The 144,179-nt window shown below is 40.9% G+C and overlaps 2 protein-coding genes across 5 annotated transcripts in view; one reads left to right on the forward strand and one right to left on the reverse strand.

Moving 5' to 3' along the window:
• Window positions 1-3,673: 3,673 nt before the first annotated feature.
• Window positions 3,674-121,110, reverse strand: slc22a16 (solute carrier family 22 member 16). 3 transcript variants are annotated; one of them, XM_073055909.1, is made up of 11 exons: window positions 75,675-77,667; window positions 75,245-75,345; window positions 71,577-71,641; window positions 71,034-71,113; window positions 70,197-70,670; window positions 53,681-53,798; window positions 50,372-50,924; window positions 28,340-28,467; window positions 21,709-21,818; window positions 17,639-17,738; window positions 3,674-12,459 (listed from the first exon to the last, which is right to left on the reverse strand). In XM_073055909.1, exons 3-11 carry the CDS (start codon window positions 71,589-71,591, stop codon window positions 12,205-12,207), a joined length of 1,833 nt encoding a protein of 610 aa, XP_072912010.1. In that variant the 5' UTR covers window positions 71,592-71,641; window positions 75,245-75,345; window positions 75,675-77,667; the 3' UTR covers window positions 3,674-12,204. The 3 variants fall into 3 exon arrangements, with proteins under 3 accessions (XP_072912010.1, XP_072912007.1, XP_072912008.1); XM_073055906.1 differs by lacking the exons at window positions 71,577-71,641; window positions 75,245-75,345; window positions 75,675-77,667 and adding an exon at window positions 120,993-121,110; XM_073055907.1 differs by lacking the exons at window positions 75,245-75,345; window positions 75,675-77,667 and having other exon boundaries at window positions 71,577-73,127.
• Window positions 121,111-126,811: 5,701 nt separating this feature from the next.
• Window positions 126,812-144,179, forward strand: part of LOC140733086 (uncharacterized) — a 139,094-nt gene continuing 121,726 nt past the window's right edge. For both annotated transcript variants that reach the window (XM_073055920.1, XM_073055919.1), the window contains exons 1-3: window positions 126,812-127,330; window positions 133,372-133,442; window positions 136,972-137,091. In XM_073055920.1, coding sequence (XP_072912021.1) covers window positions 127,273-127,330; window positions 133,372-133,442; window positions 136,972-137,091 — 249 coding nt within the window. In that variant the 5' untranslated portion in view covers window positions 126,812-127,272. The remainder of the gene's footprint in view (window positions 127,331-133,371; window positions 133,443-136,971; window positions 137,092-144,179) is intronic.

Raw genomic sequence — 144,179 nt, forward strand, 5'->3', positions numbered from 1 at the left:
TTCATCATCTAAATCATTTATATACAGCATAAAAAGAAGTGGTCCCAACACCGACCCCTGCAGAACACCACTATACACTGGCAGCCAACCAGAAAAGAATCCTTTTATTCCCATCCACTGCCTCCTATCAATCAGCCAATGCTCTAACCATGTTAGTAACTTTCCTGTAATACCAAGGGCTCTTAACTTGTTAAGCAGCTTCATGTGTGGCACCTTGTTGAAGGCCTTCTGAAAGTCCATATATACAACATCCACTGCATCCCCTTTATTTATCCTACTTGTAATCTGTCAAAGAATTCCAACAGGTTCGTCTGGCAGGATTTTCCCTGAAGGAAACCATGCAGACTTAGTACTATCTTGTCCTGTGTCACCAAATACTCCATCACCTCATCCTTAACAATTGACTCTAACATCTTCCCAACCACTGAGGTCTGGCTAACTGGTCTATAATTTCCTTTCTGCTGCCTTCCCCCTTTCTTAAAGAGTGGAGCGACATTTGCAATTTTTCAGTCCTCTGGCACCATGCCAGAGTCCAATGATTTTTGAAAGATCATTTCTAGTGCCAGCACAATCTCTAACATCACCTTTCAGAACCCTAGGGCACAGTTCATCTGGTTCAGATGACTTACGTGCCTTTTTTTTTTTAGCACCTTCTCTCTTGTAATAGTAACTGCAGCCAGTTATCACACACCACAACATCAGGCATACCGCTAGTGTCTTCCATAGTGAAGAGTGCTGCAAAATACTCATTTAGTTCATCAGCCATCTCCTTGTCCCCATTTTTATTTCTCCTTCCTCATTTTCTAGCAGTCCTATGTCCACTCTCATTTCACTTTTATTTTTAACATACTTGAACTTTTACTATCCACTTTGATATTATTTGCTAGCTTGCTTTCATATTTCATCGTTTCCCTTCTAATGCTTTTTTAGTTGCTCTCTGTAGGTTTTTAAAAACTTCCCAATCCTCTATCTTCCCACTAATTTTTGCTTAGTTGTATGTCCTTTCTTTTGCTTTTACAATAGCTTTGACTTCCCTTGTCAGCCATGGTTGTACTCTTTTAGCCATTTAAGTATTTCTTCATTTTTGGTATTCATATGTCCTGCACCGTCTCTTTTCCTGGCAATGCATGCCATTGCTGCTCTGCTGACATCCCCGCCAGCAGCTCCTTCCAGTTTTACTTTGGCTAACCTCTCTCATACCACTGTAATTTCCTTTACTCCACTGAAATACTGCTATATTAGACTTTCTCCCAATCAAATTTCAAGTTGAACTCAATCATATTGTGAATCACTAGTTCCTAAGGGTTCTTTTACCTTCAGCCCCCTAATTGCCTCTGGTTCATTATACAACACCCAATCCAGTATAGCTGATTTCCTAGTAGGCTCAATGACAAACTGCTCTAAAAAGCCATCTCTTTGGCATTCAACAGACTCAACTCTCTTGAGATCCATTACCAACCTCATTTTTCCAATTGACCTGCGTGTTAAAATCTCCCATGACTATCATAACATTGCCCTTTTGACATGCCTTTTCTATTTCCTGTTGTAATCTGTGGTCCACCTCCCAGCCACTGTTGGGAGGCCTGTATAACTGCCATCAACGTCCTTTTACCCTTGCAGTTTCTTAACTCAACCCACAAGGATTCAACATCTTCTGATCCTATGTCACATCCTTCTACTGATTTGATGCCACTCTTTACCAGTAGAGCCGCACCACCCCCTCTGCCTACCTTCCTACCCCTCTGAAATAACGTGTAACCTTGGATGTTCAGCTCCCAACTACAACCATCCTTCAGTCACAATTCAGTGATGGCCACAACGTCATACCTGGCAATCTGTAATACTGCAGACTAATCTCAGGCTGCTCTGAGCCTAAATCATTTCTGTAGTTTCACTGTCAATATGGCCAGTTGGCTGGGTGAAAAGGCAACAGCTGCAGTGCCTGCAGTTGTAGAGAGGGAAGATCAAATGTCCTGTCCCTGACAGAGGTCCATGGATCCAAGGCAGAAATGTGTTGAACAGATTGTTTTGGATAGCTATACCCCCTGGCCTTTTGAACACTGCAGTCCATAACCACTGTAGTAAAAGGGAGTGTGTGTACGTGTACACGTACGTACGTACGTACATAGGTGCAACAGCAACACAGTCTGTAATTTTGAAAATTGTCCTGCTCATCATTTCTCTGTGAGAAAGGATGGACTCCCGGTTCTGCAACAAGCCCAGTACAAGTTAGAGCTGGACTTGTCTACACTCCTTTGCAGTGAATTGCAGGAAAAAGCAGAGTTTTCTCACTTTAAGAAGTTTATAGTTATGATTGAAGGACTAGGGGCTCTGCGGCATTTCACAGCAAACAGCCGATTAAAAGGTTCACAGGCCCTGATAATGTTTCTCCCATTTGATTGAATACAATCAACTTTGCACAAAACAGTACAGCAGAAATAGTCCCTATGACTCATGAATTTATGTTGAACTAATTAAACTAAAAATTAAATTCCTAACTAAATTAATCCCGTCAGCCTACACATCCGTCCTTCCTTTCTCTGCATATTCACATGCCTATCTGAGAGCCTCTTAAAGCCTCTAACTCATTTCCCTCCGCTACTACCCCCAACTCAGGCAGTGCTTTCCAGGCATTCACAATTCTGCTTATTTTTTTTAAAAAAAATTAAGACTCCTCGCATTCTGAATGCATGCTCTCCGATATTGGACATTATAACCCTGCCTATATGCCTCACGTGATCTTTAAATTCAAAACCACCATCAGGTCTCCCCTCACCCTCTGCAACTTCAAAGAAAGCAATGTAAGTTCATCTAACATCTCTTCATAGCACATTCTGGCAAAGCTCTTCTGTATCCTCTCCAAAGCCTCCACACCTTTACTATAATGGTGCAATCAGAATTTAATATAATACTCCAGATGTCGTCCAACAAGTTTTATAAAGCTGCAACGTAACTTCTTGACTCTTGAACTCAGTCCCTCAACTAATGAAAGCATGCATGCCTTATGCCATCTTTACTGTCCTATTGACTTGTGCAGCCTCTGTCCAGGAGCTATGGACTTTGGATAATATTGTTAAGGGTTTTGCCATAAAGCTGTGTACTATTCTTTTATATTTGATCTCCTTTGGCTGAATAGAACTCTATCTGCCATTTCTCTGCCCATATCTTCAGATTTATATCCCACTGTATCCCTTGGTAATCTCTGGCCTCCACAATGCCACTAATTGTCTGAGAATTTACTAACCCAGCCATCCACACTTTCATCTGCATCATATAGTGTATAGGAGTCATGTTCCTGGGTAATGATAGTGGCTGTTCAAGCCTAGTAACCAAGAAGCTTGGTTTTGGTTGGCATTTTCCATTCTATAGGAATCATCTTTCTATTGCCAATTTCTGAAAAATGTGACCCAAAATAATTTTGTATAAAATGTGTCCTAGCTGAGATAAGAGATTAATAGTGAGGTGAGCTTTCATCCCTGATGTGAAATACCAGACTGGTAAACCATAACATTGACAATTATCATTTTACTTTGAACTTTTAAAAAATGTTGCAAGGTGATTTACAACATGTAATCCTCGAGTCAAATTCCTGTTTATATATTATCTACTATTTTGAGCAGTTTGTTTTATGAATACAAGGGAATATAAAGCCATAATATTCAACCATCAAAAATTAGATTCAATAAGATTTATTGAGGAAATTCATATAGTTTATATTGGAAAAGCAAATAAAATTTAACGGAATCCACAATGACCATCCTCGTCCACAAAAACTATTCCCAAAATACCTGTAATTAGGAGTTTATTAACTTTTTATGGTTGATTATGAACTTGGAATAAGAACTTGAGTGAATAGACTTTCAAACTGAAAAATTAGTATCATTTTTATTCTTAAAGAGAACTCTACCTTGCTTTTAAAAAAGGGTATAGTTAGACGCATGATATGATGATACACCAGCATAACATGCAAATTGGTCTCATTGTATAAGGGAAGAATTGCAAATAGTCCCAGCATGTTGTATCTGTCAGCGACAATAGAAGTGAAGGAATTGCCTGCCTGCTGGACCAAGTAGCAAGGAATGATATGAAACTTGTATTAAAAAATTATAATAAACGGAGGAGATGGAAAAATGTGATAGGAAACCATATGACTTGTAGATCAAATCAGCATTATTACTTCTATGTCGGAGCAAGATCCTCCCTATGACAAGCATCAGGTTATCTGCTCCCAGAGAATTCCATGTTAACCATTTTTTAAAACTGGATAGAGTTCTCTTTTAGCTTGAAGCAGCAGAGCTTACTCACAGCAGTCAGGAAATTATTTTACTAACATTTCTAAAATACTACAGCAATTGTTCAGTTTTATTTTTTTTTTCTTAAGATTGCTTGGATGGACAAATAGCAGCAAACTACAGGACACCATTGAGAACTATGGGCCGATTTTCACATCAATGAAATTATACGACTCTAATACAAAACATGTACAGTTTTTTGGCTTAATTAAAGTTTATCCATCAATGTTCAACTGAAATGAAACTACTATGCAACACATAAATCATCAAAATGCAATAGCCTAGAACTAGTGAACTTAGTACTGTATATACATAAGAAACTTGGGTTACATTCGTAGTTAGATTTTGTGGTCCAATACATTTTTTTCAGGTACAGTATAAGCAATACACATTTTTATACAGGGACTTTCATACAGATTTTCTAATCACCAATACAGTTTAATTTCAAACAGTACAAATAACTTGTCTAAACATTTATAGCATAGATCTAATTATAATTTGACCTGCCAAAGTTTTTAGTTGGGTTCATATTATGAACACATCTAATATAATTTTAGTTTATAGATGTAATGAGGCGCAATTTGAAACTCCCCTGATGCTACTCAGGGGTCTACAGAATTATGGCCAGTGCCACTTAACTGAAAAAGTTTGAACATTTTTAGGTTTGAATGCTCCAAGTTTACACTGCCCACTGTATATTTTCTTCTGATTTAAGTTTTGGCTGTGCTGGGGACAAGGTACAATTGCTGATTAATTACATCAAATTTCACAAGATGATCAGCATGACATCAGGCAAAAATGTGAATTTTAAACTTGCAGTTCATTAGAGAATCCTTTAAAAGTTGTATTTCACTTGGATAATTTGTTATTGTATCTGAGAAATTAACAGAAAACAAATTTTCTTTTGTGCACTAAGCTAGAAACAGGGCTTCAATCATGGAGGAAAAGCTATAACTTGGGGAAACTCTTATATTTCACTTGGGTATCATCCAGGTCTGATCCTATGCCTTATGGTCTTATAATACTTATGGCATAGATATCTGAGCTTAGCACAGAAATAGTGAGCTGGGAAATGTTACGTAACTTTTCCAGGACTAGTTCTTAAAGCGGCAATTCTAAAGGAAAACAATCCTCAAAGTACCAATTTGCAAATGCCTTCTGACATTAAAACCCTGACCAAGTAAACACCTTGCACTTATTAAGTATATATTTGGTATAAAAATGACTCAATTTGTTCTTGTACCTTTTTTTAAAAAAAGGTTGTAAATTTTCAGCTGCTTTGAACCAGACATATTACAACTATACTTACTGGTTTTCAATAATTGAATCTCAAATAGGTTTTCCTTGCCCCTCATCCAACCATAAAATGTTTGTTAAATAGGTAAATTGTACCAGTAATGTCCAGGCTTAGTTTTCAAGCACAATTAAATTTCTAACAAGCCGCTATCTATAAATCTGGCACTGGCCAAGATCCTCATGTCCTCTCAAACTATGCACCTGAATCTGAATGTGCTAAATGCATGAGAAACTTTGGCAAAAGTAACACACTTCTGAAGGATTTTTGCAGTAGACCAGATGGTCCAAGAAACACTGTGCTTCACTTTATTGCTATAATCCTTAAAATAAAAACACAATCTGTATCTGTAAGGGTCAGTAACAGTGGGGTGGATTCTAATCTTTAATGGAATGGCAGAGTTTGACGTGTTAAACCAGCAAAGAGTGTCAGGTGCCATTCTGAATCCCAGTTCTCTTTCTTTCCTTGCCAAACATTGGAGCTTTTTACAACTTGATTCAAGATCTTGGAGGGAGGGCTGTGCTTAATGTAATTTTTAGATGTATATGAGGTATCAGTACACAAGGTTATTTGATCGCATATGCATTGTGTGGAGTTGAAGAAAGACTTGGAATTAAACAGACACATCACTTGGAGCTCTCCATGCTTCCCACACATTGCACATTTACTTTAGGAACCTACAGCAGCATACCCATGTATTTATGCTCCTCCTGTGTCAGTAAGTACCTGTATCTGAACTATTGATAGGAATGGAAAGAAACTAAAATACAGTTAGCATAAATAAGTGTTTGATCTATGCACACTCAGTGGACCAAAGGGGCTTTTTCTGTAGTGTACATACTGTATATTAGACTGTCAGCAAAGGTAGATTGGGGAAAAAAAAATAGAAGTCGCCTGAAAATTTTAATTAGATTTGTATTATGAACACATCAAGCTAATACCTTTCAATCAGGTAGTGCGAGCTGTTGCTGACCTCACTGACACTATTCGGTGGTCTACAAAGTTAAGGCCAGAAAACTTCTATGCTATTACTTTTATCTTTGAATACTGTAAGCTTCCGAAGCCCAGCCGAGCTTTTCATCAGATTTAAGTTGGTGATGTGGCAATAGGATTTGTTGAATAACAATGTCAAAATTCTTTGGACCAACCATATATTCTCAATCATAATCATAATTTCAATGTACAGGCTTGTACTGAAACAACTTGAGCACAGAGTGAATGAAGAGTATTTCCTTCTGATCAGTCAACGAGCAAGTCCTTATGGATTTTGTATTTGACAAGACGATCAGGAAAGGGGTGTAGCAACCTTTGTTCTGCAAAGGAACTGATCTACAGGGATTCATATTGAGACAAACTTTGATCACTGCTGGTGACCTCGGTATATGATGCACATTTTGATCTCCCAAAAAATTTGTTGGTCTTCCAGTGAAAGGAAATGACCACAGTTGCATGCTACCAAATGACAACTCCCAAGGAGTACATAAGAAGTGATATACTAAAGCTTGGCAAAATGACTGCAAAGGCTCTTTTGGGAAACAGAATGGGGTTTAGTTATGACTGGACAACACTGGGCTGGGGGCGGGGGGGGGGGGTGCTGGGCCATGTGCAACAACCTCCCAATTACTTCACTGATTCATTTTTTGCAAATGAATTATTAATAAAACTGACATGCAGTAAATTGAATGATTGGCTCAATGAATAAAGACAATACCTGCCTGGTGTATAGACGCGCACGCACGCACACACACACACACACACACACACACCTTCTCCACTCCCACTTTATCTTGACCTTTCAATATTTGATAGGTTCCAATGAAATCTTCTTCCTCCCCCCCCCCCCCCCCCCAATTCTTCTAAACTCCATTGAGTACAGGCCCTGTGGTCCTCATACATTAACCCTTTCATTTCTGGTTCATTCTTGTGAACCTCCTCTGAACGCTCTCCAATGCCAGTACATCCTTTCTTAGATAAGGAGCCAAAAACTGCTCACAATGCTCCAAGTGCAGTCTAACCAATGCCTTATAAAAACCCAGCATTACATCCTTGCTTTTATATTCTAAACAAGCGTTATTAGGAAAGGAAAACAAGTCATGTAAGTGGAATAATAAGTCATATGAATGAAACTGAAATTTAAAATACAACTGGTAGGAAGATTTGCTACTGATATAAATGGCAATCATCCATCATGTGCACTAATTAGAAGTCACTGAAGTGCTTAACTATAAAGATACGATAAAGACCATATATTCCCAATGTAAGGAATATATGCACCTAAAGTGCAAGCCAATTTTTATCAGCCTGTTAGTTTCACATTGTAGGAGCAATATTTTTAAATAAAAGCCACAGAGAAGCTTCCACAATCCTGAAGCTGATGAGCAGGATGAAGAATAGGAAATTCACTGGAACTTCTGTGACAGCATATGGTGCTGATATCAATCATGAAAATGCACCAATTATAAAACTGAGTAAAAGGTACATTGCAGAATGATCAACTTATGGGTAGAGATATATTCAAGAAGTTAAGAACAAGCAAACATAAACACAACATTCTGACAAAATAATGAAAATCCTAGATAGTTTATCTCAGATCATAAAATAAAATAACCAATCTTAGCAAGTAAGTACATTAACAGAACAATTCTGTTAGGAAAAAATTGGCTCAAAGAACTGAGTGGATTTGAAAAATGTACAGTATTTGCTGTGAGCAATTTTTAACCATTTCCAGTTGATCTTCCCGAACACTATATTCAAAGGTGCACGCACCGGCGTTAAGAAGCACAAAAGCCACTTATGAGGTAAAGTTTTAACATTTTACCTAAATCAAGACTTGTATCATTCACAACAAAGATTCAAGTGGCAAGTAATTAAACAAACTCCGACAAGGTGTGTTGGTTGGCACTGTACAGACTGGGTGGTGCCCATGCATCACAAACATCAGAGGAAGAAAATCTCAGAATACGAAGAGGTATTCAGGAGGTTTAATGAGCACAAGTAGGGAAAACCTGAGAATGTCACTGATCTCTCTGAGGTCCAATGTTATCCCTCTTTCTACTGGACCTTGCAATGGATACCGACACTGCTGCTTTAAGTGCTGAAGAACGAACCATGAAAAGGGCACACAGAAGGCTTGCACTCTCTGTAAGAAAAGATTCAGTTGGAGTCCCTAGTGGGTCACTGGCTGATATTTACAGCAACCTGTTGTTGGGCAGTTAAAGTGCCAACTTATTTAAAACAATGGACCCTTTCTGATACCCAAGTCAGCACCCTTCAGTGAATTTAAGAATACTATTGCCATTTTTGGAACCTTTGAGCTTTCTCTGATCTGTTCCACAGGCAGTAAAAGAAAAGCATCTCTCAAAAATAAAAACTGTTATTCTTATCTAGGCTCCACAAAAATAACCTGGGCCACTATTTCACTGGACCCACCAACTGCTGTGATTGTAATTTATATGGTGCCATGGAGCCTTAAGAATAAGGGTGCAGCAGCTAAAAATTTTGGCCTCAGTCCTTGCAAAAACAGTATGAGTTAAGTACTAATCAAGTCATTTAAAAAAAAAAAAAGAAAATGAATAGCCTTCTGGCTTCAAGATGAACTGAGTGTTTCCACTCACTTTATAATCCATTGTTAAAAATCAAGTTATCACTTAACAACCACTTCAACTTCCCTGTCCCATGTCATATCTCAAAGCAGTACAATACTGAGCAACACATATGAAAATACGGGAGGAACTCAACAGATCAGGCAGTATACATGGAAAGAAATGAACAGCTGACTTTCAAGCTGAGAACCTTCAGGACCCGGGATAAAGAATTAGCTCAGTTTGTAAGTATTTTAGTTCTTTGGCTCCCAATTATTATTTGTTGCATAGGGACAAAATTGGAAAACATAATCCAAATCTTTCTTGGTCTGATAGTCTTCCATAGAGCTGTACTGTGACAAAACCTATAGATGTAGTAGTAGCAACACACAAAATGCTGGAGGAACTCAGTGGGCCAGGCAGCATCTACGGAAAGGAGTACAGTCAACATTTTGGGCTGAGACCCTTACAACAGGATAGAATATTAGTATTCCATTTTTAGTATTAGTTTATTCTATTGTCTACTTTTTTTTAAAAAATGCAATCAACCTAATGAATGCATATTTCATTTCAAGGGTTTTACACCACTAAGACTAAGAAATATAAATTCAGCATGTAGATGAAGGCTGGCATTTTTTGCCTTTTTACTAAGTTCCAGATTTTTCACAGCCGATAATGTTGAATCATAGTAACCAATTTACACACAAGCTCATGCCAATAACAAAGTAAGTGTAGGGATGATCAAATAATATTTAGGTTAAGAGATAATATGGTTAGGAACACCTCCCTGCACTGCTTCCAAGATGCACCACGGTACATATCCAGACAGGATTTCAGTTGAAGTTCTAGGTGGGAAGACAGCATCTTCCTTTGTATTGTACTAAACCATCATACTCTAGATTTTTGTGCTCACATTACTGAACTTTTGGGTGGTGGGGTAGAGATACATCTCTGCCAAAGGAGGTGTAAGACACTCCTTCCTTCCGCTAGCCTGCAGGTCATCTTTGGGGAAGGTGTGGAACCTGCTTAGCCCCCGATCAGTATTATGTGAAGTTATGGTAGCAGCTGGTGCGTATCACAAGTTCTGATTATGTGACCACTGACACCAGGCAGGAAATCTCAGAATATTGATAATGGCTGGGGTCACCCGTCTTGTAGACACTGCCCAGAAGGCGGCAATGGCAAACCATATCAGTAGACAAATTTGCCAAGAACAATCATGTTCATGGAAAGACCATGATTGCCCAAGTCATACAACATGGCACATAATGAATTACTGTACTTGAACTTCCAAACCTTTTGGTCAGTGGAATGGTATTTTGTCAGAGCTGCTATCTTCTGGATGAGGTTATAAACTGCATGCTACCACAACTGCGTATTAAAGATCTCATTGACAATTTTATAGAAAAGTGGTGAAATCCAGGGAAATATTGATGCCTGCAATATTTCCTTAAGAGTCAGATCATTTGGTCATTATTATATTATTTTGTGAAATCTTTTAGTCCTACTAGACCTACATTCTTCAAAGGTACTGTCTTCACTGTCTGTAAAGCACTTTGGGATGCACTTAAAACAGCATGCAAGATACCAATTAAAGACAACTTGTCCCTTCTCTATTGTTATGGAAATCACAAATCAAAATGCAAGTGTTTTGTTCTTCCCAAATTTCTCAGCCAGCACACTATTTAACAAGAGAAGGTTAAATATTTTATGTGCTACTAAATTATAATTTATCTTTGTAGATCTTCTAACAGTGGCATTGTGGTACCATTGACACATCTATAATCAGTACTCTCCTGCTTGCCTGACTGCAGAAGACAATGTGAATGCAGGAGAAAGGACACTGTTAACCTTGGGCACTTAAGTTTACAAAAATGTATTACCAAAACATTTTTAAATAGCGTATTTCATTGGCGGATAATGTGCTATTATCCTAGTTTATAAATAATCATTTTATATGTTTTTTCCATTATTGCTACAAGTTTGGTTAGTGATGGAAAATGCTTTATATGTTCTTAAAGAGTAAAGGAGCTTCCTTCATTTAGTTCTCGATCTCAACAGCTTTGTAGGTAGATACTGAGTGGAAACAAGGCACGATCTCACAGGAAAGGAAGGGAAACTTGAAGGCAAATTGCTTAAAGGCTAAAATGCAGATTCATAATGACATTAGCATAGAACTTTTTGCTTGAAACAGGTGTATGATCCAAGGTTAAATCTAGTGGGTAAAGATATCAATGGAAGTTCTGCCCATAAGATATACAATTCAAGTTTTGATGCATATTTGTCAGTCTTGGGGGGAAAATGTTTAGTTTTATTTATTTTTTTAGTATCTAGACATAGCTGCAGAACATGTAATTTGAGTTGGCAACGTTTCATAGATCATGACTATTAGCTGATGAAAGGAGTCTAGATAATAGACGAGGGTCAAACCCAACTATTGACTTCTCTACAGTAGATTGGAATCTAATTGAACTAATTCCAAAACTTTTATTTGGTCAACATAATATCACTTTTCATTATTTGTGCAGCTGATGCAACAAAATTCTTAACTTGCAAATCTGCATTTCCTCCCCCAAAACACATCTCTTAACATGTAGTTCTGAATAATGTTATTGAAGATCATAAATAGATCCACGTCTCTATTTTCTAAGTATTCTATTGAATCAATAACATTGAGAGATTTTTACTAGAAGAGACAGTTGTAGGAATATAAAATGCAGCCTACTGTAGGCTATGAATTGGACTGTTATCAGTCAATATTCATTTTGCAGATAAATTTCAATTCATGTAAATCAACACACACTTTGATTCATATTAAATTATTCTCTTACTTTCTCACAGACTAATTCCAGACCACTATTATCTAAAGAAAGGATAAGCTACAAAAAAGTACCTCAGGGTCTACTTTACATATTATTGTTTGTATAGTTGCTAAACTACTGCTACACCCTAGTTAGTTTACAGATTTAAGATGTTGGTAAAAGATCAGAATTGTAACCTCTGCTTGTTTCAAGGCTTAACGATGACTAGATGTGTTTTACAACCTTGTTAAATGTTCAATTAGATTCTGCTCTTCCTTTGACTTCTCCACACCATCAGTGATATAGTCTTCTTTCTCAATCTTCACCATGCCAGCACCACTACCTCTACGTTTGGAAGCTTCTTTCTTTTGCTTAAGTTTCCTCTGCAGTTCCGCAGCCTCCTCAAAGGTCTGGGTCAGAGGCCTCCCAAGCGTCTCCGGGAGCAACAGGGTCAAGAAACCAGTCAGAAAAGACATAATTCCAACAATCAGCTGCCAAAGAGAGACAAAAGCAGAAATGCATTAAATATTTAAAATTTGATACGAATTCCAGTTTCATCACATTTATTTCAATTGGTCTTGTTTGATTTCCTTTCCTAATGATAAAGATAACAGCAAAATTGTAAAAATGGCCATTATTTTATGATGCAGAATCTACACAAACATAATGCATTTACCAAAGGATTTTTGGAACACTAGATGTTTATTTTCAGTCAATTCTTTCCAATTAACCCAGGCAAATTTGCAGGGTGGAGATAGGTCCCAACCCAAAGGAGGTACAAGGCACTCCTTCCTTCTGATAGCCTGTAGGTCACCCTTGGACAAGGTGTAGCAGCTGCTTAGCACCCACCACTCCCGATCAGGGTCACATGAAGCCATGAGAGCAGCTGGTTCATATCATTAGTTCTGGTTATGCAACCACTAATGCCAGGCAGACAATGTCTGAAGACACCCATCTTGTAAAGACACTGTCCAGAAGAAGCCAATGACAAACCACTTCTATGGAAAATTTTGTCAAGAATGATCCCAGTCATGGAAAGAACATGATCACACACAGCATACGACACAGCTTGGCACATAATGAACAAAAGATTTCCTCTGTCGTTGATACGCTTCTGCTTCATTAATAATCAAAAAAGAGAAATGCTGAATTTTCCTTATTTCTAGAAATGTCCTCATAGGTATTTTGAGACACTCAATTGTATCATTAATGCTGTACAGATACAAGGAAGGAATAAAACCAGATGAACCAGCCTGCAGCAGCCTAGGCATCAAATTCAGAAATGGGAAAGTCAACTCCAATCTAATTGGCCTTTCTCCTCACAAAAAGCTGGAGGCTGATGTCTAAATTAGCAGAAATGTTCAAAGCTCTATCAAGCAATCTTATGCTCGAGAATGACAGACAGTGTGTCTGACTCCTCTAGCTCAATTCCCCAAGTACACCTTGTCCCACTTGCAGACCAGGCACATAAAGGTAGTGGTACTCTGATACATAATAGGGGAGGACTAGGCCTAGGAATACTCTAGTCCTGTGAAGCCTTGTGACATGGGTAAAGAAACCTCCTGATTACACTCATCTTTCAACTACTTAATCAGGATTTCCAGACATCCAACAAGCACAAAAACCAATAAGGCCACAGAGGATAGTCTGGGTGGTTGATGTCAATGTCATTCAGTAGCTTGGTACCATTAGCACTGAATGAGGTGTTTGAGAGTCTTGGAAGACATATCTGCCAAACTGGGCGTGCAGCAGCTAGCAAGTGAACTTTCAGAAGAGATAAACCTGTGTGATCTTGTCCTCACTGTTGGCAATAAACCCCATCCACAGCAGCATTGGTAGAAGTGACCGCCACACAATGCTTGCGGAGAAGGTTCGGCATTCACATGAAGGACACTCCATAATTTATTTATTTATTGAAATGCAGTGTGAAATAAGCCATTCCAGCCCTTTGAGCCACACCACCTAGCAACCCCACAATTTAATCCCAGCCTAATCACGGGACAATTTATAATGACCAATTAATCTACCAATTGGAACAGTGGACTGTGAAATGAAACCAGCACATCTGGATGAAACCTATGCGGTCACAGGCAGAACGCACAAACTCTTTAAAGGCAACTGTAGGAATTGAACCTGAATTGCCTGCACGGTAAAGCATTGTGTTAACCACTGTGCTACCAAACTGCCCGGGTGGGGCATCATAGTTGTGCTAAATGGAATAAATTTTAAACAGAGCTAGCAGCTCTGAACTAGGCATCCATGAAATGATGTGGACTATTTACAACAGCAGAAATATTCACTATTATAATATGTAAACAAATTGACTGGCACATGCCTCATTCCACCATCATCATGGGAGATGCATCATCCTGGCTTAATGAGGGTGCAAGATGGAGACCAGCACTGGGAGATTAGATGACAGCCTGGTGAAGCTGCAGTACAGGACTCAGTGTGCTAAACAACAAAAACACTAAGCAATAAACAGAGACCTTATCATCACTATGTGCTGTGTCATATGACGTGAGCAATCATGGTCTTTGACAATGATTGTATCAATATTCTTCAGAGATCATCTGGCTGGCATCAATGGTTGCATAACCAGGGATTGTGATATGCACCAGCTACTCATACGACCATCCACCTTCTCCCATGGCCTCATGTGACCCTGATCAGGTGGGGGGGGGGGGGGGGGGGGGAGCTACGCAGCTGCTACACCTTGCCCAAAAGTGACTTGCAGTCTAGTGGAGGGAAGGAGCACCTTACACCTCCTTTGGTAGAAATGCATCTCCACCCCACCACCCAAAAGTTCAGTAATGTGAGCACAAAAATCTAGTACTGTATACAATACAAATGGAGATGCTGACTTTCCAACTAGACCTTCAACTGAGACCCTGTTCCATGGCGCATCTTAGAAGCAGTACAGTGAAGTTATCCTAACCATATTATCTCTTAACCGAAATATTATTTGGTCATCCTTACACTTTTTTTTATTGGCATGACCCTTGTGTGTGTGAATTGGCTACTATGATTGTACTTTATTGGCCATGAAGACTCTGGGACATTGTAAACAGAAAGGCACAAAATGCCAGCCTTCATCTACATGCTGAACTTATATGAGCGCCACAACTACATCTAGTCTTAACTGTTAATAGTCAGTAAAACAGCATCCAAGAAATCCCCATTCCTAGTGATGACGGAGTCCAGCATGTAAATGTTAAAGAGAAGGCTGAAGCATTTCTTACTCTGTTAATGCATTGAAAATGTTCATCTTGATTTATGGGGGAAAAGCCCATGTTCATAGAAAATGACCTAGTTATCACCAAATCTGTCTCAAAATGATGCTAGGTGTTATTGACAGTACAGTCAAGAAAGACTCTATCCCAAGCTATTTGTCTAAAATTGCTCAAAACCAGGCAGTCGTCTTCCACAGCTAATAGCCACAGGACTGCTATTTATTTACAAGTTTAGTAAATTGTATAAGCAAATTATAGAAGAATGAGGGACGACTGCACAAGCGTGTGGACGTCAGTGAGTTAGACCAGCGTGAAGAGTCTAAAATGAGACAGCTTTATAGAGTGGGCTACAGAGTAGAGGGAGTCAGAGTAGGAGGTCTTTGGCTCAACGGGGCTTTGGCAATAATGAGTTGAGACAAGGTAGGTTACCTATGAAGACTAGAAATGGAGTATGTCTGTGAGGCTGGTGTTCTGCACTGGGTTGTCTGATGTGGGAAGTCCGAGAGACTCCCAGCCACCTGGGTGGCCACATCTGCACCAGGTGCATCGAACTGCAGCTCTTTACAGACCAGGTTAGGGAACTGGAGCTGCAGCTCCATGACCTTCACTTGGTCAGGGAAAGTGAGGAGATGAGAGAGAGGAGCTATAGGCTCCACTGTCAAGTGTGATGTATGGTGTATGGAACCAGAGGAGACAGCAGAGATACTTAATGAATACTTTGCTTCAGCATTCACTACCGAAAAGGATCTTGGCAATTGTAGGGATGATGTATGGCGGATTGAAAAGCTTGAGTACATAGACATTAAGTAAGAGGATGTGCTAGAGCTTTTGGAAAGCATCAAGTTGGATAAGTCTCCAGGACCAGATGAGATGTACCCCAGGCTACTGTGGGAGGCAAGGGATGAGATTGCTGAGCCTCTGGCAATAATCTTTGCATCATCAATGAGGACAGGAGAAGTTCGGGAGGATTGGAGCATTGCAGATGTTGTTCCCTTATTCAAGAAAGGGAGTAGAGATAGCCCAGGAAATTATAGACCAGTGAGTCTTACTTCAGTGGTTGGTAAGTTGATGGAAAAGAACCTGAGAGGCAGGATTTATGAGCATTTGGAGAGGCATAGTATGATTAGGAATAGTCAGCATGGCTTTGTCAAAGGCAGGTAATGCCTTACGAGCCTGATTGAATTTCTGAGGATGTGACTAAACACATTGATAAAAGTAGAGCAGTAGATGTAGTATGTATGGATTTCAGCAAGGCATATTGAGAAAGTAAGGAGGCATGGGATCCAAGGGGACCTTGCTTTGTGGATCCAGAATTGGTTTGCCCACAGAAGGCAAAGAGAGGTCATATTCTGCATGGAGGTCGGTGACCAGTGGTGTGCCTCAGAGATCTGTTCTGAGATCCCTTCTCTTTGTGATGTCTCTAAATGACCTGGATGAGGAAGTAGAGGGATGGGTTAATAAATATGCTAACGACACAAAGGTTGGGGATGTTGTGGAGGGCTGTCAGAGGTTACAGCCGGATATCGACAGGATTCAAAACTGGGCTGAGAAGTGGCAGATGGAGTTCAACCCAGTTAAGTGTGAGGTGGTTCATTTTGGTAAGTCAAATATGACGACAAAATAGAGTATTAATGGTAAGACTCAGCAGTGTGGAGGATCAGAGGGATCTTGGGTTCCAAGTCCACAGGACACTCAAAGCTGCTGCACAGGTTGACTGTGTGGTTAAGAAAGCATATGGTCCATTGGGTATTGTTACAGCTGTATAGGATCCTGATCAGACCCACCTGGAGTACTGTGCTCAGTTCTGTTCACCTAACTACAGGAAGAATGTGGAAACTATAGAAAGGGTGCAGAGGAGATTTACAAGGATGTTGCCTGGATTGGGGAGCATGCCTTATGACAGTAGGTTGAGTGAACTCAGCCTTTTTTCCTTGGAGCGGCAGAGGATGAGAGATGATCTGATAGTGGTGTATAAGATGATGAGAGGCATTGATCGTGTGGACAGTCAGAGATTTTTTCCCAGGGCTGAAATGGATAACATGAGAGGGCACAGTTTTAAGGTGCTTGGAAGTAGGTACAGAGGAGATGTCAGCGGTAAGTTTTTTACTCAGTGAGTGGTGAGTGCATGGAATGGGCTGCCGAAAAACGGTGATGGAGGCGAATATAATAGGATTTTTTAAGAGACTCCTGGATAGGTACATGGAGCTTAGAAAATTAGAGGGCTATGGGTAACCTTGGCAATTTCTAAAGCAAGTACATGTTTGGCACAGCATTGTGGGCTGAAGGGCCTGTATTGAGCTGTAGGTTTTGTATGTTTCTATCTATATATTGGAATTTGAAATATTTGGGATAAAAATGAGGCCGGAGCTTTTGTGGGCCAAAATGCATACCGTCAATCTATTTCACATGTGCCAATATTTAAGTAAGGATGATTTACCTGTGGTAGGAAGATCCACACTGATGAAAGGAGAACACAAAAAGGGGCTACTGTACTTCCAACTCGGGCCATCATGCTCCCACTGCCAACAGCCAATGATCTAAAAAGAAACACTCTCACCATTACTCAATAGCTCTAATCCAGAATTAGTAAACAGAGCAGCATTTGGAAATTCAAGTGGGAGATTAATATAGACCCTGGAAGAATAAGATGCTAAATGTGCATGTTTGACATGGTTTTCTGGGAATTTGTCAACCGTCCAGCTAAGTTATGGCAAGGTAATTGGGAGAATCCAGCAAAAATTAGAAACCAATGTTCATTGCCATGTAAATTTTATTTCTAAATAATAGTTCAATAGTTCCATTTAATATCAGAAAACGTATACAATATACAACCTGAAATTCTTGCTCTTCACAGACATACACAATAACAGAAAAGTACCCCAAAGGATGAATGTCAGAACCTCAAAGCCCCCTACACACCACTGTTCTTTTACATGAAATAGCCATTGCTTGTAATGTCATCGTATATTTTGCATTTCTAATTGCCCCTGAGAAGATGCTGGTGAGCTCCTTTTGTAAAATGCTACAGATCTTCTGGTGAAGCATCTCCATAATACTGTTGGCTATGAAACACCAATGATACAATTTCAAGCCAACATGACGTTACAATGCTCCTGATTTGATTGCTGAACTGTCAATAAGAAACATGCAATGGCTACGGTACACGTGGACTTCCGAGTGGCATTTGATAAGGTGTCACATACACTCATTGGCCAGTTTTATACAGGTATACCTGTACACATGCTATTACTGCAAATATCTAATCAACCAATTACGTGGCAGCAATTGAATGCATAAAATAATACATGCATGGTTAAGAGGCTTAGTTCAAATATCCGAATGGGGAAGAAATTATCTAAGTGACTTTGACAGTGGTCATGCCAGACTGGGTATCTCAGAAACTGGTGATCTGGAATTTTCACATACAATGGTCTCTAGAGTTGACAGAGAATGGTGCAAGAAGCAAAATAAAATCCAGTGAGCAGCAGCTCTGTGGGCGGAAATGCTTAGTTAATGAGAGAGATCAGAGGAGAATGGCCAGGCTGGTTCAAGGTAACAGGAAGGTGACAGTAACTCAAGTTACCATGTTACAGCAGTGGTGTGCAGAAGAGCATCTGTGAATATACACCAGATTGAACCATGCAGTGGCTGGGCTACAGCAGCAGAACACCACAAACACACACTCAGTGGCCACTTTACTAGACACAGGAGGCATCTAAAAAAGTGGTCACTTAGTGTAATTGGCTTGATATTACGATTGAGGGCCATGGAATAACAGAGCTGTAGGAATCCTGAACAGAAAACTATTTAGATATATAGTGCGAAGTAGGCCTTCCCAGCCCCTCAAACCACACCGCCCCAGTAATCCCCGGCAAACCCAGGCAACTCTAACCTAATCACAGGACAACTTACAATGATCAATTAACCTTCCGATACGTCTTTGGACAGTGGGGGGAAGCTGGATCACCCAGGGAAAACACATGCATTCCACAGGGAGGGTGTATAGACTCCTTACAGAACGGTGACGGAATTGAACTTCAAACTCTGGAATGCCCCGAGCTGTAACAGCGTTGTGCTAACTGCTAGGCTACTATAGTGCCCTAATTCTGGACCTGCATTCTTTGGAGTTTAGGAAAATGATAGGTAGCCTTATTCAAACACTTAATATCTTAAAAGGCCTTGACAGGTTGATGCATGAGGGATAATCTCAAATTAGGGGGCATAGCTATAAGATAAGGGACTGGTCATTTACAACTGATGGATACAAAATGTCTTTTTCAGTGGTGTTGCAACCACAGTTCAAAGATGTATAGGCTTTCTGAATTATCCTAGGATTAGGTTAGAGCTAATCAGGGTTGTGGGGTTGCTGGGGCAGTGTGGCTCGAAGGCCAGAAGGGCCTACACTGCACTGTATCACCAAATAAATAGATTTCCCCCTTGCAGAGAGTGGCGAATCTTTGGTATTCACCACCCAGAATCTGGTGAGATGGATCATTATAATATCAATGTGGAGGTGTATAAATATTTGGAGACACAGAAGATACTGGTGCTGAAAACAGGAGCAAATAAATAAACAGTCATGCAGGAATGGGAGCAACCAACAGGCACATAGCAATGAAATACTATAGGTTTTCATTGATTGTCTTGTATTTCTTGGTTCTACTGTGAATGAGTGAATCTCAGGGTTGTATATGGTGACATATATGTCTTTGAACTTTGAATACTGATCTGTTCGTCCCAAAAGTTTGTTGGTTGAAGTACCAAAGTTGTCCTGTTCTCTTTTGAATAATGACATGGGATCTTTTATATCCAGTTGAAAATGTAGGTGGATCCCCTTTTCTGCATGACAACATTCTGAATAATGCACAATTCCCTGTGTTTTTTTCCCACTGGCATATCAATGTAGATTTTATGTTAATTGTAGAGTGAAACCATCTGATAGAGATGAATGTTGTCCTTCATCTAAAGCTGACATCTAGCTTTATGGATTGACAGCTAACCGTTTAGACTTAGCACAACAATGTCCGAAACTGAGGAACAAAGTATTTATTTATAATATTTTTTAAAAACATAGAAAATATTGCCAACATTTAGGACAAACAGCATCTTTTCTTAGGGGTGGGAGGTCACATTAATTTCTCATAGAATGCTGGTGGCTAATTTATAAACACAAGAGATTTTGCAGATAGAAACATAGAAAACCTACAGCACTTTACAGGCCCTTCGGCCCACAAGGTTGTGCTGAACCTGTCCTTATCCTAGAAATTACTAGACTTACCTATAGCCCTCTATTTTTCTAAGCTCCATGTACCTATCCAGATGTTGGATTCCTTAAGCAACAAACCCAAAATGCTGGAAGAACTCAGTAAGTCAGTGGCTAAGCGAAATGTTCTTGTGTGACTGGACTTATACAAGTAGAGAGAGGTTCTGGGACAATCATTGATCTCTGCTGGAGCAGGGAAATTACCGGTTTTATCCCAATGATTCCGGGAATGAAAGGGTTAATGTATGAGGAACATTTAATGGCTCTGGGCCTGTACTCGCTGGAGTTTAGAAGAATGAGCAGGAATCTCATTGAAACCAATCAAATATTGAGTGGATGTATGGAGAGGATGTTTCCTATAGTGGGTGAATCTAGAACCATAAGTTACAGCCTCAGAATAATAGGACATCCATTTAGAATAGAGAACAGGAGGAATTTCTTTACCAGAGGGTGGTGAATCTGTGGAATTCATTGCCTCACAGAGCTGTGAAGGCCAGGTTATTTGGTATATTGAAAGCAGAAAGTGATAGGTTCTAGGTCAGTAAGGCCATCAAAGGCTTACAAGGAGAAGGCAGGAGAATGGGGTTGAGAGGGATGATAAATCAGCCATGGTAGAATGGCAGAACAGACTTGATGGACCAAATGGCTTAATTCTGCTCCTATGTCTTATGGTCAAAAACATGGACATCAGGGAAAATGGTCTTGGGCTTATCTATCTTCCTTGTGAACAAATATCTTTCCAGTAGTAACTGTGCTTGAGATGATAAACATAGAGTGTAAAACAAAACTGCACCTTTTGACCTACTTTAAAAGCTTTAAGAAGGAGAAATATGAATGTAACATTTGGAATGCATATTTAAAGCGGAGGTTTATAGCTTCTTGGTTAGGCAGGATGTCAAAGATTACAGGAAGAAGGCAGAATAATGGGGTTCCCTGGATGGGTCAAGTGGCCTGATTCTGCTCCCATGCCTTCTGGTCTAATGATCTAATACAGAGTTAACCTTTCTTAGTCTAAGGGCCTTCAGAAATATATGCCTGATTCTGCAGGAATGTCTTAATCTTTACCCAAAACCAAGTTATACAATCCTTATTCCATGAGTGTTTTTTCTCTTTATTGTGGGTTACCAGACTAACAAATCTTCATTTAGTAGATTGTGTAATTTCATTCGAAACTCTTACAGTTTAACAGCTGAAAGCACATTTACCACAGTTACAATTTATCATCACATATTTCTTCCTCTTACCTTATTATAGTAGGGTACAGTTCAGCAGTGTACAGGTAAATCAGTCCAAATGCTACAGCGATTGCAAACTTTCCAATCATGCTGAGAGTGATAGACAGAGCCTCAATGTCCTAGCCAAACAGAAGAAAAAAATATTTATTCAGTGTCACTAATTTCAAAACTTTGGCAGCTTCCTCACTGGGTTTAAAAGATCCAAAACTCTTCAGGTTATTAAATATGACAATAGGAACTGAACAAATTATATATAATCTCACACTTAATCTGCTATTAGGGAATGAGACAGTGCAGCTGAGAAAAGTTTGTTTAGGGGAGCACTCTTCATCTAGAGATCATAATGTTATTAGTTTCAAAGTAAACATGCAAAAAAAAACATACAGTCCACGGGTTGAGATTCTAAATTGGAGTGAGGCCTATTTTGATAGATCAGTAAGGACCTGACAAAGTGTGGATTGGGACAGGCTGTTTCCTGGTAAAGGTGTACTTGGTAAGTGGGAGGGAGGCCTTCAAGAGTGAGATTTTGAGAGTGTAAAGCTTGTATGTGCCGCCAGAATAAGGTGTAGGGAACCTTGGTTTTCAAGAGATATTGAGGCCCTGGTTTTTTTTTTTTTTAAAAAGAGGTGCATAGCAGGTATAGGCAGGTGGGAACAAACAGGGTGCTTATGGAGGATAAGAAATGCAAGAGAACACTTAAGAAAGGAATTAGTGGGACTAAAAGAAGGCATGAGTTTGCCCTAGCTGACAAGGTGAAGGAGAATCCTAAGGGATTCTACAGATATGTTAAAAGCAAGGGACAAAATTGATCCTCTGGAAGATCAGAATGGTAATCCATGTATGAAGGAAATCTTAAATTTTTTTTTGCATCTGTATTTTCTCAGGAGACGGACACAGAGTCTACAGAAGAGAGACAGAACAGCAGCAACTTCATTGACTCTATACAGATTATAGAGGAGGAGGTGTGTGCTGTCCTGAGGCAAATTAGGGTGGATAAATCTCCAGGGCCTTACAGGGTGTTCCCTCAGACCCTGTGGAAAGCAAGTGAAGAAATTGCCAGGGGCCTAGCAGAGCTATTTAAATCATCATTAGCAACAGGTGAGGTACCAGAGGGTTGGAGAATAGCCAATGTTGTTCTGCTGTTTATGAAAGACTCTAAAAGTAAACCAGGAAATTATAAACCGGTGAGCCTGACATCAGTAGTGGGAAGCTACTGGAAGGTATTCTGAGGGACCCCATATATACAGTATGTATTAGGATACACACAGACTGATTAAAAACAGTCAGCATGGCTTCATGCATGATAGGTCATGTCTAACCAATCTTAAAGTTTTTCAAGGAAATTACCAGGAAAGTTGATGACGGCAAGGCAGTGGATGTTGTCTATGTGGTCTTTAGTAAGGCATTTGCCAAGGTCCCACATGGGAGGTTAGTAAGAAGGTTCAGTCACTCAGATTAGACATTGGCTGTGTGGGAGAAGCCAGAGAGTGGTAGTAGAGTGTTGTCTCTCTGACTGGAGGCCTGTGACTAGTGGTGTGCTGCAGAGATCGGTGCTGCGTTTGCTGACGTTTGTCATCTGCATGCTGTTGATGTCCCACTGCAGCCTACAACAACCCTCCACACTGTCCACCACTCTACTAACCTTCATGTCATCTGCAAACTTACTAACCCACTTCCACTTCCTCATACAAGTCATTCATTAAGATCACAAAGAGCAGGTCCTGATGAAATACCACAGGTCACTGATCTCCAGGCAGAATACACTCCATCTACAATCACCCGCTACCTTCTATAGGCAAGCCAATTCTGTATCCACTTAACTGGATCCCATGCCTTCTGACATTCTAAACGAGCCTACCATGGGGAACTTTATCAAACACCAAATCCACTGTTCTTCCTTCCCCAATATTCTTTGCCACATCCTCAAACACTTCAATCAGGTTCTTGAGGTATGACATGCCTCTCACAAAGCCATGCTGACTATCCCAAATCATACTATGCTTCTCCAAATGCTCATAGGTCTTGTCTCTAAGAATCGTCTGTAATAATTTGCCCACCACTGAAGTAAGACTCACTGATCTATAATTATCAGGATTATTCCTACTTCCTTTCTTAAACAAAGGAATAATAATTGCCACCCTCCAATCAGCTGGTACTACTTCTGTGGCCAGTGAGGACACAAAGATCATTGCCAAAGTCACAGTAATCTCTTCACTTGTTTCCCATAGTAACCTGTGATACATCCCGTCTGGCAAATCTGGATTTATCTATCCTAACATTTTTCAAAAGTTCCAGCACATTCTCTTTCTTAACATTGACATGCTCAAGCATATCAGCCTGATTTACATCAAAGTCCCTCTCTAAGAAAAGTAAAGGTGGGAGAGTATGTTTCATGCTGAACAATGCTTGGTGCGATCCAGGTAGCGCACACACCCTCAAATCCTTTTGCTCCCCGGATCTGGAGAACCTTATGCTGTTATGTCGACCTTTCTGGCTGCCTAGAGAATTCACGTCTGTTATTATTACAGCTGTGTACATCCCGCCACAGGCCAATACCAACCTGGCTCTCAATGAACTTTGTGAAACCATTAACATCCATGAAACCACACATCCAGAGGCTTATTCATCATCACTGGAGAACTCTAACCAAGTGTCGCTGACCACAGCTTCCCCAAAGATCTGTCAACACAGCAAGGTGAGCACACGGGGAGGAAGCATACTCGACCACTGCTACTCTCCCTTCCGCAACACCTACGTAGCAATTCTCCACCCTCTGTTTGGAAAGTCTGACTATTCCTCCATCTTGCTCCTACCCATCTACAGGGAGAAACTGAAACAGGAAGTGGCCATAGTGAAAACTATCCACTGCTGGTCTAACCTATCAGACCCACTGTTACGAGACTACTTTGTTCATGCCATCTGGGAAGTATTTCGAGCTAAGAACCTCTCCACATACACAGAGGTGGACACAAGCTTCATTCGGAAGTGCACTGAAGGCATTGCTCCTCAAAAATCAGTCTGGGTCTACCCAAACCAGAAGCCTTGGATACATAGTTCAGTGTGTGTTGCTCTCAGCGTAAGGGATAAAGCCTTCGCCTCCAAAGTCCAACAGGAGCTCAAGAGATGCCACTATGATTTACGTAGAGCCATCAAGCTAGCAAAACGGCAACACAGGGACAAAATCCAGTCACAACTCTGTGACAATGACACACATAGCGTATAGCAAGGACTGCACACTATTGCAGAATTCAAGAGGAAACGCAGCAGTACAGCCAACATTACCACCTCGCTCCCGGATGAGCTGTTTTTTTTTAACGCTCGATTTGAGGTTGATAGGACTGAACCCTGGAGGAGAGCTGCTGACGAGACCTGCTCCTTGGTCATCTCCGAGGCTGAGGTACATAGAACAATCCCATGTGTCAACTGCCACAAGACAGTGGGATCAGATGGCACCCCAGGGTGCATCCTCAAAGTGTGTGCTGAACTGCTGGCTGGTGTGTTTACAGATATTTTTAACTTCTCCCTCTCCCAGCATGTAGTGCCCTCCTGTTTCAAATCGTCCATCATTGTCCCTGTACCTAAGAAAACCAAGGTAGCATGCCTGAACAATTGGCGCCCTGTCGCACTCACCTCCATTATAAGCAAATACTCTGAGATGCTGGTTAAAGACTACATCTGCAGTCTGCTTCCACCCACACTGGACCCCCTCCAATTCACCTACTGATGGAACCTGTCTACCAATGACATCATAGCCACTGCACTACACACTGTCCTCACTACCTGGAGATGAAGGATGCATACGTTAGTATGATGTACCTGGACTACAGTTCAGCATTCAACACCATAACTCCCTCCAGACTTGATGGGAGGCTTAGAGACCTCAGCCTACAGCCCACCTTGTGCAGCCAGATCCTAGACTTCCTATCAGATCGCCAACAAGTGGTAAGGATGGGCTCCCTCACCTCTGCCCCTCAACACAGGTGTCCCCAATGGTTGTGTTCTGAGTCCCCTTCTCTACTTCCTTTACACCCACGACTGTACTGTCACACACAGCTCCAATCTGCTGATCAAATTCACAGATGACACGACTTTGATGGGCCTTATTTCTCGTGGTGATGAGACAGGCTACAGAGGAGAGGCTGACACCCTGACACAGTGGTACCAGGATAACAACCTCTCCCTCAATATCCAAAAAACAACAGAACTGATCATGGATTACAGGAGGAACGGAGACAGGCTTCCACAATCAACCTCAATGGGTCTGCAATTGAAAGGGTGAGTAGTTTCAAGTTCCTTGACTGTAAACACCGGCTTTTTGGCAAAAAAAAACGCAACAGTGTTTCTTTCACCTCAGGCGACTGAAGATGTTTGGCATAGGCCCCCAAACCCTCAAGACCTACAGGGGCACCATTGAGAGCAGCCTGACTGGCTGTATCACCACTTGGTACAGGAACTGCATCAACCTTGATCGCTGGGCACTGCAAAGAGTGGTATGGACAGCCCAGCACATCTGTGGATAAGAACTTCCCTCCACTGAGGACACTTACAGCAGCAGGTGCAGACAGAAGGCCTGGAAGATCATTGGGGCACCAGTCACCCCAACCTTAAATTGTTTCAGCTGCTACCGCAGCATTAAAGCCAGGGCCAACAGGCTACGGGACAGCTTCTTTCCACAAGCCATCAGATGTATAAATTCACATGTCTGTACATTGCAGCGGAGTCATAACACAAAGATTTTTACTCCCTCACGTTGTGGGATGGATGTAAGATTTAAATAAATTCTAAATCCTCTTACTGGTGAATATTGAAGTAAAGTATTTATTGAGAACCTTCCTCATCTTCTTTGACTCAAGGTGGACGATTCCTATACTATTCCTCATTAGTCCTACCTTCACTCTTGCCATCCTCCTGTTCTTCACTTATGTGTACACTGCCTGGTGGTTTTCCTTAATCCTGCTTGCCAAGGCCTGTTTGTGCCCCCTTCTAGCTTTCCTAAGCCCATTCTTCACCTTGTTCCTGGCTATCTTGTAACTCTCCAGAGCTCTGCCTGATCCTTGCTTCCTAAACCTTAAGTAAGCTTCTTTTTCCCTCTTGACAAGATGTTCTACATCTCTTGTCAACCATGACTTCATCCTACCATTCTTTCCCTGCCTCAATGGGACAAACCTATCCAGAATCACATGCAAGTGCCCCCAAACAACATCCACGGTGCATTTTCCTGAGTATTAGTTCCCAATTTCTGCCCTCAGGTTCCTGCCTAATGGTATTATAATTCCCCCTCCCTTGATTAAATACTTTCCCATTCTTTCTGCTCCTCTATTTGTCCAAAACAGAGTTGGAGTTTCATGCAGGTAGGATGAACGTGGTCTGATGCCCTCCCTGGTTTCATGAATCAGTGAGACCAGAGTTCAAGGCTTAGTGTTCAGGGGTCCCGTCATCAGTGAGTCCAGAGTTTGAGGTTTGTTGTTCGGTAATAGGCAGGTCCTGGGCTCAAGGCCAAGGACCAAGGATTGAATTGGAAATCCAGAAACTGAGGCCCACTGGCCAAAACCTTGGGTCTGCAAGTCCTCCAGGGTAGTCTAAGGCCCAATGTCTGCATTTCCAAGTTCAAATCTGAGTCCACTGGATGCTGGAGGCCGAAGAAGACAATCTGATTGGGATTTAGAGGACTGTGTATGTGCACGGGTGGAGGGAGGAATGAAGCGCCTTTTGTTGTGGTTGTTTTGGTGCTTCATATGTCCTGTTTTGTTGTATTCTGTGTTGTACTGGCCAGCATTCAGGGCATGCTACTTTGGTACTGGAACATGTGGCAATACTTGTGGGCTGCCTCTAGTGGTTATTGGTTGTAAATACAAATGGAACATTTCACTGTGTTTCCATGTACAAGTGATTCACAAACTTGAATCCTGAAATCCTATCTTAACATCCCTTTGCTTAGCATTACAAATGGACTATTTACTGCATATTCTATCTATTTTCCCTATTTAAAAAGCAATAAGATAAAGTACTCTCCAAAGGCCTTAGGTACATTTTTTTAAATTTTTTTTTAAAAATGAGAGTCAGAAGATCTGCTGATCACCGAACAACAAGCCTCAAACTCTGGACTCACTGATGATGGGATACTTTTGCACACTGAAATAATTTAATGTATTGCACTGTACTGCCGCTGAAAGAGAAAACAAATTCTCTGACATTTGTGAGTGATGATAAACTTGATTTGATATGGTTCTCTATTGTGAACTGAGAGTGAGAAGGGGGACGAAGCGGGAAGCAGAAGAGAGACATTCTGTAATGATCAATTGATCAATAAACCAATTGCTTGGAATCAAATGACCATGTCTGGTGTCTCAGGACTAGGTGTGTCTACACTCATGCCACTCCACCTTCACCATTCCAACATCCTTTGCTCCCGCCAGATTTACAAATTCGTTCTCCGCTCCACATTGACAAATATAGTACTGTGCAAAACTCTTAGGCACTCTAGCTATATGAGTGTGTGTAAGACGTATGCACAGTATTGTAGAAAATTTTGTATGTGAAACTTATTCAAAATTGATCTATCATTAATTTTAGGTTAATAAAAAAACAGACACATTTGAAATCCAGAGTAGCTTTCGAGGAAAATAAAATTGAGTGTTACCTGAGGAATGACCATGCTGAGAACACAGGTAATGCCAGTCAGGAAGAGGGATGGTGCCAGTGTATTTCTTCTTCCCAGTCTGTCCATCACAATACAGGCAACAATATAGGAAGGAATTTCCACTGCACCTATTAATGGAACAATGTTTTAAATAGCGCATTAGACACATGAATACAAAGATAGTTAAAAATAGAAATTGCTTAAAATGATGCACTAATTTCATTTCAAAAGACAAATTTGCCTTCTCCCCCACCATCTTGATCTGCCACTTCCACAAGTACATGACACTCTGAGATAGATTGTTCATTGTGGGAAGACTCAGGGCCCTATGGAACACTGAGAGAATCACAGACAAATACCCATGTCAAGTGATTGCTTAGTTTTAAAATATTTAGTTATATTAATTCATCAGCTATGATCAAGTAAATATTTTACTGCTAAAATATATTTGGGTATTAAGGATAAAAAGTAATTTGTTATATGCTGTTACGAACCCCGTAACTGGGTGTCTTACCAGCAAAGATAGGAGTATCCGTTGAAGTCTGATGATACTATTTTTAACAGTATTTATTAGTAAAAATACACAAAAATAATATAATTGCAAATATACAGATAATATACGTCATCAATACTAAACCTAAAAGTGCGGGTATAATAATAATCAATAAAAAATAAGCTCTATCGCTGTCTAGGGGATAATGAATTGTCCAATGGAAATATAAAGTTCCGTTCAGTTCACGCAGGCTGCAGTAGTTGTTGATCATTGTGTTGCAAGTGTGTGTGTGTGTGTGTGTGTGTGTGTGTGTGTGTGTGTGTGTGTGTGTGTGTGTGTGTGTGTGTGTGTGAGAGTGAGTGAGTGAGAGAGAGAGAGAGAGAGAGAGAGAGAGAGAGAGAGAGAGAGAGAGACTTGCTGACTTTCATTTTACGATCTTGATCCATCTCCATCCTTTAGCTAGACCGTTCCGTGGTGGACTCGTCACCCAGGCAAGGGTGGACACACACACAAGCCCCCACCAGTCTCGTAGCGTCTCTCCTGGTGCGTCTGAGGGGTGTTCCCCAGACCCTCACTTTTATCCCCACTCACGGGGTCTCAGGTGTCAATCAGGTTGGGATGATGCAATCCCTCAACCAGACCACTCTGGTTGCCCCCTGAGGGGTTTCAATGAATAGAACAGTACTCAATACACAATTCCTTCTTCAAGAGACAATAGCAGTAATCTCTCTCTTTGTCAATAGGAGACATTCCACCTTTGTGTATCCCTGTGTTGTCTCTCTCTCATTACTGACATGCTGTGTATCTCTCTCATTTCCTGGGTATCAGACCCGAAATAATAGCGATTTTGCGATTCTCAAAAAGGGGGGGGGCGATTTTGCACCCTTCTGCCCATCAGAGTTGCTCCTCATTCGTAACAATGCCAAAAGAAATAATCTTTGTGTATACTTGTGTACTTTTTAAAGTTCTCAAGGTAGCTGTAAAGTTAAAATGCAATTCTGATTAAGGATATACATCAGTTCTGGAACAGTTATTACCTCTCAACCAAAGGGATAACTTCACTCGCCCCATCATTGAAATGTTCCCACAACCAATGGGCTCACTTTCAAGAGGGCTTCATATTATGTAGTTATTGCTTGTTTATTAATCTATTGATTTATTCATTCATTCATTCTTTCTTTTTGTAATTGCACAGTCTGTACCGTTTTGCACACGCTGGGTTGTACATTAGTTGGTGCTGCCTTTCATTATGGTTATTGGATTTATTGAGTATTCCCGCAAGAAAATTAATCTCAGGGCTGTATATGGTGAAATAAATGTACTTTGATAATAAATTTACTTTGACTTTGACCAAGACGTAAGCAACCTTCTTTACACACGTTGTTTCATAAGCTACATATTTCAATTATTTTGTTGAAGGCATCTTGATTGCTTAAGTAAGCAAGGCCATTCCAATCACATCACATTTGCAAGAAAAGCATACAATGAAAGAGAATATTGTTGCGTATGTTCAGAACTAAGTCTGAATTACAAATCTGTACTAACTGTTTTTGCCAAGCTTGTATTGATTCCACAGTTGGAGTTCAGTGCCTTGTTTACTTTGTGCATTCATAAACATTCAAACTACTTCTCTGAAACTAAACTTTCCAGGGACTGTTTCCATCTATAAGAGGGATTTCCACAGGCTGGAAAAGAAAAGAAAGCTTTGTATTGCTCTGAGATCAGGAACCTGACCTCAGAGCGATTTTCAACAAGGGCCTGATTATATTTATTTCTGTTTTGGATTGGAGCTGCCAGAGTTTATTCTTCGCTGGAAAAGGTGGAAAATGGTATGCAGACATTAAAAGGGCACACAGATAACTAGGATGAAGAGGAGAAAGGACATATGCTGAAGAAAGTGTGTACGCATGGCATGTTCAGAAGTACATTCTTATCATCAACAAATCCTGCATTCCCTCCTCCCACAATTGTCAGCTTCCTGTGACATCATGGAGCTGAATCCAAACTGACCAACCACGTAAATACTATCACCAAAAGAGTTACTCAATAGCTAGATACTCTATAGTGGGAGACTCTCCCCCGACCCACAAAGCCGGGTACTAGATCAGTCAGGAGCATTATGAAATACTCTCCTTTTGTTTGGATGAGTGCAACTAGAACTCTCAAAACACTCAACACCATTCAAGACAAAGGAGTTCATTCAACTGATATCACAAACTAAATGTTGGACTCAGCAGGTAAGGCAGCATCTATGGAAAGGAATAAACTGTCAACGTTTTGGGCTGAGTCTCTTCATCACGACTGGAAAGGAAGGGAAAAGAAGCCAGAATGTGGAGGAGGGTGCAGGGGAAGGAGTACAAGTGAAGCCAGTTGAGGGAGAAGGTGAGTGGATAGGTGGGGTATGGGGGATGAAGTGAGAAGCGACCAAGTGAACTTGAGGGCAGGACAGAAGCTGTTGTCAAAGTTGATGAAATTGACAAGCTCCAGTGAAGTCATCAATGTGGCACCAAAAGAATTGGGGACATTACCAATGAAGGATCATTCAGCTGGTACCTCATCCACCATAGTAGACATTCGTACCAGCACACACTGGCTCTGGTGTCTGCCATTTACAAATGCACCCTCACCCAACAAGCCTGCTACCTCTACCATCAAGAACAACAAGGCCAACGTGCATGGGACTTGACTAACTGCTGGCCATCCTCTTCAACTTCACACCATCCTGGAAGAATATTAATGGTCATTCATTGCTGCTGGGTTTAAATCCTGGGACTTCCTACCCAACAACATCTGTGGAAGGACTTCAGTGGGGAAAAGTGGCAAAGGCAATTAGAGTTCGGCAATCGATGCTGGCCTTGCCAGCGAATCCAGGTCATAAAATAGTTAAAAGAAAGTCTTCGGAAGGGCTTGGCAGAAGATGTGTATGAAAGGGGTGCTTTCTCAGAAATATGCAGAGATTATTTTGAGTTAGTTGCTGTTGAGTACATACAATGACAGTTGCTCAAACAACCTGGAATTAATATAAAGAAACCCCTCGCTTCAGCAATCATATCAAAGTAAAGCTACCCAACCCTGCTACATATTGGGATCATTCATTTGTTCGTTATGTGCTGTGTCATATAACGTGGGTGATCATGGTCTTTCCATGACCAAGACTGTTCTTGGCAAATTTTTCTAGAGAAATGATTTGTCATTGCCTTCTTCTGGGCAGTGTCTTTACAAGACGGGTGACCCCAGCCATTATCAATCCTCTTCAGAGATTGTCTGCCTGGCGTCAGTGGTCACATAACCAGAGCTTGTGATATGCACCAGCTGCTCAGACGACCATCCACCACCTGCTCCCATAGCTTCATGTGGCCCTCATTGGGGTAGGGGGGAGGTGGTTAAGCAGGTGCTACACCTTGCCCAAGGGTGATCTGCAAGCTAGCAGAGGGAAGGAATGCCTTACAAGACCTTTGGTAGAGACATATCTCCACCCCGCCACCCCCATCAAGTAGAAAGGGAAAATAATTTTGGCTGTTGAAGCAGGGATGAGCACATGGTTTGCCCAGCTACTGAAGTCAACCAATTTGGCTTAATTTACTGCTTTCTATTTTATTCAGAAATATCTGACTTTTGTCTTCTACCCACATGACTGACCGATATAATTTCTGATGATCTTATGTTTACTAAGTATATCCATTGCTACATCTTCCCTTCTGGAGGCTGGCCAGATCTTGAGTTCAACCTCAATCTTCAGCCAAACTCAGCTCCCTTGCTCATAAATTCCTTTCATCAGTTACTCTTTGACTAAAGGTCACCCTGCAAGCAAGCAGTACAGGTAACCAACACGCCAACATTATTCAACACGATATAGGAATGCCACATCAGACCAGCACCAGCATGGCCTCTGTGTTAGATAGACCCAGTGAAGACACTCTTACCACCATCAGAACGTTACAAATTCAGGCCCACTCTAAGACAAACCAGGTTGACAAACATGAATAGCAGCGAAAGTTGTGAACTATTAAATATGTTATCTTTCAGGTGAGATATTAAACTGATTAAGTATTCGGGTGTTTGCAAACAGTGATTAAAGAAAGTGGCCAGTGGATGCAATATAGGCTGAGGGAGAGGCAGCAGAAGATAGTAATTTCTTTTCCAGATGTTTGTAGTAGAGATTTACCCTTCTGAGCCACCCATCACCAGACCCACCTACCTGGGATACTAATAAGACTTCACACCTTTTCGATATAGGGTATCATTTCAAAGTTTGCATGTGACATAAAGAAATTGAACAGATTTGTCAGTTAGGAGGAAAGTTAGGATCAGCTCATTAGCAAAATAATGGGAGGTGGTGTGACCATTACTGTCGAGCAGCGGTTGTTTGTCTCCAGATGTCACTTAGTTAGGAATACCAAATCCCAGTATTGTGGAGGCACTGATTAGCCTTGGCATAACTTTTGATCAAGTTTAGCACTAGGGAAACCGAGTAAAATTGAAATCAAAGGGAATCTGGGGGAAAACTCTACCAACACAAAGCAAGATGGCCATGAATGTTGAAAGCTGACCACATTAGCCCAAGCATTTTGCTGCAGGAATTGTTTGGGAAAGTCTCTTATCTCTCCTGGGTTGAAAATCCAGATCTTTGCAGAAATAGCTTTTCTATACACAATCTGTACCGGTTCAACAGAGTGGCTCACTCATAGCAATTCTATTACAATTTTAACAGTCAATTAAATGATGGCCTAGCCATTAGTATGGTTTCTGAGGGAAGAATAACATAATGCAAATCAAATACTACATGCTGAAGGCAGTTATAGTTTCATTCAGAATCAGATTTAATGTCACCGGCATATGTCATGAAATTTGTTGTTATGCAGCTGCAGTACATTGTAATGCAGAATAAAAACTGTAAATTACAGTAAATATATATATTTACAAAATTAAGGTAAATAAATAGTGCAAAAAGAAAAGAAAAATAGTGAGGCAGGATTCATGGATTCAATGTCCATTCAGAAATCAGATGGCAGAGGGGAAGAAGCTATTTCTGAATCGAGTGTGTGTCTTCAGGCTCCTGTACCTCCCTCCTGATGGTAGTAATGGGAATAGGATATGCCCTGGAGGATGGGAGTCCTTTATGATAAATGCTGCCTTCTTAAGGCATTGCTCCATGTTTCTGTTGACAGAGTACTGACATTTGTGAGTGTGAGCTCAGATCTATTGATAGGTTCTTTTTTGTACCACGTGTCCCTGTGTGGATTACAGCATAATAAGATTTGTGGAGGAGACCATTTGAGGGAGACACATACTGCTGGGAGTATTTGAAGTGTAACATTGGAAGAGCAGTTACGTATGTTCTGTTCTTAGCTAGATTGGAATACAATATGACCATTCGCAGGCAGATGGTGGGTAATGGACAAATAGCAAGTTGTTGATGCATCAGGACACATGGAGATAAATTATCAAACTGAGTAAGCTTCAAATGTTTAATACTTTATTAGCAACAAGACTGATGCCAGTTTAAGACTCAGGCTGTCAGAGGGATCTTGACAAAATTGAAGCTTTCTTGCTACAATGGCATGGTACTGTAGTGGTTAACACAATGCTTTACAGAACCAGTGGCCTGGGTTCAATTCCCACTGCTGTCTGTAAGGCAAACGTACATTCTCTCCATGACCGTGTGGGTTTTCTCCGGGTGCTCCAGTTTTCTCCCACAGTCCAAAGATGCACCAGTTGGTAGGTTAACTGGTCATTTTAAATTGTCCCATGATTAGGCTCGGGTTAAATTGGGGTTTGCTGGGCTTGAAGGACTAGAAGGGCCTATTCTGCATGTTATCTCAATAAAAAAAACTGCCTTCCATTTCAAAACACATTACCTTTCATAGCTATGCAGTCAAAGAGGGAAGAAGCCCAGCTGAAAAATTATCTATTCAGGCAAAACCTAGAATGAACACTCTTAATTAATAGTGTTATCCATCTTTCTTTATTCATGCTTTAAATTTGGAAACAAACACCTGGCAAATTCTCTAATCCATCCTCAAATGAAATTATTGTTTATACTGAAAGGTAAGGGTGATCAATTAACATTCTGCTTAGATAAATACGAGTTGACAGTTTTTAATTACTGCCAGTTTAGTCACATAATTAAACAAATGGCTTTGCTTTCACAACAGAGACAGAAATTATAGTAGAAGGGTTGTTCAAATTATAAACAGGTTTCTAGTAATGCAAAAATCTTTAAACTGTTAAATAAAATTTAACATCTAGAAAGCTTTTGAGAATGATGCCTAGCAAGTAGAGAACAGTATAATCAAATGGTGGCTAATGACTCAAGACAGTTTCTTGAGGAATGTCTGTGTAACTCAGGTGAAATCCCACACAGTGGTTTTGAATTCTAATACCTTCCTGACTAGATAAAGAGTTGGATAAGTAATGAACTGCTGTAATGAACTAACAGATGGTCCACTTCTTTGTAATGAAGTGAATAATCACAGCAATAAAGCTATGTCATATTAGCCAATTAGAACTTCTTTCAATAAAAACTAGAGAATTGATTAGACATCTTTGTACTATGCCAACGTTCCAGCTCTGCACTAATGCATATTTTTTTTTTAAAATTGATGGAATAACAGTGGAATACATCCACAAAAGGTACTCTCCTAGTTGATGTAGGCAATAAGTACTTCTTTCCCATAACGATTTCAGGAACGTTTAGCCATACAAGTTTACAATTCCTGGTTCTTAAGCGAGTCTTTTGTTTGACAGAGATGCCATGCACAATAAACCAAGGAAATCTGTCAGCATCAACCTCTTTTCCTTAACATTAGACCATGTTTAGAAAGGTCCTTGGACTAAAGGTTTTTTTTTTTAAGATTGGCTTCATATGTACATATAAATATCAAAGTATACAGTGAATGTGTCATTTACGTCAAGTCAAACCAGCGAGGATTGTGCTGAGCAGCCCACAAGTGTCACCACGCTTCTGGTGCCAACATAGCATGCCCACAGCTCACTATCTCTAATTGTACGTCTTGGGACTGTGGGAGGAAACCCACACAGTCACAGGGAGAATGAAGACTTCTAATACGCAGTGGCAGCAACTGAACTCCAATCAGTGATGTAGTGACCTTTACACTACCTAATAAGAAACCCACATCATCTAAAAAATTAAGTAGAATGTGGAAAATTTAGTTGGTCAAGTCATACAGCATGGAAATGGGCCTTTCAGCCCATCTGGACTATGTTAACCAAGATGCCCATATACTCTTGACCCATCTGCCTACATATGGGCCCAATTTCCTCAAAACTTTTCCTAACCATTTACCTGGTAAATGGTTTTAAATGTTGTTATTATACCTACCTCAACTGGTTTCTCTGGCAGCTTATTCCATATACTCACTATCCCCTATGTGACAACATTGCCCCTCAGGTCCCTTTTAGATCTTTCGCCTCTTACTTTAAACTGATCGCCTGTAGGTTTTGGTTCTTATTCCCTGGGGAAAATGTAAAGTGACAGATACATAGTTCCATATTTTTCCTTCCAAGATTATGCTTGCTAAAAATGGCTCAGTTTGCAAAAAGGAATTTAGCTTATCATCAACGGATCGTCTTAGATGCCAAGTGCGACAAATTATCAGTATCAGTGGCACAAAGTGAGATCAGCAGTGTTATTACAGGATATTTTTGTGACAGAGTTTTGAGTAGGGAAAAAAATAAGGAAATATATTCAATGCACTCTATGCATGATGGAACCATTCAGTGAATCTCTTCAGTTATTGAATCTACAAATGTTTACAGGTTTTCCTAACAGTAAGCATAATGAGTCTGAAGAATATCTTTCATTGTATTCTGTATTCTTCATCCAAGACGAATTGTGCTTTTTATTATGATGTTTCCAAATCAGATTTCTCAATCTGGTTAATATGATCTACGGACACCATTAGCTTCTTCACATTTTCTTAAACTATATTCTGGTTATTTCATGAAATTTCTCAGATTCCAATGCATGTAGCTTAATAGCATTTAGCTTTCACAACAGAAGGTCAAGATAAACACTAAAAGCCACTTACCACCTACCATAAATTTCTAGGACATGTACTGTGGAAAGGAGAAGCTCGAACATCTTGCAGTGATTGATGGAAGAAAAATTTGCGGTTGACAGCGCATGACATTCATGAGTTATATCAAGGCAAAAGTTTGGAAGAGCTTATTAGAACTTCTCCAATTAAAGATAGATAGAAGATCATGTTCACGCAAGTGATATGACATGGCACATGGTAATGCTGATAAACAGTATAATCAAAACCATTGACGCAGCTGATTTAGGAACATTCTAAAGAGACTGACATTGGCTTGAACTTTTTCTGTGGGTTTTCTGGCATTAGCTGACTAGCAATCTCCATAGCCTGTTTTGAGAAGTTCTAAAAGATTTATTATCACCTATTGAATATCATATTCAATAGCACACTTCTGTTTTAAGAGTAGCAGGCATTACTGGTTGAATTTCTCGCACTACCAGCTCAAGTTCTCACAGTTCTGATCTTTGGAAATAGCCGTTATATGGCCATGTTATAATACAGGCAGCAAACTGCCTACATGTTTGGGTCCTGTTGATCAGAAATAAACCCGTAAGACCTTAAGATATAGGAGCAGAATTTTTTTTGGTGCATGGTCAGCTCTGTCTTTTCAGCATGGCTGACCAATTTTTCCTCTCACCCCAATCCCCTGCCTCTCCCCATATCCCTTCATGCACAAATTCATCTTAAATGTAACCAATGACTTGGCCTCCACAACCGCCTGTGGCAACGCATTCCACAGATTCATCGCTCTCTGGCTAAGTAATTCCACCTCATCTCCCTTCCAAAAGGACGTCCCTCTATTCTGAGGCTGTGTCCTCTGGTGCTGGACTCTCCAACCATACGAAACATCCCCTCCACATCCACTCTGTCGAGGTCTTTCAACATTCGATAGTTTTCAATAAGGTCACCCCTCATTGAAACATGTACTGCAGTAAGTCAGTGGCAGAATCTTTCTGGGGAAGTAGAGAGCAGCTGAAACTGCATGCAGGACACTTCCTCACATGAAGGTACCAGAATCTACTCCATTCTTCTATTACCCACCAAGTTCGATTTCCATTTTACCCAATGTCAGATCTGTTCTCATCCAATTAACCAATTTTTAGTTTAGAATAATCCATGCCATTTTCCATTGCTGCTTTAGAATTAATGATAATATAATTATTACTACCTTGATGTTTCCTCTCCAATATCTGCACCATTTGAACCGGCACTTTTCCTAAAAACAAACAACAGCAACGCTGCTTTCTCTGTTAAAGGACCAGAAACACGCTGACAAATATCGATTAAAAACTCTACCCCCTCTTTACCAGCTTAAGTCTATATTGAATAGATGGAGGGGCACAGTAGTGTCGTGGTTAGCACAGCGTTTTACAGTAGAGACTACCCGTGTTCAATTCATGTTGCTGCCTGTAAGGAGTTCGTACGTTTTCCCCGTGACCGTGCGGCTTTCCACCAGGTGCTCCAGTTTCCTCCCACAGTCCAAAGATGTACTGGTTGGTAGGTTAATTGGTGATTGTAAATTGTCCCATGGTTGGGGCTAGGATGAAATCAGGGGATTTCTTGGTGTTGCAGCTGGAAAGGCTGGAGCATTTGACAAGGTCTGGCATAATTCAGATTCAGATTCAGTTTATTGTCATTTAGAAACCACAAACACAAAGCAGTTAGAAAATGAGACAATGTTCCTCCAGAATGATATCACAAAAGCATATGACAAAACAGGCTACACCAGAAAATCCACATAACTTTTGGCAATCCCCAGAGAGGCTGCTGCGTATTAATATCACACTACCATCTTAGCGTGTTCCCCTGAAAGGAGCTCCGAATCCACCAGACAAAACAAGACCAAAAACTAAAGCTATAAGACCTACACAAAACCACTTAGTTACAACAGTGCAAACAATAGCATAACTGATAAAAAAACAGACCATGGGCACAATAAAAATAGTCCAAAGATGTTAAAAGACTATAAGTTCAAAGGAAACCACCACACAGTTTCCACAAGTCCTCAGGGTCTCGACTGACTCATCATCCCACGCAGGCGGCAGAAGGGAATACCCCCGCTATGGACTTCCATGGCGCCGCCTGACTCAGCCTCGCAGACGCAGCACACAGTGAAAGCGACCTGACCACAGCGGATTCTGAGTTTATCGAACCTCCAACCATCCCCTCCGACACAGCTTCTCCGAGCACCATCCTCTGCCGAGCTTATTAAGACGCCCCCGCCAACGGCCATCGGCGATGCAACCCTGAGGACTGGGGGCCTGTTCTTCCCAGCAGAGACCCGGACCTCACAGCAGCATCAGCAACAAAGAAGGTCTTCCTGAAGATTTCCAGATGTTCCTCCGTGCTCCCACGTCCATTTTCAACCGATTATGATTGCGCACGGCACCCCGCTTCACAAATAACAGATAATTAGATAATGGTGATGGCTGCTGCAAGCTGCGCCATCTTGGACTCTGTGTTAAGCTGAGATCCAAAGGAATATCTGGAAAGCTGCTTAAATGGCTGCAGAGCCACCTTCATGGACGGACCATCAAAGTTGTTATCACTGGTCAGGCTTCTGATTCTTCAACCATCAATGCATCTGTACCACAGGGTTCAAAACTTGGGCCATTTCTGTTTTCCATCTTTATTGACGACTTGGTTGACGCATGCAGTAACGAGCTATACCTGTACGCTGATGACTCCACACTATTTGCAGCAATTAGAGCAGGAGAGAGTAATACAGTGGCAGCAGGCCTGAATAGGGATCTTGACAGGATGAAAGCCTGGGCAGACGACTGGAATGTCACTTTTGAGCTTACTCAGTGCAAGGCGATGGTGATGTCTAGGAAGAGGAATCCATCTACCCCCGACCTGTATTTTGGGAACTGCAAGCTGGATTTAAAGAAGGAGCTAGTAATCCTTGGTGTTAATATTGGGAGCAAGTTGGTGTGGGATAAACACCTTTCCACTGTTTCAAACAAGGCTGGACAAAGGCTTGGAGCTCTGCAGAAAGTAGCATCCAAACCAGACAAAGAGGGCAGAGCCACGGTTTACAAAGCCCAGGTACGAAGTATCATGGAGTATGCCTGCTTATCATGGACGGATGCCTCACAGAGCGTCCTCAGCCAGCTTGATTCCATTCAACGAAAGGCTCTCAGGATTATAGGTGTAGATGAAGCCACAGCTCTTGAGAAGCTAGCGATCAGTAGCTTACACAACAGACGACAGGTTGCTGCAGCTACTGCGCTATACAAAATGCAGACCAGCCACAGCCCTGCAGACCTTCACGCCATGCTGCCTTCATCTTATGAGAGATGGTGCACCACACAATCAAGCTTATCTATGCCTGCTCATGCTGTTTCTATTCCTGATGCGAGAACCTACACACGGGATAGAAGCTTCCTTCACTGTGCTATCAGAATTTGGAACAGCCTTCCAGATGCTGTGGTTGGAAACATCTGCGACGATGGGATCCAAGCCTTCAAGAGTTGAGTGCACAAACACCTATCATCTCTGGGAGGGAAGTCACATGCTTCTTCATAAGCTATCATGAAGGGGACCAGGACGACAATGCTTGGTTGTTGGCAGGTAGGGTTAATACCTGACTTCCAAGAGCACTTGTGAGTTATGTTCTGGCTCGACTTAGTCCTTAAACTGCTGGAGATCAGTGCGGAAAGATCAGGTGCTGTTTTCTCCCAATAGGGATTAGTTTTTAGTTCCAAGTGCTCCTGTCACGTTTTGTCACCCTGCAACTTTATCCTTCAATCTCTCTGAATTATGGAGGACAGCATGTGTATGAATGCCTCTCTCCAGCGGATTTCATCATGATCATCATGACTCCAGTATTTCTACTATTTTTTAATGTTTCTTAATTGTACATATGATTTGTTTTATGGTCTATCGCCGAGCAGCAGTGATCCACCTAATCGGCCTATCAGAGTTCTCTTTGGGAACTAGTCGACTTGATCAGCATTTCTGATCTGGCTATTTTTCACGATTGCACTTAAAAAAAAGGCCAAAGGGCCTAAATTGCGCTGTATCTCAATACACAAAAATATTAAAATAAAAGTGCCTCTTTATCATTACACTCTTTGTGTCTTATGCATAGAACATTGAACATCACTGCTCCCTGACCTTTAGCATTATCATGGAAAAGGATAGAATCAGAGAGGACAGGAAAATTTTTAATCGGGGAAGGGCAAATTATGAGGCCATAAGGCTAGAACTTGCGGGTGTGAATTGGGATGATGTTTTTGCAGGGAAATGTACTATGGACATGTGGTCGATGTTTAGGGATATCTTGCAGGATGTTAGGGATAAATTTGTCCTGGTGAGGAAGATAAAGAATGGCAAGGTGAAGGATCCATGGGTGACAAGTGAAGTGGAAAATCTAGTCAGGTGGAAGAAGGCAGCGTACATGAGGTTTAGGAAGCAAGGATCAGATGGGTCTATTAAGGAATACAGGGTAGCAAGAAAGGAGCTTAAGAAGGTGCTGAGAAGAGCAAGAAGGGGTCATGAGAAGGCCTTAACGAGTAGGATAAAGGAAAACCCCAAGGCATTCTTCAATTATGTGAAGAACAAAAGGATGACAGGAGTAAAGGTAGGACCGATTAGAGATAAAAGTGGGAAAATGTGCCTGGAGGCTGTGGAAGTGAGCGAGGTCCTCAATGAATACTTCTCTTCGGTATTCACCAATGAGAGGGAACTTGATGACGGTGAGGACAATATGAGTGAGGTTGATGTTCTGGAGTATGTTGATATTAAGGGAGAGGAGGTGTTGGAGTTGTTAAAATACATTTATATGGGGACTTATAAGTCCCCGGGGCCTGACGGAATATTCCCCAGGCTGCTCCACGAGGCGAGGGAAGAGATTGCTGAGCCTCTGGCTAGGATGTTTATGTCCTCATTGTCCACAGGAATGGTACCGGAGGACTGGAGGGAGGTGAATGTTGTCCCCTTGTTCAAAAAAGGTAGTAGGGATAGTCCGGGTAATTATAGACCAGTGAGCCTTACGTCTGTGGTGGGAAAGCTGTTGGAAAAGATTCTTAGAGATAGGATCTATGGGCATTTAGAGAATCATGGTCTGATCAGGGACAGTCAGCATGGCTTTGTGAAGGGCAGATCGTGCCTAACAAGCCTGATAGAGTTCTTTGAGGAGGTGACCAGGCATATAGATGAGGTAGTGCAGTGGATGTAATCTACATGGATTTTAGTAAGGCATTTGACAAGATTCCACACGGTAGGCTTACTCAGAAAGTCAGAAGGCATGGGATCCAGGGAAGTTTGGCCAGATGGATTCAGAATTGGCTTGCCTGCAGAAGGCAGAGGGTTATGGTGGAGGGAGTACATTCAAATTGGAGGGTTGTGACTAGTGGTGTCCCACAAGGATCTGTTCTGGGACCTCTACTTTTCATGATTTTTATTAATGACCTGGATGTGGGGGTAGAAGGGTGGGTTGGCAAGTTTGTAGACAACACAAAGGTTGGTGGTATTGTAGATAGTGCAGAGGATTGTCAAAGATTGCAGAGAGACATTGATAGGATGCCGAAGTGGGCTGAGCAGTGGCAGATGGAGTTCAACCCGGAGAAGTGTGAGGTGGTACACTTTGGAAGGACAAACTCCAAGGTAGAGTACAAAGTAAATGGGAGGATACTTGGTAGTGTGGAGGAGCAGAGGGATCTGGGGTTACATGTCCACAGATCCCTGAAAGTTGCTTCACAGGTAGATAGGGTAGTTAAGAAGGCTTATGGGATGTTAGCTTTCATAAGTCGAGGGATAGAGTTTAAGAGACGCAATGTAATGATGCAGCTCTATAAAACTCTAGTTAGGCCACACTTGGAGTACTGTGTCCAGTTCTGGTCGCCTCACTATAGGAAGGATGTGGAAGCATTGGAAAGGGTACAGAGGAGATTTACCAGGATGCTGCCTGGTTTAGAGAGTATGGATTATGATCAGAGATTAAGGGAGCTAGGGCTTTACTCTTTGGAGAGGAGGAGGATGAGAGGAGACATGATAGAGGTGTACAAGGTATTAAGAGGAATAGACAAGAGTGGACAACCAGCGCCTATTTCCCAGGGCACCGCTGCTCAGTACAAGAGCACATGGCTTTAAGTTAAGGGGAGGGAAGTTCAAGGGGGATATTAGAGGAAGGTTTTTCACTCAGAGAGTGGTTGGTGCGTGGAATGCACTGCCTGAGTCAGTGGTGGAGGCAGATACAGTAGTGAAGTTTAAGAGACTACTAGACAGGTATATGGAGGAATTTAAGGTGGGGGGGGTTATATGTGAGGCAGGGTTTGAGGGTCAGCACAACATTGTGGGCTGAAGGGCCTGTAATGTGCTGTACTAGTCTATGTTCTATGTAATTACAGGCACTTGGGCCCACAATGATATGTCAACATAGCCTAACCCAAAATCAATTATTTCCTTCCCTCCCATGTAGCCCGCCATTTTTCTTTCATCCATGTGTTTATAGTCAATAGAAATTCTTTAGGATGTTCAGTTTGTGAGTCACTTGACACAGGATTGCCAATATATTTGTCTTCACAGTTAAGAGAGTGCAGAGATCTCTTCTACCAATGTAGTCAAAGACAGATGCTCCTGTAACAGATGTGAAGACAAAATCATACAGGTTTTGCTGCTGCACAAAAGGCCAACTACAAACCTAGCCGATAGCTATGCTGTTCAGGATTTAGTAAGCTTGTTTAGTAGTTGGTCTACCAGGACAACTTCTGATGTACACTGAAGTCCACATCCACAATGCAGGTAGTGGTTTCAGTGATTTTTCCAGGTGTTACTCAACATTCTTCAGCTGAACAAGGACAACTGATTTATTTACTTATTTATTGAGATACTTAATGGAATAGGCCCCTCTGACCCTTAGAGCTGTGCCACCCAGCAATAACCCGATTTAATCCTAGCCTAATAACAGGTCAATTTACAATCACCAATAAGCCTATCAACCCGGACATCTTTGGACTGTGGGAGGAGACCAGAGCATACAGCGGAAACCCACGCGGTCACAGGGAGAACTCCTTACAGGGTGCGGTGGGAACTGAACCCAGGTCACTGGTATCATAAACGTGTAATGCTAACTACTACTTGATAGTTAAATAGGAAACAAGATAGATTATTTACATGGTATTTATGATGGTGTGATTTTATTTTCACCCTGGCTTATCATGGGACAATTAACAATGATCGATTAACCTACCAATTTGTACATCTTTGGACTGTGAGAGGAAGCTAATGCAGTCACGGGCAGAACGTACAAACTCCTTACAGGCAGCGGTGGGAATTGAACCCAGGTTACAGACTGAGGTTTTTTGCCATGTTTGAGCTGATGTTATGCAACTTCTTGCATCTATAGTTGATATTAATTCAAGCCATCTGCTAACATAACCACTGCAGCAACAGCATGCTATCTTTAAAGAATAGCAGAGAACCGGGTAGGTATTTACAATAATTGAGCTGTACCATGATCAACATGACCATTTAATGAAGGTTCATTTAATTGAATTTAAATATCCCAGTTGCCCTCATGGGATTGAAAAATGTTTCAGGAACCATAGTCCAAGCTCTTAGATATTAAGTAAATGAAACAAACAGCAATAATTAAGTCAGTATCACCAGCACTTTCTCAAGGCTTACTATGGATGGACAATCAATACAGAATTCACCAATGATGTCCAGATTTAGAGAAAAGAAATAAAAAGCTACTAATTTTTTTCCTCCAAGATGTAAGTGCCAAATACTATAAGGCAGAGTTTTAAGATGAGAGTGGGAAAGTTGAAAGTAGATTTATGAGGCTCCTGGAGTGTCTTTACTCGCCTTGGCAGCTCATGGCCATGGACTCACTTTTGGGTTGGATGTGAAGAATTTCTCACTCAGGGCCAATAAAGTATTTATTATTATTAATGCTCTGTGTGTTAATTTTTGCGTGATTTGTTTTTTTTTCAGATGTCTGATCTTGTGTGGGGCTTTTCTTTAAACAGATTCTATGGTAATCCGGGAAATTATAGGCCGGTAAGCTTGACGTCGGTAGTAGGTAAATTATTGGAAGGAGTACTAAGCGATAGGATCTACAAGTATTTGGAGAGACAGGGACTTATTAGGGAGAGTCAACACAGCTTTGTGCGTGTAGGTCATGTTTAACAAATCTATTAAGAGTTTTTAGAGGAAGTTACCAGGAAAGTGGATGAAGGGAAGGCAGTGGATGTTGTCTACATGGACTTCAGTAAGGCCTTTGACAAGGTCCCACATGGGAGGTTAGTTAGGAAGATTCAGTCGCTAGGTATACATGGTGAGGTAGTAAACTGGATTAGACATTGGCTCAATGGGAGAAGTCAGAGAGTGGTAGTGGAGGATCGCTTCTCTGAATGGAGGACTGTGACTAGTGGTGTGCCATAGGGATCAGTGCTGGGTCCATTGTTATTTGTCATCTATATCAATGATCTGGATGATAATGTGGTAAATTGGATCAGCAAATTTGCTGGTGATACAAAGATTGGAGGTGTAGTGGACAGTGAGGAAGGTTTTCAAATCTTGCAGAGGGATCTGAACCAGCTGGAAAAATGGGCTGAAAAATGGCAGATGGAGTTTAATACAGACAAGTGTGCAGTATTGCATTTTGGAAGGACAAACCAAGGTAGAACATACAAGGTAAATGGTAGGACACTGAGTGCAGTAGAACAGAGGGATCTAGGAATATAGATACAAAATTCCCTAAAAGTGGCGTCACAGGTAGACGGAGTAAAGAGAGCTTTTGGTACATTGGCCTTCATAAATCAAAGTATTGAGTATAAGAGTTGGAATGTTATGGTGGTTGTATAAGGCATTGGTGAGGTCAAATTTGGAGTATTGTGTACAGTTTTGGTCATCGAATTACAGGAAGGATATTAATAAGGTTGAGAGAGTGCAGAGAAGGTTTACAAGGATGTTGCCGGGACTTGAGAAACTAAGTTACAGAGAAAGGTTGAATAGGTTAGAACTTTATTCCCTGGAGCTTAGAAGAATGAGGAGAGACTTGATAGAGGTATATAAAATTATGATGGGTATAGATAGAGTGAATGCAAGCAGGCTTTTTCCACTGAGGCTAGGGGAGGAAAAAATCAGAGGACATGGGTTAAGGGTGAAGGGGGAAAAGTTTAAAGGGAACATTGGGGGGGTGCTTCTTCACACAGAGAGTGGTGGAAGCGTGGAATGAGCTGCCAGATGAAGTGGTAAAAATGCGGGCTCACTTTTAACATTTAAGAAAAACTTGGAGAGGTACATGAATGAGGTGTATGGAGGAATATGGTCCAGGTGCAGGTCAGTGGGACTAGGCAGAAAAATGGCTTGGCACAGCCAAGAAGGGCCAAAAGGCCTGTTTCTGTGCTGTAATGTTCTATGGTTCTATGGTGTCTGTTTTGTGGCTGCCTGCAAGAAGATGAATCTCAAGGTTGCATACTGTATAGATAATTCAATAATAAATGTACTTTTAAGTGTTTTTTTTTTACACAAAGATGGTAGGTGCCTGATATGGACTACCAAGGAAAGTGAGGGAAGCAGACACAACAGAAGTTTTTCAGAGACATTTAAATAGGCCTATGAACAAGAAGGGAATGGAGAGACATTGACTGGGTACAAACAGATGGGATTAGTTTGGATTGGCATTAGACATCAAAAGCCAAAGGGGCTGTTCCTAAACTGGACTATTCTCCATTCTAAAAACATCATTCTTTTAGTAGTTTTGTAGTTCTACAATGAGCACTTGACGAAAAGTGTTGTCCTATGATTTGACAAAAGCTCAGCTTCTAATGAGTTTTCCTGCTCTTCATTCCTAGATATTCTCTAATGCAGGGGTTCCCAACCTGGGGTGCGAGATGGAATTTCAGGGGGGTGCAACAAAGTGTGGCTTGTGTCCTTGAGTGACGAGTCACGAGTCATCACTCAGCCAGCTGCCAGTGTGCCTTGAGAAGTGGTAGTAACGTTTGTCCCAAGCACACTCCAGTCTCTCGCTGCCCGAGTCGAGAGAGACGTAAATTCACTCCAGTCTCCCGCTGCCCGAGTCAGCTTTGAGGATTCTCATCAGTGTTACCTGGGAGTTACACCTCAGAGTTGAGGAGTCTCATCAATGTTAGCTAGAAGGTTACATCTCAGAGTTAAAAACCATCTCATAATGCCAAAATCTTTATACATCCCGAATCAACCATCGAGTAACGACTTCGCGTTAAAACCAAACCTGCAGACAGTAGGTAAATGATTCAATTATAAAATTTTTAAAAGCTGCATTTTGATAAAAAGCAGCGGAAGTCATTCATTTGTATTTGTCTCAATGCATTAAAGAAGTTTTTGAATTTCAAAGGTTTTTTTCTCTTAAAAGGTTTTTTTCTTGAATCGATAATTTTGAATTGTGTTAGTTGAGGTATCACGTTTAGCAACGAGGACTTTGAATCGTGTGATGGGAGTTCATATCTCCGGTAATCATCGGAAATAGGTGTGTAAATTCAGTAAAGAGTAGTCTAATAAGTCGCGTTGTGTCCCTGTAGCATTTCCACATGATGATTTATCTTGGCGTAACCGCAGATAATATCGTAATATATTCGAAAGCGTATTTCTCGCGATACTTTGCTATAGGTGTGTCTGGTTGAGTAAAGTGGTCATCCCTGACTTAGTCAGATAGTTTTTCTCATATTAGCTCATATTTTTCTCTTTACCCTTAACCCTTCATCATGTCAAAAAGAAGGAAATGGAATGATGACTATGTGTGCTTTGGTTTCACTTGCACAACAGGAAGTGATGGCTTGCAAAAACCCCAGTGCATTCTTTGTAGCGTTGTGTTTTCCAACTCAAATCTGAAGCCATCTAAGCTTCAAGACGACTTCAAGAACAAGCATTGTGGAGCTGATATTGAAGGACACGATGTTGGGTCATTGAAAATCAAAAGAGCTTGTTTCGATTCACAAGGAACTCTTCCAAAATTAGGTTTCATTTCTGTTGAAAAACCACTACTTTTTGCTTCATACCAAGTGGCATATAAAGTGGCTAAATCCAAGAAGCCCCATACATCACGTTAGTGAGGTACGTCAATAATGGTGCTGTGAAGGAAGATTTCCTGTTTTGTAAAGCTCTGAAAACAAACACAACTGTAAAGGATATGATGCAGCTGGTGAAAGACTTTTTTGCCAAACATGATTTAAATATCAAAGTCATTGGTTCTGTGTGGACTGACGGGGCACCTGCAATGCTTGGAAATAAATCTGGCTTTTCTGCATTGATGAAAAAGGAGATTCCAGACTTGCAAGTTACCCATTGTTTTCTTCATCGGCATGCTTTGGCATCAAAAACATTGCCTCCAAATTTGAAGAAAGTCCTTGATAATTGTGTGAAGATCATCAACTGGATCGGGGGCGTGCTTTGAACCATCGCATCTTCAAATCATTTTGTGAGGATCTGGGAAGTGAGCATTCAGTTTTGCTTTTCCACACAGAAGTCTGTTGGTTGTCACGAGGACAAGCTTTAACCCGCTTCTTTGAACTGCAGGAAGAAATCAAAGTTTTTCTGGAGGAGCGTGTATGTGATCTGGTTGGGGCAATGGAATCACAAGAATTCGCCCAAATGCTGGCTTACTTAGCTGACGTTTTCACTCATATGAATGACCTAAATTTTTCTTTTCAAGGAAAAGGGATAAACATATTGAAGGCTTGTGAAAAGTTGAATGCCTTCAAAGAAAAGTTATGTCTTTGGTGTTGAAGGAAGGAAAGAGGCAGTCTCTCAAATCTTCCTTCACTAGAAGAGATAGTTGATGATGCTAGATCCATAACTCCTACTGTGTGTGAAGAAATTGTGGCTCATTTGGAAATGCTGTCAGAATCGTTTGATGGATATTTTGCTGCTAGAGACCTAAAGATTTCAGAAAAATGGATCACTGAATCCATATTCCTACAATTTGGAGAAGATATCAGATGAAGAAAAGCTGAAGGAAGATCTTATTGATTTGCGGATAAATCGAGCTCTTGAAATGCAATTTGAAAGCAAGACTTTGGAGGAGTTTTGGTGTGCAGCACTGGATATGTTCCCAAGACTTGGTGGAAAAGCACTCCGTGTCCTCATTCCATTTGCAACAACATACTTGTGTGAATCTGGATTCAGTTCTCTTTTGTCAATCAAGACAAAATCTAGGAATCGCCTGAATCCACAGGCAGGCCTGCGGATCGCAGTCAGCAAGAAAATTCCACGTTTTGACAAAATCATGAATGAGAAGCAGGAGCAAAGAATTCATTGAATTTTATGTTCACAATTGGGATTGATTTTACTGTTTACAATTTTTTCTGAATAAATTAGAATCTAATTGCTCAATTTATATTTGCATTTTATGCACTGAGTTAAAAGCTTATTTTTTTAAGTTCAATTTGTTCACCTGTAGTATTGTAAGTGGTTCAATTTGTGGTTCAAAAATTAGAAATTAGACTTCTTCATCTTCAAATGTGATATTACTTTTGTAGGGGGTGCGAACATATTAATCAAACATTTCCTAGGGGTGTGGGGCATAGAAAAGGTTGGGAACCACTGCTCTAATGTGATGGAGTTCGACATTTGTGAATCAAGCCAAAAACTGGGGAAAAAATCCAATGACTGTTAAGAGCATGACCTATGAGTCAGATTCTCTTCCAGTAAGTCAAATTTGATACCTCTCATTTAAAAAAATCTGCATTAAATTCTCCCATCCCCCATCTAGTCTCCACCAAATAGCATTAAAAATAAATAACTCAAACAAGAACAAAATATTGTATCTCAGTAGAAATCTTAGGTCTGATACAGATAGAGATTTACACAGGAAATTGAATTCCAATCATTCAAATGATTAAAACCCATTTCTGCAGTGCACTGGTCTGGTATAGTTTCTTATTCAGCAGGATGCTATGCAGCACTGCTTAATCAAGTGTATATTTTCGAAGTTTTATGCCTTAGCTCCATAACAGTCATACCTGCATTTACTCCAACTATCACATCCTAAGGAACTTTTTTTTAAAATTAAAATATTGATCTTCAAATGTGTTAGCTAGCATTAACAAATGAAATTAGATCCACTGGATTGTTCGAAGTGCTTTGACCCTTCAGTTTTCATTACCATCTGGGGTACACTTATTATGTTACCAGTATAGTTTTTACCACTATAGAGAGAGCCTTGGTAAAACTAGTACTAATTATCTCCTTTCAGAAGTGTCTAGATAAGCACCTGAATCATTTAGGCATAGGAGGCTAAGTGCCAGAAGAGGGGATTAATATTTGTAGGTCTCCACTGGTTAGCACAGTCAGCTGGGCCAAATGGCCTCTTTCAGTGCTATATGACTCAATGACTAAAATTCAACAAGAGATGCAAAACCATCTAACGTCCTTTGGCAGCTAAACATGTAATTCCTGGATATTAGATGCCAGTAAGATAATAATGGACTGCCTATTTTAGTTATCTTCAGATGCCAGGTAATTTGTGTTTCATTGCAAACATGCTCTTACCTGCTAGAAAGAGGTTCAGATATTCGTTTCCACCCAGATTGACAGAGCCCAAGGAGCTGACATAATAGCCCAGACTGCCTGTGAACCACACCAACCAAATGGTTATGGTCCTCTTAACCAAGTCACAGGTACGGAAAAGATCCAAGATGCTCATTTTCTTTTGTTTGTTCTTGTGTTGATTATTTGCAACTTCCTTGTCAGTCGAATCTTCAGGACTATTCATCTGCATCACAGAGAGGTGGCAGGGGATCTTAACTCTGTTCCATTGAGCAATTCTGTCAACCAGCTTCTGGACATCTTCAATTCGCCCTTTAGCCAAAAGCCACCAAGGTGTCTCAGGTAGCAGCCAGCAGAAAAAAATAAAAGGAACGGTCACAACTGACAGGATAAGTTGGTAGAGCCGCCAGGTCCGCACTAGGAATCCAACCAAGGCAACTACCATAATGCCAACAGCAAAGTATGCATGGACATGCATGGAGGCCCAACTACGAGCTTTCAATCCGGTATATTCTGTCACATAAACAAATACTACCACAAGGTAGCCACTGGCAACCTGTAACAAAAAGAGAAAATAAAGCATGTAATGCTTGCTTCTAATTTCATTAAGTTCTTCACCATTAAAACTTTTAAATGACCAAGGATCCTCATTTAACTATTTCTACATCTTAGTTAATATACCGTTCAGCTGGAATTAGGATTTGTTATGTAGGAAAATGTTATAATGATCTATTTCCTGTATTTTGATTGGATATGAACACACATGCCCACTAATGCCTTACTCCCACACCCTCAGCTAAAGGGAACTGATCCGTAACAGCAGAGTAACGCAGCTCTGAAACAAAGGCAACTGCAAAGATTGTCATTATTTTCCGTCACAGGAATCCACAAGAAATAGCAGTTGATACTTCCGTACTAGGCAATTGAAGCAACAATGCATAAATTGCATCTATAAAAAGTCAACAACTTGCAGTTTTATTTTTTATTAACATACTAAAGGGATTCTCAGCCAAAACTGTTTTTTCACCAGTATTAAAGACCCATCAAATCAAGCAGAGGGGTAAGACTTTAGGATTAAAAGGGTAAATTTAAAGTAAGTACAGCCACAAAACAAATTTGTGCTTCACGCTGACTGATTCAAAGATTCAAAGTACATTTATTATCAAAGTTTGTATGCAGTACTTTAATTTGTTCCTTTCTGCACCTTGTGGCACATCGTGCAGCGACCTTGCTGTTTCTTTAGCATTTTTGTCCTTTTTTTTTTACAAGGCCGAGTTGTTAGCTTCATGCTCAACCCAGCACAGATGAAAAGCGTACAAGATGCCAACTGGATTTGAACCTGGCACCACTCATCGCAAAGTCCAGTGTAGATGCCACTACACCAGCTGCCCACTATGTATCCAGTATATAACCCTGAAATTCAATTTCCCCACAGCAGCGAAACAAACCATGGAACTAAACCATTCAAAGACAATCATCAAACCCCACCTCCCCCATGCACAAAAGGATTGTGCAAACAGCATTAAAAACAATGAGCGATAACAAAAATTATAAAACACAGAATCAAAAGGCATATTTCAGCTCAGTGCTGATTTTCTATAGACTGCCCTGATTCAAAAATCTCCCAAAAGTAACAAAATATTATTCAAGTGAATAGACTATGAAATAATAGAGCAGAATCCAACTTTAAGCTGCCAGTTCCCTAAAAAAAATACTCAAGTAGTTACTTCAAAATTACTCTTCTGAGGAGTTCCTGTATTCAGAGCAGCTTCAAGCAAGTTGTTTCTCTGCTCTCATCTCTGTAACTTTATCTAACATGTTTTCTCTTTCCTAGCTCTGTGAAACAACTTTAGATAAGAACCATTAACTTTGTTTCTCTTTCCATAGAAGCTCCTGGATCCGCTGAATATTTCCAGTACTTTCTGTCTTCGACTCATTTTGTGGCTGCAGTGCCGATTTCGTGAACCAAACCCAAGCTTGTATCAGTAAGCCCCTCCACAGAAATTTTGGTTAGTTATTTGCAACAATAAGAGGAGGTGCATCTGCAGACAATTTTTCTTTTACTAATTATTTAAACATTTTGTACAGTTAATTTTTCTAGAACAAGGTTGATATGGCTGAAAGCACGAGTGATTATCCAAGATGCAAGTTTAAATCATTAATCTACATTGTAAATACTTATTTCACCCATGCCATAATGAGGAGGCACCAAGTGGATACACAGAAATTTGAACAGGACAAGTGAGATGGCTACAGTGGGTATCAAAACTGGTAATTGTTATCCCCAATACTCCCCAATGCCATTAGGCTTTACAATTCTACCGCCAGGACTTAAGAACTTTTTAAAAGCTATTATTAATGCTTTTTGAGATGGTGATTTAGATGCATATCATATTTTTTTACTGAGTTAAGTATTGTATGTAATTAGTTTTGCTACAACAAGTGTATGGGACATTGGAAAAAAAGTTGAATTTCCCCATGGGGATGAATAAAGTATCTATCTATCTATCTATCTTTGCTGTTTTCAGAAGTCAGATCAAACCTATTGTATGCTCTGCGGCTGTGATCTCCTTTCAGTAGCTTACTAAATAGTTGACATTTAAAGTAGCTTGCTCTTCTTATGGCCTACTCCACCCATTATTCATAACTCAGGAAGCCTCTGTATTCAAATCTCAGTCAGAATCATTGCTGTATATTGAAACAAAGCTTTCCCTGCACTAACCACGTCCACCTATTCCAGTCTAAATAACAAACCATCTGTTTTCTTGTTAATTTAGTCCTAAAACCACATGCTCTAGTTTTAGTTGTAAGTCTACCAGCCAAATCCTACTGAAGGCCTTTTGAAAGCCCTAGCATAGTATGTTATAGTAATTTAGTAGATATAGTAATTATTTAGTAAGTTTAGATAGTCATTTTTGGGGTGGCAGGGTGGAGATACGCCTCTACCACAAGGGATGCAAGGCGTTCCTTCTCCCCAATAGCCGCCCCACCAATCAGGGTCACGTGAAGCCACAGGAGCAGGTGGCGGATGGTCGTACGAGCAGCTGGCTCATATCACAAGTCCTGGGTATGCGACCACTGACGCCAGGCAGACAATCTGTGAAGAGTATTGATAATTGCTGGGGTCAGCCATCTTGTAAAGACACTGCCCAGAAGGCGGCAATGGCAAACCACTTCTGTGGAAACACACACAAAATGCTGGGGGGACTCAGCAGGTTAGGCAGCATCTATGAAAATGAATAGGTAGTCAACATTTCAGGTTGGGACCCTTCCTGTTTGCAAGAAATGAATGTGTAGGGCAGTTATACATACCAGAGCCAAGAGGAAGCGGACAATGATGAAGCTGTAGTAATCATTGGTGAATGCAACCGCAACTCCAAACACAAATTGAGCTACACTTGTGAACCACAGTATTGATCGTCGACCAAATCTGGACAGGTTTTAAAAGAAGAGGTTCAGAATGGCAATTTCTAATATATGAGACTTAATGAAATATAGCAGTAAGTATAAGTTTGTGCAGCTTCATAAATACATTCATCTCACAAAATTAATAAGTATCGATTTGTGTAGTTCTAGCACACCATAAACTTCCTGATAAAAACTACCATTGTTTCAGATAAGTGGGTATGTTCTATTGAGTTGATGCCCTCTATGCTGAACAAGTGCTTTCCCATTGACAAAAAAAAATCAGAAGATTTTCACCTGGAAAAAGAATTCGGTGTTAACAACAACCATCTTAGAGGAGCGGTAGAATTTCAGAAAAAGCATTATAGGAAAATAAGACAATGAAGAACAAATCTAGTAATCTGAAGAGAAACAGACAGCACCTTTACATACAGTGCCTATAAAAAGTATTCAAGTATTCAACCCCTTTGAAGTTTCCAAGTTTTATTGTTTTACAGCATTGATTTGGCATTTTTTGACACCGATCAACAGGAAGAAAATTATTTCGTGTCAAAATGATAACAAATCTCTACAAAGTAATCTAAATTAATTACAAATATAAAACAAAATAACTGATTGCACAAGTATTCTCCCCCTTCAAGTCACTATTTAGTAGATGCACCTTTGGCAACAATTACAGCCTTCAGTCTGTGTGGATAGGTCTCTATCAGCTTTGTACATCTGGACACTGCAATTTTTCCCCCATTCTTCTTTACAAAACTACTAAAACTCTGTCAGATTGCAAGGGACTGATAAGTGAGCAGCCCTTTTCAAATCCAGTCACAAATTCTCAATTGGATTGAGGTCTGGACTCTGACTTGGCCACTCCAGGACATCAATTTTGTTGTTTTTAAGCTGTTCCTGTATAGCTTTGGCTTTATGCTTGGGGTTATCATCTTTCTGGGAAACAAATCTCCTAACTCGCAGTTCTCTTGCAGACTACATCAGGTTTGCCTCCAGAATTTCCCTGTATTTTGCTGCATTCATTTTACCCTCTACCTTCACAAGCTTTCTAGGGCCTGTTGCAGTGAAGCATCCCCACAGCTTGATGAAGTCATCGCCATGCATCACAGTAGGAATGGTGTGTTTTTGATGGCATGCGGTGTTTGGCTTACGCAGTCTGATCGCCAAAAAGCTCAATTTTGGTTTCATCAGACCATTAAAACCTTCTTCCACCTAACTTCAGTCTCCCACATGCCTTCTGACAAACTCTAGCTGAGTTTCATGTGATTTTTTTTCCCAACAGTGGCTTTCTCTTTGCCACTCTCCCATAAAGTTGCAACTGTTGAAGCACCCAGGCAACAGTTGTTGTATGCACAGTCTCTCCTATCTCAGACACTGAAGCTTGTGACCTATCCAGAGTTGTCATAGGTCTCTTGGTGGCCTCGCTTACGAGTCCCCTTCTTGAACGGTCACTCAGTTTTTGAAGACGGCCTGCTCTAGGCAGATTTACCGCCGTGCCACATTCTTTCCATTTCTTGACGATTGACTTAACTGTACTCCAAGGGATATTCAGTGACTTGGAAATTTTCTTTTATCCATCTCCTGACTTGTGCTTTTTAATAACCTTTTCACGGAGTTGTTTGGAGTGTCCTTTTGTCTTCATGATACATGGATTTTGCTAGGATACTGACTCACCAGCAGTTGGACCTTCCTGATACAAGTGTAGTTTTACTAGTCAATTGAAACACATTGACTGCACACAGGTCTCCAAAAATAGACCACTTAACTAATTATCTGATTTCTGAAACCAATTGGCTACACCAGTGATGAATTGGTGTGTCATATTAAAGGGGGTGAATACTTAATGCAATCAGTTATTTTATATTTGTATTTGTAATTAATTTAGATCACTTTGTAGAGATCTGTTTTCACTTTGACACAAAAGAGTCTTTTTCTGTTGATCAGTGTCAAAAAAATCCAAATTAAATCCACTGTGATTCAATATTGTAAAACAATAAAACATGAAAACTTTCAAGGGGGGAGGGATGAATACTTTTCATAGTCACTGGATATATAGATGGAATCTGAAATTAATTTGCAAATTCAAATATTAAGTCCCAAAAATACCACCTAATCTGGAAGTAAAACAATGTGCTGGCAGAGAAGCCAGAACCTCAGTGAAATAAAAAATTCAAGATTGGTTAATGTCATTTCCTGTATACAAGTGTAAAGGAAAACAAAATAATTCTTAATCTGGATCCAATGCAGAACAAAAAAAACAGTAAGATGAAAGACACAATAATAAAAAACACAATAAAGATAAATACATAAGATAGCTCGCATACATTGATTGTATGTCCATAAAGCGAATCTAGGCACTATACATAAGTTGGCTGATAGGAAATGATAAAGCAGTGGTGGTAGGGGTTTAGTCATTTGAGGGGTTGATCGACCTTACAACTTGGGGAAAGTAACAGTTTTTGAGTCTGATCTTCTTGGCGTGAATACAACATAGCCTCCTCCCTGATGGAAGTGGGACAAACAGTCCACGAGCAAGGTGGGTGGGATCCTTCATGATGTTACTGGCCCTTTTCGGTCACCTTTCTCAATACACGTCCCTGATGGTGGGTAGACTGGTGCCAGTAATGCATTGGGCGGTTTTGACTACCCATTGTAGAGCTATGAAAATTATAGAGAATTAAGACAAATAATTGACCTCTGATGCTGTGGTCATTTTCATGGTGGTTACTTCATATTTCCTTATGACAAAGAAAGAGGCTATTCAGCCTCGTGAGTCATTGGTGTCTTCCAAGGCAATCTCACTATTCCATCTGTTTTTTTGAATTAATAGTTCAGAGGGTTGGACTATGCATTTTGGCTAATGAGTTTGAATCCTGTCATGACAGTTGGAGAACTTAAATTCAATTAATTAATTATTCCATAATAAAAACTGGCAATAGTGTTGGTAACAATGGAACTACCAAAATCCTATCTCAGTCACAATGCCGTTTGAAGAAGGCATCATGCTATCTTTGTATACTCTTGTGTATACGTGATCCACATACCCAAGGACCTAACAATCCCGTGGGCTGCATCAAAATACTGTAACTCAACAGGTCAACTCCCAAAGCACTGCCACCTTTGTTACATAGGGCTGAAGCACCCTTTTCAAGAACAGGGAATGAGCGACATAAAATACGGAACATTCCCCCACAGTACAGGCCTTTTGGCCACGACGTGCTGACATTTTAACGTCTTCTATTTACCTACATATCTATTCCTCTGTTTCCCGTTGACTGCTGTGAAGTCTGTAATACACCTCAGCAGGACAACAACTTGTTTTCTGTTCCTTAGCTATATCCATGTGACCTCATCAGAGAAGCCATCAAGGGCATCCTCAATCAATACAGAAATAATGCATTGATTTACTAAAGTCGCAATACCACTTCCTCTCATACATCCCCTTCTGCCTCGCCTGAAAATTCTGTATCCCAGGATACAGAGTTGTTAGTCCTGCCTGTTTTTCAACCACTGCCGTCCATTTCATCCCACATCCCAAAGACCCATGAGATGGTAGGTAAAGTGGCTACTGTAAATTGCCCCTACTGTGTGTGTGAGGGGGGAATTGATAAGAAAGCAGGAGAACAGAAGTCATACTCATGCTCTGGGTTCTTATATATTAGGATGGACTCAGTGGGAGAAAGGGCTCGTTTCCAATGTGTGTAACTCTATGATACAATACCCAACATCCCACCTGTCATTTAACAGTAGTTTAAAACCCTATCAGTAAAGGACAATGTACCAGTTCCCTTACTAAACGCCTGCTATACTGCATGTTAAGCTTTCAGTGTCTTGTGTACAATAGTACCAGGTCTATTTGAATTTCAAAACCTCTCAGTTTCCTACCATTTAAAAAATACTCAGTTTTAAGTGGATGACCTCACAAGGTGCCCTATCAGCCATATTCACACAGTGTACGTGTATCTCCCCAAAGCCGCTACACATCCCCATCACCATTCATATTCTCACCGTTTCATATCATCAGCCAACTGGAAACGTTGGTTTGACCTGCTCATTTAAAATGGTGATGTATTATTTGAAACAGCAACAATCCCGATGGTAACATACCAGATACAGCTGCCAAGTTGAGGAGGACCTGCTTATTCCTGTTCTCTGTATTCCATCTATTAAACAATTCTCAATCCACACTACTGTATTAACTTGCATTCCATTCATCTAGTTTTGTTCAGCAGCCTCTTGTGTAGAGCCTATTTGAAACTCTCCTGAAATCCTATATCCGATGATTACCATTGTCTGCCCTGCTGGATGTATCCTCCAAGAACTTCAACAGGTTTGTCAAACACAATTTCTCTTCAATTAATCCACATCGAGACTACTCAATCACATTATCACTTGCTAAGCACATACTTTATTATAGATTTCAGCATTTTCCTGAGCACTCATAGGTCAAGTAATTAGCCATTTTCTCTCTGCTGCTTTTCTAAAGAGTTGATAACATTTCCAAACCTCCAATCTGCACGACCACCTATCAATCTATTGAATTGCAAAAGCTGATAGATACCAAAGCTACCTCTGAGAAAATGAATCTCAGTGTAACACCTGTGTAGTGCTTGTCTTATCTCATGTGACTGGTCACTGCACTCTTTATGAGAAAAATCAAATTACATAGTATTACCCTAGGTGCCTGTAGGCCATCAGAAGCTCTGGATATTGTAAGGAGGCAGTGAATGGAAAACATACACTTCTGGAGGTAAGTTTTGTTTACAAAAAAAATATATACAAAGTATTTCCATGAGTAAGAACAATTCAAATTTCCAACATTCTGTTAGGTTCCGAATCTCAGAAATCAACAAAAACCAAATTCTTGTTTAGTTAGAATCAGTGATATTCAATAGAATAATCTTCGTTGCTCCAATTTCTCTAACTAATTAGATCTAGTGTTATTCCCTATTTTAAAGTTTACAGACTAACCTTTCCTTTTTTTAATCCCTAGTTAGTTAGAAAACTAACTGAATTCCTATTCTTAAATATTATGGTTAACTTCAGTTTCAGTCAGTATGTCTACAAGCTGAAATTCAAATTCAAAAGTTATATATCTATACAGCTTAACTCCTTTCATGGCAATTTTCCAACATCTCAACTTTTAAACAAAGTAATTCTCATTCAGTGCCTTATCAAAATCTTTGCAAAAATAATTGCAGAAAATAAAATTCAGATCCTTCAGATGAAAATCTTACACCCAACCATACTAAATATTCTATGGCATGAAACATATCATTCCTCTGCTGCTTCCTCATCTTGGGTGGCTCGCCATCTTGATACAACACACACAAGATGCTGGTGGAACGCAGCAGGCCAGGCAGCATTTATAAGGAGAAGCGCTGTCGACGTTTCGGGCCGAGACCCTTCGTCAGGACTAACTGAATGGAAAGATACTAAGAGATTTGAAAGTAGGAGGGGGAGGGGGAAATGTAAAATGACAGGAGAAGACCGGAGGGGGTGGGATGAAGCTAAGAGCTGGAAAGGTGATTGGCGAAAGTGATACAGAGCTGGAGAAGGGAAAGGATCATGGGACGGGAGGCCTAGGGAAGAAAGAAAGGGGGAGGGGAGCACCAGAGGGAGATAGAGAACAGGCAGAGTGATCGGTTGAGAGAGAGAAAAAAACAAACAACTAAATATGTCAGGGATGTGGTAAGAAGGGGAAGAGGGGCATTAATGGAAGTTAGAGAAGTCAATGTTCATGCCATCAGGTTGGAGCCAGTATATAAGGTGTTGTTCCTCCAACCTGAGTGTGGCTTCATCTTGACAGTAGAGGAGGCCATGGATAGACATATCAGAATGGGAATGGGACGTGGAATTAAAATGTGTGGCCACTGGGAGATCATGCTTTCTCTGGCGGACAGAGCGTAGGTGTTCAGCGAAACGGTCTCCCAGTCTGCGTCGGGTCTCACCGATATATAAAAGGTCTCACCGATATATAAAAGGCCACACCGGGAGCACCGGACGCAGTATACCACACTAGCCGACTCACAGGTGAAGTGTCGCCTCACCTGGAAGGACTGTCTGGGGCCCTGAATGGTGGTGAGGGAGGAAGTGTAAGGTCTCTCATCCGTGCCGGGTCTTTACCATTCCCTCCGACCTTCAACTCTCTGAGGCAGAGCGCTCTGTCCTCAGTAAAGGCCTCACCTTTGTTCCCCTTCGCCCACACCTCAGCGAGTTCTGCATACGCCATGATGCCAAACTCTTCTTCCGCCGGCTCCGTCTCCAAGCTTACTTATTTGACAAGGACTCTCCTACCCTCACCGATAACCCCTTCTCCTGTCTTCAACCCTCCTCCTCTTCATGGACACCCCGCTCTGGTCTTCTACCTGCTCTGGATCTCTTTATTGCTAATTGCCGACGTGACATCAACTGTCTCGACTTCACCACATCCTGTTCCAATTCCAACCTCACTCCTTCCGAACGCTCTGCTCTCCGCTCCCTCCGCACCAATCCCAACTTCACTATAAAACCCGCTGATATTGGCGGAGCTGTTGTTGTATGGTGCACTGACCTCTACCTGGCCAAGGCACAATGACAACTCTCTGATACCTCCTCTTATTTACCCCTTGATCATGACCCCATTAAGGAGCACCAGGCCACTGTCTCCTACACCATCACCAACCTTATCAACTCTGGGGATCTCCCATCCACTGCCATCAACCTCATAGTTCCCAGCACCCGCACTTCCCGTTTCTACCTCCTACCCAAGATCCACAAACCTGCCTGTCCAGGTAGACCTATTGTCTCAGCTTGCTCCTGCCCCACCAAACTCATTTCTGCACACCTTGACACTGTCTTATCCCCCCTTGTTCAATCTCTTCCCACTTATGTTCGTGACACTTCTCATGCTTTGAATTTTTTCGATGATTTTAAGTTCCCTGGCCCCCATCACCTTATTTTCACCATGGACGTCCAGTCCCTATATACCTCCATCCCCCACCCGGACGGTCTCAAAGCTCTTCGCTTCTTTTTGGATTCCAGACCTAACCAATTCCCCTCTACCACCACTCTCCTCCGTCTAGCGGAATTAGTTCTCACTCTCAATAATTTCTCCTTTGGCTCCTCCCACTTCCTCCAAACCAAAGGTGTAGCCATGGGCACCCATATGGGTCCCAGTTATGCCTGCCTTTTTGTTGGCTTTGTGGAACAGTCTAAGTTCCAAGTCTATACGGGTATCTGTCCCCCTCTTTTCCTTCACTACTTCGACAACTGCATTGGCGCTGCCTCCTGCACGCATGCTGAGCTTGTCAACTTCATTAACTTTGCCTCCAACTTTCACCCTGCCCTCAAATTTACCTGGTCCATTTCCGACACCTCCCTCCCCTTTCTTGATCTTTCTGTCTCCATCTCTGGAGACAGCTTATCTACTGATATCTACTATAAGCCTACAGACTCTCACAGCTACCTGGACTATTCCTCTTCCCACCCTGTCTCTTGCAAAAATGCTATCCCCTTCTCACAATTCCTCCGTCTCCGCCGCATCTGCTCTCAGGATGAGGCTTTTCATTCCAGGACGAAGGGGATGTCTTCCTTTTTTAAACAAAGGGGCTTCCCTTCTTCCACCATCAACTCTGCTCTCAAACGCATCTCTCCCATTTCCCGCACACCTGCCCTCACCCCATCTGCCCTCCACCCCACTCGGGATAGGGTTCCCCTGTCCTCACCTACCACCCCACCAGCCTCCAGGTCCAACGTATAATTCTCCGTAACTTGCGCCACCTCCAACGGGATCCCACTACCAAGCACATCTTTCCCTCCCCCCCCTTCTGATTTCCACAGGGATCGCTCCCTACATGACTCCCTTGTCCACTCGTCACCCCCATCCTTTCCCACTGATCTCCCTCCTGGCACTTATCCTTGTAAACAGAACAAGTGCTACACCTGCCCTTACACTTCCTCCCTCACCACCATTCAGGACCCCAAACAGTCCTTCCAGGTGAGGTGACACTTCACCTGTGAGTCGGCTGGTGTGGTATACTGCATCCAGTGCTCCCGGTGTGGCCTTTTATATATTGGTGAGACCCGACGCAGACTGGGAGACTGTTTCGCTGAACACCTATGCTCTGTCCGCCAGAGAAAGCATGATCTCCCAGTGGCCACACATTTTAATTCCACATCCCATTCCCATTCTGATCTGTCTATCCATGGCCTCCTCCTCTACTGTCAAGATGAAGCCACACTCAGGTTGGAGGAACAACGCCTTGTATACTGGCTGGGTAGCCTCCAACCTGATGGCATGAACATTGACTTCTCTATCTTCCGTTAATGCCCCTCCTCCCCTTCTTACCCCATCCCTGACATATTTAGTTTTGTTTTTTTCTCTCCCTCGGCCCATAACTCTGCCTCGTGCTCCCCTCCCACTTTGTTTCTCCCTAGGCCTCCTGTCCCATGATCCTTTCCCTTCTCCAGCTCTGTATCCCTTTTGCCAATCAACTTTCCAGCTCTTAGCTTCATCCCACCCCCTCCGGTCTTCTATCATTTCACATTTCCTCCTGTTACAAATGATGAACAACTCTGATGGGCAGAAGGGTACAGAATCGCCAATGCCCCCCCCCCTCCTTTTGGAGAATCGCAAATCGCTACTATTCCGATGCTGTTATCAAGGGAGATGAGAGGGACACAGGAAAGCTGCCAAGACAATTGTTATTGATAAACAGCTCATGTCAGTTAATGAGAGAGAGAGACAACTCAGAGATACACAAAGTGGAATGTCTCCTCCTAACAAAAGCGGAATGGAACCACTGATTACTGCTATTGTCTTTTGGAGAAGGATTGTTTACTTGGTACTGTTCTATTCATTGAAACCCTTCAGGGGGCAACCAGAGTGGTCTGGTTGAGGAATTGCATCATCTCAACCTGATTGACACCTGAGACCCCATGAGTGGGGATAAAAGTGAGGTCTGGGGAACACCCCTCAGATGCACCAGGAGAGACGCTACGAGACTGGTGGGGACTTGTGTGTGTGTCCACCCTTGCCTGGGTGACGAGTCCACCACGGAACGGTCTAGCTAAAGGACGGAGGGGTCACACGCGAATGGCCACAACAACAACACATCAACGGATCAAGGAAAGTCGGCAAGTCAATAGCTGTTACTGTTCTTTCTCTCACTCTCTCTCTCTCCCCAACAACTGCAACACAGCGACCAACAACCACCGCAGCCTGCATGAACTGAACTGAACTTTATATTTCCATCGGACAATTCATTATCCCCTAGACAACGATAGAGCTTATTTCTTATTGATTATTATTATACCCGCACTTTTAGGTTTAGTATTGATGACGTATATTATCTGTATATTTGCATTGATATTATTTTTGTGTATTTTTACTAATAAATACTGTTAAAAATAGTATCACCAGACTCCAACGGATACTCCTATCTTTGCTGGTAAGACACCCAGTTACGGGGTTCGCAACACCCCTCCCCCTCCTACTTTCAAATCTCTCAGTATCTTTCCTTTCAGTTAGTCCTGCCGAAGGGTCTTGACCAGCATTTTGAGTGTGTTGTTTGAATTTCCAGCATCTGCATATTTCCTCGTGTTCGCCATCTTGATTCTTGTTTCGTTGGATGAAAATAGTTGATCATCCACAGAAAGTCAATTCACAACACTTACACAAAAAAAACTGACCAAATCCTTTGGTGTGATTTAACAGAACTAATTCCCGGTTGCACAGTAGAGACCTTGGATTCTTGTATCCACCAATAGTGCCTCGTTGTGGCTGCTGCTTGTTATAGCTGTAGGTTCAATAGATCTTTTATCACTAACATCTCTCCTCTACGGGTTTCACCCTGAGGTTTTCAAGTAAGTAGGGTAGAGGTACTCACTACTAATTCCAATTTTAGAATCAGGATCAAGTTTATTATCACCGGCATGTGACGTGAAATTTGTTAACTTAGCAGCAGCAGTTCAATGCAATACATAATCTAGCAGAGAGAAAAAAATAAACAAACAAGTAAATCAATTACGTATATTGAATAGATTTTTAAAATGTGCAAAAACAGAAATACTGTCTATTTTTTTAAAAAGTGAGGTAGTGTACGAAGATTCAATGTCCATTTAGGAATTGACGGCAGAGGGGAAGAAGCTGCTCCTGAATTGCTGAGAGTGTGCCTTCAGGCTTCTGTATCTCCTATCTGATGGTAACAGTGAGAAAAGGGCAGGCCCTGGGTACTGGAGGTCCTTAATATGGACACTGCCTTTCTGAGACACTGCTCCCTAAAGATGTCCTGGGTACTTTGTAAGCTAGTGCCCAAGATGGAGCTGACTAGATTTACAACCTTCTGCAGCTTCTTTCGGTCCTGTGCAGTAGTCCCTCCATAACAGACAGTGATGCAGCCTGTCAGAATGCTCTCCACAGTATAACTACAGAAGTTTTTGAGTGTATTTGTTGACATGCCAAATCTCTTCAAACTCCTAATGAAGAATAGCCACTGTCTTGCCTTCTTTATAACTACATCGATATGTTGGGACCAAGTTAGATTCTGAGAGATCTTGACACCCAGGAACTTGAAGCTGTTCACTCTCTCCACTTCTACGAGGATTGGTATGTGTTCCTTCGTCTTACCCTTCCTGAAGTCCACAATCAGCTCTTTCGTCTTACTGACATTGAGTGCCAGGTTGTTGCTGCAGCACCATTCCACTAGTTGGCATATCTCACTCCTGTACGCCCTCTCGTCACCACCTGAGATTCTACTAACACTTAGGCACTAGTATAATTGTAGCCTTTTCAAAGCAAGTGGGAACTTCGGCCCATAGTAGTGGGAGGTTGAAAATCTCCCTGAGTACTCCCGCTAATTGGTTGGCACAGGTTTTCAGAGCCTTACCAGGTACTCCATCAGGACCTTCTGCCTTGCGAAGGTTCACTCTCATTAAAGATAGTCTAACATCAGCCTCTGAGATGGAGATCACAGTGTCATCAGGTGCAGCAGGGATCATCACAGCTGTAGTTGTGATCTCCCTTTCAAAGCATGCATAGAAGGCATTGAGTTCATCTGGTAGAGAAGCATTGCTGCCATTCATACTATTGGGTTTCGCTTTGTAGGAAGTAATGTCTTGCAGACCCTGCCGGAGTTGCCGTGCATCTGATATCACCTCCAAACTCATTCAAAATTGTTTCTTCACCCTTGAAATAGCTCTCCACAAATTATACCTGGTTTTCTGGTACAGGCCTGGGTCGCTAGGCCTGAATGCCACAGATCTAGCCTTCAGTAGACAACGTACCTCCTGGTTCATCCACGGCTTTTGGTTTGGCAATGTTCTTTGTAGGCACACACTCATCCACACAGGTTTTAATGAAGTCGGTAACAACTGCAGAATACTCATCCAAATTTAAAGATGACTCCTTGAATACGTTCCAGTCCACCAACTCAAAGCAGTCCTGTAGGGACTCCTGTGCTTCCCTTGTCCATACCTTCTTGGTCCTCACTGTTGGTGCTGCAGTCTTCAGTCTCTGCCTATACTCAGGAAGAAGTATAGCCAGGTGATCAGACTTGCCAATGTGAGGGTGTGGAATAGCACCGGAGGCATTCTTGATAGTGGTGTAGCAATGGTCCAGCGTGTTGTTTTTTCTGGTATTGCAAGTGATCTGTTGATGGTAGTTGTTCAGTTATTTTTTCAGACTGGCCTGTTAAAATCTCCCAAAACGATGGTGAAGGTGTTAAGGTGCGCTGTTTCATGCATGTTGATCCCATTACTCAGATCATCTAAAGCCTGCTCGACATTGGCCTGAGGTGGAATGTAAGCTGCTACCAGAATGACCCCAGAGAACTCCTGTGGTAGGTAAATAGGATGGCACTTTATTGCTAGCTATTCCAGCTCTGGTGAGCAGAACTGAGACTGCACTAATATATTTGTGCACCAGGAAGAGTTTTTAACAGTTTTATATCTTTAATTCCTAAGTTTATTGTGTTTCTCTTGCTTTCCCACGCTGCGTCAGCCACACCTTGTTCTTGATAACTTGTTTTATCCAAGTTCTCTTTTTTTTTTAAAAAATTAGGTAAACCTCATTTTCATCCCTCCACAGGTGGAGATTTCTAACATTACATCTTTGGGTATAATTAACCTGGGTTACATCAGGGTTGTATATGGTGACATATATATATACTTTGATAATACACTTACTTTGAAACTTGAAGACTCTGGATGAAATTTTTAATAGTAAATTATTTCCTTTCTAAGATTTTAATCTATCATATTCCCTCAAATTCAGTCATTTTATTACAAACAAGAGAAAGTCTGCAAACGTTGGAAATCCAAAGCAACACACACAAAATACTGGAGGAACTCAGCAGGTCTGGCAGCATCAATGGAAAATAGTAAACAGTTGACGTTTCAGATCGTGACCTATCTCTGTCCTGAAGAAGGGTCTCAGCCTGAAATTCCAACTGTTTACTCCTTTTCATAGATACTGTCTGACCTGTTGAGTTCCTCCAGAACCTTGTGAGTTGCTAAGTCATTTTATTAATCAGTGTGGTATTGAGGAAAGACTTTGAGTTGAGCTTGACTCCTCTCTCAGGCTGCCCTCTGGAACTTTTATCTATATCTCTGGGTAGGCATGTAAATGAGATTAGAATCATAGATACCTGCTTAGGCTAAAATATAGATCAGAATTGTTGAGTATTTGGGCTACACTAATTCTCAAGTCCTCCCCTTAGTAGGCTCCTTCGCTAATGGTCATCCATCAAAATTATACACTGTACATACTAAGCAGCCACTGGTGTCAGCTAATGCCTGGTTGCAGACGACTGTGAAACTTGAACTCCCATGTGCTCTCCTGGCTGAAACTCAAGTTCCACTGGCAACTTAAAATTGGGAGACAGGCAGATCTTGGAGAGAACATTGAGTCAGTATTAGAAGCTAAAGTTTAAGTCTGGGCTTTGAGGTAAAATCCAAACATTACACAGTCGCAGAGGTAAATAAATTGCGGGTGGGGAGATGTCTGCTGATAAGAAACTGTTAAGTTGGCTCTCTTCTCATGAAAGTGTTCTAAGCATCTTGGTGGACATTTTGTAAGACTACTTTATTTGTATTGACTTGTGCTCTAATATACATGATACTTTATCTACCAAAGTGATGAAGTATACCGAGCCTTGTGAAAAAAAACTTTTCTAATATATTCCTATCCCCTTACTTTGCATTACCAGATCCCAAAACTACCATACATTTGAAGGTAGACCACATTTACTCCTCTCAAACTCATTTCCATTGGAGGATAAGCTCATGACATCAGTGTCTCGGTTACATGACCACTGGTGAGTTGAAGATCTCAAGCCTTCTTCAGCTTGACCTCTAAAGGGCAAGCAATATCATTATGATCAATACATGACAAATGGAGAGCAATAATTTAGCTTGGTCTCATACAGACACAGTTACAGTTCCTTTGCCAAAATGGTAAACATCAGTTACAAAGCTAGTTCAGTTCTACCACGTCAGTCACATTTTCTCTTCACACAGGAAATGGATGTTATTTGATCTGTTGCTACAGGGGTTTGAAAGTTGAGCTTTTATTTACAGATGCAAATCAGAATTGCAGGTAATTGACAAGAAAGTCCCGACATTAATCTCTTTGCTATTTTGGGATTTACTATGTGGACAATATTAAACTATGTGATGGTTCATTTCTAAGCAAGGTATTGCATCAGGGACTTACTCAGTATGGACAGGGTGGGCCAAAAGGCCCACTGCTGCACTGTAAAGCTCTAGACCAGGGTTTCCCAGTCTGGGGTCCATAGACCCCCTCGGTTAATAGTAGGGGATCCATGGCATAAATAAGGTTGGGAACCCCAGACCGAGACTTTGGGATATTTGATTCTTTCATAGTATATAGAGAGTAATTTAACTGAAACCTAACTGATGATGACCTGGGTACTTCAAAACAGCCAAAATGCTGGCAAACTGTAATGGTGCAGTGAAATGCTGATTACACCTGTGCTTCCTTCCACAGTGATTTCCCAAACGGAACAGGGCACAGATGGAATATTAACAAACAAAAGGGTAGTTGTTTTAAAGCTGAGAGCAGGGAAAATCAGAGGGACTATTTGCCCTTCTTCAGTTGGTTGACAATGAGAAGAAGCCTGAATGCAAATGTTCCATCTGCCATCTTAGCTGGAGGAACCGTTTGTATACAATGAAACATGTGGCCAAGCTCAAGCACCATGTATACATTTGCCTCTGATACCTGTTATGTTTTGTAACTTCAAAATATAAAAACTGAAAGGAAACATGGAGCTAGGGTAACTTGCGTACAACACACGCAAAATGCTAGAGGAATTCAGCAGGCCAGGTAGCATCTAGGAAAACAGTACAGTTGATGTTTCAGGATAAAACTCTTTGGTAGGACTTCAGAAATATTAAACACAAAACACTCTTCCCTGCTTAGCTATGAACTCCAACCCCATCTACAATGCCGTTCAACTCAAATACTTAACTTTTGCTCTTTAGTCATATATGATCAGAGAGCTGTTCCACAACTGATGGTCACTTTGTGCTATTTTGTATTAACTTCTAGCATTGTCCTCGAAAGGCTCGACATGTTATTTGTATGTGTCCTACTTTGTGGCATTTTCTGCAAGTTTCACATCTAAGCCTGTATTGGTCTGGTGTATTTAACTCCTTACCACAACAATAACACAATTTGTTCAGCCAGGCAGGTTCTGTTTACATGTTGCAATTCTATTCACACTCATACTCATTCCAAAAGCATCATTTCGGATGCTTTCTTGTAAGATTCCACAAACTAAGCAATCTCTCAGTGCAAAATTAAGCCCATAATGGAAATGACAATTCTAAGACAACTTCTTCAATTTACCTACATATGCTGAAACCTAAAGCATTCTGCAATTAACAATAGTTTCAGTTCTAAATGTTCCTGCATCATTTTCACGATATCAGCAAATTTCATTTCAGCTGATTTGATTGAAACACTCAAACTTCTAAGGCAACTGTATGTTCTTCCACCCAATACACTTAGCAAAACTGATATTCAGGCTCACTGGCTATTCCCTCAGTATACTCAAGTTATCTCTTGTACACTTGAAAACATCAATCTTTTCAATGTAGCCAGCCATTTGTTTTTTTTAAATTTATGATTAAAATCACTGTTTGTGAACCCATGAATTTGTCCGTTTTCTGCATTTTTTTAAAAACCGTTTCTCTTAACCCCTTCCAAAGAGACACTTGCTGTGCTTTTTTTTCCCTCAATTGTTTCTTGAAGCACTTTTTAAAAACTTGAACATTTCACTGCACTACGGCAGGTAACCATCTCGGGTTCATTTAAAACTTACTCGCTGCAATTTGTTATGTTTGGTAACTCCAAAACATAAAATATAATTAAAAGAAAACATGGAGCCAGGATAACTCGTGATTGCTAGTTTTGTTTTTACTTTAAGCGAGGTGTGTATGTATAATGTACTGCTATGATGATGTATGCCATTCACATACTTTTGCATATAACCCATTGTTTAAATGAACAAGAATGCTTCATGAAATAATATATATTTATGATATTACTCAAATATTACTGAAATATTAAATATACAACAGCGTTGTTGGCAGAATTTAGAAGACAATCAGGAGGGGTGCAGCAGTGAAAAGGATCAGCTGGTTGAGTGGTGTCACAACAAAATCGCAATATCAGCAAGCCGAAGGAATCGTTTGTGGGCTTGGTAAGAAGGGAGAACACACAACAGCTCTCATTGAGGGGTCAACAGTGGAAATGGGGAGCAGCTTCAAGTTTCATCAATGTCCCAGAGGACCTATCCTGGGCCCAAGATATTGATGCAAGCATGAGAAAGGCACGCCAGCGGCTATACTTCATGAGGAGTTTGAGGAGATTTGGTACATTACCAAACACTCCAGCAATTTTCTACAGATGTACTAAGGAGAGCATCATCGCCTGTTTTGGAGGCTCCAAACTGCAGGATCACAATAGGCTGCAAAGGATTGCAGCTAATCACGGCTGTAATCCTCCCCACCATTTAGGACATGTTTAAGAAGCAGTGCTTCAAGAAGATGGCATCCATCATTAAGGACTCTCACCAACTGTGACATGCCCCCTTCTCATTACTACCATTAGAGAGAAGGGACAGGAGCCTGAAGATGCACACTCAACTTCTTATGAACTGTTTCTACCCTTTCACCATAAGATTTCTGAATGGTCCATGAGCTCTTGAACACTATCTCACTATTTATATATTTTTATTGTTACTTACAGTAATTTTTAAAGTCTTGGCTGTACTGCTGCCACAAAACAACAAATTTCACGATATACGTCAGTGATAATAAACCTGATTCTAATCCCAAGAGAAACACAGAACATAAATTGCGATTGAAACTTTAAAAAAAAATCACAGGAGTTAACCAGAACAGAAAGGCTTACCTGTCTGCAATGTCGCCAAATGCAACAGCACCGAGAAGGACTCCAAGCATGAAGATGGGCTGGCTAAGTTTTGCTAACCATGCTCTGTCACAGACCAGGTTCCAGTCAGTCACAATGCTGTTTTCAATGTGGCTCTGATCATAAATGAAACCATCAGAGCACGAGTATCGTGATTTGTTGCCCTTAAAGTAATTCTCCAGCTCGATGCCCCCATTTATTTTGAAGCGACTGCATTGCTGTGCCTCCCAGATCTCTCCATTTTCCATTTTTGCAATAACACTGTGTGATTCTGGAATCCACAAGTTCCACAGATCTCGTGGATCAGCTGTAGAATTTGAAACGAGGATTGTGGTCATATTTCCAGGAAGCTTGCACAGAAACTGTGGTGTTGCAGCAAGGAACACCGAGGCCAAATAGTGGATCCCACATGCTATAGTTTGGAAATTGACTAGGAAATAGACAGACGCTTGGAATCTGTAAAACACAAAGACATTTGACTTACTATACTTCAGCAGTGCATCAAGGCCTTCTGCATTTTTTAAATTACCAACTGTCCAATGAGATTATAAACTCAAAGAAGTTAAGCCAATTTATTTTAATATGTTTCAAACATATTTTGTTATCTCAACTTTTACAATTCAAATACAATTATCAAAAGATTCCTGATAAAATTGATCTTTTTCTGATATGCAATTAAGATCAGATTGCTTTATTCTTTAAATGCTATAGCACTTGCAACTTTAGTAGTTACCAAACATAGAAACAGTGCAATATTTGGTTTAATAATTTCAATCACATCAAAACTAATAAAACTAAAAAAAACTGTACTACACTTACCTTCCAAAGTGGCCAAGTTTGTCAAAAAGCTTTTCCAGGGTCTGCGGAGCCATGGATATTAATGGTACTTGCTGCCCTGCCTTTCCAGAAAGAGTGAGAATTTAAAAGGACGAAAGGTAATGAGAGACTTGGCATGAGGACAGTGTAAGAAGATAAGTAAGGAATGGAGCAATTTGGACTCCTCCCACAATCCACTGCTGAAAAATACACAACGCTCATACAAGAGCAATAAACCTGAGTTGTTTTCTTCAACATTCACATTTTAAAGCATAAAATTGAAAATATATTAAATGTTACCATCAACATACAGACCATAAAATCTTGTGCTTAAATGTCTATCCATTCACCAGCAACACCCCTCCCTTCCCATCACCCACCACCCCTTCAATACAATCCCATCACCACCCACCCCCGCCAGTAACCTTGCTCATTCTCACCCTGATTCAAAACTGATAGAACACTTAATTCAAAACCTACTGAAGTGCAAAATAATGTCACATCAAACACATCATTTCTTTTGCTTCCCCCATCAGATTTACTTACCCTACATTTTATCATCGGTACTTGAGGGTCCCGTCACATTTGAACTTATCAACCTGATCTGAAAGCTGCATGACACAGTCATTGGAAAAAGTGTTACTTTACTTTTCATTCTTTTAGCACAGTACTGTAGGGGTACGAAAGTTCTCTTCCAACAGCAGCTTCTTGTTACACTTAAAGCTGTTTTTATTCAATTATGTTTGTTATTCTGCAGAGGCTGCTGTATGGTAACTTGTGTCCCCCGACATTAACCAACGATTACATTTTTTAAAGAACATCTTATTCTTTATTTTGAACTCTTAAGTAACTCAGCTTGACGTGCACATGACGCGTCAGTCTCTGTACATATTTGCATTGGCAGTATAAAAGGGCTCCACGTGACCTGTACTTTTTTACCCTAGTGGTAGTGATTTGCTTCATATCAGAGACCACGTATACTTGTGCAATTTTCTATCTTGTGATACGTGATAAAATAAACAAATAATACAACTTCCCTTTTCTGAATTTTTTTAATGGTTGAAACACAAACAGTTTAGAAAATATGCAGTCTGCATGCCTTCCATTATACTATGAATGGATCCCTTATTCATACTTTGCAGTACATTTGTTCCATTGACTTCCCTATCAAATAAAATTTAACCACTGATAATATACTGCAGGTTGCTGGGATTCTCATTTACTACGTCTCCAAAATGCACTCTCATAGGCAAATACATCGCCAAGAGGTTTCCCAAGTCAACACTCTGCCTGGGTATGGATATCACATTCTAGAGTTATTTAAGGAATCAAACATACTACAAATCAACATTTAATCCTCCGCTAAACCACACTCGATCCGCAACAGCTATTCAGTCATGGATCCATTACACAAAGCGATGGAACAGCACTTGCCCAACACTGACACCCAACATGAGTAAGCTGTTAATAAGAATGAAGCTGTATTTTTCTTAGAGGGTAAAATACTACCATATGCAACATAGTTCACTTGGACTTCCTTGCTTCTGTGTGTGTACAGACTGACACTGTACGGTTTCAGCTTATTATTCAGTTAAATGCAACTCATGTAGGATATAAAAGTTATAGCATGGTTATTCTTAGCTGCATCATTTAACCCATTGGATTGCATTTTAACATGGCCCATATAATACGCAAAGTTGCAGAAAGTTCTGATGTATTCTAAACATTACAATGTTTTAAATTCATCACTATTTTCTGGAAAATATAGTGATATAAACTGTTTATACCTATAGCATCATTGATTGAGCTGTGGTTTCTGAATCCTGCCTTCTAAACACTAAAGTTTTATGAAGAACTGTATATCCAGATGTGACAGCAAATATCATTAAGAACTGCAGGCAAGTGTCAAGGTGCAGGATATAAATAAGGTATTAAAAAGAGAAAAATGGGGTAAATTAAGAACTAATAATAGCAGAGAGATATATAATGATGTACTTGATGGGTATATCTTTGGAGATGAGATACACTAAATGCAGCTTCAGTATTCAAAAGTTCACATTTGCTTTGCTCTTCTGCACCAAGCATTCTCTAAATGGTTTCAAAAATCTTCAAGGATGCAAGATAGCAACTGGTGATTGCAAAACTGGGATATAATATTCTCTAAGATAATGTCATGTTGGTAATTTGCTGCTTGTAACAGGTTCAGTCATTTGATTGATACACTGCTTTTCAAGCAAAAGGTCTCATGTTTGAAACAAATAATTTGGTCTCTCGCTGCCCGTCAGATAAAAGTTTTAGTTTTCATGCGCTCACAACTTTTATTCCTTCTTGTATCTGATCTATTTGAAGAATATTGTAAGCACTAACATATTTAATTGTCTGTCACTTCAGGATTTTCCATTGTTTTGATGGTTCTCCTTTTAAATAATCTGACATATTATTTCAGATTTTAAAGTAGTATTTTTTCTGGAACCAAAAAAAATGTTCCCTGTTTTGAGCAACAGTGACAAAAACCTCTGCCATTTTGTACCGCACTGTGTTCTGATGATTGGAGACTTGTGCCTATTTACTGGTACGCATTGTAGTAGATTGGCATCATTCTAACTAGGGTTATTACATATGTGGCTTATTGTATTTTCTGCCAATGTATAATTAAATCATTCACTTAGAAAGATATTGCAATAATTAACTTTAAAGAACAAGAAATGAATTAGATTACCTGTGACTTACAGTCTGCTAATGCCATCATTAGAACACGGCAGAAAACGGTAGAGAAGCAATGGAAAGGCCACATTTCACTGAGGCAGAAGGAGAGATGTCTACAAATGAGGCCATAGCTAGAAAATATCTGTATTTGCCACAACTATGCACTGAAACATGCAGGCAAGCATGGGAAGAAATAGTGAGTGGTTGAATACTATCCCTAGAAATAAACAAAGCACGGTGATGTTCCCAAAATGTCTACAGAAAGGAGAAAACTGCTAGGCTGTATGAACAATTCAGGCAGGTCCCAGCACCTCAAGGGAGCTCAAGAGCAATATGCATCAGAAACGTTCTCCCTGGAATCTTAGGACTTGTACCAACAACTAGCTCATTGGTTTAGATATCATTATGATAAACAGCATCACATTTCAACTCTATGATGAAACAGAATCATAAAAATATAAAGACAAGATGATGAATTGGCAACATGTGAACAAATACAGAAGACTCAGATCACAACTTGCCTGCGTTCAGTTCCACCGCTTTATTCCTAACAGAAACCAATACCACAACTCTTTATCCTTTAGCACCCACCACAGACCTCAGCAGAGGGAGGTTGGAAATCAGGGCAGCAACATTATCAACAGCTACACAACATAAGCACCCACACCTCACTACGGTTAATTAACTGCACCAGGAGGAAAACTATGAAAAGCATTCTACTGGTTCACAATTGACAACATTGAGCTTCCATACGGCAGAAGTCACAGTATAGTCAGGTGTGATCATCTACTTGATAAAACTGCTTGGCAGCTTAAGATGTTAGAGGTAGGCAAAACAGACCTACAAACATGCAGTGGAGCAAACCATGCAGGAACTGCACACTGACATGCATAGTGCACTGGCCTTTTGCTTTACTGGAACGATTCACCATGGAGCTAATATATGTAATCATGTTAACAGTTTGCAATCTAAGCTCACTGAGGGTTTTGACAGCCTTAGTGAGGGATTGCAGACCACACTGATACATGCTTCTATGACATCAGAGCTACAATGCATATTGCTCTAATTGTGGCTGTTGTCGACATCAGGGAACTAATCCAACAAAATTTCTGTACAGAGACAGTAAAATGTATGGGAATGCTTGAAATTTGCTTTCCTGCTGGAGTCCTTCGGAAATTAGATATTATTCACATCCATTGTCAACCATTATCAAGTCAATTAGGTAGAATCCTTCCAAAATCAGCACAGGACCATTTTAGCATCTAAGACAGGGGTTCCCAACCTTTTTTATGAAAGGGGCCCATGGACCCCCAGTTGGGAACCCTTTATCTAAGATGAGGACTCCCTGGTTCCATGCTGCAGGTGCGACTGCATTGAGTGACCTCTGTGTGGTAATTCAAGCAGAAGCCATCAGAAATCCTCGATAAATGGTACAGATACTGAATAAGTAATTGTGTTAGTACTACTCAGCTGCATTCTAGCTTCCATCAATCCTACGAGTATCTTACCAAACTGATCTGGATGGCAGTCCTTCCTCTACAGGCAGTGTCACTAATGGGGATGCAGCAAGATCACAGCCATCAATTCATGTAATTGCTAGGGAGTAGTTCTAAGACATATGAAGTGCCACAATTAGAAACTGCAGACACATTATTTTTAAAAACAATTTTAAATGTTTACTAGTTTATGACTTTTAATTATTCATTCAAAAACTGAATTTTTCCATTAATCTGTTACATCTTAGTTTCTAGAAGGTTGACTTTGGCATCTTTTAAGGCTAATTAGTATGGAAATAAGTTAAATGAAGCAGAACATAGTTTTAACCAAAAATTAGTTTTATTACATCTCGATAATTCATTATCAATATTTTTTGGGTGAGAAAGGGAGCAACATCTTTAAGTGAACAATGAATTATTAAAGTTTGAACTAACATCTCACCATGGTGTTTCCCTGTCTCTGGATGTGCGAAGTCCTCTTCATCCACTGTCAGAACACAGCCGTTCTTCACATATGTCGAGATTAATGCTCTGCTGGATTGCAATGTTAAGCAGAATCCACAAGGCATACTTTTGCGGTGAATAACATACAGCAATTCCAGGATAAAAAACCAAAAAGTATTCCTTTAAAAGCTTACTCTTCAGAAGTGTGCCTAGTTAGTTTTGTTCTCAGACTAGACTTACAGCAATCCTAAGGTGTTATAGGGTAAGTCGTTCCTTTCTAGATGGTAACTTGACACTCCACAAGTCAGGTAGTAGTTTTTCCACTCAAATTAACTATTTGCAATACTTCGTAAAATGAGGTCAATGTTGAAACAGAGCGTGTTCAGTAAAGAAAATATCTGCTATTGACAAATGCCGCTAGATTTGTCTGGCCCAGAACTTGAGCACAACCAAATTCCTGACAGTCCTCTGATAGACCAACAACTGTATTTCAAATGCTTTCTCTGTAGCTAGTTGTTTTTATTGTAGCCTTTTCATTGGCTATATAGAACAGTCCATGTTCCTTTTCATTGGCTACGTAAGACAGTCCACGCTCCAAGCTTTCCTGCGCTACAGTGACAACTGTATTGGTGCTGCTTCAGACACCCATGCAAAGCTTGTCAATTTCATCAATTTTGCCTCCTACTTTCACCCTGCCCTTAAATTCACTTGATTCATTTCTGACACCTCCCTCACCCTTCTTGATCTCTCTGTCTTCATCCCTGGAGACAAAATGTCCACCGAGATCTTTAATAAACCTACCAATTCCCACGGCTATCTTGGCATCCCTCTTCCCATGATGCCTTATGTAAAAATGCTATTTCTTTTTCTCAGTTCCTGCGCATGTATCTCTACCGCATCTATTCTTATGAGGAGGCTTTCCTTTCCAGGACATCTTTCTTCAAGGAATGGGATTTCCCTCCTCCACCACTGATGCTGCCCACACCCGCATCTCTTCCATTTCCCGGATATCCGTACTCACTCCATCTTCCTGCCAGCTTAAAAGGGATAGATTTCCTCTTGTTCTGACCTACTATTCCATGACTCTCTGCATTCAATACGTTATTCTCCACAACTTCAAACATTTTCAATGGGATCCTCCCAAACACATTGTTACCTCCCTCAACTCTCTGCTTTCCGCAGAGATCACTCCCTCCATGATTCCCTTGACCACTTGTCCATTCCCTCCTTGTACAACGACCTGCAAGCAACCAATGTGCTACACCTGCCCAATTACCTCCTTCCTTATCTCCATTCAGGGGCCCAAAACAGTCCGTCAAGGTTAGACAGCACTTCACCGGGGACTATTTTGCCGATCACCTCTGCTCCATCCGCCAAAAATGGAATTTCCCAGTGGCCGTTCCAACATGTTGGTCCAAGGCCTCTTCTTTTGCCACAATGAGGACACCTTATTCCAACAACCTGATGGCACGGACATCAATTTCTCCTATTGGTAATTTTTTTCCCTCCCTCTTCTTCCATTCCCCTCTTGCCTCTTCGCCTCACCTGCCTATCACCTCCCATAGTACCCCTTCTCCTCCCCTTTCTCCCATGGTCCACTCTCCTCTATCAGATTCCTCCTTCTTCAGCCCTTTACCTTTCCCACCCACCTGGCTTCACGTATCACCTTCTAGCTATCCTCCTTCCCCTCCCCCTACTCCTTTTTATTCTGGCATCTTCCCCCTTCCTTTCCAGTCCTGAAGAAGGGTCTCAGTCCAAACTGTCAATGTATTCATTTGCTGCCTGACCTGCTAAGGTCCTCAAGTATTTTGTGTGTGTTGCTCTGGATTTCCAAAATCTGCAGAATCGCTGGTTTTTATAATTGTTTCTATCACAGTTTACTGAATCACATAGGGACATATTGACAGTACAAGGCCACAAAATTTACTCCATCCACCTTTAGGGCAGTTGTCTGTCCTCGCTGATCCATTACCACCTGAGCACTCGTGGTTGACTGAACATACTTAATTGCACCAAGTGGGTGGACAAAGAGCAGTATAATTCCCAGACTGTATATACTGTAGTTACTGTGCACCAGAAGTCAATGATTGGAGCAACTGACTGCAGGAGAAAAATATACATTTAAAATACATTAACTTTCAAGAATTAACTAGGCACCTGGAGCTACTGAATTAAGAATTTGTGTCAACAGTTAGCTGACTTTGTTTGATATTCTGCTTGTCCAATAAGCAAAACATTTAATTTCATATTGTACTCTTGGGCCTGGATGAATTACTTCAGAATTCACCCTCCTCCTTTCCCACCTCATCGTCATCTGTCAAGGTGTTGCATAAGGGTTGAACTAGAGACAAATCTGGACTATGTTTTATTGAAAAAAATATCAAAAATGAAAATGTTATTATTCAGATAACATATCCTTTAGAATTAGTTCAAATTGGGGATTCAATTCAGAAAATAATACCTTTGAAAATTATTCAAAGCTGAAATCAGTTTTTTTCCTATGACAATTCATGCTCAACAACATACTGATTCTCCCTCCTTCCATCCAGTACAGCAAGGGTTCATTTTGTGCTTCTTTGCATATATAGAACCATTTTGCTTTTAAAATTTTCAGTTAAAGTTTGTGGATCATTCTAAAGCATAATGAATGACATGAAGGTACATTACTAATTTCACAACGATTAATATTTGAACGCTTTCTGGAGGATTTGAAAGCATTTTCCTTTGATCCTTCTCAAAGGCTATGGAAGAACTCAAACTTGTTTTTCAATATAAAGAATACCACAAATCAAAGTCAAGCAGCATCAAAATACAAATCCACTCACACCATCTGAGCTCCACCTCTTTATTAAAAATTGTAGTACAAAAGCTAATTTTCCATGTAGCATATTCTATCAAGAGTAAAATGTATTTGAAAATAGAAGCTTCTTAAATCCACCAGGCAGAAGGTCTTGGGACCAGCCAATAGATAATGAAATCCCCTGGTCCTTAGTCCTGAAGAAGGTAAACAAACTTTCCACCTGTAATCAGATGAAAGAGAACCAATTCAAAATTCTTGACAGAAACCATTCACCTATGTCTAACTGAATAAAACCTCTCGAATAAAATGGCCCATATGGCAAAGGTGTAAAGTTGAAATACACCTTTTCTGGTCACCGATGAATTTGGAACATATGAAGAAAGTAAGGGTAGTTTGCTTCTTGAGCCTATCCCTAATCCGGGTAGGTCATGCTGAGACGAATCTTCAATTCCCATATGCTTAATTATTTCATTTAAACTATAGTTAATGTTGAAGTTGTACCCTGGGTCCTACTTACAATACTAGATGGCAAAAATTCATAATTTAATTTCTTCATAAATTATATTGTTTGACTTTCAAAGTCATCCCAGCAAGAGTCCCTCTCAAGCCTAAGCAATTTCAACAGGCTTTACATTTGGTAAAAAAGATGTAATTTTTTTCAAACAAGGTGATATTTTAACACCCCAGTGTTGTTGAGGTAAGGCTACTGTGTAAGCTTCCTCAGTGTCATATTATACATTGTCTTCCATTATGATGAACACGCAATTTAAAAAGTCTATAGTCATAGGCGATCATATGTGCACACAATATGACCTAAAAACGTGAGCACAGTTGTCTGTAAAGAAGCCAGCTTTACCTGCAAATTGCTGCACAGATCAATGATAATAATTTACTGGTCAAACCAGATATTCGATTAGCACTCTCCTGCAGCTGGCACAATTTCCTCAACAGTTGTACAGAGGGAAGTTACCATCCTGGTGTCCCATTCATTGTGGGATTTCTATCCTGAGCTCTCTCATCCCTACCAATTCTAGGCTGATCCTAATCAATTCCAGTCCTGATCCTTTACCCACACTCCCATTCTGGCATCCATGTTCAGTCAGACAATAATTCTAGGCTCAATCTCTTTGCAAGGCCGCATGCATTGACAGCACCAAATACGTTGCTGGCCATCCTGATTGCAGGTTAGTATCCTCAACTCTCTCCTCCTCAAACCTTCAGGCTTGACTTTGGTCCCATCTGATATCTTTCTTTCAACAAGGTGATATTTTAACAGCTCAGTGTTGTAAGGGTAAGGGTACTACGTAAATTTCCACAGGCACTATTAAAATTTGCTAAGGCACAACAAAACTGGAAAATTGATTAATGTGCCACTACTTATCCATCCAAGGCAAAGATTCTACCAATTTACTGCAACAATATTCAATTCCAAACATTCATGCCAAAACTTATTCCTTAGTCAATGTTAAGGAACATGGTGTAGAAATTCATTAACTACTGGTACTAATGTACATTGTAACAGTAAAGCATTCAATTCCATTTCTACAGGCTTGAATGGAACTAAACTGCAAAGGTGCATCACAACATACAACGTATTATTGTACTGCATATTTAGTAAAAGTACCTGAGAACAGATATCTACTCCACAACCAGTGAAATATCCTTTTGTTTTTGTGGAGTTTATCGATCACAACCATCAGTTCATTTCAGTGGGTGCAAAGTATTTTTTGATTAGTTTAAAAGTGCTTCTAAATTTGAATTCATTTAAAAAATCTATTATTGATGAACGTATACAATATAGTGAATGCTATGCACAGAGTAAGTCAAACTGGTGTGAAGATTCTACAATTTGCATTGAGTTTCCCCTCTAAGATTTCACTGAAGCCATCTCTCATGGATAGAATTGCATGATCAAGGACAAATTTCCATGCCACAGTCTTTCAGTTAAGAAGAACAGATGGACATTCAATTCCTTGAATTACTATTGTAGAATTGCACAGAACAAAGGTGGCAGACCTACTGACTACATGTCCAAGATGGCATGCGCTAAAAGTTTGTTGTCACGTAGCATGCAGTGCTGCCATTTGATTCTTTAAACCCCACTCATAATTAAAAAAATACATGATTTCTTTACTGCCAAATGAAACAGTGAATGTTATTTTTACAACCTGAGAGCAGTGAAATGTTCTCACAGGAAGTCTCTCTCACTGCATTAACGCCAGCTCAACAGTTATGAGAACACGTGATATTGAATAATACATTTTGAAATCCTTGCAGATGTACACATCAGTATTTGGATAGTAAACATTTATAATAACAATACTATTTGGAACTGATGTTATTTTTCAATTGTCTTTATAAAAACTTAACAAATAATAATTTTTTAATCATCATCATCATGTGCCATGTTGTATGACTTGGGCAACTGTAGTCTTTGACCACAATTGTTCTTGGTATTTTTTTTATATAGAAGTGGTTTGCCGTTGCCTTCTTCTGGACAGTGTTGTTACAAGGCAGGTGACCCCAGCGATTATCAATACTCTTCAGAGATTGTCTGCTTGCCATCAGTGGTTGCATAATTAGGACTTGTAATATGCACCAGCTGCTATTATGACCATCCACCATCTGATCCCATGGCTTCACGTGATCCTGATCAGGAGGTTATGCAGATGCTACACCTTGCTGTGGTGGGGGGGGGGGGTGCAGAGGGCACCTTACACCTCCTTTGGTAGAGACGTACCTCCATCCCACCATCCCTATTTCATTTTCTAAAATGCTTCATTTATTTCAATTTGTCTGTTATACTTTTATCAATACTGAAATTTGACTATATTAGATTTTTTATTTTTATGAATCATCTATTTTAAGCTAATTTCCCTTTTTTGATATCCACACCGTTTAAAATTTTATTTCATTTCTCTAGTTCTCTAAATTTCCAAAAAAAAAAGCATCATTTCATCTTCACAAACTCAAGAGATTCTGCAGATGCTGGGAATCCAGAGAAACATACACAAAATGCCCAAAGAACTCAGCAGGTCAGTCAGCATCTACAACGAGGAATAAACAGTTGATCTTTCAGGCCAATGGTGTGTATTTAATATTGGAGTAATATTGCAAATATTTGATTAAGAATTCGATGTTCTTTACATAATTCAAACATTTATACCAAAACTTATTCCTTAGTCTATGTTAAGGAACATGGCAACGTTAGGCAAAAGTACATGAATGGCCTATGTCATTATGCCATGTCATATGTGTGCCTCACTAAAAGTAAAAACTAAGTAGACACCATAATTTTCTTAATTTTATGTTTTAGAGTTAAAACAAACCTGAGGCCACTACCTACCCATTGAAGCACAACGAGACATTCAAGTTGAAAAAAACACGGCACGTGGTTTCTTTGGAAAAGGAGAAAACAATTAAGTTTAAAAAAAGGGTGACATTCAGGGGTTCATAAACAGTGTGTACCAGATGATGATAATAATAATAATAAACAATTAAATTAAAGCAAAAATGGCTCACTACATCAGAAAGATAGACATGTACAATTGCACAACACTTAACTGGAAAGTGTATACTGAACAAACCGAGTAGTATTTTAAAGCAAATGGAATAGCCAAAATGAGTGCCAGTTTTTGCTGAGTGCAATTTGTGGAAGGGAATACAGTTTGCTTAGCAGTTTAACTGCTCCACACAAAACAGCTGAAATGAGCTTTGTTGATACTGTGAAAGCAATGCAGGGACATTTAAAACCAAAACCATTGTTGATTGCAGAACGTTTTAGCTTTCATAAGTGTAATCAAAAGGAAGGACAGTCCATTTCAGCATACATGGCTGCATTGAAGAGATTGTCCAAGTATTGCCAGTTCATTTATGGGCTTAATGATACACTGAGAGATTGTTTAGTTTGTGGAATCTTACAAGAAAGCATTCAAAAATGATTCCTAACTGAAGCACAATTCACAATTACAAGAGAAGTTGAAATAGCCATATCAATGGAAACTGCAGCCAGAAATAAAAGTGAGCATGAACAAATTACAACATCTAAACAGAACCTGCCTGGCTAAACAAATTGTGTTACCATTCTGGCAGGGGGTTAAACACACCAGACCAATATAGGTTTACACGTGAAACTTACAGAAAATGCAACTAAGTAGGACACAAGAGCATGTCAGGGAGACAAAAAGAAATGGATTGCACACAAAAGAGAAAAAGATTATGTCAAGTCGTCGTTTCAAAAAGAGCACCAGTCGCAGGTTTTTGATGAAAGATCTGATAATGATGAGAGTGACACAGGACTGATAGCCTTGAGATTTACAATGTGAAAACCAACAAGAGACAAACAATATGGCTTACACCAGAAGTGAACAGCCAATTAATTAAAATGGAATTGGACACTGGCTCAGCTGTTTCAGTCATTCCACTAAATTAATTTTAACATAATTTCAAAGATAGTAAACTGAAGCCTGCAGATATCCAACTGAGAACTTATACTGCAGAAGAGATAACTCCTGTGGGAATGACATTTGTAACAGTGAAATAAATCAACCAACAAGCCACACTGTGCTTGGATGTGATAAAAGCAGGTGGGCCAGCATAATGGGGCCATTATTGGCTGAGACAACTACAACTTAATTGGAGATCCATCGACAATTTGCAAGCCGCACGCCTCCAATGGAGTCAACTGAAGTTTTGTTCAAGGATGGCACTAGAAAACTCAAACATATCAAGGATAAAATAGAGTTAAGTGAAAATGAAGGCTGCAAGAATTCTTTCCAAGGTTGAGTGGAGCCCATGGGCAATGCCAGTGGTCCCAGTAGCAAAAAAGAATGGGTCTGTCAGGATCTGTGATGATTTTAAGATCACCATTGACCCAGTATAGAAAGTAGATCGATACCCTCTGTCCACGATAGAGGATATGTTTGCAGATCTTTCTGGAGGGAAACACTTCAGCAAAGTGGACTTATCTGAGGCCTACTTACAGATGGCAATGGAAGAAGAATCCAATGTGTTTCTCACCATAAACACTCACAAAGGGCTTTTTCAGTATAATAGGCTTATTTTAAGAGTAGCATCTCCACCTGCACTCTGATAGAAAGGTATGGACTAGGTGCTGCAAGGCTGCCCAAGCACTCAGGATCACCAGGCATCATTGTACCTGTGAGGATGACAAGAAACATCTCCAAAACCTCAAGACAATGTTAAGAAGATTAGAAGATTATAGGCTCTGAGCACAATAGAGCAAGTGTGAATTCTTTAAACCAAGCATCACTTACTGTGGTCACACCATTGATACACAAGGGTTACACCAGTATGTTCAGAAACTTCAAGTAGTGGTGGATGCCCCAAGGCCAAAGGTCATGTCACAGTTGTGGTCCTTTTTAGGATTTGTAAATTACTATAACAGGTTCCTGCTGAACCTGGCTACTGTAGTCCACCCCTTGAACTCAATAATACAGTTTGGGAAGAAATGGCAATGGACAAGTGGTGTGAAGTGGCTTTTCAAAGGGTAAAAGAAATGGTGATGTCAGACACTGTACTCACACAATATGATCCATATCGTCCAGTGAAGCTTGCCTGTGATACTTTGCCTAATGGTAAAGGTATCATCATGTCACATGTTTTACGTGATGGAAGTGAACACCCCAAAGCTCTTACAGCTGCAGGGAAAAATTACACATAGATTAACAGAGAGGCCTTGAGTCTGGTTTGGGTTGTAAAATGTTTCAATCAGTATACGTATGGGAGAGAGTTTACCATCGTTACAGATCATCGACCAATGGTATCCATTTTCAATCCACAAAAGGGTGTTGCACTAACAGCAACAGCACAAATGCAGAGATGAACTGTTTCTTGATGAACACAAATTCAAGAGGACACCTAAACAAGGAAATGCTGATTGTCCCGTTTACCCTTGGAAAAGGAAATACCTGAAAAGTTTACAAAAGAAGACACTCATGACATTTTCTCCCTAATGCAAGAGTCAAAATGAAAGTGTTGACTTGGTGGTCTGAGATAGATCAGCAGATCAAGCAGCTTGCCAAGCACTGTACAGAATGCCAACATGTCCAGAAGATGCCAAGAGCAGTGCCTCTCCATTCCTGGGAATGACCTCCATTTCCCCGACAGAGGATTCATCTGGATTTTGTCAGGCTATTCAAGGGCATAAATTTCTTGATGATAGTGGGTATGGCTACAAAGTAGCCAGTAGTGTTCACAATAGCCTCCACTACAGCCTCGCACACTGCTGATGTACTGAGAAGCCTCTCCTCGAGAACTGGTGATCCAGAAGACAATGGATCAGTTTGATATGGCACAGTTTCAGGTATTCCTGAAAATGAATAGAATAAGACATATTACATTTGCACCGTACCACCCAGCTATAAATGGCTTGGTGGAAAGGTTTGTCTAAAGTCTAAAGAACACAATGTAAGAAATGTCAACAGGACACACCACATTGGCAAACTTCTGATTCAGTGTCAATTTTCTCCTTGCATAATGCAGTGCAGCACACTTCACAACCAAGAACTCACCAACTATGCTGTCCCTGGTTTATCCCTGCCACTCACACTGGGATGTCCTCAAACCCACAAATCGAGGGCTCTTCAAACAAAGAAGTTCAATATTTCACTCCTGGACAAGTAATCCTGGTGGGGACTACAGAAACGATCAAAAGTGGGTACTTGGAAATATTAAGGACAGAAACGGACAACTCTTCTGAATAGTGGAGATTGTATGTGATGTTATCTGGAGTTGACATTTTGATCAGTTGAGGAGGGCAGAGTCAACTGTTAAAGATGGAAGTTCTCCAAGGCTGTCAGAACAATTTCCTACAGTCACAGAGTTAACTCATACAACTATGGAGGAGGTCCCAGACCTTAAGGTTGTTTCACAACCTTGATTACACGGTTGTTGCTAACAAAGCCTCATAAACACCCGATTTTAATTTGCTGGGTTTATTCTTGCAATGATTGTAATGCATAACACAATGCAAGGTGTCCACATAATAGCCATGATGGGACTTTGTCACCAGAAGAACCTTGTGTTGATTAATTGTTTCAACATTGTCAGAGATCATGATGGCATGATGCATCCATGATGGGTAGATGGCCACCCTTGTCAGAAAAAACATTATCCCTCTGTAGTAAGATATCTTCCACAGCAATGTAGATCATTAGGCCTGAATGGGACAATTTAAAATGTACAATGCTGTAGCTATCTATGTAATGATTGTATTATATATTGTATAAGCTGACAAGTGAAGGGAAGGTGGGGCAGGAGGGGGGAGGAGGAATAAAGTGAGAAGCTGGGAGGAAAAGGGGCTGAAGAAGGAATTTGAAAGGAGGGGAGAATGGACCATGGGAGAAAGGGAAGGAGGAGGGGCACCAAAGGGAGGTGAGAGGAAGGTAGGGAGAAGTGGTGAGAGAGGAGCCAGGATGGGGAATGAAAATAGGGAGGGGGAAACATTACTGGAAGTTAGAAAAATTGATGTTCATGCAGTCAGGTTGGAGGCTATTCTGACAGAATATGAGGTATTGCTCCTTCAACCCAAAGGTGCCCTCATCTTGGTAGTAGAGTAGGTCATGGACCGACATGGAGGAATGGGAATGGGGAATGAGGAATGGAATTAAAATGGTTGGCCACCGGGAAACCCTGCCTGTTGCAGAAGGAAGGAAGGTGCTCAACAAAGAGGTCCTCCAAACTGTGTCAGGTCTCAGACTGATACTGATGAAGGATCTCAGCCCAAAACGTTGACTGCTTACTTCCCTTCAAAGATGCTGCTTGACCTGCTGAGTTCTTCCAGCATTTTCTGTGTGTTGCTCTAGATTTCCAGCATCTATAGAATACCTTGTGTTCATTATTGAAGAATTACTTTTCTTTCCGATTAATTGAGTTATCAAGTGCATGAAGTAAGCACAGAACTGGCAAACGGAATCCTGTCTAGCAATTTAAGTTTATTGATAGAAGGGCATTGGTGAAAATAATACAGTAATTTCATTCAAAAAGTTGAGTGGCTATCGAAATCATTGTCTCAGTGAGTGACAAAAACAGAAAACATCACATTACATGCAAGTGGTTGAGCACTTGAGCACCCAAAAATTTGGTATTGATTAATTGTTCTCACATGTACCAAATTACAGTGAAAACTTGTCTTGCATATTCATACAGATCAGACCAGTATACATTGCATTGAGGTAGAACAAGGTAAAGCACTAACAATGTAGAATAAAGTATAAAATCTTTAGAGAAAGTGCAGCGCAGTTGAACAATAAAGTACAAGATCATAACGAGGCAGATTGTGAGGTCAAGAGTCCATCATATTGTACAAGAGGTCCATTCAAATATCTAATAGCAGTGGGATAGAAGTTGTCCTTGACCCTGGTGGTACATGCTTTCAGGCTTTTATATCTCCTGCCTGACGGGAGAGGTGACAAGAGCTAACATACTTTGTATATGTAACACTGCTTTTTGAAAAACAAAGAAAACAGATTCCCTAACATTCATTGCAGGAAGTTACTCTAATATACTATTAATGATATTTGATAAATCATCACTCCATTAGGTAGAATCAACACTATTTTATGTAAGGGTAATCATATTTGACAAATTTGAGGATGTAGCTAGCAGGGTGGTTAAGAGGTAAACAAGTAGATTGTGTATCCAGTTTTTTCCAAAGCCATGATGGATTACTTCACTAGATTATGAGAGGCTGGCAGTCAACTTCAGTGTGCAAATTTTTCAGAACTATTGTAGTTTGATCAAGAGCCTGTGATAAGTGAGGGGCACTGCAATGAATTATTGACATTATGGACCATTGTCCAATTATTGATATTGAAAGGTGGTCTGAAGATGCTAAGTGCATGTCATTTATGTGTCAGTAAATATCCTTTCATTGTTATCTCATTCCAGGCTTTCTCCTGAGTTAACAGTGAAGGGCAAGAACTTCCTTCAAAAGGTTGATTATCTGCCAGCAGTTCAGGAGATATGCACTGTGCACAAATCCTGTGGGCAAGTATCAGTGCAGCGACACTGCGATGACATTACAGGAAGTGGCGTAGAGTAATGATGGCGCTAATTGGTGACTCCTTTACTTACATCTTTGGGAACAACTCCATTTCCATCTTTAAAATCTTTATTTTTCCCTTTCAGGGTTCTTTTGAAGGCCGACCTGGAGTTACACGTTGACTTTGGTTCTTTGTGGGAATTGGACCCACTCTTGGGATTTCATAACTGGCCATTGTTCAGCATGCCAAGGGCTCGGCCTAAGAATGCAGCTCGGATTTGGAAGCCTAGGATCTTGGGGCTCTGGAGACAAGCTGATCGAGGGTGGGTGTCATGGCAGGAGACCCATGTGTTGCTGGGGGGAATCGAAATATCCATGGCTGTGTGCCCGGAGACCCAAGATCTTTGAGATCTTCAGGCACAGAGCTCAAGAAAAGCAGCGTAACTGATTTTTAACATCATAAATCAGCGTGTTGTTTGTTATGTCTCCCTGCTCACTGGGAAAACGGAGACACCTCCTTCCCCCATATTAGGGAGAGAGAGAACCTGTGGTATGTCGTATACTGGGTGAAACGCAAAGTCTTTGTGTTAACTGCAAGTCTGTGTCTTTGCTATTGCTTTGCTCACACCTGAGTGCTCGGTGGCGGGTGCCAAGGCTTTTTTTTAAACCGGTGCGGGGAGGGGGGGGATTGCTAATTGGTTCCGCTTATGTGTGGGAGAGAGGTGAGCTGAGTGGTGGGGGTACTTTGGGGTTCTAACATTTAACTATCATTCATTCTTTGGGGCACTTCTCTGTTTTTGTGAATGGTTGTGAAAAAAAAAGCATTTCAGGATACATATTGTACACATTTCTCTGACATTAAATTGGCCCTTTGAATTAAGCACGGAAGTTGTGCGTGGAAGTTCCTGAGCCTATTTCCCAATGATTACCATTTGATCCCAAGTCCAACCAGCAGGGAAGCCAGGGAAAATTTCTTTTCTATGTTATTTGCACATAAACAAAATGAGAATTAATGCATCAAATTTCTAGGTAGTAATAATTTAGATGTACACTAATTTAAACTAAACATAGCACCTCAACACTAAAATAACTACTTGAAAAAATGCAAATGGATAATTACCAAAGATACAATTTGCCAATCCCTTGGGATTTTCCTATCCCAATTAATCTGTAATATTGGGCTTCAGCAAATTCTTAGCTAACATTCATGTAGAATACATCAATCTTATCAACTCTTCCTCCCACCTCCCCCTCCCCCACCCATCCCTACGTAATAGATATTAGTTTAACTGGCTTGCAGTTATTTCACCTATCCATTTTAATATTTTCTAACATCAGCAGTGTCATAGTAGCAGTCTATATGCAGGGGAACTACAGATTTAGCTGATAAAGATCTAAAACTGGGAGATCTTTTACTATTTCCTCCCTTGCATCTTTAATGAACCAGGTAATTACTCCAATTTTGAAGATTATAGACCCTCTAGTCCTTTCCTTCTCATTCTCTGCTTACTATTTTTTATTAATTTCTATTAATACCATAAGACCTTTACAATATAGGAGCAGAATTAAGCCAGTCAGCTTCCCAAGTCTGCTCTGCCAATCAATCATGGCTGATTCTTTTCTCCCATTCTCCTGCCTTCTTCCCTGTAACCTCCTTAAAGGGGTTACAGCCAAGGGTAAAGGGACATCCTTTTATCCTGTGGCAGTGCCCTCAGTTTCTAGATTCTTCTACTATTGGAAACATCCTCTCCACATCAATTCCATCCAAGCTTTTCAGTATAAAGTAGAATTCAATGAGATTCCCCCTGATTCTTCTGAACAAGACATGAGCCTTCAAATCCTCCTCGTACATTAAACCTTTTATTCCCAGGATCATTCTTGTGAGCTTCCCCTGAATTCTCTTCAGGAGTAGCACATCTCTTCAATATGGAGCCCAAAATTGTTCACAATATTTCAAACGGGATCTGACACCACCATTGTCACACCTTTATTCTTCCTATCAAACTGCATAACCCCACACTTCCCTACACTATGTTCCATCTGCCACTTCATTACTCAACCACCTAACCTATCCTAGCTCTCCAACAGTAACTGTCATTCTACTTATCTTAGTACAATTGGCTTACCTGGCCACAATGTCATCAGTCCCTTAATCCAGATCATTAACATATTAAGTTAAAAGTTGTGGTCCCAATACTGATCCCTGCAAAACTCCATTAGGCACTGGCAGCCATCCTGGAAAGGACCCTTAACTCCCCACTCTCTGGTTTCTGCCAGTCAGTCAATCTTTGTCTATTCTATTTTTCTTCCTTAATATCAATGTCTGTATTATTCTCCATTTCATTGAGGAAAGATAAGGAGTTTAATTTAGAACTACCTCCACTCTCAGGTTACAATTCTTGTTTGCAATAAATCCGATTCGCTTCACCAACCTCTTCCCCTCAATATATTTATAAAATTTCTCAGTTTTACCTGTCAATCTTTTATCACTCTTTCTGCCTATACCAACAAGTTATTCACTTGAATACAGCAAAAGAGGTCATCAAGCTGCCTCGGTTTCATTCAGATCACAATTCATTCTCCATACGTTAAGATAATTTGCTTTATCAATTGGGAGAACAATGGGCACAATTCAGGGGGGGGGGGGAGTGTGTGTGAGACCATATTTTACCCTCAGATTCAATTCCTTGCTGGTATTCACAGTAGATTCAAGGAAAAACAATAGAATCAACGAAAAGCTACATACAAAGATAGACAAACTAGTGTGTAAGAGACAAACTGTGCAAATAATAAATAATGCTGAGGACATGTGTTGTAAAGTCCTTGTAGAAATCCGTTCATTGAATGAAGTTATCACCGTTAGTTCAGGAGCCTGATAGTTGAAGGGTAATAACTATTCCTGAACCTGGTGGTGTGGGACCTAAGGCTCCTGTATATCCTTCCCGATAGCAGCAACAAGAAGAGAGCATGGCCTAGATGGTGGGGATTCTTGATGATGGATGCTGTTTTCTTGTGGCAGCACTCCTTGTCACAATGATGAGTAGGATTTTTTTCTGTGATGAAATGGGCTATATCCACTAGTTTTTGTAGGCTTTTCCTTTCTTGGGCATTGACGTTTCCCTACCAGGCCATGATGCAGTCAGGATACTCTTCATTGTATATCTAGAGAAGTTTGTCAAAGATTTAGATAACATGCTGAATCTGCACAAACTTCCAAGAAAGTAGAGGTGTTGTTGTGTCTTCTTTGTAATGGCACTTACATGCTGATCCCAGGACAGATCCTCTGAAATAATAACGCCAAGGAACTGACACCCTCCACCTCCAATCCCCTAATGAGGACTGGCTCATGGACTTCCAAGTTTCCCCTCTTGTAGTCAATAATCATCTCTTTGGTTTAAAGATCCTATATCAGCCATATCATTATTTCTGACCCACACTGATTAAAAAAGGCACCACTATGTCAATATTTAACACGTACAAATTGGTAAAATAATGATGCACATCTAATGGTTAAATATATAGGTATCAGTTGGGCAATAACAAGCAGGCTGTGTTGCCTTTCATTTGAATAACTTAGGAAACTGCTACATAATCAACATGCATTTTGTATCACTTGAAATCTTCCCATTCATCTGAGCCACTGGCACATCACTTTAGTGACAACACCGCATCTCAAAGGACAGTAGTCCAAACTTTTAACCAAATGTTAGTAAAAAAGTCAAGTTTAAAAGATAATTCTTTTGTGTACAATGATGGTTCCAAATTACATAGTTTTAATGTCAATACTTGTTAGTCCAGGGAATTTATCTTGAAACGCTGGTTAATTATTCAACATGAAAAGTATCGGTAAAGTTATGACTGGAGGCTTCAGCAAAATCAGTACCAACAGACCACGTATAAATTCAGCCTTACAGCAAGATAAGAACCATCTTGTTAATTGTAATCAAGTTCAAGGTCATCCTGAACATCTTTGTTAGGAGTTCGCTCACCCATCAAGTTTTCACATATTACTGGTTTTAGAACTCCTCTGCTTTAGGGAGGATACAGAGATGGTTTACTGCAAGAAATGGACATTCATCTCCTTTCTCCTGAAGAGAACAGTCAGTTCATGTAAGGGGCTTGGCCAGAATTACATGCTTCCTTATGGTTCAGGAGCAATAACTGTGTCCACAATGTCTTTGAAAATGCCCCCAAACACTTCAAAGATCATCAACCAGGAACACAACCAATTAAAACACAGCTAGAATGCAGCCACAGCCTGAAAATCTCACGGCTTAATTCAAGGTCTGGAGAGCAGCCATCATAGCTTTATTACTGATCCATAACATTTGATACATCATGCTAGACCAGCAGGTAGTTGCAATCTCCAATGACCTGTCTACTCATCTATGCACCAGAGTTGAGTGATCAAACTACAAACCACACAATAACTCAGAAACTTAATTCATAACACAATATCTGACCAAATACAAAGCTTCTTCAACTTGGACAAATCTCTTGGGGCATCACAGAATAATCCAGAGATTATGGCTATATTTGTAGTGGGTATCTACATTCTGTAACTGGCACAATTCCTGCTTCAAACACAACCAATCCTGGTCACTGGAGGAAGAAGCAGAAGGGGAGGATGAAGGCAGCAGACATAAGGATATACATCAGTTAGAAATTGATATTTTGCCTTTATTCTATTAAAGCTTGACCGCAAAATAAAAACCACTGATTTTCCCATTTTATTCTCCTACTGAAACTCATTTTGAATCCTTTTGTCAAAAATCACAATAAACCTGTTGCATTCTAATTCATTTCTACAGAAGTACAAGTGAGAGTTGATATTGGACCACTGGAAAATGATGCTGGTGAGGTGCTAATGGCAGGCAAAGAAATGGCAGATGAACTTAATGGGTACTTTGCATCAGTCGTCACTGTGGAAGACACTGGTATTGTGCCAGAGGTCCATGAGTGCCAGGGAGCAGGAGGGAGTGCCATTGCTATTACAAAGGCAAAGGTGCTAGGCAAACTCAAAGGCCTTAAGGTTGGTAAGTCACCTGGGCCAGATGGACCACATCCCAGAGTCCTGAGACAGGTTGCGGAAAAGATAACGGTTGAGTAATGGCTGACAGGCAGGAGGCAGCAAGTGGGAATAAAAGGGACCTTTCTGGTTGGCTGCCAGTGACTAGTGGTGTTCCTCAGGGTTCAGTATTGGGACCACTGCTTTTCACATTGTTTGTCAATGATTTAGAAAACGGAATTGATGGCTAAGTTTGCAGATGATATGAAGATAGGTAGAGGGGTAGGTAGTGCTGAGGAAGCAATGTGATAGCAATAGGACTCAGACAAATTGAAAGAATGGGCAAAAAAAGTGGCAGATGGAATACAGTGTTGGTAAATGTGTGATAATGCAGTTTGGTAAAAAGGAACAATAGAACAGTCTATTATCTAAATGGGGAGAAGATTCAAACATCAGAGGTACAGACGGACTTAGGAGTCCTCGTATAAAACTCCCAGGAGCTTAATCTACAGGCTGAATCCATGGTAAAGAGGCAAATGCAATGCCGGCACTTATTTCAAGGGTAATAGAATATAAAAGCAAGGAGAAAATGCTGAGCTTTTATAAGACCAGGCCGCACAAAAGTATTGTCAACTGTTTTGGGCCCCACATCTCAGAAAGGATGTGTTGTCAATAGACAAGAGTCCAGAGGAGGTTCATGAGGATGATTCCAGGATTGAAGAGGTTAACATATGAGGAGCATTTGGCAACTTTGGGCCTGTACTCACTGGAATTTAGAAGAATGCTGAGGGATCTCATTGAAACTGACTGCATGTTGAAAGGACTAGATAGGGTGGATATGAAGAGGATGTTTCCTATGGTGGGGTTATCTAAAACTAGAGGGCACAGCTTCAAAATTGAGGGGTGACCCCTTAGAGGGATTTTTTTTTGCCAGAGTAGTAAATCTGTGGAATGCTCTGCCACAGATTGCGGTGGAGGCTAAGTCCTGATCAGTCAGGGCATCAAAGGATGTGGCGAGAAGACAGGTGTATGGGGTTGAGTGGGATCCTGGATCAGCCATGATGGAATGGCAGAGCAGACTCAATGGGCTGAATGGTCTAACTCTGTTGCTATGTATTATGGTCTCCACTGCATCACTGAGACATAGGGTTGCTTCTGTTTGTACTACAATGGAAATCAAGACCAAAGTTGCACGACGGTTCGTCAACTAATGTGGTATGGAATTATCAATATTTTCCAAAATCAATACAAAGCCAATTGCGAGGTTTAAGATGAACTCATGCTCCTTGATATTCTTTGAAGACTTTTGTACAAGGTTTTCAATCCACCTTGTAGTTCATTGCCCATGCAGAAGATAAGCCTTGCTCTATCAAAGTCCTGATCTAACTCCTTTGCAACCAAAATCATGAGATCTCGCACTTTGTGGAGCTTTCATGTGGACTAACCATTTTCCTATACCAACTCTAGGTCCCTGCTGCCCAATGACTCACCACAGATAGATATCACTCTATGCAAATCTCTATAGTAGTTGTTCTAGTTGCTGAATTACTGGATCAAATAACAACTTCTACTCTGATGTTGTCCAGCATTTGTCCCATGTGTTCTCTACTACCTTAAGAATACAAGGGAATAAAGGAGTTGGCCTGAAACATCAACAATTCCTTTTCCTCCACAGATGCTGCTTGACCCAAAGAGATCCTCCGACAGATTGTTTGCTGTTCCAGATTCCTACATCTGCAGTCTCTTACATTTCCAGAGGAGGAGGAGATATGCTTTCAATATGTGGATCACATATATCAAAAGTTATTTTGCAAGGGGCATGGAACATGAATAGCAGGATAAGTCATTAGCATAGTGCCATCTCCTCTGGTCTCAGTATAACCTACAGCAATAGTTTCTACAACTGATTTGCTATATATAACCACTCTTTTCTCAAGGATAATGAGGAATAGGTATGCATGTACGTTGCCATCTGCTACAATTGCCACATTGTCCTGCAAGAGATGGGGAAATTGTCAGTGATTGTCATGCAATGTCCCAGACCAATGTTCTTGCTAAAAGCTGAAGAAATGGCAATCTGCAAATGTATGTTGGGGGTACAGGCCATTCCTGGGTTACAAACGCCTAACTTATTCACATTCACATGAGCGAGCTCCAATAATATTAAATTCAGAAGTCTGACATACATAAGTTTATTCCTCTGAATGGCTGAAATAGCTTCCACTTTGTTCTTTCTTATCAGTCTTACGTGATTTTGATGCCATTAATTACAATACTGTGGAGGGATGGTTACTATATCAAGTGACTTCTGTGCATTTTTGACTTATATACAAAATCAACTTAATATGTCAGTAAAAATGGAAACCCATTTATTATCTGAGGCAGTCTGCAGAGTTAAAATATTGTCAGTTATATCACTTATTAAACAGGAACCCTAATTGTTGCTTGCTAAACAATGGTATTGTACAGACTAATGTGCAAAGCCTTTGAAGCATTAACCACTTATGTGGAATCATTAAATATCTTCTTGTAACTGAATCCAAGTCCTTGTATGTGGTAGCAACCATTTCCCATTGATTGACTTCCTATGGAGTTTCCTCTGTGCAATCTTTTTCTCCACCTCTTCCAGTCGTACCTTAAGTGCACTATCAGAGGTGGGAAGCATGTCTGCAATGATTAACCTTCATGTAGCACAATACTCTCCAATCTGAGGAAAGATTTTTACCACAAAGAATCCACTGATATCTGAAATAAACTAAAGCTACTGGTTCCCAGTGTAGAAAATACTTACCCCTACCAAAGATGGTATATTATAGCTCTGCCCGGTAACTCCAATCAAGGCAATAAGATTTATAATTTCTCATGTCTCACCACTGACTCAAATGTGAACACATGGACAAGGAGTGCTATGTTCAAAGAAAATTTATTATCAATGTACATACATGTCACCATATAAAACCCTGAGATTAATTTTCTTGTGAGCACACTCAATAAAACTATAGAATAATAACCATAACAGAATCAATGGAGGACCACACCAACTTGAGCATTCAACCAGTGTGCAAAAGCCAATACTAAGTAAATAAAAAAGAAAGAAATTATAATAATAAATAAGCAATAAATATCAAGAACAAGATGAAGAGTCCTTGAAAGGACTTGGTTGTGGGAACATTTCAATGATTGGGCAAGTGAAGCTGAGTGAAGTTACCCCCTTTTGGTTCAAGAGCCTGATGACTGGGGGGTAGTAACTGTTCCTGAACCTGGTGGTATGAGTCCTGAGGCACCTGTACCTCCTTCCTGATGACAGCAGTGAGAAGAGACCATGTGCTGAACAGTGGGGGTACTTGATGATGGATGCTGCTTTCCTGAAACAACGTTTCACGTAGATGTGCTCAACGGTGGGAAGGGCATTACCCATGATGGCTGTATCCACTACTATTTGTAGGATTTTCCATTCAAAGGCATTGATACCAGTCTGCGATAATCAATATACTCTCACTGCATATCTATAGATGTTTGTCCAAGTTTTGGATGTCATGCTGAATCTCTGCAAACTCCTAAGGAAGTCGAGGCGCTGCAGTTACCTGCTGGGCCCAGGGCAGGTCCTCCAAAACATTAAAACCTAGGAACTTAAAGTTACTGACCCTCTCCACCTCTGATCTCCAGTTTGGACTGACTCATGGACCTCTGGTTTCCTTCTCCTGAAGTCAATCAACTCCTTGGTCTTGCAGATATTGAGTAAGAGGTTGTTGTTATAGCACTGCTCAGCCAGAAATCCAGAACATCCCGATGTATGCATCTTCACTGTCCTGAGGTTCCAGGGTTGAGTGAAGAACAATAGAATGGCATCTGCTGTTGACCCATTTTGATGGAAGGCAAATTGGAGTGGATCTAAGTTGCTTCTCAGGCAGGAGTTGACAAATTTCATCACCAACCCCTCAGAACAGTTCATTACTGTGGCTGTAAGTGCTACTGAATGATGGTCATTGCGGCCGGTTACCATGTTCTTCTTGTGCAGTCCTTCAGTGACATCCAATCACTTATATGTAACACAGACTAAGCAAATCAATTCAACAGTGCAAAATTCCTCAAACTAGATAAGTACTTACACTGACAGCCTAGATTTAAAAGAAAATGGTTGGAAACATTAACCCAAAGCAAAGATTAGTAAAACAGAATGACACCTAAATATGAATCATCAGCTCCAATACATGTACTTCTAAACTCCAAGACTAGTAGAGAGTAGTCAATAAGGAATATTCAGTTCTGCAAGAAAACTGTAGGAGTATTTATCATCATCATCTCTGCCTTTACTCAAGCAGAGTTTTTAAATTTTAGATTTAAACTTCATAACAGAGACCGAAAGTTTCTTTGACTGTAACAAATACTCATACCAAATCAAGATCAGCCTAATTCAAACCAACCAGTTTCTGCAAAGTTTATCCCATATGTTGGGTGGCCTAAACGGCAAATCTGGACTATTGACACTGCCCTGGAAGGTTAGAAACCATCGAACTTCATTTATTATTGAAAAATGAAAGCTGTCTTCTTAATACCTTTAGATATTGTATGTCAATCTAAGCTGGGCTCTAGTCTTTAGCTGTTATGTTAGTATGTCAAGGCATCATATGCCCTTAGGTACTGTAAAAGATTCCATTGTCCTACTATAGATCACAGGCATTTTTGGAGGTCGGGACCTGAAACAGAAAAAAGATTGCAGCAGCTCAAACAGCATCTGTGGAGGCAAAAGATCTAAGTCAAGCATTTGGATAGAGACCCTGCATCAAGTCTTTGAGGGAAAAAGAAAGTCTGCCGGTATATATTATTGTTAGGGTGAAGGAGGGGTGGAAGGCATAGTCTGGCAGGTGAAGGTAGAACCAGATGAGGAGGGGATGGTGAGAGATGGATCCAGTGGGCCAGGGCAGGTGGAAAAGGAGAACAAAGAAGAAAACTAAGTGAACAGGTGATTGTGTGTGGGAGAACGCTTGGGGGTACACCTAGTTTTCTTCTCCCTTTATTCATGCTCCCCATCCTCTGCCCATATCCACTCATCATCCATTCCACATCTGGTTCCACCTATTACCTTCCAGCCTCTATCTCCCATTCACCACCACCCACCCCCCACGCTTTGCTCTAAGCTGGCATTCTTTGGTCTTTCCTCTCAGTCCTGATGCAGGATCTCAACCCAATATTTCAACTTACACATCATACCTTTTGCCTCCACAGGTGAAGCTTGATCTGTTGAGTTCTTCCAGTGAATGCATCTTGGCCTTTTCTTTAAAACCAGTTGATATGCTAGATGACTATGCAGTTCAGACACATGCCATCACACAAAAAAAAAATCACTTTCATTAGACATTACTGCATGCCGAGTTCCACTGTTTGGCAATCACCACTTACATTCCATTCAAATAGAAAACAACAGACATTCTGTTCACAAATGGTGATCAGTATTATCTTAACAATTAGACTAACATTCTTACTTTGACAATATTACTTCAAAGCTCTTGGAAATATGCTGAAATAAACTGTTTCATCATAACAGTCATAGTACATAATCACCAGTTTTACTTCAGGGTTTATAGCCAACCTGTGATGTTTCCTCAGCTTAGAAATGACACGAGTTTTCTGATATCCAATAGTTGGGAAAGCCCCTAACATTTCCAGCACATCTTTGCTTAATTTTCTAATCAAATACACAACCTTGGCATAAGGAAAGGGCACTGTGTCAGACTTTTATTCCCATCAAACACAAGGGCTGGTTTATTCATTCACCTAATTCAATTGGTCCACTTTTGACCTAAATGGTTTATTTTTATACTTTTTTTTCTTAATGACATTGTTTTCGGTTCTCAAGGTTCACCTGCAAACCACGCAGGGCTTATATTATGGTATCAGTTTACATTATGAAATTACAGCATATTCAGCACATGAAATCCACACTGGCATCATGTAAAATTAATTCAGCTATACTGAGACACAAAATGGAATTTAATCCCACCGCATAAGCTCAATATGCATAAATGTGTCTACTTTTTATGCCAAAATATTACAAATGATACCTTGTAAACCAATTCCCAAAATTGCTTAAATTCTAATGCAAGAATTTAGCATTGCTCTTTCAACAAAGCTTAATAAATGCAACTGAGCAGGATCCATGACCAATATGGAAGGGAGACTGACACACGTGCCTGAATAGCTACCCTTCATTTCATGCGGTAAATAAAACGAATGGCCAACACCACATGACCTGGTGCTAAATTTATACAACATATCCAATGAAGAGATGCAATATCATCTTCAGACATAATGACTGTTTTATTCTTTCTTGTATTAAGTCCCTGGCCTTATTACAACAACTAGTACAATACCACTATTGCATTATAATGCTGGTTCCAAACACTAACAGTTGCAACCAAGTTGTATTCAAAATTCATGTGGTTAAAAGATAAAAGGTCACAGTATTTTTACACCAAGAACACAGAAATTCTTACCAATATAGTACCTTTGCACATAACCAGGAAAAATAAGAGGAATATCCTCAAAAACCAATATCACATTTCTTAAGGGATGAATTATAAGTTAAAAAGAAAATTATTTCAAACTGGCCAAACTTCTCTGCTTATTACAAGTTGAATAAAGCTTGATGTACATTGTTCATAGATATAATGTAGCAAAAAATAGTCATGGACATCTCTACAAAATCTTTGTATCCTTGCAACAATCTTCAAATTGCATCCAACTTCATAACCTCCACGTAACTGATTTTTTTAAGAACTTTGAAACTCTTCACAATACACAAGGAAATTTTAAAATTTCTTTGGAATTGGAATTGGTTTATTATTATCACATGTACCAAGATAGTGGTGCTAGAAAGTTTGTGAACCCTGTAGAATTTTCTCAATTTCTGGATAAACATGACCCAAAATGTGATCAGATCTACATGCAGGTCCTAAAACTAGATACAGTTAAATAAATAACACACAAAAATTACACTTGTTCATTTATTCATTGGGAAAACCAAATATTTCAGGTAACCGTTGATCATCCTGCACATCGGCTTGTAGTAATTTAAAATCATTCCTCCATACAAAACTGCTTCAGCTGTGGGATGTTGGTAGACTTCCTTGTATGAACAGCTTGCTTCAGGTCCTTTCACAATATTTCTACAGAAATAAGGTCAGGACATTGACTCAGCCATTCCAAAGTACAAATTTTCTTCCTTTTTAAACCATTCTGTTGTTGATTTACTCTTGCTTTTCAGATAATTGTCTTGTTGCATTATCCAACTTCTATTAAGCTTCAGGTGACAGACTACTACCCTGTCATTCTCCTATAAAATGTCTTCAGACAATTTTGAATTCATTGTTCCCTCAATGACTGCAAGCTATCCAGGCCTTGAGGCAGCAAAGCAGCCCCAAACCATGATGCTCATTCCACCATGCTTCAGTTGGGTTCAGGTTTTGGTATTGGTGTGCAGTGCTCTTTTCCCTCCAAACATAGCAATGAGCATTTCTGCCAAAAAGTTCTACTTTTGTCTCATCTGTCCACAGAACAGGAGCTAGGGCTTTACTCTCTGGAGAGGAGAAGGATGAGGGGAGACATGATAGAGGTATACAAGATATTAAGAGGAATAGATAGAGCGGACAGCCAGCACCTCTTCCCCAGGGTACCACTGTTCAATACAAGAGGACGTGGCTTTAAGGTAAGGGATGGAAAGTTCAAGGGGGATATTAGAGGAAGGTTTTTTACTCAGAGTGGTTGGTCTGTGGAATGCACTGCCTGAGTCAGTGGTGGAGGCAGATACACTAGTGAAATTTAAGAGACTACTAGATGGGTATATGGAGGAATTTAAGGTGGGGGGTTATCTGGGAGGCAGGGTTTAAGGGTCTGCTCAACATTGTGGGCCAAAGGGCCTGTAATGTGCTGCATTGTTCTATGTTCTACGAACACTGTCCCAGAAGCATTGTAGAACATCCAGGTGGTCTTCTGCAAAACTTGAGTCATACAACAATGTTTTTATATTGGAGAGCAGTGGTTTCCTCCATGGCGTTCTTCCATGAACACATTCTTGTTCAGTGTTTTTCTTATAGCGGGCACATAAACAGAGACTTTAGCAAGTTCGAGAGATTTCTGCAGGTCTTTTGCTGTATCCTTGGGTTCTTTTTCACCTCCTTTAGTATTGTACATTGTGATGTTTGCAGGATGTCCAATCCCTGGGACAGTAGCAACAGTACTGAGTTTCTTCCATTTGTAGACAATTTCTCTTACTGTGGACTGATGTACACTCAGGTCTTTAGAAAAGCTTTTGTAGCCTTTCCAGCTTCATGCATCTCTACAATTCTTCTTCTAAGGTTTTCTGAAAGTTGTTTTGATCAAGGCATAGTGCACACAAGCAGATCTTTCTTGAGAAGTGCAGGCTCCGTCAGTAACGTGACTTTGTGTATTTATTTTTATAGGGCAGGGCACCTCTACAACCCACATCTCCAATCTTATCTCACTGATTAGAACACCTGACTCCAAAGAGCTTTTGTAGAAGGCATTGCCCCAGAGGTTCACATACTTTTTTCAACAAATACATTAATATTGGATCATTTGTCTCAATAAATGAAAAATGATTTGTGTTATTTATTTAATTGAGTTCTCTTTATCTAGTTTCAGTACTTAGGTGAAGATATGATCAGGTTAGGTCATATTTATGCAGAAATAGAAAAAATTCTACAGGGTTCACAAACTTTCTAGCATCACTGTACAATGTCTTGCATACTGTTCATAGGGAGCAGAACATCACACAGAGTATTCAAATAGAACAAGATAGAAAAATGTAACAAAGCTAGAGAAAGCTCAGTTCAGGTAAACAAAGTGTAAGATCATAATGAAGTAAATTGAGCGGTTGAGTCTACCTCAACAGACAAAGGAATAGTCGTACAATACCGGGGGCAGTAGAAGCTGTTTTTGACCTGGTGGTATATGCTTTCAGGCTTTTGGATATTCTGTCCAGTAGATAGGAGAGAAAAAATATCCAGGATTTTTCATTATACTGGCTACTTTGCTGAGGCTGCGAGAAATGTAGACAGAGTCCAAAAAGGGGAGGCTAGTTTATCTGATCACAACTTTCTGCAGATTCTGCCAGAGGGTTTCAGCCCGAAATGCTGACTGTACTTTTTTCCATAGATGCTGCCCGGCCTGCTGAGTTCCTCCAGCATTTTGTGTGTGTTGCTCGGATTTCCAGCACCTGCAGATTTTCTCGTTTCTGCAGTTTCTTGTTGTCACATGCAGATGAGCTGCCATACCAAGCTGTTATGCATCCAGATAAGATGCTTTTTAATGAATTTTCACTCTTACGTCCCTAACACACTGCATTTACAGGACCAGCAGTTCTTCCCGGCAAGACATTACATCTTCAAAGTGAATGCAGTTATTTTCGGTTTGGTGTTAAATCCACATATAAGAAGCCACTGAACCAACAGCAGGATGAAGGCCACTGATAGAAATGGCTTATTTTAGTGCAGAAATTTGAACATGAGTAATACCCAAAGCCAGAAAGAAATTTGATCACATTTACAAACTGTGCAGAATGTCATTGAGTTCTAAGATTGAGCTTTTAGGACTTAATTCAGGAAGATTAATCCCAAGATTCTTTTGAAGATATGAAAATGTATCCAAAACATGGAAGAAACATGAGCCAATAGGGTCAATAAATTGTTTCTGTACAACAGGACATATTGAATCTGACAGGGAAAAAAAGATAATGAAAACTATGAACACTACCTCATAATGATGTAACATGTTATATTTTTGCATCAGCATGTGCATGTATGCTAATCAAAAATTTCACTTCTTTTGATCATAATATTTTGCATTTGGCATGGACACTGCAAACTCTCATTTGGCTGACTAAGTTTTTTGACAATGGTGAGAGAACATAGATCTTTAAGATAAATAGCTCGGTGCTCATTGCTTATGAAGCTTATTTAAATAATTATACAATGACAAATAACATTGACAAATTGACAACAAAATTACTGTTTTATTATCCAACACAATGCAATGCAGTTTTTCTCCCCCAAATACAGTGGATTCCGGTTAATTGGGACACATTGGGACCAGTACATTTTGGCCCAATAAGAGGCTGCCCCAATTAGCCAAGTTTCATGGAAATAGTTAAGGTGCAAGAAAGAAGAAAGACTAACTATCATTTAACTGAGTAACAAATTATGTACTTAAATGAAATACAGAACAGATCTGAACAGTACTAATACCAGTACTGTACTATAAAACTGTGTAATAGTTATCAATGGATGGATTCATCCAGTGTACGCTGCTGTATTCTTTTGATTGACTGCAAATTAACAAAATCAGCGCAGACACCTAGTACAGATAATGGACCACCTTCATTGCTTTCTGCACGATTTGGTGTCATTATCCAATAATAAATTAGTTGTGTTAGGCAGCTGGCTTTTAATTTGGTTTAGTGGATTTTTTTTCCAGCTAGTGTCAAATCTTTTCACAGCATCTTGACAAGGGTCTGAAATTTTTTAAATTCAAAATAAAAACAAAATTATTAAAAATCAGAATTGGCGTCCATCAGCCCAAATAGGTAACAGAATACAAGCACACGTAATTGATGTTATTCAAACACTATTTGCTCTAAGCATGGTGTAGTGTCTAATGGTCACATGTACATGGGATTGACTCTAGTTGAAACTGTTTGGCAACCATCTCCTGTCCCAATTCAGTGGCATAGTGTCCCAAATTAACTAAGGGAATCCTGGCTATTTTCTCGATTAGATTTTTCTTCTTTAAGAGTTGTCCCAAACAAGCTACTGCCCCAATTAACTGATGACCAAATGAACCAGAATCCACTGATCTTTAATTGTTCCCACATATAAGCATTTTGTTCTTACATCTTGGTAATCAATTCCTATCTCAGAATTTAACATTACAGCAAAAAGTACTGCAGCTTAATGGTCACACATCTTAGAATCTGCACTTTCTAAAGTAATTATTTCATGTATTTTTTATTCTCTCCACCTTGCTTTGCATATACATGCATTGATATAAATTTGTTTCAATTATGATTGATTTAAATTTATATTAATATTCTTTCCTTGTAGATCAAGTGCACATCCTTTGCTATTTTTAAAGATTTTAAGTGCTTGGACCAAATATACTCAAATGTAGGTGTAAAAAGTTTGAAAAAATTAAAGATTAAAAGTCTTGTTATTGTACAATTTGTATCAGGCTCATACTTAACACAAAATATGAGATCTGTGTAAAGGTATGATTCAAATGTATTAATTTATTCTTTGATTTGTACAAGTCCCTAGCTTTATTATGTACAACCAGTACAATACCACTATTGCATTGTTTAAACCTGATAACTACTATTCCTCAAAAAGTAACAAATCCATGCACACTCATTCTGAGACAGTGCTTGCTCATAAGCTTAAATAGAACAGACTAGGACTATGCTGCCTAGAATTTATAAACAGAGTTGATCTCATTTGAAAATCCTTAAGAAGCTCCACAGAGTAGATTTCCTTTTGTTACAGTGTCTGGATGAGGGATTATAATGACAAGATAAAAGACCAGCCAATCAAAGTAAAGATAAGAAGCTTCTTTAACCAAAATATAGTATAAATCTAGTCACTGGGCACTTTTGCAACAGATATCAGTAAGTTTTTTTTTAAAAGATATTAAAGGAATCCAGAGTTACGTGGTTAGAGAGTAAAAATAGTACTTAGATCAGCATTAAGATAACTGAATAGCAGAGCAGGCACAAAAGGTTGAATGGGCTATCCAACTTCTTTTTTTCTTCTTATGTAAATTTGGAATAAAAATACTATCAGTTAGCAATGGTGACCTGGAAAGTACCTGATTGTTATTTAAAAAAAATCTACTTGCATTACAAATACAACATGATGAAAGGAACTTTCCATTCTTACCTGATCTGTGATTATAGACCCCACCATGTTGTTTCCTAACTAGTCTGATAAAGTTGATCAGTTCCAAGGAGCAACTAAGGATACACAAAAACTCCAATCGAGGACATTTTCAAAACACAGTTGGGGGAGGGCGTCCATCATTAAGGACCTACAGCATCTGGGATATACCCTCTTCTCATTACAACATTAGGGAGGTGGTACAGGAACCTTAAGAGAAATACTAAATGTTTTAGGAACAGCTTCTTTCCCTCCACCATATTTCTGAACAGTCCATGAACACCACCTAGTTATTCTTCTTTTGCGTTATCTATTTATCACAATTTATTATAATTTTTATGTCTTGCACTGCTGCTGCAAAACAACAAATTTCACCACATATGCCAGTAATAATAAGCCTGATTCTGAAATGCTGTCCTTGCTGGTAATCCCACAATTGCCTACAATCAGTAGTTGTCATCACTGTGAAACCATCAGTGCTCATCAACAGCACTACTCTATAGAACTAACGCTCAATGTTTCCATGGGGTTGCAGGTTCAGAATAGACGATTTGGCATTTCTGTTGCTATAGGAACAATGTTAAAATGAGCCTTGTCAAAATCAGTGGCTTTTATATTTGTTTTGCTGTCCATGAAAATTCTTCAATCTGTTTTGCTGTTCATCTTGCTTGAAATTATTGTCAGGTGCCAGTTTAACAGCCTTTCCCCAAGAGCAAATCATACTGAAAAAAGCAATAAATGCCACTCAAAACCATTTAAGTCTCTCCAGATAGTTTTCTTCAAGAACAGGAAGGCCGAAGTTTCTTCAAAGCAACTGATGCTTTTGACCAATCCAAAAGGTACTTGCAGGTTGGTCTTTCCATAAAGCGGCGTGCCTCCACACAAACAGTATGGACCAAATAACTTGGGTAGGGAAATATGGGGTGGTCTATGTTGCATGCAAGGCAGCATAGCCTAATGGACTGCCACACTAACGAGACCAGATATGGAATGAGAAGGTTGAGTTATGGGATCTCTGATGTCACTGCATAACATATAGCTTTGGTTATCTGAAAATCAGCTCTGAGCTTGTTTTTATCTGGCATATCTTCACCATTCTTTTGTTGACTGATTTTGCCCAACTCCTCTCTTTCCATCCATACCACAATACACTGTTGCATGCTATAAACCCTCTACCTCCACAGCGACTACTTCTCCAGATGGAGGATACAACAAACTTCTTTCTCTCCCTCCTGAAAGTGATACTTTACTTGGAATTCACTTTAAGCAAAAATCCTAATTGCTTTGAAAGAATAAACAGAGAGCTATTTGGGAGGGAAGGGTTAGAGTGGTCTTAGAGTAGGTTAAAGGGTTGGCACAATATTGTAGGCTGAAGAGCCTGTATTGTGTTGTTCTGTTTATTGTATTATATTGTTTTGATCTGGAATTTTTCGCCTAGCTCAAGGTTGAAATAATTGTTATATCATACGTTCCTTAAGAAAATATGTTGATAGTCATAGTTTCATGATTGATCAGTTGCCATTAGCACTTAAACATCTACCTTTTTCAAACCAAGTCTGTCCTACTTAATGACCCCCTTAATTTTTAGATATCTAGTAGTCAACAGCTTTTATTGCAGCCTTTGCAATCAAAATGGACAATAAACCTGGGAGGAAAAGAATGTTACTCTGTAAAAGCATTAAAAATACCAAAATTATGACAAGAAGAGAACCAGGACAAACAATAAAAGAGAAGTAGATTTTTTTAAAATTTTGAATGTTGTTTAATTTAGTAGCTTGAATCACATTTATGACAAGTCTTATTTTTGACATATATAAATAGTTTTAATATTTATGGTAAGCTTTATTTCAGAATGGTAACATTCAGGTTAAGAACTCATATGAGCCATCAAAAATAATTTGGAATTCCTGGATTTGTTGATATCCTGAAAGCTATTTTGTCAAAAACATTCCAATGTCTTATTAGCAGCAGTAGTAACACACTGTATGTAAAGGTACAGTGAGGTTGTTCTAACATAATCCAGGTGATTGATTGATACACATCTTAGTGTTACAAGGAAATCAAAAGTTCTTCTTTTCCTTGCTGTTTAAGCAATGCCAAGGATCAATGCACAAATCCATGACTGTATTCCTGGTGTGTCATGCCACATTATCTACTGTGTGGACATCAAACACTGGGGAAATCAGAAATGTCAGAATTTCACCGGTTTAGTAGAGCTGCAAGAACATTACACAGCTGATGTAATGATGCATTCTTCTGAGGCACTGACTTGAGTAGTAACTCAAATTTCAGACAGATCTACGTAGGCAGTTTACTGATGCTCCTCATGCAACAAAAAATAAATAAATCAGCGATTCTTAATAAACCTCCCAATCAATAAAACCTCATTACATCTGAACACTTAATGTGTTTTATTGGTTCCATTTTGCGAGTGATGGAATATTGTCTAGCAGGACATAAAGAACCCATCTTACTTCTGGACATCACAGACCAAAACAATTTAGTTGTTTCAGATTACGGTGATATACTTCATCCTTCGCAACAGTTGCAGCATAACGCCATTCTGACAATCCTCTTCAAGATCATGACTGCAGCAGTGCTAAAGGAGCTGTTACAGCTTTAGCTAGGCCTCCATGTTTATGCCAGGAACACAAGAGGTGATGTAGCTGCACTTCAACATTCCGTATCATTCCAAACAGCTGACATGGAATACCAACAGCAAAGCTTCTTGTTCCTACTTGTGGAGCTCTCCCAAAAAGTACGGCAACCTTGAAGTTTGTCCGGAGCGCAGAAATCCAATCACAATTAAACATTAATTTCTGGAATTGAGAAGAGCATACAGGCCAAGGAAAAGCTCTGGCTTACCAGTCGGTATTCCAGATGTGTCTCCAGACCTTTCGATGCTCTAAACAAACCAGTGTCAAATTTGAGAGTCATGTGTCCTTGTTACAGTTGCATCTAGTTGTAACCTGTTGTTTCCACCTAATATACATTCATAGGGAAGAAAAACACTGGTCACAGTCTTTACTTACAGTACATGGGATTATTAGAAACAATACATGAAAACAGTGCCAGCCATACCTATCATTGAAACTAATACATCAGTAATTCCTGACAAACTAATATTTCACAGTAAATGCTCCTATCCCACCCATGCAAACTAAGCAATACAAATGAAGAACCATTTCTCAGATTCACAATTGTAATTTATTCCAATGCAAACCTGTACCAAATCCAAGGGGTGAAATTGAGGTACAAGGCAATGGAATAAAAGATGCTAACAGTTTAAACAACAATGTATATGATGCATTAAAAAGTGCCTCGAGCATGCGTAGAATACATTCTAACAGCACATCCAGTACAAATTGTTACACATATAGATAGCACACAGCACATCAAGAACACAGAGCAGCTTTTGCGATAAATTGAACAATCTGGGAACAAAGTTTTGCAATTTACAGCAATATACATTCAACACTGAATATTCAAAATGAATTCCAGCCCAAATAAAGAATTTGAGTAGACTTAACCTAAGCCCAAAGTACAAATCTGCTCATATTTGACAATAATCGGTCACCGGATTAGAAACCATAACGTTTGCTGGAGTGGTCAAAGTCCTGCAGTAGAAAATGCAGAAATCATCCAAAGGATTGAAATACAATGCATTTTTTGCCTGCAAACAACTCCACAAAAGCTATTTTAAATATAAACAAAGTTTTAAAAGGGGAAATACAGTCTTGATTGGGGATGAGAAATGAGCAGACAATCTGAAAGACCCAGTGTAAATGAAAGGCAGAAACAGACTGGATCATGAAGAACAAATTGGGGATCAAATTGCAAAAGATTCCTTGAAGGGAAATATTAAATTAAGAGCTAGGAAGATGTAAAATAGCTTTTTTTGAAGCTGGACTAAATTAATTAATAAAACTAAATGCAGTGGATTAAATGAAAATCAAGGTTGGGGAGCCAGGCAGTGACTCAGTTAGAAAATTTAATCAGCATTGTTATTAGTTCTTCATTGTATGGCACCCCAGTGTTGTGTAGCACTCCAGGATACTGCACAAATCTCGGATCAATATGAACAGAAGTGTGGACAGCATAAGGAAGAAAAGTTTTAGAGCTTAAGTGGTATCTGGCAGTGCAATGGAAAAGCTGAGCATCAGTAAATATCAAAATCTGGTTTCAGTACATCGAAGGAGAAAATGGTTGAATGTTAAATCAGGCAGCCAGTGCAGAAATTCCCCAACTCTCCAACCAGTATTAGGCTTAAAATATTGTACAAGGTTCTTGTTGGGATACGGCCAGAACAAAGCCACTATGAAAATCAGGAAAGCAATAATTAAAGAGAACGTGATAGTTAAGGGGCAGACGGGGAGCTCTGCAGAAAAAGGTATGGGTTCCAGGATAGCATTTCTCTAACTTTTGTTTGAGTCAGTGATATGCTACCCACCACTCACTGAAGCCAAGGTGAAGGACATCACCGAGCAGTTGCAGAACATCTGGTAGGAGGGTGCTGCAGAGGAAATGGACAGAACCCTTTTTATGTCTATAAGTCGACCAAAGATACCAGGCAAGAGAAATAAACTTTCTTCCAGGTATCACTTGGAAGCTAGGAAACAGTTTAAAGGTAAGGAAAAGGGCGGCAAAAGCGTTGAGGGTACAGACAGGCATGGGAAAAATGGTACTGTAGCTATACTGAAACATGGCTTAAAGGGGCAGGAATGAGTAATACATCCATGGTTCTATGGCTTACAGGCTACGTAGGGAAGGGGGTGTGAAATATTAGTCAATAAAACTGGATATATGAGGAGGGATGAAAGAATATCAATAAGATATGTCATGTGGGTTAAACTAAAATAAAATGAACACAATCATAATGACCAAACAATTGGAAATAATTCAGTGATTACCTGCAGGTTCATCTGCCTAACATCAGTGCTGCTGACGATGACAAAGAGTCCTGGAGGGACAGAATTAGTTGTCACTTGAAAAAGTCAGTCATCAGGGAATTGATAAGGAATTCTGCACATGAATTTTTTGAAGTTACCAGGAAGGGATGTTAAACGACGAGAAAAGTAAAAGCCAATGAAATGCACGAAAAAGTGAAATGCATGAAACCACTGACGACACTGGCAGGCAGCACATCACTCAAGGTAGGTGCAATAATTAGAAATTCACAAATTCAGAACATGTCAGATGGCATGGAAGAAAACCACAACGTTATCGATTTAAATAGCCCAGTGAATCAACCAGTGGAAAATAGAATTCCATCCAGAGAAGAACATTTAAGAAAGGCTAATAGCAGAATCAAGCTGAGAGAGCACATGATGCATGTCACCTTGTTAACAAAAATGAGACAAGAGGTGACACGTTGCAGCCAGCTTACAAAACTCTTAAATATACTTCATCTGAATTACTCTCACTGCAATCTGTATCCAGTAATTTCCTGTTAACTAATGTCCTTTTGAACCGTCTTAATGAACCAGCAATTTCACGATCTTCTGAAGGACTCAGTGGACCTAACTCTCAAGCATACAGGTAAGTGGAAGAAGATACACCACCAAGGCTGGAAGACAGGAAGAAGGGGAGAACTCCAAGCCAGACTAAAAAGCCAGGGAATGAAGCTTCCTCTACCCAGCATCTTGTTAATAAATGTACAGCTACTGGAGATCAAGACTGAGGACCTTAAGGGCAAGATTGTTATATCCGAGGGAAACAAGGAATTGCTCTGTTCTGTGTTTCACAGAGACATGCCAGATATGTCGGTAAGACTTGAGAAATTCTCAATACATAGAATGGACTGGACTGCTGATTCAGACAAGGCAAAAGGTGGGGGTCAGGTGATTCATGATCAACCCTTAGTGATGCTCAGATACCGTGGAGTTGTCACACTCTGATCCTTGACATGGAACATTTAATGATTAAGTGCCAACCATTCCACTTACCAAGAGAGTTCTCCTCCATGCTCCTGACCACAGTTTACATACCGCCAAAGGCTGAAGTTAAGCAGGCACTCGAAGCATTGAGTGCTGCAATCAGCAAACAAGAAATAGCCTACTCAGATGTCTTTCAAATCATTGTCGGAAACTTCCATCAGCCCTGTTCAAAGAAATCTTTGCCCAATTGTCATCAACATATACCTGCAGCACCTGAGGTTTCAACATACTCTACTGCTATTACACTACAATAAATTTGTGTCTTCTATTTCACTCGAACCAACCCCCCCCCCCCCCAAAGGTACACCTCCTCCTACCTGCATTCAGGCAGAGGCTGAAGAGCAGGGCTCCAGAGACAAGGACAACAGAGAGTTGCAAGAGGTTGAGAAGCAGCTACAGGATTGTTTTGAGTTGATAAGACTGGGCCATGTTCAAGGACTCAGGGGATCTGAATGAATAATAGTTGTAGACCAGTATGTCCCATAAAATCATTTTTTGTCCTGCAGAATCAGTCTTTTCTAATCAGAAGCCCTGGATGAACCATGAGATCTAATCTGCTGAGGGCCAGATCAGTGGCAATTAGTTCTGGAGACCAAACTAAATACAAGAGGTCCAGGTACGATCTTCAGAAAGCCATCTCATGTGTGAATTGGCAATTCTGGACCAAACTTGAATTACTGAAGGATGCTCAACAGTATGACAGGGCTTGAATGCTATTACGTCGTACAAAGTGAAACCATGCGACATAGGTGACAAGAATTTGCTCCGAGGTGAGCCCAATGCCTTTTATGCTCACTTCAACTGTCAAAACATGGAGGCAGCTTTATGAACTCCCATAGCCTCTGATGACCCTATGAATTAAGTCTGAGGCCACTGTGAAAGCATCATTCAGGAGGGTGAAGCCACGGAAAGCATGGCCCAGACAGGGTACCTGGCCAAGTACTAAAGATCTGTGCTAATCAACTGGATAGAGTGTTCAATGATGTCTTTAACCTCTCACTTCGGCAGTGTGAGGTACCCATCTGCTTCAAGGCCAATAAGAATGACTGCTTCAATGACTATCGTTCAATAGCATTTACATCCACTGTGATGAAGTGCTTTGAGAGGTTGGTGATGAAACATATATACTCCTGCCTGAGGAAGCAATTTGGATTCACTCCAGTTTGCCTACCGTAACAATAGGTCAACAGCAGATGCCGTTTCATTGGTTCTTCACTCAACACTGGAATATCTGAACAGCAAAGATGCATACAGCAGGATGCTCTTCATTGACTACAGCTTGGCATTCCATACCATCCTCCACACAAAAGTAATCAATAAGCTTCAAGATCTAGGCTTCAATACCTCCTTGTGCAACTAAATCCTGATTTCCTCAGCTGCAGAGCCAAAACAGTTCAGATTAGCAACATCTCCTTCACAATCTGCATCACACAGGGCCCAGTCCAACATGGGTAAAGCCCTCCTCTCCATTGAGCACTTCTAGGGAGCGTTGTCACAGGAAAGCAGCATCATCAAGGACCCCATCTAGGCTAAGCTCTCTTATCGCTACTATCAGGAAAGATACAGGAGCCTCAGTACTCATACCACCAGGTTCAGGAATAGTTATTACTGATCAACCATCAGCCTCTTGACTAAAGGGGATAACTTATCTCAATTTCACTCGCCCCATCACTGAACTGTTCCCACAACTTACTGACTCACTTTCAAGGACTCCTCTGCTCATGTTCTCGAAATTTATTATTTATTATTATTTCTTTCACCTCTGCATCCTGTATTTGCAGCTTGTTGTCTTTTACTCATTGGTTGTTTGTCCATCCTGTCTGATGCAGTCTTTTGCGGATTCCATTGTATTTCGTGTACTTACCGTGATTGCCCGCAAAAAAATTAATCTCAGGGTTGTATATGGCAACATATGTATTTCAACTTTTAAGCAGGCTTATTATAGGAAGTTTAGAGGGGAACTAAAAATTTAATAAGAGGACAAGAGAGCGCAAGAAGATTGGTAGCAAGCAAAAGAGAATCAATAAATGTTCTACAGGCATGTAAACAGAAACATTATTAGAATAAAGCTGGGGTTGATTAAAGACTAAGAAAGAAACTTAACCACGGAGAGTCTTCACCAAGAGGATACGGCTGAAATCTTAGCAAAGTTAAGATGCAGTTGAGATTTTCGTTGGGCTAAAAATTGAGGAACTTGAAAGTCAATAAAATCACCTGGTCCAGACAGGATGAATCCTTGGTTTCAGATGGAAGCAAAGGAGAAAAATACAGTACTTTTGGCCATAATCTTCCCAACAGGTATAAATTCAAAGGTGGTTTCCGAGGACTAGAAATATTACAACTTTGTTTAACAAAGAATGTAGAGATAAGCCCAATAACTGCCAATTAGTCAATTAGTTTTCAGAATTATAGAACCTTAGAGTAACAATGGTGACTGAATTAGCTGTTACCTGGATAAGCATTTCAGATTATTTTAAAAAGCCAGCATGAATTAGCAAAAGGCAAATTGAACACGACTGGATAGAGTTTGATGAAGTAACATGGTCAAGACAGCTGGTTCTATAATTGTGGACATCAAAGTATCATATAATAAGGTGCAATGTAATATTGGATTGTCATCAAGACTAGAAGCCATAAAATATAAAGGGGCTTAGGCAGCATGTAGATTTTTTTTTTTAATTGCATAAGTAACAGAAACCACTTTTTTGGACTGCAGGTGAAGGTATAGGGATCAGATATGGAACCAACTGGAACCAATACTTAATGCCCTGGACATGGATATACAAGGCACAATTTCATAATCTGCAGATTAACAAGTAATGTACTATGAACAGGAAATACACTCAAAATGGGTGAATAGCAGACAATATTTAATGCTGAGAAGTGCGGGTTACATTTTGATAGGAGAAAGAGCAGGTATTATGTAAGAAACCATACTAAAGGTGATACAGATAAAAAATAGGGTGTATGCTGAGAGTTCATTGGAAGTAGTAAGGCAGCTTGCAAAAACCATACAGGAACAAGATGCAGAAGGCAGGCTGTAATGATTAACCTTTCTACTTATTTAGAGATACAGTGCAGAACAGGCCCTTCAGGCCCAGTGAGCCACATTGTCCAGCGACATTTAACCCGAGGCTTAACATAGGACAAATTACAAATGACCAATTAATCTACTAACCAGTATTTCGATGGAATGTTGGTGGAAACTGAAGCACCTGGAGGAAACACACACGCTCACAGGAAAGCTGTACAAACTTTTTACACACTGAATTGAAAGTGAACTCTGACACTGAGACATAATAGCATCGCGCTAACCGCTACACTACCACAGCACCTTGAATCTAAACTGATTCCACCGTAGGAAGATGTAATAGCTTTAGAAAGGGTGCAGATTTACCAGTATGATCCAACGGATGAGTGTTTTTATTTATGTGATAAACTGGGATCCTTCTTCTTGGAACCAAAGGATGGTTAAAGTGAATAAGGATATAGATTGAGTAGACAGCGAGGAACTAGCAAAGAACCAGACAATTTTTGTTTTAGACCACGAATGTTGGAGTCTGGAATATATTGACACGGGTAGCAATGAAGGCAAATTCAATTGCAGCATTCAAAAAAGGAGCTCAGTAAGTATCTGAAAGGAAAACATTTGTGAGACTAAGAAGAAATGGGGAGGGAACTGACAGGACATTTTCTTACGTTGCTTTCGAGTTTACAAGAACCGAGAGGTAACATCACTGAAATGTACAAAATTCTTACATGGCCAGCTAAGTAGCTGGGGAGATGATGATTCCTTAGCTGGGGTGTCTGGAATGGAAGCTTCAAATAAAAGATCATCCTTTCACGACAGAAAAGAGATTTGTTTATCCAGGGCCTAGCGAATTTTGAAATTTGCTAAAGAAGAGGGCTATGATTCTGTAAATCAATAACTGGCTAATAAATAGTAAAATACAAAGAGAGATGCACTATGTGACAAAATTTGTGTATACAGGATACCTTTTACAGAATAAGACAATGAAGATCATAAAACAACTGTATGATTTATGTTAGGCTAAAAATAATAGTGCTAAACCACCAGTTATGGTTGTCATAAGATTTACAAAATATAGCTAAGATTCTCCTATCTTGATGATATGGAAAACTGGTGAGGCAGGCTAATTCCTTTGAAACAGAGGCTGATTGGAAATTAAGCTGTATGAGATTATATGGCCAAGCAAGAGGGGATACAGAAATGAACTACAGATCAATTAGTTTGACATCTGCAGTAGAAAATATGCTAAAATCTATTAATTAAGAATGTGGTGGAAGAGGAATTTAGAAAATTATAATAGGATAGGGTCTATCGACCTCTGTTGTTTGTGATTTAGGTAGGCTTTATAGAAAATTTGCAGACTACACGTTAGTGGAGTTGTAGATAATGAGAGAGATTATTAAAGGATATAGCAGGATATAGATCAGTTGCAAATCTGGGCAAAGAAATAACAGATCTAATTTATTCCACAGATATGAAGTGTTGCACTTTGAGGGATCAAATGCAACAGAACCATATATGCAGCAGGACAAATAGCAGCACTGATAGAGGGAGTTTGAGGAACAAGTCTGAATGTAATAACACAAGTAGACTGTGTGGTAATGAAAGCATTGGCATACTTGCGTTAATGGATCAGGACAGCGAGTACAGAAGCTGGCAAGTCACGTTGCAGCTGTATAAAATGTTGGTTAGGCCACATTTGAAGTACTGTGCACATTTAGAGTTCTGGTCTCAGCATTAGAAAAAGGATGTGGAGTGTGCAGAGAGGTTCATCAGCATGTCTCCTAGATTAAAGAGTATTATCCAAGTGCATAAATAATGTGCAGGCAGATAGGATTCGTTTAAATTGGCATCATGGTTTGCACAAAGATCTTTTCCTTTGCTGTACTGTTCTACTTTCTATGAAAGGGAGATCACTTTTAATCAATCTGCTGTTTGATGTTCTCTGAAATGGTAACTTACATAAAAAATAAATAAGAGGAAACTAATTAATGTGATGTACTTGGTATTTCTCAGACTTTCCATTAGGAGCTGCAGTAGAGATTGTTAGGAACAACACACTGGTATGAATAGAGGAGAGACTAATGGGACAGAAAATTGAATAGAAATAAATGGATTATTTTCAAAAGGAGAATCAGGAGCAGCAGGGATCAGCAAATATTTAACAAGGGGATCAAGAGAAAAAAAAAAGAGATACAAATCAAAATGGGCTTTAAAGTGGCCGTGGACACACTTCAGGAGAAACACACATTAAGTGCATGGACAAGATGGTGTCAGTGAATCATGATGAATTCTGCAGACTACACAATTTCATTGATTCTATTATGGTTATTATTCTATTATAGATTTATTGAGAATCCCTGCAAGAAAATGAATCACAGGGTTGTATATGTTGACATGCGTACTTTGATAATAGATTTACTTTGAACTTTGGAGAAAGATGTGGCACATGGAATACAATGTGAAAGAATGTGCAAGCATGCATTTTAGTAGAAAATGGAAAGATGAGAGTTTGAAAACCATTGCCTTTAGGATAAAAATATCCTTGTGCAATGATCACTGGAAGTTGACATTCAGCCACAACAAGCAAATAGGAAGGCTTATAATATGCTAGCCTTTACTTGAATTCATGAAACGTTTTATATAGGGCTCCGATGAAAATGCATCTGGAATATTGTTTACCGTTCCAGTATCCCTAAAGAAACATGTACTTACCTATGAGTGAATGCAGCACAGGCTCATCAGAATGATTCCCAAGTTTACAGGTCAGCTCTTGAATTTAGAAGAATGAGACGGGTTCACAACAAAATAGATAAAATTCATCTATGGCTTAAAATGCCAGAGGCAGAATTGCCATTTCACCTGTCTAGGGCTTCAGATCCATGATTCACAGTCTCAAAATTAGGGATTACTTGTTCAGAACAGAAAGAAATAAGAAATTGCCTCACCCATAGGATAGTGAACATTTGAATTTTTTTAAACTGAAGAGGACCCTGGAAGCTCAGCCCATCAATATTTTCAAGACAGAGATTGACTGATTTTCAGAGAATCAGTCAAGATATATGGCTACTGTAAAGAACAGACACTGAAGTAAAAGATCAGCCACAACCTAAATGAATGATGGAGCAGCCACAAGAATCCAAATGGCTTTCTACAGCTTCTTATCATTTAATGTAGAGAATGGATCAAATGCACCTACTTCCCTTCAGATATCAAAACTGTACAGCATATACAAGGTTCTGGACCAAGAGTTGGGAGGTGGTTTCGGGCTGGATCAGTCTTCTTTGCCTCCTTCGATGTAATGGGCCAATTACCCAACTCCCTTCGATTCTAATTTCCCTTGTTATATGTTCTTCTGCAAACATATCAACTGTTTCTTCATGAGTTTACCACACTTCCATAGCAAGATGATTTCTCACATGATTTGCCAGAAACCACGTCGCTGAACTGGAGCTATATTTTCCTGTCGTGGCTTGGAGGTTTGTTTGCCTTATTGACCTGGAGAGCTACGCCGGCTGGAGTTACGGCTTTATGCTTTGATTCTTGGTAGGGTCACCCTTACCAAATAGGTCAAAGGGTAGAGGCCAGACTAAGTGGTCCACCGGCCCTCCAGGTTCAGGGATTCAGTTCAGGACTAACAACCCTGACAGGTAAAACAAAATTGTTGCGGAAACGGCAATGAAAGAATCCTCTGATGTGAATGCGACGGTATTCCCGAGTCTCCACCCAGGACTTGTGTGACCAACAGTAGTGAAAACCAAGAGGAATCTACTGACATAATGAAGGAAGCCCCAAACACTGCTGGAGATGAAGGACCTTCATTGCTGCCCTAAACACTAGCAGTATAACAGACAGTAAGCAAGTCTTCATTTCTAAAGAGTGTGCCTACCTGTCCCCAAGGCCCATACTCCTAGTATACAGCAATCTCCGTAATAACATAGCAATTATCCTTCTCCAACATGTCGTTCATGCCAAAATTCTTGCACAATTCTAATTACATTATCAAGCTTTTCTTTGCTCTGGGATAGTTCCTGCTGTTTGCCCTTGTGTGGTAAATTTGCACATATTCTTTCTTTATACTTTCATTCTCCAAATTGTTATACTACCTACCAATATCACAATCCCAGAAAACACCTTCCCACATCCTGCTACATTCCACTTTATAATCCATTCCCAGGTTCTTTGTTTTACCTCTCCAGCACAACCTGACCTTATTTCACACCAACATGCGAATTACTCACTATTGTACAATCACACTCTTATTTGATCCATTTTCCACTTTTTTTGAATGCTGCTCCCTCAACATTTGTTGCTTCTGTATTGTGTGATTGAGACCTTCTACTCTCACTTGTTCAATACAATCACCAGGTCTCTTTCCAGTCAGCTTTAGAGCTACTGGATCACTGATCTGCTTCTCCCTCCAATAACCCTATTGTTATACTGTTTTTACTGGTGAGTTGAGTCAATAGGTGAATCCAATCAAAATCAAACCTAAGAATCTGGCCGTTTACTCCTAATTCTGTCAGCCTGACCTGTAGACCATACTGCCTCAATTATTTCCATCAGTCAGCTTCAGCTACACCAATTATATTATAGCTTAACCAATTAATTTCTCTAAGTATCATCTCCTAAAACATTCAGTAAACATCTGATACCAAATTAAATACAATTACCAATGCTCAATCTAAATCAGGAGGCCCCAACCCCTTGCTTAATGATACTGGACCATGGCATATAAAAAAAGGTTGGGAACCCCTGATCTAAATTAACCTACTCATTTTCTATCAGCGCCCTTAATATAAGGTTATCAGCTACAACTGCTTACTTTCTCTCATCACCCATTTAGTCTCAGAACACTCCAGCACAGTCCAAGATGAACTATTAATCTGCCCAGTTCCATCAACCTGCACCCAGACCATAGCCTCCATACCCCTCCCATCCATGTAACTATCAAATTTTTCTTAAATGTTGAAATTGAACCCACACCCACTGGCAGCTCATTCCACACCACCCTGAGTGAAGAAGTCTTCCCTCATATTCTCCTTAAACATTTCACCTTTCATCCTTAACCCATGACCTCTAGTTCAAGTCTCACTCAAGCTCAGATGTCAAATCCTCGTAACATCCTTGTAAATGTCCTCTGCTGTCTTTCTATCTTATTGATATACATCCTGTAGGTAGATGACCCAAACAGCACAATCCTCCAAATTAGGTCTCACCAACATTATATACAACTTCAACATAACATTCCAACTCCTGTACTTAATACTTTAATTTATGAACGTCAATATGCCAGAAGTTCTCTTTATAATCCTATCAACTTGTGAGGCCACTTTCAAGAAAATATACAGATTCCAAGATCCCCTTGTTCTACCGCACTCTCAATGCCATAGTATCCCTTGATTGTACACTGTGTTTATCCTTCCAAAGTACAACACCTCACACTTGATGGTATTAAATTCTATCTGCCATTTTTCCAGCTGATCCAGATTCTGCTGGTGATCCAGTTTATTACATTGTCATATATATGAATGATCTGGATGACAAACAACAGACCCAGTAATGATCCCTGAGGCACATCAACAGTCATGGGCCTCCAGTCAGAGGCAACCATCTACTACCACTCTCTAGCTTATCCTACAAAGGCAATGTCTAATCCACTTTACTACCTCAACCTGAATGCCAAGTGACTGAACCTCCTCATCCCATGTGGGATCTCGTCAAAGCCCTGGCTGAAGTCCATATACAGAACTGTTTTACCATTATGTGTTATACTATTTCCTTAAGTCTGCTCTCTTTTAGTCACACCATCCACTTACTTCTCTACCCAACATCATAGTCAGAAGGACATCTACACTTGACACTTCCAAACCTGCTGGCCAGTTTCCAAAACGCTGACATAGTTAAATGTCACCCTCCAGTAAACTCTCACTTCTGTGCATACCTCCACCATCATCAAGATACTGCCCAGTTCCCAACACATTTGTGTCCATTCGACCTCACACCACATTTCCGTAAGCCTGTACACAGCAGCCCTCAGGATTCAGCTCCGTGACCAAACTGGGAAAATTCTGGTCTCCACAGCCCAAATGAAAGACCAAAATCAACACCATCCTGGTTGATGTTGCTCTTCCACTCACACAACGGAGACTGCAATTATCCCAATTTCCTTTACTCAAATGCCTGTACTGAATCCCGGCAATGGCAAAACTGGAAAGTGGGAAGGGAAATTAGGGATATCACATGATCTGTACTGATGGAGAAAATAGCTAAGTTTCACAGAAAGCACAAACATCCCCTAAACCAATCAACTTCCCTGACCCACTTTACAACATCTCAGCCTTATTCTGTCTCCAGCGAAGTAACTAACATTGTATAATGCATTTGCTCATTAATCTACTTTAGAGCTTTGAACACTTCATCTTCCCCCAAGGTAAGAGATGTGTGTGGGGGGGGAGAAGAGATTATGAACCCACATCTTACCACCATTTTATATGTACGATTTTATTTCAATCGCATGATGTCAAATTCTTACAATATGTTCCTGTTGAGAGAGAATTTAAATAAAAATTACACGCACCAGCCTTTTCATGACAATAAATCCCATTTTAAACAAACCAGCGAGACGATTTAAATTCCGGAGGTTGTCAAAAATGCATCCTCTAAGCGTGAGTCTGCGCTGGGTTGTAATAGACGAGCTCTCGCTTTTATAAATATTTTAGTTCGTTTTTATTTTTTTTTCGGAATTGGCATTTTAATGGCTTATAGTGAGGAAACAGGCAGCTGGGCTATTGTTTGTTAATCGCTTGTTAATTGGGTTAGTTTAATATTTAAGTAACTGAAATAAATGAACCGTAAATATAAAACGGAAGTGGAAACCTACTGCTGTTGGTAAAAAGATAATTCCCGCAGCCGAAAGACAAAACGGAGAAAGCCAGTATTTCTCTCTCTCTCTCTTTGACACCTTGCAGAGAAACATGCCCCAGCAAACCACCAGGAGGCTTCGAGGCGCCGGCACGCGGACAAGTGAGGTCCAAATGCAGTCAGTCATCCGCAACGCAAATCGCCGGTCGGTCAGCATCCACAACCCCCTCCCACCTCCTCGCATCACCTTCGCCGTCCGGGAAAACAGAACGGCGGGCAGTCGGTGCCGCTCCCACGTCCCTGAGGCGGGCACGGGTTCGAGTCCTTTAAAAACTCTCCTCGGCACCAAATGAACGAGCGAAGAGCTCGCTCACTCATTGTGCCAGGTCCGGCTGCCGCCACGGTCCAGGATGTGGATTACGGCTGTTAAAAGGGTCAATTTTTTTTTTAATTATTGCGGCAACGGTGTGCGGTGGCGATGATTAGTCCCAAGGATGGAGTGGATTGGGAAGAGGGACGCACGTCGCCCTCGGTGGCCGGGCGTTAAAAAAAAAATCAAAGCGAAGCACACCGACTGTAGGAGGGGGTGGGGTGGGGTGGAAGGGGAGGGGGCGAAAGAAGGTGAACCTTCAGCCCTTCGCCACCAATCAGCCCACTGGCTGCTGAACTTTATGTCACGCTTAATGAGAAGATGTGATTTTTTTTTCCCTCTCTCTCTCTCTCCTTACCTCATTGCGATAAAATTCGGCCGATTTATCACCTTCTGCCTTTGCCGCCATTGCGATTCCGCGCTCCGGTCGCTCGCTCGCTCCCTCGCCCGCCCGCCAGCCGACTGATGACGCGGGAGGTGGGAGTTTAGTTTTTTTTTTGGGGGGGGAGGAGGTGACCGAGGCCCCGCCCCCAATTCCCCCCTCCCCCTCCCACCCCCCCACCGCCGCCGCCGCATCCCCGGTCACCGGCGCCGTATCGATCCTTTCGTCATCAATAATGCTGAGCCCCCATCGCGAGCCTTCATTGTCTCCCCTCCGCGCTCCTTAATCCATTATAATCCCCCGATGCCCCCCCTTGTCCCACCACCTCTCCCTCTTGCGCCTCCCGTCCCCTTCGCTGCAAATCTTAAGCATCTCTTCTCGACTCATCCGCGTGACTCCATCTTCCCCAGTGCAACTCCGGGGACCTGCGTCTCCTCCAGTGCATACCTTCCTCAAATCCATGCCTCGCACTGGTTTGGAGGTTGGCGTGGGGATGAAAGTTAACGATCACAATCCCTATCAGTCATGACGAGTGAGATATTTTGTGAAGGCAACATCGGGTCTTGTAAAAATTGTGCGTATGTTTGTTATTTTTTTCCTTGTGGATGTTTTTTATATTATGCTAAATGACTAGGATGCTGCTGCAAATACGTTTTTCATTGCACCTATGCAAGCAAGTACTCGTGCATCCGACAATAAATTGGCTTTGACTTTGAGCCTGCTGATTAACATTATCATATAGACAAGATTATATGTATTTTGGTAGCTGATTAGGAGCAGGAGAAAGCTAACTCAGTATTTCATGTTCATCTATCTCTGCCTTCAAAAGTATGACTGTTTCTTTCTATCAGCCATTAAAGAAGACCCACAACTCTCACTCCAGTCTAAATTGGTGAAGCTCATTTTTAAAGTGACCACCTGCACATTACTGGGATTCTTCCACAAAAAGGATATGGCCATCCTGTTGATCTATCTCAGGATCGTGTATGTTTAAATCAAGTTCCCTTTTATTCTAAGTTCCAACAGAGGCAGGCAGTCTAGCCTTTCTTCATAAAACACCCCATACACTCCAGATTTTAGACTGGTAAACCTTCCCAGAACTGCTTCCAATACATAGAGCAATTTTCTTAATTTAAGAGTGTTAATACAGTACTGCAGCTTGGTCTCGCAGCTCGGCTCGTCATGGGAATCAGCTTCCCCTTTATTCCCCTCTATAGGCTCTGTCTATACTTCAGGCTGCTTCAGTAAATCAAAGACCCCACCCACACCAGACATCCTTTCTTCTCTCTCCCATCTGGCAGTAGATACAACAGCATGAAAGTACTTCTCACCAGGCTCAAAGACAGCTTTTATACCACTGTAATCAGGACCTCTTATACGCTAAGGTGGACTCTTGACCTTCCATTGTGCCTGGTTATGATCTTGTACTTTATCACTGTTATTGTTTTACCTTATTCCACCCCAATGCACTGTGTAATGATTTGATCTGTATGAACAGTATCAATAATACGTGCCATATTTGAAGCATCACTTCACTTTTTATATTTGTTTTTCAATCATAATAATAGCATTAATAACTTTAATTGCTGTATCTAATGTTTTACAAATCTAGGCCAATAACTCCCAGATCTCTCTCATTTCAGACCTCTACAATCATTCACTATTTAGACTTTATTCTCTTTTATTGCTGCTACCGAGATGGGTAATTTCACATTAAATTCCTTTTGCCTGGTCATATAACCTATCTATAATCTCTTTTAAGCCACAAGTCCTCTTCCCAATATATTTTCCTGTCTCGCTTTGTGCCATCAGCAAATCTGGCAGCCATGCTTTCTGTACATTCATCCAAGTCTTGTTTTAATTCAAAGAAACACACACAAAACGCTGGAGGAACTCAGCAGGCCAGGCAGCATCTCTGGAAATTTCAGTCTGAGACCCTTCTTCAGGACTGGAAAGCAAGGGGAAGACACCAGAAAAAAAAGGTGGGGGGGAGGGGAGGGATGATAGCTAGAAGGTCAGAGGTAAAGCCAGGTGGGTTGGAAAGATAAAGGGCTAGAGAAGAAGGAGTGTGATAGGAGATGATAGTGGACCCAGAGGGAGGTGAAAAGAGGGGAAAAACCAGAATGGGGAATAGAAGAAGAGGAGGGAAAGGGAATTTTTTTTTTACCAGAGCAAGAATTTTATATTCATGGGGGCTATAAGGAATTGCTCCTCCATCCTGAGGGTGGCCTCATCTTGGCACAAGAGGAGGCCATGGTCCGACATGTCGGAATGGAAATGGGAATCGGAATTGAAATGTTTGTGCACCGGGAAGTTACGCTTTTAGCGGATGGAGCGGAGGTGCTGGACGAAGTGGTCCCCCCAATTTACAACAGGTCTCACCAATGTAGTGGAGGCCACCTGAAGAGCACCAGGCGTTGTTCGGATCTGGGTGTCATGGTAAGACTGGTACTTATTACTCACTCCTGATTGCCTTAAGAAGGTGATGAACCACTGCTTGAACTGTTGCAGACCTTTTGGTGCAATTACTCTAAAAGGACTGCTGACGATGTAATTTTTAGATTTAAATGCAGTGTTAATGAATAATTGGTATTCCAATGCACAATTGGCTGCAGTAGTCACAGGACTAAGATTTGCTGTCAAAGTCGCCTGACAAGTATCTACATTTTGTACATACTGCTGCTGGTGGGTGTCAAAGGTGGAGGAAATGAATGTTTAGGATAATTTATGCATTTGTTTAGGCCATTTTGCCCTGAATGTTTTTAAACTTATTTCGAAAGGTTGGTGCTGTAAGTGGAGACTATTACATCACTCCAAAATTATGCTTTGTAGCTGGCAGAGAAGCACTGGGATCTCAGTAGGTGAATCAATTACCATAACATCTGATCTGCACTAATAACTGGTACTTCTGTGGCTGGACAATGATGTATTGTTCTGTGGGGGGGGGGGGGGTTCAGAGTTGGTAATGCCATTGAATATCAGAAACAGGAGGTGGCCACTGCTTGCCGTTTTGTCCCGTGAGTGTTACTGGCCCATGCCCGATTGTTGTCCAAGTGTTACCTTAGGCCTAGGCTGCTTCATTTGGTGAGAAATTGCGAATGGGATTGAACATTCTGCAATCCTTAGTGAAATTCTCCTCCTGACTCTTACAAATGAAGCAATTGGGTCAAAAGTACTTGCTTTATTCCAACAGCAAAAGTAGCATGCAGTAGACAGAGCTATGCTGTCTCAGAGCCAGTAGGTCAGCCATTGGAGTAGTTCCTTTTTGAGTCCCACTGACTCCAATTTTACTTGGCTGGCTTGATGCCACGGGAACAGTCGATCTGGCCTAGTCTCTACAATTTAATTACTTTTGGTGCATATTTGGACGCCAACTTTGTGTTTTGTAGTTGTGGTCCTCACAAAACACAAATCAAGGCATTAATGAAAATAATATTGAGGAATAACTGCCACTTGATCTCACCATTGACAACATCTATGATTACTTTTCATATGATTAAGAGTAAATTATATGGTAATCAGGCAGATTTGTCCTGCTTTTGTGAACACGATATGGAGGAGCAACTTTACGTATTGTCAGATTGTTGGAACAGCTTGGGTAGAAGTCTAGCTAGTTTTGGAGTGCAAGTCTTCAATTCCAAAGCTAAAATGTTTAGTCTTGCAGGCTTTACTCTGCAATTTCTTGATATTACATGGAATTATTCAAATTGGCTAGAGTCCAGCTTCTGTAATGGAGGAGTCTCGGAAGGTAGCCAAGATGGAGCATCTATTCAGTACTTCTTGTTGAACATGTTTGCAAGTGCTTTAGTCTTTCCTTTTATTACTGATTTCCTGGGCCCTACCATCACTGAGGATGAGGATATATTGAAGCCACTGCATCCCATTAGCTCAAGAAAGATCAAGAATCAATCTTATTCGCCATATACATTTACATGAATTAGGAATTTGCTGTGGTATGTTAGGGCATGAAATGCAATGAAAAAGAAACATGAAAAATAAAGAATTATATCAAAAAATAAAGTTAGAGGTTTAAAGTATGAATATGTAATGAAATATGCATAAATATGTAAATACCAGCCTGTATTTACAATGTAAATAATATTATAAAAAGTGGTTTAAAGTGTTTACAGTGACAGGGGTAATAGAGGGGATGATTGATCAGGTTAATGCCTGGGGTTATGAAGCTTTTAAGATGTCTGTTCCATTGTCCTGCACCATTCATGGCTAAGATGGTAGGACTGCAGAGCCTTGAGCTGATTCACTATTTGGGAGATTGCTTATCTTTTCTGCATGCTGTTTTTGCTGTTTGGAGCATGTCATCAATATTGCAACTTAATTCAGGTGGCATCTCAAATCTTAAAACTTCTAATATTGTAGATTATATAATCATTGTGGAATTTGATTACTATTGCTAGATAACATGGAATGCTGTTTTCTGATGGAACTTTCCTTATTATCAATCTTGCTGCCTCACTGCTGGACTCTCCTTACTGATTTCTGAGAATTAATATGCCTAGTTCTCCAATCTGAATCATTCTAGTTAATACAAATCTACTAATTATACAGATTATAGATTCCATGGAAGACTTAAGACTGTTTGAAACAGTGTTAGCAATTGATAAGAAAAACTGGCATGCATGATCAAGGTCATAGCTTGATATTTTCTGACCATTTATGATCCATATGTTTTAATTCCAAATACTATTGCTTCTGTACCAAACTTCAACAAAATTCAGTAATAATCTAATGCTACATACTACAAAAGTGTGTTAGCCTGCACATTTCTCTGCAATGTAAGAATATTTACTAGAACCAAAAGGCTGCAGATGCTGAAGACAGAAACAATTACAGACCAGGCAGTATCTATAGTGAGAGAAAGAATTAACATTTCAGTTCCAGCATTGCCTTATAAGGAAATGCCTGCATTTGGGAAAAATTATAAAATACAGAAAGATAAGTTATTGTGGGATCCAAAAAATTCCAGAAAGGGAAAGGAAGAGTCAAAGAGTTAACATGTGAAGGTAAAAGTAGATTTGAAATTGGCAGGAAAAGTATGGCATTTTCAAGTTCTGTATTAAGTGCAGGAAATGGCATCAATATACCGGAAAAGCAAAGAGGCCTGAAGTGAAACTACATCTTTGGTGTGGAGAAAGTGAGTTGATTTGGAGGAGAAATTGTTTAATATGGCATCAAGTTCTGCCAGACAATTGAGTGTCTGGTGGAGGGGAGCAAAGATTTCTCACACTGTAGTGATGTGGCATGAAGGTATCAAGAACTTGCATGTTAGTAATGAAAATCTACCAGTTGAGAGCAGGAAAATGGAAACTTTCAAGGCAGCAGAGAGCGTTAGAGATGTCCTGAATATAAGGAAGAAGGGAATTGACTGTGATGAAGGGAGTGAAAAGGTAGGAAGTGTGGGGAGGGGGAGAGATGGAAGAGAGAAAAGATGTTTGATGGGACGAGCAGACTGAAACAATAGGCCTACACAAATGGTCCTGCTTGTGGATCGAGGGAAAGAGGAAGAAATGAGCTGCATGGGGTTGGAGGATGATAAGAATGGAGACTGATGGAGGTAAAAAAAATTATGAGTGGTATAGTCAGGGTAAATGCAAACAGGCTTTTTTCCACTGAGGTTGGGTGGGAGTACAGCCAGAGGTCATGGGTTTAGGGTGAAAGGTGAAAAGTTTAAGGGAAACATGAGGGGAAACTTCTTCACTCAAAGGATCATGAGAACGTAGAATGAGCTGCCAGCACAAATGGCATTTCAATGTCAATGTGCTTGGGGGATGGAGGCTGCCATTTTGTGAAGACACTTGATTCTCCATTTTGTGAGCTTGACATGCTGGACTTGATTAGTGTTTTAAAGAAGACACAAAGACCAGGTAATCTGCTGGACTGGAGGTCATTTCCAAATAAGGAGTTGTTTGTGAGGTTTTCTTTGGTTGGCTATAACATGCAGGATTGTGAATGCCTGAGGTGATTCGAGCTCATTGCTGACTGAGAACAAAGAGCCATGAGTCAGCAACTGTCCCTTGATGGGAAGAGCACAGTAGATGGAGGTTGCTTGGACCAGAGCCAATGACCAGGTGCTAAAGGCCAGATACATGACCTGCAGCCAATGACACTGGAATGCGTCATTTGAATTGATAAGACATGGATATAAAAGTGGATGCTTTGTGTGTGCCGGTGGCGGTAACTTCAAAGAATAACCATTGCAGATACAAGCGAGAAGAACCCTGCGTGAAGCACGTGGAGAATGAGTCGGGACCACGAGGAACAAGGAGCGCCTGGCCAGCATAAATTCCTCCACCCGGGTAATACCTTTGCTATTCTTTGACTATCCAGGAGAGTCAGGGGTACATAGCAGGTGTGCGCACAAGGTATTTAGTGTATAAATTCACGTATTAGTTAGTTTGAACAATAAAGGTAATTGTCAGTAAATACAGATCTCTCTGTGCCTCACTCAGAATCGTTGGAAGAGGTAGAAGCGGTATCGCTCTCTCTCTTTTTCCAACAAGATTTACAGCATTTACAGTTTTTGACTCTCCTAGTCACATCTTTTGTCCCATTACCAGCTTTACACTTGTACAATAATCTCTTTGTGCCATTTAGTTTTTTCTTGCCTTTCAGTCTATCAGAGAACCTCCCCTTTGTTTTCTCATCTCCTTCCTCTTTCCCTATCTTAACCGTGTTTATCTCCAATATTTTTCCAGTTCTATGAAAAGTCATCAACCTGAAACATACCCCTTGTAACTCTGACCTGCTCACTTTGGTTCATGGACAGAAAACAAAGATTTCGAGTGGTTAAAGCAAATCATTTCCTAACTAACAGAACACCTAGAAAATAATAACACGATTAGGCAGAGTTGTAAAAAGGGAAATAGTGTTCACAAAATTTCACTTTTGAGGCTATAATAAAAAGTATACATAACATTATGTGGAAGTAAATAGATAAAAGTCTTAAAATTCATTAGAGTTATAGTGCAACTCATTTTTCAATACAAATTAGTTCTCAAAGATGCAGCAGTTCTTATTTTCCCAATATTTGGTAAATTAAGTTTATGGAGCAGAATTGGGAGAAGGCTAGTTTTGATGGCATTAGACTGGAATCTGTTTGGAAAAGGCCCATATCAGGTAACGGGACATCTGGGAAGTAGGGGGACATTGATGCAGAAAATTCAGGCCAGCCTGTTCCTGTTAGTGTGAAGGGCAAAGCTGGCAGGATTAGGAAATCCGAGCTGATGAGGGATTTTGAGGCTCTGGTGACATATGTGACATATGCCACTGGGGCCAAACAAATCCCTTGAGAATAAAGGGTGCAGGACTACACGAAAGAGGAGATCAGGAGGGTAAAAAGGGCATAAGAGACACCAATGCCAGATAAGGAAAAGGAGAACTCTAAGATATTCTGCAATTATATTAAGAGAAAAAATATACCAGTGAGAGTATCTGTTCCCTGGGGAATCTTGTAGAACAAAAGACAATTTTTCCCTTTAGTGACTCTGCTTCAAGGAAAAAAAAATTGCCTGTCTAATCCCTCAGGCAACTGAAATGCTCCGTTCCAGGCACTGTCCTAATAAACTCTTCTGTACCTTCTGCGCAGTGCAGCCCGTCCTCCCTATAGTTTGGCCATTACAGTTATCATAGTTCTACCATTTTACTCATTGTTAAATGTCATTTATCTGGCCTAGGACTATCGTTCTCACTGACAACAATACCACCAATGTTTATGCCATCTGCAAATTTCTGATGAGATTGCGCCAGCAACCAACGGTGACATCCTGCAGACAACTCACAAAACTACTAGATACTCTTCTACTTGTAAATATACTTCTTGTGAACCGTGATCGATCGCAGCCTGTAATTTCCATTTTAAACATGTATTTTTGAGCCGACTAAACAATCTGGCATTTTGCAATTTCCTGGGGGATTTGGCGAGGTTGAGAGAATGTGTAGGGGTGGCCATCGATCTCGAACCTGTGGTTGCCTCCATTACTCTGCGCCGATTAAAGCGTTGAGTAAGATTAGAGTTAACGAGGACGATAGCAGAAAAAGAATGGGTGTTCAGTGCCGCACTGCCTATGTTTGACCGATCTCTCTTTTGCTGCTGCCGGTGAAAGGTGCATGAGTCTTGGGTCCCACGCTGCACAGTTCTATCGCCTCGGCGGCTACTGGCTATGGACATGTTTTTGAGGGACCCTGTGGTTTGATGTTTAATGTCCTTGCTGTGGACTCACTTTGGGGGACATTGCAATTCATACTCCATGTGTTTTTGTTTACTTTTTTTTACTATTTGTGTGATTTAATCGAGGCACTTCAGAGTGGAACTGGTCTAATTTCCAATAAATCCCTCCATTACCTCCCATAGCAGTCTAGGATGCATCCCATCGGGCTTAGGGATTTATCCCTCTAAGCCTACTAAGACATCTAATAACTCCTTTTTAATAATAGTGTAGCAGTTAGCATGACACTATTACAGCTTGGGACATTGGAGTTTGGAATTCAATTCCGGCATCCACTGAACAAAAATTTATGTGCTCTTATCCTGAGCATGTGGGTTTCTTCCAGATGCTCTGGTTTCTTCCAGTTGCTCCAGTTTCCTCCCGTAGTCCAAAGACATACCAGCAAGTAGGTCAATTGGTCATTGCAAATTGTCCTGTGATTAGACTATGTTAAAGAGGTGGGTTGCTGGGTGGTGTGCCTCATTGGCCCAGAAGGGCCTATTGTGTGCTGTATCTCTAAATAAAATAAAGTAAGTAATATTTTTTTCTTTAATTTTACCAATCTTCTTTCCGAATACTCCAGCCACAATGTCCCTTTCCTGAGTGAATACCGATGAAGAGTATTCATCAAGACCTGGGCTACCTCTGACTTCTTGCACAGATTGGCCTTTGCTTTCTAAAGGGCTCTAAATTTTCCCAGGCTACTCTCTTGCCCTCAATATTCTTATAACATGTCTGGGGATTCTTGATCTTCATCACCAGTGGTAGTTCATGGCTTCTCTTTACCCTCCTCATTTCTTTTTAAATTCTCCTCTATCTCCTGCACTCCCTGAGCATTTCCCCTTGTCTTCACAAGCTTTGCAGGTTGTTCCAGCATTTAATTGTCGAACTTGCCCTTGATAAGGATAGCATAGAACACTACAGCACAGGATAGTCCCTTGAAGGCACAATGTTGTGCCGAGCTTTTAACCTACTCTAAGATCAAGCAAACCCTTCCCTCGCACATAGCCCTCCACTTTTCTATCATCCATGTGCTTAGAAGTTTCATAAATGTCCCTAATATATCTGAATCTACCATAACTTCTGGCAGGGTGTTCCACGCATCCACCACTCTCCGTGTAAAAAAAATTTAATAATTACCTCTGACATTCGCCCTATACCTTTCTCCAATCACCTTAAAATTGTGTCCCTTCGTATTATCCATTTCCAGTCTCTCATCGTGCTGTACCTATCTGTCACGCTGGTTCCCATCACCCTGCCACACTAGTTTAAACTCTCCCCATTAGCTCCAGCAAATCTGCCCACAAGGATATTGGTCCCCCTCAAGTTCAGATGTAATGCATCCTTTTTGTACGTTTCAAGCCTTCCCCAAAAGAGATTCCAGTGATTCACAAATCTGAAAGCCTGCCCCTCACACCAATTCCTCGGCCACACATTCATCTGCATGTGATACAGACAGCAATCTAGAGATTACTGTATTTGAGGTCCTGCTTCTTCAGCTTCCTACCTTCTCCCTAATTCTCTCTTCAGAGCGTCATCCATTTTTTTGCCTACAGTACATCATTGTCACCAATATGTACCGCAACTTCTGGCCACTCATCTTCCCCCTTTAGGAAGCTGTGGACCCAATCTGAGACATCCCTGACCCTGGCAGTTGGGCGGGCACGTACCATCTGGGTGTTTCTATCACACCCATAGAATCAGTTGTCTGCTGTCGTATTCTCTATCACCATTGCTCTTCTCTTTTCTGCCCCCTCCACTTCCCCTTCTAAGCCACAGAGCCAGACTCAATGCCAGAGACTTGGTCACTACAGCTTTCCGCTGGCAGGCTGTTCCCCACCCCCCCCCCCCCCCCCCCACCAACAGTATCCAAAGCAGTATACCTGTGATTGGGAGAATGGCCCCAGGGGTACTCTGCACTGTCTCCCTTTTCTCTTTCCCTCTCCTCAAGTCACCCAGCTGCCTGCCTCGTGTAATTCAGGGGTGACTGCCTCCCTGTAGCTCTTATTGATCACCTCTTCATTCTTGTGAACAAGCCACAGGCCATCCACCTGCAGCTCCGCTTCCCTAACACTTCAGATGCTGCGGCTGAAGACACTTCAAGCAGATGTGGTCATCAGATGCCTCCCACAATTGCCACATCACTGCTCTGGAGCCTTCTCACTACGCTAACTAGGCACTAATAGACAAAGAAAGAAACTTACATTAGCCTCCACCTCTTCTCACCAAAGCCTCAGCTCCCCCCACAAACACTAGCCCATTCAACGGCTACGTAGTTAAACCTAACCTTTTACATAGGCTTTATTTAAGTGCTTAATAAAACATGATGTCTCAAACCCGACAAAAAGTTCCTAAAGGCCTTGCTCACTCAAAGGTTCAAGAAGGAAGTACAGAGGTACTTGTGGCAGCTTTGAGCTGCATTCCTAAACCACTGATCTCTATACCTGTCATGTATGTACAGTTTTTAATTCAATCCAGGCCTCTTTCCTTAGCATCCAGGTTGCCTTGCAGTCGCTGCCCTTGGCTTTCGCCCTTATAGAAGCATATTGACCCTAATCTCTCATTATTTCACTTTTAATTAAGCCCCACTTGTTGGATGTAGCTATAAGTAGCTATCTCCTCTCTACATTCGCCTGGTCCAGTATTATGCTCTGAAATTGACTTTCACCTAGTTCAAGATCTCAATTCCTGGAATATTCTCATCCCTTTTCATAACTGTCTTAAAGCTGGCAGGGGTAAAGCAGAAGAATGATAGTGTGTGAATGAGGGAGATTTGAAATAGCAAGCAATTGAGAGGTGGGGATGCATGTTGCAGGCAGAGCACAGGCAAACACAGAGTAATCTATGTTTGGTCTTGTCGACCTACATGAGACCATGTAGAGCGTATCAAATGCAGTAGGTGAGGTGGGAAGAGTGCACGTGAATCACTGCCTCACCTGGGACCTGCAAGTACATTTTGGGACCCTGGTGTAGGATAGTTGTTACACCCCTGCATGTGATTGCAGGTGAAAACCTTGGACAGGGGGAAGAGAGGAGTGGGGAGGAATAAATAAAACAGCAAGTTGTGGAAAGAGTGGTCTCCTTGGAAAGCAGAAGAATCAGGAGAAAAAGTCCTGATTGTTGGTGGGATCTCATTGCAGCTGTTGGAAATGATAAAGTATGATGCACTGGATGTGAAGGTGGATAGGTTGAAGGTTGAGGACCAGGGGAATACTAACTCTGAGCTGCTTGGGTGAAGGATTGGAAATTTGGGAAATGGAGGAAATTTGCTTGAGAATTGCTATAACCACAGGCAAGAGAAAGCAACATTTCATGATACCCTGGCACAGAAACACACATCTTGAAGACAGGTGAAGCAGAGACAGAGAAGCTGAGAAAAGAGGATAGGGTCCTTGCAGGAGGTTAGATGGGAGATCTAGTCAAGGAAGCTGTGGGTATCGATGGGTTTGTGGTAAATATCAGTTGAGAGTTTCCACCCTGAGAAGGAGTCAGAGGAATCCAGAAAACTGAAAGGCAAGTCAGAAATGGCACCAAGTTATTTTGAGGGTGGAGTGAGGTGGAAGTACATAGCAAAGGTAATAAAATTGAGTTCTGTGAGAGTGCAGGAGGTACCACCAATACAGCCATTGTTGTAGTGGAGAGAGTTGGGGATCATGGGTGAAAAATTAGACTTGGAAATTTTTTTGTTGGTAAAGGTACATGGTTTGTCTTGAATTCGTAGAAATCACGAGCAATTGAAAGAGAAATTCAGAGTAAGATCAAGTTCTCACAAGCAGATAACAGTGCTGGTGCAGGGGAACTACTTGAACCTCTCTTCCTTCACTATAGCTGAACAGTAAAAGTGAAAAAGTTCAACATTTATCTGATGGGCACCAATGACACAATAGCCATCCAAGTTCCAATGCTGAGAAATTGCCACAGCTCCTCGTCACCAACGTTTGTAATGGGCGTTCAAGGACTGTTATAAAAAGCAGAGCCAAATTCACTCTCGTGAAATTTGACTCTGGGTGATGTGTTACAGTCAATTTTTAAATTATAAAGCAAATTATTTAATTCAAACTTTGGAAATATTGCTTAATCTACTTACAGTTCTATTATCACTTTTGTAAGAATGTCTTTTTTTAATGATGCAGTGACTTCTGCTAGACGAAACTTCGGATCATTTCATTCATCAAATGTGCAAGAACTTCTGGGAGCCATAAAGGTTTGATTATTGTTTTTACATATTATTACTTTGATGAAGAATTTATTAATTATTTCTCTTTTACCTGAGACTTAATAAGAAGACATACAGACCAGCTAATAGTAACAGGGACATCAAGGAACAGATAGGGAGACAGATTCTGGAACGGTGCAGTAATAACAGGGTTGTTATGATGGGAGATTTTAATTTCCCCAATATTAATTGGCATCTCCCTAGAGCGAGGGGTTTAGATGGGGTGGAGTTTGTTAGGTGTGTTCAGGAAGGTTTCTTGATAATTCTACAAGAGGAGAGGCTGTACTTGATCTGGTATTGGGAAATGAACCTGGACAGGTGTCGGGTCTCTCAGTGGGATAGCATTTTGGAGATAGTGATCACAATTGTATCTCCTCTACCATAGCATTGGAGAGGGATAGGAACAGACAAGTCAGGATAACGTTTAATTGGAGTAAGGGGAAATATGGAGCTATCAGGCAGGAACTTGGAAGCATCAATTGGGAACAGTTGTTCTCAGGGAAATGTACGGCAGAAATGTAGCAAATGTTCAGGGGATATCTGCATGGCGTTCTGCATTGGTACATTCCAATGAGAAGGACAGGACAGTGGCGTACAGGAACTGTGGTCTACATGGCAGTTGAAAATCTAGTCAAGAAGAAAAGAAAAGCTTACGAAAGGTTAAAAAAACTAGGTAATGATAGAGATCTAGAAAATTATAAGGCTAGCACGAAGGAGCTTAAGAATGAAATTAGGAGAGCCAGAAGGGGGCATGAGAAGGCCTTGGTGAGCAGGATTAAGGAAAACCCCAAGGCATTCCACAAGTATGTGAAGAGCAAAAGGATAAGACATGAGAGAATAGGACCAATCAAGTGTGACAGTGGAAAAGTGTGTATGGAACCAGAGGAGGTAGCGGAGGTACTTAATGAATACTTTCCTTCAGTATTCACTACGGAAAAGAACCTTGGCAATTGTAGGGATAACTTACAGTGGACTGAAAAGCTAGGGCATATAGACAGTAAGAAAGAGGATGTGCTGGAGTTTGTTCAGCATCAAGTTGGATGTCACCAGGACTGGACGAGATATAACCCAGGCTACTGTAGGAGGCGAGGGAGGAGATTGCTGAACCTCTGGCGATGATCTTTGTATCATCAATGGGGACGGGAGAGGTTCTGGAGGATTGAAGAGTTGCAGATGTTGTTCCCTTATTCAAGAAAGGGAGTAGAGATAGCCCAGGAAATTATAGACCAGTGAGTCTTACTTCAGTGTTTGGTAAGTTGATGGAGAAGATCCTGAGAGGCATTATGAACATTTGGAGATGGATAATATGATTAGTAATAGTCAGCATGGCTTTGTCAAAGGTAGGTCATGCCTTACGAGCCTGATTGAATTTTTTGAGGATGTGATAAAACACATTAATGAAGGGAGAGCAGTAGATGTAGTGTATATGGATTTCAGCAAGGCATTTGATAAGGTACCCCATGCAAGGCTTATTGAGAAAGTAAGGAGGCATGGGGTCCAAGGGGACCTTGCTTTGTGGATCCAAAACTGGCTTGCCCACAGAAGGCAAAGAGTGGTTGTAGACAGATCATATTCTGCATGGATGTTGGTGACCAGTGGTGTGCCTCAGGGATCTGTTCTGGGACCCTTACTCTTCGTGATTTTTATAAATGACCTGGATGAGGAAGTGGAGTGATGGGTTAGTAAATTTGCTGATGACACAAAGGTTGGAGGTGTGGATAGTGTGGAGGGTTGTCAGAGGTTACAGCGGGACATTAATAGGATGCAAAACTGGGCTGAGAAGTGGCAGATGGAGTTCAACCCAGATAAGTGTGAGGTGGTTCATTTTGGTAGGTCAAATATGATGACAGAATGGTAACAGTATTAATGGTAAGACTCTTAGCAGTGTTGAGAATCAGAGGGATCTTGCGGTCCGAGTCCATAGAACACTCAAAGCTGCTGCGCGGATTGACTACGTGGTTAAGAAGGCGTGCGGTGTATTGGCCTTCATCAACTGTGGGATTGAGTTCAAGAGCCGAGAGGTAATGTTGCAGCTATGCAGGACCCTGGTCAGACCCCACTTGGAGTACTGTGCTCAGTTCTGGTCACCTCACTACAGGAAAATTGTGGAAACTATAGGAAGGGTGCAGAGGAGATTTACAAGGATGTTGCCTGGATTGGGGAGCATGCCTTTTGAGAATAGGTTGAGTGAACTTGGCCTTTTCTCCTTGGAGTGACGGAGAATGAGAGATGACCTGATAGAGGTCTATAAGATGATGAGAGGCATTGATCGTGTGGATAGTCAGAGGTCTTTTTCCCAGGGTTGAAATGGCTAACACAGTTTTAAGGTGCTTGCAGGTAGGTACAGAGGAGATGTCAGGGGTAATTTTTGACGCAGAGAGTGGTGAGTGCGTGGAATGGGCTGCCGGCAACGGTGGTGGAGGCGGATACAATAGGGTCTTTTAAGAGATGCCTGGATAGGTACGTGGAACTTAGAAAAATAGACGACTATGGGTAACCCTAGTTAATTTCTGAATTAAGTACATGTTCGGCACAGCATTATGGGCCGAAGGGCCTGTATTGTGCTGCAGGTTTTCTATGTTTCTGTGACATTGATGCAGGGTGATTGCATGGGAAAATCAGAAAGAATTGCTTTAGAAAAATCCATTTGAATTTTTTTCTCGAGCACATAATGTTTATGTTGAAGTAAGGCTCATGCTAACAGGCCATGAACTGTTGCAAAAAATAAATAAAAACTGCAGATGCTGGAAATTTGAAATAAGAGAGGAAATGCTGGAAATATCCAGCAGGTTGTATAGGATCTAGAAAGAGAGACAGTGTTAATATTTCGGGTTGTTAAATTTTAATTTGGAAAGAAGACACTGAGGCGTGGAGAATGAAATCTCTCCAGTGGATTGTTGTCTGGATAAGTTGTGCAGATCATCTGAGTAGGTGGGTTGAGAGAGGGAAAACAACATCACAGATCTGAATTAGGTTTATTATCACTGACATTGTGAAATTCGTTGTTTTGTGAAGCAGTTCAGTGCAATACATAAAAAATACTTCAAGTTACAAACAGAAATATATAAAAAATAAATAAATAGTGCAAAAAAAACCAGAGAATAAAATATTGAGGTAGCGTTCATGGGTTCATCAATAGATAGTTAGATGATTTGCAACCAAACTGGCTTGTCCTGACCATATTAATTGACTGGAAGGTGTGAATGCTCATTTGCATGATGTCTGAGGTTAATACCACAACTGACACAATGTGGTCACTGACCTTCGCCACTCGTGAGAGATCATTGAACTTTTTGTTGAACTGCACCCAGATCCTTGGAACTCAACCTCTGTGAAAATAGCCTGCTTCATTCTCTTTCAGTCCTTTCATGAACAACTCTCTCATCAAAGCCTTGCATAATTGTAGCAAGCCTTCAGTCCTCTTGTGCTCCATCCCTTTATAATAAAGGCCAACGTACCATTTGCCTTCCTAATTATTTGCTGCACACTTATGTTAAGTTTGTTTTGTTCCATTTAGGCAGGGAATTATGTTCCCCCTGCTTTGCCATTCGAGTTGCCCAAGTTCCATTATAATAATAATGGAAATATTCCAAGCTTTGGCGAAGAGATGAGGAGAAAGCATTTTCTTCTGGAGGAGGTAAGGTTTCTTGCCATAGACAAAAATTGTATTTGTTTTCTCATTCGGAGGAGATGAAGTTGGAGCAGGCCAGGGGAATGGAGAAGTCAAAGCGGTTCACATCACAGTGGCAACTGGAGATGAAAAGGTTGAGAGGGTTAAAAAAAAAGGGAGTGTTGGAGATGTGAGAAGGGGTTATCAGTTGGTGGTGAGGACTCATCACCAAAGAAATAAGTGGTGAGGCAACAGAAGGGCTCCATGTTAGAGCGGACTCAGCATGCATTGGGGTGTTAGCACAGTAGTGTAAAGGTGAGTTCTTTGTTCAGCACCAGAGAGAGGGAGATCAGAGGTGATGATGAAGACTCTGCAGCGGTTTGAGCTGGGACAAGGACTGAGGTCAGAAGAGAGAGGACAGTAATGGGAGGTGGAGGCAGGGGAGGTGAGATGAGGTAGGAAGTGGAGAGATCCTTAGACTTCCACTCTCAACTGTCCTATTGGTGAAGGTGCAGTCCCCAGAAAATAAAGTTGAAGACCTTAGGGCAGGAGTGCAGTACCAGAGGGATATCAGGGACTGCTGTGAACTTCGCTTCACAGAAACATAGCTCACACCTACCAGTTCAGACACAGTGCTACAGCTCAATGGCTTCACTATTCTTTGCAAAGACAGGACCGCTCAAGCTATTAAAGTCAAAGGAGGTGGAGAATGCTTTATGATTAACTCATTGTGGTGCACAAACATGGCAGTCTGTCTCAATTTGCTCACCCAACCTGGAGCGTCAAGTGGTCATATGTCCATTTATCTGTCGAGCGAGTTTTCCACCACCTTCCTGGTACATTCCACCTCAGGCCAGCATCAGGCAGGCACAGGAGGAACTGAGCTACATAATCAGCAGGCACAGAACCACACATCCTGAATCCTTCCCTGTCATTGAGAAGAGTTTCAATCAGGCCAGCTTGAAGAAAAGTTTCTGAACAACTACCACCAATGTATCAGAGGATCCAACACACTTGACCACTGTTAGTACCACCATCAGTAACACTTGTTGTGCCATCCCACATCCACACTTTAGAAAGTCCGGTCACCTAGCTGTACTTCTGCTCCCAGAGTACAGGCAGAGACTAAAGACTGCAACACCAGTGGTGAGGACGTAGAAGATATGGTCAAGGGAGCCGGAGGAATACAGGACTACTTTGAGTAGGCGGCCTTGCACTGGAGCTATATGGCGTTGAGGCGCGTCCCCTGGGTGGTGGATGGGGGATCCCTCGTGTGAGGGGTGCACCGGATAATGTGGAAGAAGGTGCCGGGAACCAACATAGCCTAGGAGAAGGAACTCCGATTCCAAACCCGGGTAGGTAGGACTCGTTAGCCTTGGATGGCAGCCTATCTAGGAGAGGGTAAACTCTGATTTCAAACCCGGGCAGGTGGAGCTCATTAGCATGGAAATGCCCTCGCCTAGGGGAAGGTGACCCCAACAGAAAACCCCTGGTCCTCCAGGTTGGGGGTTGTGCAATGGGCTAACAATCCGTTCACGTAAAACAAGCAATTGTTACAGAAACCGTCAACAGATTGTCAACCACTAACCCAGATCTCGGGAAAAGCAGGGCCCCATTCAGGAGGCTGATGACGCGCTGCAACCAAACCCGTCAGGAAGCTGCCGGGCTGACAACCCTCCTTCACCCGAGGAAAACCATAATGGAGGTTCCAAAGCTGCTCTCACAGAAGAAATCTATCCTAATCGGAACATGGAATGTGAGATCGCTTTGGGAGACAGGTAGGTGCACACAGGCAGTGAAGGAAATGAACCGATACCACCTCACACTCCTGGGCATGTGCGAAGCAAGGTGGAATACTTTTGGTGAGACCAAACTGCAGGTGGGAGAAACTCTGCTCTATTCCGGCAAAGAAAAAGAGGAAGACCCGCATGAGGCTGGTGCGGCCCTGATGTTGTCCAAAGAAGCAGCCAGAAGTTTGATAGAATGGGAACCGGTGTCTGACCGTATCATCACAGCCAGGTTCGAGTCCAGATTCCAGAAGGTATCCATTATCCTGTGCTACGCCCCAACTAACAATGCAGAGGAAGAAGAAAAAGATCTCTTCTACACCCAGCTTCAAGCAGTAGTTGGAAAGGTACCTAAGCAAGATATGTTGATCGTCATGGGAGATCTGAATGTCAAAGTAGGCAGCGATAACACTGGCAGGGAGAGAGAGATGGGCGGAATGGTTTGGGGAATATGAATGAAAATGGAGAACTCCTTACCGACTTCTGTGCCTTCAACGAACTGACCATTGGAGGTACCCTCTTTCCCCACCGACGCTGCCACAAGATAACCTGGGTCTCACCTGACCATCAAACAGAGAACCAGATTGATCACGTCATAGTCCACCAGCGCTGGAGAAGTTCATTGCAAGATGTGAGAGCCAAAAGAGGAGCAGATATTGGATCTGACCGCCATTTGGTTGTTGCATAGCTGAAGATGAAGCTGTCAGCCAAGAAGAAGCAACAGAACACGCGAATAAAGTTTGATGTTAGAAAACTACAGACGGAAGAGAACAAGAAAGATTTCCACATCGCCTTGCAAAACTGCTTTGGGGCTCTTCAAGTAGAGGAACAAGATGAGAGAACAGCGGAACACGCTTGGATTACCTTCAAGCAGGCCACTGTAGGAGCCTGCAAAGAAGTACTGGGAAGACCACCAGTCAACAGTAAACCTTGGATCAGGGACGAGACATGGTAGAAGGTGGAGGAGAGGAAAAAGCTCAGACAGGAGTTGAATCAGGCCAGAACCTGGCAACAGAATCAAATTGCCACCAACAGGTACAGCGTGAGGACCAAGGAGGTGAAGAAACAGCTCAGAAAAGACAAGAGGTCATACTTCAATGAAATAGCAGAGCAAGCAGAAACAGCGGCCAGTAAAGAGGACCTCAGGGCACTCTACACGACAACTAAACTTTTGAGAGGGAAGAAAAGCAATTTCAACAGACCTGTTAGAGACAAGACAGGCCATCTGCTCACTTCGGTTGAAGATCAGCTGGCAAGATGGAAGGAACACTTCCAGGAAGTATTGAATAGACCACCACCACAGAACCCAGCTGACCTGGAGCCTGGAGACCCACTCAACATCAATATAGGTGAAATCACCAAGCAAGAAATTCGAAAAGCCCTGAAAAGCCTGAAGAACGGCAAGGCTGCTGGAGAAGCCAACCTTCCTGCAGAAGCATTGAAAGAGGGTGGAGAGGTTATGGTGGACCATTTGCATATACTGCTGAATTTGATATGGAGAACAGGAGAGATCCCATCAGATTGGAAGAAGGGCCTCCTTGTGAAGCTGCCAAAATCTGGAGATCTTTCACTGTGTGGCAAGTGGAGGGGGATCACCTTGTTGTCCATTCCTAGCAAAGTTCTCACCAGGGTCATCTTGGAGCAGATGAAAGACGCCATTGACCAGAGACTTAGAGATGAGCAGGCAGGGTTCAGGAAAGAGAGATCATGCATTGACCAGATAGCTACACTTAGGGTCATTGTGGAGCAGACAATAGAATGGCAAACTCCACTATATGTGTGTTTTATTGATTTTGAGAAGGCATTTGACAGCCTGGACAGAAAGTCAATGTGGAGCATCTTACGACACTATGGTGTACCGGAAGAGATGGTGAATATCATCAAGCAGCTTTATGATGGCTTCTCATGCAGGGTCATCCACGATGGGAGACTGTCCGACGAGTTCCTGGTCACTGCTGGAGTCAGACAGGGATGCCTGCTGTCACCTCTACTTTTTCTTGTGGTACTCAACTGGGCTACAAGAACAGCCTACGCTGGCTCAGAGAGAGGCATCCAGTGGACGTTAACAGGGAAATTGGAAGACCTGGCATTTGCAGATGATCTCGCTCTTCTCTCACACCGGCTTCAAGATATACAGAAGGAAGTAGATTCCTTGAGAGAGACCTCACAGCGAGTAGGCCTTAAGATCAGTCAGGAGAAGACCAAAGTTCTACGCATTAATAGCAAACAAGAGGAGCCATTACGAATTGAAGGACAAATAATTGAAGATGTAGACAAATTCACCTACCTCGAAAGCAAAATCAGTAAATCAGGAGGTACAGATGAGGACATCAGAGCAAGGATCGGAAAAGCCCAACATGCCTTCACAACCCTGCGACCTGTTTGGAGATCTACGGCCATCTCTGTCAAAACTGAGCTCCATATATTCAGCTCCAATGTGAAAGCCATCCTGCTATATGGATCCGAAACATGGAGAATCACTAACACCAGCTGCAACAAGATCCAGACCTTTCTCAACAAATGCCTCCGGCAGATCCTCCGCCTCAAGTGGTACGACAGAGTGTCAAACCTAGACCTATGGAAGAGAGCAAACCAAGAGCCCATTGTATTCCAGATAAGGAGGAAGTGGAGATGGGTCAGCCACACCTTGAGGAAGAGCCAGTCGAATGTCACTCGACAATCACTCGAATGGAACCCACAAAGGAAGAGAAGAAGAGGTCGCCCAAAGCAAACCTGGAGGCGTAGGCTTTTGGATGAACTGAAAGCCTCCGGCCAAACTTGGGAGACTGCAAAAACATCTGCTAGAGATCGCAGGAAGTGGAGGACTTTTGTTGAGGCCCTATGCTCCATAAGGAGTGAAAAGGATTAAACTTGAGTAGGTGGACTGGGTAACATTCAGGGATTCATCTTCGAGACTGAGTGAATATGCCATGGTTGTCACGGACTTCATCAAAACCCGTGTGGATGAGTGTGTGCCTTCGAGAACCTGGACATACCCAAATCAAAAGCCCTGGATGAGCCAGGAGATTTGCAGTCTGCTGAGGGCTAGATATTGCCATTCAAGGCCGGGGATCCAGATCCATATCAGAAATCCAGGTACAACCTACTGAAGGCTACCGTAAGAGTGAAAAAACAATTTCGATTCAGGTTACAGATAGAATTGGATGCACATCAGCTCTGGCAGGGTTTGCAGGCCATTACTTTCTAACGTGAAACCTTCCATCATGAATGGCAGTAATGTTTCACTCCCAGATGAGCTCAATGCCTTTTAAGCACACTTTGAAAGGGAGAATAAAACTACATCTGTGAAGATACTGCGGTATCTGGGGACCCTGTGATCTCTGCCTTGTAGGCTGATGCCAGAACATCTTTCAAGAGGGTGAACCCTCGTAAGGTATCCGGCCCCTGATGGTGTAACTGGTGGGGCTCTGAAAACCTGTACCGACTGGTGGGTATGTTCAGGGATATCTTAAATCTCCCACTGCTGCATTTGGAGGTCCCTGCATGCTTCAAAAGGGCAACAATCATACCAGTGCCAAAAAGGGCAGTATGAGCTGCCTCAATGACTATTGCCCAGTGGCACTCACATCTATTGTGATTGGTCATGTGAGAGGTTGGTCATGGCTAGAATCATCTTCTGCCTACGCTGCAATTTGCCTATTTCCATTATAGATCTATAGTGGATTCAATCTCACTGGCTCTCCACTCGGCCTTGGATCACCTGGACAACAGTAATACTTAAGTTAAGCTGCTGTTTATTGACTACAGCTTAGCGTTCAACACTATGGTGCCTCTAATCAAGGACCTCCAAAATCTGGGCCCCTAGACCTCCCACTGCAACAACATCCTTGACTTCCTCAATGGGAGACCACGGTCTGTGTGGATCAGAAACAACATGGCTTCCTCGCTGATAATGAACGCTGGTGCACCAGAAGCTCGCTGCTCTACTGTCTCTACACTCACGACTGTGTGGCTAGGCACAGCTCAAACATCATCTGTAAACTTGCTACTGACACAACTATTGTTGGAAAATTTCAGATTCTGAAATCTGAGGACAACTACATACACCCATGAGGAGGTGTACAGGAGTGAGAAAGATCAGCTGGTTGAGTGGTGTCGCAGCAACAAACTTGAACTTAATATCAGTAAGATCAAGGAATTGAAGGGTAAGTCGAGGAAACACACACCAGTCCTTATCAAAGGATCAGAAGTGGAAAGGGTGAGTAATTTCAAGTTCCTGGGTGTCAACATTTCTGAGGATCTATCCCGGGCCCAACATATCGATACAGTTACGAAGAAGGTACATACGACAGTGGCTATATTTCATTAGGAGTCTGAGGAGAATTGGCATGCCACCAAAGACTCGCAGATTTCTACAGATGTACCGTGGAGAGCATTCTAACTGGTTGCATCACCACCTGGTATGGAGGGGCCACTGCACAGGATCAGGATGAGCTGCAGAAAATTGTAAATAATTGCAGAAAATAGCTCCATCATGGGCTCTTGTCGTTTCAGCATTCAGGGCACCTTCAAAAAGTGATGCCAGAAATGGCGGCGTCCATCATTCAGGACCCTCATCACTCAGGGCATGTCCTCTTCTCATTGCTACCATCAAAGAGGAGGTACACGAGCCTGAAGACACACACTCAATGTTTCAGGAACAGCTTCTTCCTCTCTGCCATCAGATGTCTGAATGGACACTAACCCCATGAACAGTTCCTCACTACTTTTTTCTCTCGATTTGCAATACTTATTTATTTTTTAAGATAAGCTTTTTGTAATTTATAATCTTTATAACTATCTATTTCAATATATTGCTGCCACAAAGCAACACATTTCATGACGTATGTCAGTGATATTAAACCTGATTCTGAGAAATCTCGGGGGGAGGAAGAGGGAAGGAGGGAGTAGTGTGAGGCCAGAATGCATTTTTGTTTTGTTCTGTTACATTTCTGGATGTTGATTTTAGGGATCAATGGTAATTCCTTTGAATGTAAAGGGTAGGGGGTTATTCAAGATCTTGGAGATTTTTATTGCCTGGCACAAATGTTACTTGCCGTTTATCATTCCATGTATAACTGTTCTGGGTTCATCACCAGCAGACATAAGCTACTTTATTATTTGAAAAGTTGCAAATGGAATTGCATGTTGTGCAATCAATAGCCATCATGATATTTGAAGAAGCAGCTGAAGTTATTTGAGCTTTGAGGACAAAGCATGCAGTAAAGTCCTGGGTTTGAGATAATTTTCCTTGTATAACCACAGACATCTTCTTTTGTACAAGCTACAACTGTAGCCATTGAAGACCTTTCCACCAATTCTTAATGA

The sequence above is a fragment of the Hemitrygon akajei genome, chromosome 9 (assembly GCF_048418815.1).
Source record: "Hemitrygon akajei chromosome 9, sHemAka1.3, whole genome shotgun sequence".
NCBI lineage: Eukaryota > Metazoa > Chordata > Chondrichthyes > Myliobatiformes > Dasyatidae > Hemitrygon > Hemitrygon akajei.

What these genes read in the sequence shown, in the direction of transcription:
- slc22a16 (XM_073055906.1), bottom strand. Translation starts at nt 121,043, where the DNA reads ATGGCGGCAAAGGCAGAAGGTGATAAATCGGCCGAATTTTATCGCAAT. An exon ending in AAACTTGGCCACTTTGGAAG is followed by an intron (nt 70,671 to 71,033) that starts GTAAGTGTAGTA and finishes TGTGTTTTACAG; the next exon opens with ATTCCAAGCGTCTGTCTATT. An exon ending in TTTGGCGACATTGCAGACAG is followed by an intron (nt 53,799 to 70,196) that starts GTAAGCCTTTCT and finishes AAACCTGTCCAG; the next exon opens with ATTTGGTCGACGATCAATAC.